This window comes from Rhodnius prolixus, unplaced genomic scaffold (assembly GCF_049639745.1).
Source record: "Rhodnius prolixus isolate KJV_2025 unplaced genomic scaffold, Rpr scaffold_6, whole genome shotgun sequence".
NCBI classification, from domain to species: Eukaryota; Metazoa; Arthropoda; class Insecta; order Hemiptera; family Reduviidae; genus Rhodnius; species Rhodnius prolixus.
The window spans coordinates 40265741-40408979 of record NW_027411634.1 but is presented as its reverse complement, the minus strand read 5'-3'; the positions used below and the strand labels follow the sequence as shown (position 1 = coordinate 40408979).

Here is a 143239-nt window from a genome sequence, read left to right as displayed (position 1 = left end):
AAGTTTGGCTTTCCTACACAGCATCATATTTTGGACTCCCTTTTCTGATTTTCTCTTGCTGCTCGCAGTGAGAAAATTGCCTGGATATACTGCATGACTTTCTCTTAATGACGTAATCAAATTTTCTCCCATTTTGTGCCAAAAAAAACAAACAAAAAAATCATCGCTAAAAACCTTCAAAATTGATTAACTAAATTGGCACTTCCGCCTAACTCAGCGTTTCCCCAACCTGTGGTACGCGAGTTGCTGCTGGTTGGTGGTACACGAAAAATAATCAATAATGGCGGACATAAACAATAAAAATGAAAATTATTTTAATTAATAATATTATACAGTAAAGTTGTTAACATGTACAGAGTAATAAGGTTAGTCTATCTCAAGATATACGGAGAAAATATTAATAGCACATTCAACAGGATTCAAAATTGTCTTTCATGGAGTATTTTCCCAAAACCCTTTCTACAAAAAAAAATTAGGAAAAACTACATCATTATCGATAAAAGATAAAGAAAATTTAATAGAATTATCATGTGACAGAACTTAAATGATAACTATGTAAAGATCTGCTTAAAGAGACTGGATTGTAATGAGTAAGCTCTATCCAAGCAACATTAAATTTAATTGGTACTTAAACAGGTAGTTGAAATGCTTAAAAGAAATTAATTTAGCAAGATTTGGGCCACAAATATAATAATCCTAAAGAAGAACTTTGTTAATTAATTAATAATTTTGAGGAGAAAAATATGTACGCAATTTTTAATTGTTTAAAAAAAGTTTTAAAACTAAGATCTTACACTTCACTAAGTTTATTAAGTGAACTTGGAACTCCTTTGTAGCAGATACATTTGTATCTCTATACAAATAAAGATGATAATAGCAAAATAACTCACTGGGAATACACAACTTTGCACGAAATACAATCATTTTTACGAAGTGGTAGAATTTAGCACGATTTACTACCAAGTGGTAGGCGAGCCAAAAAAAGGTTGGGAAACGCTGGCTTAACAGATTCTTTAAAATTTTAAATTTTCAAATTTCTATTAAAATAATACACAAGTGATGAAGCGGTTCATTATGCTCATATGACCCTTAAAACTATAAGACAATTTCAAGGAGCTGTGAGATGCTCCAAAGAAGAGGATAAAAAAAAAAAAAAAAAATTAAGGGCCTGCAGCTTGGGAATCGAACCCAGGATCCACGCGTGGGAACCCACTTAGACTAATCCCTTCCCTTAAAACATATTCGTCGTACAAACAACAATCACACAGGGTGCGTTCCAAAAGTAATTCAATAACTTTTTTAAAAAGTAATTTATTAAACAGATTTTCACAAACTTTCTTTTTTTTCCAGCAACTCTGCCATGACCGGTAAGCGCCCTGGAAGGCGTCTTCGGGCATCTCTCGTGGCAAGGTCTTCGTCACGGCTGATTGGATCTCTTCTCTTGGACGAAAAAAGGGGTTCCCTTTTCTCAGAGCTGCCTTAATCCGAGGAAACAGAAAGAAGTCTGCTGGGGCGACGTCAGGACTATAGGGGAGGTGGATGGGGCAGCGTTTGGGCACCTGGTGTTTGGCCAGAAACTCGCGGACTCGTAGCAAGTTGCAGGTGATGGAGTTGCCAGGTAGCGGAGATGTCTTTTCACGTCCTGATGACCCTTTTTTGCGGAGTCTTTCCAGCACATCCACTGTAGTTTGTCCTTGAGGAACGAACTCCTTATGCATCACACTCCTTTACTGTCGAAAAAGACAATGAGCATTGTTTTCACTTTTGATTTGCTCATTCTTGCCTTTTTTTTGGCTTGGAGGGCTGGTCGGTGTGCCCACTCAGAGCTTTGGCGTTTTGTTTCTGGGTCATATTCAAAAACCTAGGTTTCATCACCAAGTGATGACGTTGTCCAAATAATCAGGTTCAATTTCAATACGTTGCTAAAGTTCACTTAAAATTTCCGTGGTTTTTTGGTCGTCTTACAACACCTTGGGCACCAGCTTGTCGCACACTTTCCTCATCGCTAAATCTTCCGTAACAATGCGAAACACAACGACAAGTTCCGTTCATTGGTATAAAGGAAGTCGAAGTTGAAGCCTAAATGAAATGAATAGTTTTCCAAATGAAAAATTTGAAGCATGTGCTTCTCAAGTTAAATACCCTCCCATGAACAAAAAAATTGTAAATACGCTTCGGGTCGCATTTATTAACGTACGCGTTCAATTGGTGTGGCAAAATATGGTAAAAATGACGTTTAGAAAGATCTACTCGGAAGTGTGTGCGCGTGCGTGCGTAGGTTGAATAGGTACTCATTATGATGGTAGAAACGGATGTAGTAGAGAGTTGAGAGGGTGTCAATGAGAGCGACTGACTATATGAGTGAATGCGTGCGTACTGGGAAGCATGTTTCAACATGTCCACGTACTGACAGACACACAAGGGAACGTCCTAATGTTGCAGATCTAAAAGTCAGACATGAGTACTAATAAAGGGTGGTGGTGGAGGGGGTTAAATCTAAACTTCTTCATCACACGCTGCTGCCGGTCCAGTGCTGTGTACAATCATCTGCTTGCCTTTTCTACTTGCTAGTACCATAAACAATAACAACAAAAACATGCTAGAGAAACACACCAGGTAGTGGGGGATATAGTGTACGGGCATGCGCACAAATTTCAAGTAGTAACATCATATTATGGTCCAGGCAACTTTAACTGCATCACAATTTTGAATCAGAGCTTTTTGGTGATGATACTCACCGTAAATGAAACTGTATGAACTTTGTATACAATAAGCACGACAAAGAAGGATGAGTGCTTTCAATGTGAAGCACAATAAGCCCTTCTTTTTACGTTTAAAAAAACTTAAACAATTTTTGAACTTGAAACACAGATAATATTCGCGATAAATACAACTTTAAAGCGGAAATGAAGGGAGTAGTTAATTGGAAGTTTTAAATAGAACTTCCCTGTAAACTGATTTTTTAGTGAGTTTACGAAACTGTGCAAAATTAGGTGGCATATGGGTGACTGTATTTAAAGGTAGATGCGAGGGAGGAGTTCTCCAGTTATGCGCGAGTTTAACATCAGATTTATTTTTTTTTATAAATGGTGATAACTTTGGATGTACACAATGATAGACATCACGGCACGGGTATTAATATGAGCTTTACCCTGTATTTATTTATTATACTATTGCGCAGTCGCATAAACCATACATCGGTTTTTGAGTATTAATAAACGTGTTATTAAAAAAAAAAATAAGTTACGATGTGATGGAGATAAAATATTTTAATAACTGATGTATTAATGTTATACATATATATTTTTTTTAATAAATGGAGCATATTTTAATATGCTTATGGTGCAAAAAAAAGGCAGGCGATATTAGAGGTGACAGACAATCGACAGCACACTAATACTGAGTCACACAGAACATGCACACACACTAAAACATACGCGAGCCCATATTTCCTATTGGTTTACCACAAAAATTCAATCAATTCAAGCGATATTTCATTTATTTCACTAATTGATTTTTTTTTTAACTCTCAATTCTAGATTGAATTACAATTTAATTGAATTCATTAACCAAAATTTTATTGAAACAGAAGAATAAATAAAAACCAGGCAATCATGTGCATTTTCACGGAACTGTCACCATTCAATTAATAAATTTTGATTAAAGCCAGGAATTTTTGGGCAAATATTTTTTTTTGAGTGAAAAATACTGGACTTTTTTTTTTAAACCCGTGTTTCATATTCTTGGGGCCTCAAAAGGTAAACTTCCAGTGAATCACAAAAATACGTAAAATTTCACGATTTAAAAAACTTTTTAAGAGTAACAGAAAGTAATTAATTAAATTAATTGATTAATTAAAAAATAAACTATTAAAAACTTTTTAAGAAGAGTAAGAGAAAGCAATTAATTAATTCATTGATTAATTTAAAAAAAAAACTATTAAAATTCTTTTTAAGAAGAGTAGGAGAAAGTAATTAATTCATTCATTGATACATTGAAAAATAAACTATTAAAATACTTTTTAAGAACATTAAGAGAAACTAATTAATTAAATTTATTAATTAAAAAATAATCTATTAAAAAACTTTTTAAGAATGTTAGGAGAAAGTAATTAATTCATTCATTGATTAATTAAAAAATAAACTATTAAAAAACTTTTTAAGAAGAGTAAGAGAAAGTAATTAATTAATTCATTGATTAATTAAAAAAATAAACTTAAAATACTTTTTAAGAAGAGTAAGAGAAGGTAATTAATTAATTCATTGATTATTTAAAAAAATAAACTTAAAATACTTTTTAAGAAGAGAAAGAGAAGGTAATTAATTAATTCATTGATTATTTAAAAAAATAAACTATTAAAAACTTTTTAAGAAGAGTAAGAGAAAGTAATTAATTAAATTAATTGGTTAATTAAAAAAATAAACGATTAAAAAACTTATTTAGAAGATTAAGAGAAAGTAATTAAAAGTCATTAATTTTATTAATTAGTTGTAAATATTCTACGTGAAATCCGAATATGATTTATATCATCAAGCATTCAAATTGTTTGTTTGATTTGACGAGAGCTAGAGAGAGAGAGAGAGAGAGAGAGAGATATTTGATCAATTAAATTCACTTAATTGACTAACGTAAACATAAACTAGAAATCAATTGACCAAAATTATTAGATGAGTGCCTGAAGGTTTTTGATGGCCCAATAATTGTTGGAACAGTTTACTCAGTTTAGGCCTAATTTCTATACGACAATTTAAAATTCCCTCTAACTAAATCCCTGTGTATGTGAACATGCCGCAGCCTCGCAAACAATCTGATTTCCGTTTAGCCTTGTTGATCTAATTAAAGTCAATTAATTTTGATTTTAATAAAATATTTAATCGATTTTAACTAGCTAATTTAATTAATTATTTCCAATAACTATTATACTATGTAATTACGTGTTACCCTTTGTTTGGGTGTGGGTATTAAGTGGACTAGGTCCTCAGGGATCTTGGCATTTCGATGGGTATCCCAGTCTAATATCACAAACAGTTACTCTGACAATCCTGACATTCAAAGGTCTGCAGAGTTAATTGACGAGAATGCTACTATTTTGGTAAGACAATTATCATAACCACACTTCCTTTTTGTACACTGCACTCACCCCTACAATAGGTGAAAAAAAAAATGGAAGTCGCAGTTTTAAATTCAAGGTTCTGGACAGGGAAATATTAAGTCGTTTGGACAGAAATAAAACTAGGAATTTGATGAACTACTTAAGAAATGGATAAAGGTTTAAGAAAAGTGATCGTTGCTAGGGATGGGGTAGAAAAATTATGGTACTTAAAGTGATGATTTGGCCCACATGCCGGTCCGAACCCTAGGTCCAAGTGATGCGACGCGAGGAAGGTTTAGGGAAAAACTCTACTTTGGCAATAGTTCGGGAAAATCTGCCAGGAAAAGGTTGAGATAAGTGAATGTTTGACTGGAGTGGGGGCCGACGTAAGAAGAAAAACAAAAACTTGGTCTTAACGGAAAAAAGTAACTCGAATAGTGACGAGCAAAAGGAGGTTGAAGGTGGCTTTCTTTTTTACGACAAAGATTGGCTGCGGAATCTGGAGCACGACATACTCTTGTCGGCTAAGTACTTCCACTCTGTCACCGCCCAGGCCGCCGACTGCGGATAGAGAGGTAACTCACTCTCAGTGAAAGCTTGAGAAATCTTTGAAAACCTCACCACACACTCCTGGTAGATCTACCAAAACTTGTCAGTAAAGGAGTAAGTGCATTAGCTGGTTTCCGTACTGCATAATATTAATGCGCACAACCTTTCGGTCATCCCCACCACAACTTCCTCTCTAGCCCTAATTCTCCCCACTCCAATACACTTCTTTCATGTTTGAATATCACAACACTGCGATTGTTAACCTTCTCTTATTCCTGAAAGAGGAAATCGTGCATATTAATTTTCATCCTTTAGGATATTAAAACTGTCCGGTAGGACAGTTGTATAAGGATATGAGGGTCATCCAATAAATAAAGAGACAAATATATTTAATGCAGGGAATTTAAACTTTTGTTATGTGTTAGTTGGCAACCTTGCGAAGAGTGTCGAGTCAGCTGTTCCACTAATATTTACGTAAACATAACCTTTAAGGTGTTGTTAAGTAACGACGGCGTGTCCGCTTGAAAACAGTACTTTTGAAGAACAGCAATCTGAGTTCTGATTTTTTTTTTTTTTAAGTGTACAATCGTTAGAAATATTTTCTGGGATGAACCAACATTAGGGTAGTAGTTGCATGAATCGGGCGAGTTTTGTACGCTTGGGTGGAAAAGTTTAAAAGCGGGCTCATGGGGGCCGATTTGCTGGGATTTGTTTTGGAGGAGCAACGAACAGTCAACAGTCTGTATGGGCTGCTCAGACATGATTGGGTACAAAGTCAAGTCTGCGCTGATGCAGGAATGTCCAGGATATCCGAGGAAAGGTGTGCTTTTTTTTTTTAAGACCAACGCTCGACCTCTTACAGCATAACTGACGCAAAGTAGGTGGGAAGCTTCCACCTTATCCTCCTTACAGCCCTGACCCTGTCCTGTCAGAAGACACTCCAACCCTGTAATGTAAAAAAAAATATTACTTTGTAAACTAGGTAAATAATTTTTGTAAATTTCGTTATATTATACATATTCATTTTAATAGAATCATTGTTAACCATCTGTAAACATGTTCCACAGCCCTGAAGATGGACCTAGTCCCTAGTCCAGAAAGCTCGGCCAGAATAAATGTATCACGACTGAAAACTGGCATTACTTTTTTCATCCTATTGAAACTATGAATCAGTCGCCAAAAATAATGAACAACAGTTAATTGCTTTGTTGACGTGACCTCTACTTTTTTTACTTCCGGTTTGTTGGATACGTTCAGTAGAAAAAAATTAACGCCTATAAAAGAAGAATTTTGAAAGCAATGCTTTAACATCTACCGAAACATTAGTTATGTTTACAGTAGGTTACATAAAAGGTACAATACAATGTTTAAACTATAAGAGCTATAATAATCTAAAGGAGTGTTTTTTAATGTTACTTTAACAAATTACTATTTATTACAGGCAATGTAAATAAAGCCACTCTAAGTAATAAAACAATTTTTAAAAGTTTTGTTTAAATGTACCCGTTCTAAGTAATAAAACAGAGTCAATAATAAAGAGAGAAAAAAAACTAATTAAATAGTAATAAAATATAAAAGCGTGAATAGAACTTAAGAGATATGTGATAATTAACAGCGCAGCTTCTTTTTGTAAAGTATAAAATTATTGTTTGGTTAAAAGAGGTACGCGTACTTAAGTTCGTATATTTGTTTTTCTCACTTTCTCCTAACCTGGAGGGAGGGGGGCAGAAATGTGGACGCGATCGAGCCCAATTTTGGGTATCCTGTTTTCACCGGTGGATATCCGGTGGAGGTCTCGAATCTTTTTTGAGTCTAAAGTGAAGTTTTCTTTTGTTTTTTCCAGAAAATAGTATCTGTTTTGTGTTAAAACTCTGGCCTCTCCTAGTAAGAACCAAATCTCGGTCAATTTTTGGCCACGCTGCTCTCAATTTGTTAGGAGCTCTGAATACTGTTTCGGTTGCTTGGACTCCTTGTCATTCCGAGATTCCGGGTAACGAACTTGCTGATGAAACAGCAAAGGAAGGAGCTGCGTTGATAAAAATGACTCCTCAGCCCATTATCCCCTGTATCCTATCGAGACGTTGTAGAACAGAGGATGAGCAGTGGATTTTGTAGGAACATCGGAAACCGCGTGGAGATCCCGAGCTGACTGCCGTCAGGCTAAGGAAATCCTTGGCCTGTCAAAAAACGGCTATAGTTGGTTTAGCAGATCCCGGATCCCGCCAGTTGGTTCAGGTGTTGAGTGGAGATGCGAACTTAGGGTAACATCTTAAATTGAAAACAAAATACTGTTCCCCAAATTGAATAGAATTCCATCATTTTTGGACGTTGAAGTATGAAAGTGCAAAATTACGTACTTTATTTTAGAACATCCTGAGCTAGCAATGTGTAGTAGTAACAAAATGTCGTGTGAGTTTGTTCACCCGATTGGTTCATTTTAATGGCAATATCCATTTGGAGTTTGTGGTGTGGCTAGAATTCTTTTCTGTTTGTTCACTTTTGCTTTTACCGTCTTAGATCACTTAAGACAGATGATAAATTGTTTACAGTGAGAATAAACGCTGTACTCTCCATTAGTTGTAAAACAAATGGTCTTCCAATGTAATTCCCTAGAGTGCAATGTAGTCCACTTGATGTTTTTTTTTTCTCTCTCTCTCTAGAGGTGGCTGCCAGGAAGAAGAGGACAGAAAGAGTTGTTAAGGATGTGTACAGGAAGTGGGGGAGAAGAAAAACCGGAAAAAAAGTCGCAAAGGGACATCTCCGGCTATGCTTACCCTCTCTCACTAGAGAACTGGTGACGAAGAAAATTTACCGCTTCTGGGCTTTTGGTGTTTGATCGTTTGCTTGGCTCCTACCCAGTTCTTGAGAAGCACCAACTTGCAAGGTCCATTACGTTACACTAGAGGATAGCGTGGAAGTGGAGTGGGCGAAGGACCAGGCTGTGGAGATGTAATGGAAGTTGGTATTCCCTAGTTGTCGCGTACAGCCGGGAGAGAGTGGAATAAACCTTGTAACAGGGAATGAGAATGATAGTGAGTAGGCTGATCTTCAGATGTAAGAAAAGGTTACTAACATGTCCCGAATGGGTTCTGAAGGCGTGGTAAGTCTAGATGGATAACGTGGGACACTGTAATTAAGTAAAGAAGAGTTATTGTCCACACCATTCGATCGATCATGAGTTGGACTATGTCCGTACCATAAAGTTTAAGTAACTTTTCTTTATAAAGTAAAGTAATCGCCTACTTTTTCAGGCGGGGCTTAACTTCCAACCACCAACTAGGTGTCGTGGACAGGGGCGGAAGCTCATACTTTACTTTAAACAATTTTTTCTAACAAATAAAAAGTAGCCATACGCGGGAATCGAACTGGCAACCTTCCTCTCACTAGTCTCAACTTATAACTACTACACCACACCACAGTATCTTCTCTTTATAGTAGAGTAAGAATATTGACATTATCTGTTATATGCCTTGAAAAACTATTTTTTTGAATTCAATTAATTCTAAAAAAAAAAATAATTTTAATTTCTTTTGAATGTTCAGATGGTGCGAAATTCGACATTCGCCAACAATCATTGCCGATAATAGATGACGTCATCACTGGTTAGTGCGTGAGGCCAGGGGGGGAGGGGTTTGACTGCAGCTTTGTTTCTTTTTTTTGTAATCAGTTCTTGGACTGAAATATATCGTATAAATAATATTTTCCAATGGCCGCCAAACTTAAATCTAAACTAGGCTTATAGTTTTTGTAAACTTTGAAAGATGACGTGAGTCACGTGTCCTATATCAGATAAGTGTCACGTGTACAGCACTAACTAATTCACTGTCACACTCATACTCCATAGATATTGTACGTATGTTAGTCTGTCTCACTCGCTCCTGTTTTTAGAGTTCACACTCGGCTGACAGGCCTCTGGGAATGGTTGTGTCATATTCTCAACGTATTTAACGCTTCCCTGATATCCCCCAGATAATGATCCAAAACGTAGTGGGGTAGGACTCTGGGTGGGGGTGGGGGGGTCATTCTGCTGAAAAGTCATTTTACAAAGTCAGCTGCAGGAAGTACATTGTGCAGAATTAGTGGAGTTGCTCAAACTAATCTGCAAGGATCGATTTTTTTTTTTGCTAACGATCTCTATTTTTAATTTAGATCATTTCGAGCGGAAATACTGTTGTGTTGAAGTTTCACATGAGCTGACGTAAGGGTTTTTCTTAAAACTTTCCACTGTTTACTAAATTTTAATTCGCTTTAAAGCTATTACTCACAACGTAGATTGGCGTTCAAATCAGGTGCAGGTCAGGTTGAGAGACAGGTTAGCAAGCAGGTGATAGGAAGGTTTGTTTCCTATGACGTGGGAAGGTATCTACTACTATTTTGATTATCTAACTCCACTTCGATCTATTTGGATTATTCACCGGAAGTACAAGTTTGGAGGAAATCTGAGGACGAAAAACTGTTTTCTTTTTGGTCGAATTGGTCTTGAATTGTTTTGTCTGTCTGTCCATATGATTTGTATGATAAGCAGAACATAAAAAACAATCGCATAAAGTTCAAATTCCACGATAAGATCCAGCAAAAAAACTATTGGACAATTCCAGCCAAACGGAAAAGCCAATCAGAAAAAGTGGGCGGAGATGAGTTTTTCCTGTTTCACATAATTTTTCCAGTCAATTCACCTTTAAACCTGACTTACTAATTGCTTATGTACAGATTTTGTAACGTTTATTTGAAACTCGAAGGGCTTAGGTTCGAATCCAGCTACTGGCCTTTTAGATTTTGCTCTTCCTATCAATTTTTTGGATCTTCTTACAGGTGATGGACAGTGTTGTCTGTAGCGAGAGAACACTTTCCGGAAGTCGACAGTGCACTGAAAAAAAAAAGCTCCGGGCTCCAATAAACTCAGCTGTTGACGTGCCTTAAATATTTAAAAAATTTAAAAAAATACGCAGTCCAAAAAGGCAACTTCAACTGTTTCATTTTATTGTAACGAGTTCACGTATAATTGTTTTCTAGTAAAAATTTCTAGTTTAAAAAAAAAAATCAATTAAATTACGTGAATTGCGGTTAAAGAACAATTGTGTGGCTATTCACAATGAATTTATCGTTTTTTTTCCCAAGTTATTTTAGTTTTCACCCACAGGAAGCATTTCTACAAATTAATTTTTGGAATCAGAAGTTTTCATTGTATTTTCCGGGAAATCCTAGTTTCTCTTGCGAAAATTGGGTTAAGGAAAATTTGGGAACTGCGCAGAAGATGAACCCCATCAAGTTCGTCAGAAAAAAAGTGATATAATCTTAAGATTGAGGGCATATACTAGTTGGTTAAGTGAGAAATCTTGATTTCACTGACAACTCACTTCGTTGCCGAGATAGTGTGAGTGGTTGAACGCTATAGAAGCAAAAGGCACTTTTCTCCATTTCCCTACTCCGGCAACTAGCTATAATCAAACCACTGGTAGAAGTCCTATGTAGGTCTCCCATTTTCCTGTTTACATCGGGGAACCGGGGGCCAGAGGCCGTGGGGGGAAAACAGGAAATAATTTTCAAATTGTGTATGTGTGCGTTTGTGTTTGGTGTGGAGTTTTGTAAAGTGGTGTGGAATGGTTGTGGAGAATCTACTTATTTATGCGAGATTGGAAAATCAGGACGCAATTACAAATGGCGACAAAGTTACCACAGGCTAGAGAGTCTTGTGTCAGTCAATCTTCCTCTAAATATCACCTCGACTTCTTTTGGAAAAGTGAGAGAGAGAGAGTGCAGGTTGGCTGAGATGGTTGTGGGATGGATGTAGAAGAAAGAGTGAGGAGAAGAGGAGGATTGATGTAAGAGATAGACATCGTGGAAAAATTGTGGAGGGGGGCAGGGGACTTTCACAAAGACGCAGCGGCGGCAGTGGTGTGGGGTGCGAGAGTGAAAACTAGCTTTTCTTCTTGTGGTCGAGTTTTTTAAACACACAGAGTAGTCTCTTGGAGGGGGAGGGCCAAGATGGGAAAGCAGCGGAAAGGAGAAAGAGTTGAGAGAGAGAGAGGAGGAGGAAAACTTGAGAAAAACATCATCATCCACACTGCCGCCCCCTCCCATAGGGGGGAACCTTTTTGGCTTGTTTATAAAGTTGGAAAATGAAAATGGAAAAAATAAATAAAAACCGCGCCACAGCCTTGTAGATTTGATTCCTTTAATAGAATATCCCTCTCCCCGCCACTTCTATGCTGTTTTTCCTCCTCAATCATTTAGTGAGAAGAAAAATGTAATTTGGTTTAAAAGCCGCGCGCGCGCAAGAGAGAGACAGAAAATGAAGTAACTTACTGCAGAGGGTCCAAAGGGCAATTAAAGGAAGCTTCGTATAAGTCGATTTTTTCCAATATCCTATTGAATCTGTATCGAGAGAAATATATTTTTTTTACCCTCTCCACCTTCAAAAAATTGAATTTTTTTATAATAATATTCACAGTTCTCAGAAATTTTTTTAAAAAAAGGTTAATGGAAAACGATGATGCAACCAATTCCCCTGAATAGCACGTCATTGAATCCAAGGAACGGCCGGAGTTTGGGACCTCCTGAAAGTTGACATAATATTAGACCTGTTAAGTAGTGTTCCCTTTTTTTTTTGTGTGCTCAGGTTAACGGTTGAAATCGTAGGAAAATATGTGAAAAATTACACGTTTTCCAATAAGCAATGTAACGTCGGCTTTTTAACACGTTTAACCAAAAATATGATAAGCAATGAAATTTTGTAACGTGGGCTTTTTAACACGTTTAACCAAAAATATGATAAGCAATGAAAGTTTGTAACGTGGGCTTTTTAACACGTTTTCCGAAAATATGATAAGCAATGAAATTTTGTAACATGGGCTTTTTAACACGTTTTCCGAAAATATGATAAGCAATGAAAGTTTGTAACGTGGGCTTTTTAACACGTTTTCCGAAAATATGATAAGTAATGAAATTTTGTAACGTGGGCTTTTTAACACGTTTAACCAAAAATATGATAAGCAATGAAAGTTTGTAACGTGGGCTTTTTAACACGTTTTCCGAAAATATGATAAGTAATGAAATTTTGTAACGTGGGCTTTTTAACACGTTTAACCAAAAATATGATAAGCAATGAAAGTTTGTAACGTGGGCTTTTTAACACGTTTAACCAAAAATATGATAAGCAATGCAATTTTGTAACGTGGGCTTTTTAACACGTTTAACCAAAAATATGATAAGCAATGAAATTTTGTAACGTGGGCTTTTTAACACGTTTAACCAAAAATATGATAAGCAATGAAAGTTTGTAACGTGGGCTTTTTAACACGTTTAACCAAAAATATGATAAGCAATGAAAGTTTGTAACGTGGGCTTTTTAACACGTTTAACCAAAAATATGATAAGCAATGAAATTTTGTAACGTGGGCTTTTTAACACGTTTAACCAAAAATATGATAAGCAATGAAAGTTTGTAACGTGGGCTTTTTAACACGTTTAACCAAAAATATGATAAGCAATGAAAGTTTGTAACGTGGGCTTTTTAACACGTTTAACCAAAAATATGATAAGCAATGAAATTTTGTAACGTGGGCTTTTTAACACGTTTAACCAAAAATATGATAAGCAATGAAAGTTGGTAACGTGGGGTTTTTAACACGTTTAACCAAAAATATGATAAGCAATGAAAGTTTGTAACGTGGGGTTTTTAACACGTTTAACCAAAAATATGATAAGCAATGAAATTTTGTAACGTGGGCTTTTTAACACGTTTAACCAAAAATATGATAAGCAATGAAAGTTTGTAACGTGGGCTTTTTAACACGTTTTCCGAAAATATGATAAGCAATGAAATTTTGTAACGTGGACTGTTTAACACGTTTCCCAAAAATATGATAAGCAATGAAATTTGTAACGTAGGATTTTTACTCTATTAAAGAAAATTGCATGATTAAATACCTAAAGCATGAATTACTGTTCATTATTTTTGGTGACTGAATCATACGAGGTTTCAATACGAGGATGAAAAAATAAACTGCCAGTTTCAGACATGATATATTTTTTTATTATGGCCGAGCTTTCGGACCCTAGGGACTAGGTCAGGGGGTCGGCAACCTATTTTAAGTAGAGAGAGCCATTTCTCCTTAAATAATTTTAATAAATCTTACCAAGAGCCGCAAGGATGATAGTGTAAACAAACTCTGTAGATCATTTGTATTCGCAAATTATTATTTTATGATATTCAATAACATTTAAATGTTTTATATATTTATTTTTACATATTGCAAAGTAAATAAACAAATAAATAATAACTAAACGAATGAAAATGCGGTAATCATACAATATATAATTACGTACTGTATTTTAGTATGATTCTATTCAGTTTCTAACCAATCATATCTAAAATTGTTTTTGTAAAAATATCTTTACTTTAATAAATGAAATTTTCATTTTTTTCAACAAAATCAAAATATACAATTTATTTTGGACAGGCTGAAGAGCCACACACAATTTGAATAAAAGAGCCGCATGCGGCTCGCGAGCCGCGGGTTGCCGACCCCTGGACTAGGTCCATCTTCAGGGATAATTTACAATATACTGTTTTTACATCATTGAGAGAGTTGGTGTGTCTTCTGTCTTGTCTGTAGAGTCCATGAACAGACAAGACAGAAGACAAACCAACTCTCTAATGATGTAAAAACAGTATATTGTAAATTATCCCTGAAGATGACCTTAGTCCCTAGAATAAAGTTTATAATGACTGAAACTGGCATTAATTTTTTTCATCCTACTATAAAACATGAATTTAAACTGTTCTCTACGTCCTGAAACATAATTGGCCCGTAGGTTTAGAATTGGATTCCTTGGGGGTTAGCTAGTCAAAGTTACTGTGACTAAGGGTATTCTATTGTGGCACTCCACCCGCCCTGGTTGGAGCAACCCTCCAGTGCTATCCATTTGATTAGACTTAGCCTGCAAAAGGGCTCCTGTGTGTGGAGATTGAAGGCAAACCGGTTTCCTTCTCTAAAGAGCCAAACAATCAGTCCTGGACCAACTTTACGGAGATAGAAAGTACTTAATAGGTGTAGAAGTGGCATTTCTTCTTCTCAGTAACACTGGCGATTTGTGTGTTAACTCAGGTAGTCCTTCAGGAAGCCTAAAGATCGCCCGGTTTGGCTTCCCGGTCTTGTTGGCGTAATGTCGCTAGCAAACTTAGGGAGACTGCAGCTGTATGAAGAAGGATTTACTGTCCTTGTCTTCAGGTTTTCATCCACCATTGCTACGACACTATTTGTGCATGGTTGGTTGTACAACCGCTGTCATCGTGGAAGGCTACTTATCTCATTAGCCATTTGTCCTGAATGCCCGGGCAACCAGACAATATGTACCAATACTCAGCCACCCAACATAGCCTTAAAGTCGACAACTTCTCTACATCCCTTAAGATATGGTTGTTTAAAATTTTTCACTACCGCTTGAGAAAGTTCCTAAAGAAAAAGCTGCTGAGCTTACATTTCCCTAAATGAAAAGCGCAACAAAATTAGATAATGTAACTGACAGGGGTGGGGTCCTTTTAGGGCAAACAGCTTCAGGATCCTTCTCAGCCAACACTTAATGGGTCTTTGAGCTAAAAGAAACTGCCAGACTATTGTCTTTTGATAACTTAAGATGAGTCATCGTAGCAAACTGTCTGAAATGCGTGAGTTAGTGTTACAAAATTCAGTGGGAGTTCATGAGATTTGTCTTTGGGATAGACCGCAAAGAGCAGAATGTTCGTTCTTTATTTTTTTTCTAGATATCTCTAGGAAAATCATGATGATTCGTTAGAGGGTCGGAAGTTCCGGTGGGGGGAGTTGGAAGAGGTTTTAATATAGCGAGTAGGGGGAGCGCTATATTGAAAGGCGGTGGCAGTGGTGGCTTGTGGGATCTTAATAAGCTCCCCCCCTCTCAATCTCTCTCTGCCCCCCGAGATCTTTCTCTGGACGGTTCTTCCAATACTCACAATGCCCTCATCTTGATGGAATAACGAGAGAAATTGGCGTAAAACTCATCAATCCCTCCCCTAGCATGGGTTCAGACAATCAGTGCTTTGGATTTCCCCCCCCCATCCCAAACTGGGGTTTAACTATCCTAAAGTTTGTTGCTCCCTAAGTACATTGGAAGTCCAACTTTTAATGCACTCCAACCGACCGACACACCGCCTCCCCATTCCATTAGGAGTAAAGTCACCCTTTAGAGAAGGTCTACTTAGAAGTGGCAGCAGCGATGATATTCTGATATCTTAAATCTTATGACTTTGACCTCCAACTAGTTCCTGACCCAAACTTTAAACTAGAATAGGGGACATCCAAGTATTCACAGTTTATTTATTTATTTTTTTTTAAAGTAATACTTCCGATTTTGTTAAAAATAAAACGCAAAAATAAAATTTCCTGTATATAAATACTATACTAGTGATGGTAGAACTAAGTACAGTGGAGTCACGGTTATCCGTCATGACCGGGACCGGACACGTGACGGATAGTCGAATAGACGGATAATGGAAAAAACCAGGAAAATTTCCAGATTCTTAGAGTTTAACGTGTATAAAACTTTGTATTAACTGGTATACATATTTTATACGTTTATACGCTTAAGCCTTAAAGGGCAGGTATCTTTCATTATTCAATTCATTCTATTGGGTATTAAAATTAATGAATACAATGTCTGCGACATCTAATCGGTTTTGTGGGCGGTTTCGTTTGTGGTTGATCTTTTTAGGAAAAAACCCACAAACTGTCGAATGATGGACACGAGTATGTACCTAAAAGACAAAGGAAAAAATCTCGAAAAGAAAATATTCACACTCTGCGTTGAACGGGGGGTTGTGACCGTCACTAATCTTAAATTAGAGCCCGCATTAAAAAAATTTCTTTTTAAATACTGAGGACAGTGACGGTTAATTGGAATAGACGGATAAGAGGGTGACGGATAACCGAGAGACTCCACTGTACCTGAAACTTAGTGAAGCCTTAACTTCACTAAACATTAATTTAAAAGAACCGCACATAGTTCACAGAGTTTTAAGAATATTTTTGGTATCATTTATTTTAAAAGAAAAGAAAAAAGACTTTTATTTTAAAAGAAAAAAGACTAAAAATTAAGAAAAGAAAAAAAAAGATCGATTGTATAAAGGGGCAATCAGCTGGCCGATTTCGTTTAAATTTACAATTTTGTTTATTTACGAGAGTCGTTTGAAAAGTCCGTGCAAAGTCAGAGAGATAGCAGTACTGGCGCGTGTCGAGGTTATGTTTAGTTAGTAGCATCTCTTGGAAGAACATACACCACGTTTCAGCCAGATCGGTCTATTTCTTTGTGTTTGGCATTCGTTTGAATCGAGGAAGTCGAGTGATTTTCAAAAAATGGACGAAAAAGAATTTCGTGTGTTAATTAAACACTACTTTATGAAAGGCAAAACGCCTCAGGAGACTAAAGAGAAGCTTGACAAACATTATGGTGACTCTGCACCTTCGATTAGAACAGTTTATAAGTGGTTTCAAAATTTTCGGAGTGGCCATATGGGCACAAGTGACGCTGAACGTTCTGGACGCCCTGTTGAGGTTACTACTCCAGAAATCATTGATAAAATCCATGATATGGTGATGGATGACAGAAGAGTGAAGGTGCGTGAGATTGCTAGTGCTGTGGGCATCTCGAATGAACGGGTACATAATATTTTGCATCAACATTTGGATATGACAAAGCTATCCGCAAGATGGGTGCCGCGATTGCTCACGCTTGAACCAAAAACGAAATCGTGTGAAGTGTTGCAAGGACGGTTTGCAGCTGTTCCAGAAGAATCCGAAGGATCCTCATCGACTATCTGGAAAAGGGTAAAACTATTACAGGTGCATATTATTCATCGTTATTGGACCGTTTGAAAACCGAGCTGCAAGAAAAACGCCCACGATTGGCCCACAAAAAAGTCCTTTTCCATCACGACAACGCACCAGCTCACACCTCAGCAGTTGTGGTCGCAAAATTAATGGAAATAGGGTTCCAACTTGTTTCACATCCCCCCCTATTCTCCAGACTTGGCTCCCTCGGACTACTATTTGTTCCCCAATATGAAGAAATGGCTGGCGGGAAAAAGATTTTATTCAAACGAGGAGGTGATTGCAGAAACGAATGGCTATTTTTCAGACTTGGACAAATCCTATTATTCGGAAGGGATCAACAAACTAGAGCAGCGTTGGACGAAGTGTATAAGCCTAAAAGGAGACTATGTTGAAAAATAAAAAAGGTTTACCCCAAAAAATTAAGTAGTTTTTATTTTTGCACGGACTTTTCAAACGACCCTCGTAATTCCTGTATCGTCATTATTATATCACCATTACGTAATTTAATTAATTAAATTTAATATAAGTTCTCTTGAAATTAAAAATGAATAATAAATTTGACGAAAATCAATTTGATAAAAAAAGAAGAAACACTTTGTCTTTACTCAAAAAATTGTGAATATTTATTGAATAATCAAAATCGAAATACTGTTTGTTGGCTTCGATTGCATTTCTTACAAAGCATGAGAGAAAATAGTATAAGAGAGAATCCTAAATTTGGATGTTGAGGACAGTAATTAAAAATTTAGTACAAAAATAAAAAGTGTGTATTAAAAGCAGATTTTCTATTTAGTTTGAATTGAGAAATATAATTTCTCTCTTAGTCACTGGAATGCGCTAGGCGTAGCGAGTGGTGCTACTATCTAACGAGGAACGCGCGAAGCTATATCATTGTTGCTTGACAGAATAGTGAACATAGTGAATTGAAGTATTAGGAGAAAGTAGAACATGACAATGACTTTTTCTTAATCTCCTAATTTTTTTTTGTGAAAACTTGGAATTTATACTACAACTTAGTCGGCTTTATTATTATATTACATTCTGCAAGTGGTCTGAACCTTGCTTGCTCTTTGATTACTATTCTTCTTCAAAAGATATAAATAGGCTGCATTTTCTCTGATATGGTATTTATCTTAGCTGGAATAATTTTGTTCCAGATTATCTTGTGATGTTCTATCAATGGTATAAAAATAATGTTTTTCTGCAACCATGTAGGGAAGTTCTCATTACTCAATTAAAATCAGCTGTGTAAGGCCCAACTTTACCTCACTAGTGGGGAAAAATTCCCATTAGTGTCACTTTCCTCACTAGTGAGTGGAAAAACTTTATTGTGCTTCCTTGATATAAGAAGTTTTGTTATTAAATATTTTCTGTAAAACTTTAATAAGCTTATTTAAAAAACGAATATTAAAAAATAAAATAAAAATTGAAAGGAATATAGAAATAAAAATAATACTTTAATAAATAATTAGATATTTTTAATTATAACAGTTAAAAAGGTTAAAGTGTTACCTTATAGAAATTTAAAATGGATTCTAGTGATGCCTGTTTAGAAAACACTCCTCCATCAATAAAAGAAACAGCAGAAAATGTAATAAGTAATGTGAATACGTAAGTAATGTAAATAATTGTAATATAACAATAAATGTTTATAATAAATAAATTACTTTTTGTAGACTGTAAAAATGAAATTTTTAATTTTTTTAGTTAATAAATCTAATGGTTGCAGAAAAAATATAATATTTAACTCGAGTGTAAAGTATTTTCCTCACACTCGGCAATTTGCACTTGCACTCCCTGCCTCGCGTGAGGAAAAGTACTACTTTCCACACTTGTTAAATAAATAACTATATATCCACAAACATCCCCATCAAGAAATATTAATTTTGTTGATGGTTGATTCTGTCCAAAAATTTGGGTATCACTCTGTCGGCATGTATCTAATGTGTATTTATCGATAAGAAAACGTTTATCTGAGCCGCATGTGTACCGAATTTTAATATTTTTGGGTATCATTTACTTAAAAAAAAATCGTTTAAATAAAGTGGCAATCCAGCCGGGCGATTTCCTTTAAATTTTAGCATTTTTAATTTAACATATTTAAGTTCATTCAAATCTTCATAGAACAGCGTTTCCCAACCTTTTTTTTGGCTCGCCTACCACTTGGTAGTACATCATGCTCGTAAATTGTACCACTTCGTAAAAATGTTTGTATTTCGTGCGAATTTGTGTATTCCCAGTGTGTTATTTTGCTATTATCATCTTTATTTGTTTAGAGATACAAATGTATGTGCTACAAAGGAGTTCCAAGTTCATGTTCACTTTATAAACAACTTTGTAAAGTGTAGGATCTTAGTTTTAAAACTTGTTTTAAACAATTAAAAATTGCGTACACATTTTTCTCTTCAAAATTATTAATTAATTTACAAAGTTCTTCTTAAGGATTATTATATTTGTGCCCAAAATCTTGCTAAATTAATTTACTTATAAGCATACCTGTAGGTACCAATTAAATTTAATGTTGCTTGGATAGAGCTTACTCCATTACAATCCAGTCTCTTTAAGCAGCAGATCTTTACATAGTTATCATTTAAGTTCTGTCACATGATAATTTTATTTCAATTTTCTTTAACTTCTATCGACAATGATGTAACTTTTCCTAAATTTTCATTATAGAAGGGGGGTTTTGAAATCCGAATTATCATTTGTGTTTTCGGGTTTTTGGGGAAAATACTCCATGAAAGACAATTTTGAATCCTTGATAAATGTGCTATTGTATTTTCTCCGTATATCTTGAGACAGACTAACCTTATTACTCTGTACATATTAACAACTGTACTGTATAATATTATTAATTAAAATGAGTTTTATGAATTATAGGGAAAAACGTTTCTATGTTATTTTTATGCTTTAATTTTTTATGGCCGCCATTATTGATTATTTTTCGCGTACCACCAACCAGCAACTCGCGTACCACAGGTTGGGAAACGCTGTCGTAGATGATTATAACGTAAACGTGATGGGGCTTTATTCTTCGAAACTATTGAGTAAGCAACTATTTGGAGCAGTGTTGCGTGGCCTTTTTCAGGCTGGCTTGAAGGTAGTTGCAATCCAGAGGATCCTATTGTGGTACCTCATTAATTAGAGCAACTTCCGATGAGTCTTCTCTGTTTGATTTAACTTACTCTGGGCAAAGCGTTGACGGCATGGATTTTTTCTTCTCTGAAGAGTCGAATATTCTGGAACCCCTTCCACACTGGACACAATTCGTGCAGTACTGATTCCTCTTCTTTCTCGCAGAACCATCATAGGTCAATAACAAGGTTGTTGGCACCATACCACGTGGAACTTCATTCTCTCTTCTAAACTTTCATGTTACTCTTTACAATTCACCATGGATTTCCCTGAAAAATTTTTTGTTCTTCAACAGTTTCCAAAAAAAAATTGATACGCTAACAAATGATTACCTCTTAGTAGCTGCAAAAGAAAAAATATAATGAATTAATATTTTGCTAGTGAACTTAAGTTTAGTTTATTGTTTGCCAGCAAAGTCAGTTTTGATTATGGTATGTGTCACACCGAGCTAAATGGCTGGGTTGGTTGAAAGACCAGACAGACAGACACTGGCCCTTTGTACTGGGGTCTGTGATGTTCATTTCGGTGTACAGAAGGGCAGTAAGCGACTGCAGTTTAGGGGCGCCAAACTGGTTTTCCATTTCTCTCACATCATCACCCCCACCCCCGTCTCGTCCTTATTCCCCTCTCCCTTCACTTCTTCAACCACTGCCGTCAAAAGCTAGGGGAAGTTCGTTAAACGCTTTTGACTTGCCATAGAGATATGTATCTTGGGTTGTGGTAGGCCGCATTTAAGACTCTCTCTTTTCATTTGGTTTCACACGCACACACGCACAGTTATCAAGCGTATCATCTCATCAATATCACACTGCCAAAGATCATCTACAGAGCAGTTGCCTAGCAACCCTTGTACGATATGATGATCCTCTCTCTTTTCCCATTCTTACCGCCCGGCAAGTTTCTGAATCCTGGACCATCGTTCATCAACTTCTATCACCCTCCCTGTTTACTTAAAGCATTCTGGGTCGAGTGTTGCCCCAACCTCCACCTATCTTCTGGAACTGATGATGAACGCAGACACAGAATAAAAAGAGAAAAGAACATGATGAAGAGTGTGGATAAAGAATCCATTCTCTCTGTTTAGGAGAAGAGGATGGATTGTTCTTGACACTTGGCTAGGGGTGGTGGATAAAGAGATGTTTTTGCAATGGACATTCCACCAGCTACTTATTAACTAGCGCATTATCCTTTGGGATATTGGATATTCGCAAGAGCGGGTGGCCCCATTAAGAGGAAATAGCTTTAACTGATGGATATCTATGGAGTTTGTGGTTCATCATATTCCATGAAATGATGAGGGTGCACGCTCTACGACGTATAATACATTATCTCAACAATAGCGCTTATCAGCATTCTCCAGTAAGTAAGTAATATTTGCACCCTAGATGATAAAAAAAAAAGGTTAAAGAGATAATGGTTGGGTTCGGTTTTCCCCCACTCTAATTCCCCTACCGCCTTACAGGCTTCCTGTAAGTATAATTTTAGGCTCAACATTGTTAAGTTCATTTAAATCTTCGTAGAAGATTAACGTAAACGAGATGGTGCTGATTTCTAAGTTCTTCACGGAAATACATTATAATGTAGGACTCTGCTTGTTTCATATCACAAAACGTGGCTAAATTCCAAGTTTGTAGGAAACTTTTACTTCCTGTGGTGCTACCGGAAATACCATATTACGCAATGGATTTTTTCTCTCTCTCTCTTTTCTAAACTTCTAATCTCCGAGGTGTGGCAATTAAATATCGAGACTGATGCTGTAAAATATTTTATTTTAAATTTGAACATATTTAGTTATTATCACCTTCAATATACACCTCTCCCCTATCCCTACAACGCTCCATGCGAATTTACCATTGTTCAGAAACAGTGCTGGAAGTCTTTTTCTGTGAGCTCCTGCATGACGCGTGCCACTTTTTCTTTCACAGCTTCAACGGACTGAAATCGTGTTCTCCTTTTAATGCAGATTTGACTTTGGGGAACAGATCTAAAGTCATATGGGGCTAGGTCAGGCGAATAAGGCGGATGGCCTAAAACTGGGATGTTTTTACTTTGCTAGAAACGTCTTGCGACAGACAATGCAGTGTGAGCCGGTGCCGGTTGTCTTGATGGAGAACCCCCGTGACTTGTTCTTCCACCAATCGGGTCGTTTTTTTCCCTTACTCTTTCACGGAGTTGAGCAAGCACCTCACCGGTAGTAATGTTGATTAATTATAATCGGATATTTTCATCCGTTTTGGACGTGGAAGGGCGACCCGGGCGGTCACCATCTCCGACGTCTTCTCAGCCATCTTGTAAACGCTTGAACCTCTCAAAAACTTGCGCACGTGAAAAAACATTCATCGCCATAAACTTCTTTTAATAAAAGATCAAGTTTCAGTAGCGGTTTTATCTCAAGTTTTGATGTGAAACTTCACGACAATTCGTTGCCCCACTACATGTGTAGTATCATGGTTTCGGCAAAACGAAACTAACACCAACTTACACAAACGACGGTTCCGGTCAGACCAGATTTCTCTACAAACACATGAGACGCCGGCAATCGAAAGAGAAGGCTTTACGCTGCACAGCTGTCGCGGTCGTTAGGATTTGGCGCATTCATAGTTCTTCTGTAGCAGCATCAGTCTCGTTATTTAATAGCCACACCTCGTATGTCTTACTTCTCAATCAACGTGTTTCACTACAATAATAAAGGAGATATAGAATGTATAAAGTTTCGAGGTTACGTAAAGCACTCAAAGGTCACATTGAGGTCTTCTGAGTGTTTTGAGTGTTTTCACGAAACTGCGAAACATTTTTTTTAGGGCATTTTGAGGTGTAAGAGAAAGTCATGCGAGTGTTCACAACAAATCTGTCAAAACGGATATCCGGTGTAAATCCCTTATCTGCCAGTTCTTGGCAACAAGTGGCAAGTTTATGGATTTCTCGTTGCTTCCCCGTGACCTTTTTTTCCGTTTTTTTTTTTTAAATGGCGTACAACTGAATCAAAGGTGCTCTCCTTAAAAATACTCCACAGCCTTACACGAGGGTTTTTTCCCTTCATTTTTTCCCTTGCTGGGGTGCACCTGCTCCATTATCCGTATTAAACCGAGAGGTTAGAGGCTAGACCCGCAAAGCTAAGATGTATTGCGGTACTAGTCTAGGGCTTGGATTTTATTTAACGGTTAATATGAGAAATTTATAGTAAAGTATGTTAGGCGGTTATAGGCTTGACCCGCAAAGCTAAGTTGCAGTACTAGTCTAGGCCTTAGATTTTATTTAATGGTTAATATGAGAAATTTATAGTGAAGTTTGTTAGGCAGTTATAGGCTAGACCCGTAAAGCTAAGATGTATTGCGGTACTAGTCTAGGCCTTGGATTTTATTTAATGGTTAATATGAGAAATTTATAGTAAAGTATGTTTAGGCGGTTATAGGCTAGACCCGTAAAGCTAAGATGTATTGCGGTACTAGTCTAGGCCTTGGATTTTATTTAATGGTTAATATGAGAAATTTATAGTAAAGTATGTTTAGGCGGTTATAGGCTAGACCCGTAAAGCTAAGATGTATTGCGGTACTAGTCTAGGCCTTGGATTTTATTTAATGGTTAATATGAGAAATTTATAGTAAAGTATGTTTAGGCGGTTATAGGCTAGACCCGTAAAGCTAAGATGTATTGCGGTACTAGTCTAGGCCTTGGATTTTATTTAATGGTTAATATGAGAAATTTATAGTAAAGAATGTTAGGCGGTTATAGGCTAGACCCGCAAAGCTAAGATGTATTGCGGTACTAGTCTAGGCCTTGGATTTTATTTAATGGTTAATATGAGAAATTTATAGTAAAGTAAATTAGGCGGTTATAGGCTAGACCCGCAAAGCTAAGATGTATTGTTGGTTAGTAGGTTCGATTCCCGGGGTCTAGGCCTTGGATTTTATTTAATGGTTAATATGAGTTTATAGTGAAGTAAGTTTGCTAGTCGCCTCCATCCACGACACCTAATTGGTAGTTGGACGTTATGCCCCACCTGAAAAAATAGGCGATTACTTTACTTTACTTTTTTACTTTAAACCAAATGTCCAAATGTTCACTTTTCTTATGGAAAAGAAGAAAATTTAATTTCAGCCAATTTTCCTGTACTTTTCATTAAATTAGTGGTAATAATTAAGAATTATAAACACTTTTTCTTCAGTTTAATAATGTTTTTCTTAATTTACCTAAAATCATTTTTTTTTTAAACAAGTTACGTAAAATAAGAACAAGCGAAGCAAGATGCCTTTTTTTTACACTTCTTTGAAATTAATTTTTTCAAAGAAAATTAATCTTTCTAGTAATTAAGAAAAGTAATAAATTCAAATTATAAATGATTATAAGTTGAGCTTTAATTTTTTTTTGTAACAAAAAAATACAAAAATAAATCATTATTAATTTCATTTAATGTTTAGAAAAACTGACGCTAAGAACATCGCGAACTCTATGAGTGAAATTAAGAAAGAAACTATACGAGAGGTGGAGAAAAGCTATGAAGATGAAAGCACAGCATGAGTGGTGAGAACACTCATGATGAAATTTCCTCAGTATAGCTTGGGAAAACTTAAGGGAGAGAAAATTGTAATAATAATATAGAATATGAGGTATGCGGGGAAGGAAATACTCGGAGGGTTAATTGGACGTAATCTTTAGGGAAATTAAAAACTCTAAAAGGAAAATTTATAAAAAAAACGAGAAGAAAATACGTTAAGGTAGAGTGGACGCGTTGGCCGAAGAGGAAAAGCTGAGGTTTTTCTCATTAGGGCACGGCAAAGGGCAGCAGCACCGTCCCTGTAAATATTGTTTAATATTGAACTTTATTAATTTAGCCGAAGAGATTATACCGAAGGTCTATATTAGGGCTAGCCCTCCTCGGTTCAGGAGCCCTCTGCCTTGCGCTCGCTTTTCCCACGTTTTTTCCCCCAGCTTTCATTCAACGAGTTTAATCTCTAATGACGGGCTAACTGGGCGAGAGTGGCGCTGAACTTTGGATGTCTCAGACAATATCCGCTCGTCTTCTGAATATGTGATTCTCTCTCTCTGTAAGCCTGAGTGGGGAAAAAAAGAAAAGTTGGGAGTAGATGTTGTCTTTAAGTAAAGGGTCCATTGTTGAAGTTTTTCATCTCTTTTTTTTTTATACTCACCTGCACTTTTAGATGATCGGGCAGAATTTTTTTTCATTTTTCATGAAAAATATTTGTTTTGTCGAGCGAACAATAACAATCTTTCTTACCGCAATTTTAACAGTAGATAATTAAAGGGTGACGTCACCGCTCCTTCAGAACACCATTAAAATATATTTATAGATATATGTCTAACTAAAAAAACATGATAAAGCTATTTTTTTTATTTATTGTCACACTTCTAATCGATTGATATTCTCTTCCAATTAGGAATGCTGTCTAGATATTTTAATTTTCTTAATTGTATACTGGTAATAGAACCGTACAACATAATGAAAGAGCTCTTTATAAAGTAAAGTAATCGCCTATTTTTTCTGGCTTAACGTCCAAGTACCAATTAGGTGTCCATGTACACTCATACTTTACTATAAACAATTTTTTTCTGAACAAATAAAAAGTAGTCATACGCGGGATTCGAACTGGTGATCTCTCACACACAAAGCCATTCTCTTGACCACTAGACCAACACTCGCCCCCAAAACAACTCTTTAAAAATTCCCTGCTTTAATGATTTTTCTTTTCTTTTTATTTTTTTTTATTTTTTCAGTACACTGCCGTCTCAAGACAGTTTTCTTTTGTTACAGAGGACAGTGAGTTGTAAGGAGGTTTTAGGAAGAGAAAATCTAAGGGACGGCAAGTGAGACCCAGGATCTCCACGCACAAAACCAGGACGCTAACCATTCAGATAATGCTGTCCCCTTCATAAATGCATTATTCTAGAACGATTAATAGTTTCACGAAGTGTGATAATTTTACTTTTATATATTTTGGTATTTAAGGTTAAGGTTCCAATTCTTTACGCATCCAGACTTTTTACAATCAAAAATACTACGAAAACTACTTAATGCTCCATTCTATATTTCTAACCTCACCATTCATAATGATCTCAAAATTCCTTTCATCAACAGATCTTACTAAAACTCGTTTCTTAAAATTTCATTCCTTTACAGCAGCAGCTCATCCTAATCTTTTAATTGAACACCTATCTTCTTCCACATTACCAAGATAATCCTCCAAAGGGGATTGAAGAGAAGGTGGCCCCGCGATCTACTCTCCTCTTAAGAACAGTATAGTGCATCTATTCACGTTAATGGAGTGTCGCCACTGAGTGCCTTCTCCAATCTTCACTCAAGATATTATATTACGTGTATATCACAGTCGCAAATTTCAAAAAAAAAAATATTTTTTTTAAATTTACAGGTCAAGTGAGTATACACTCAAAAAGTTTTTTCCTTTTTTCAAACTCAGAGCTTTTATCAAAAAAAAACTTCTGATATTGCAACCTCGTTAATTTCCCTTAGACAACTACCTCCTTTACTTCATCTACTTCTCCCACTTTTTTGTAAAATTTTTTCTTCTACTCTTGGTAATTAACGAAAAGATGGAAGAAGTTGGTAAAAGAGAGCGAAATAATAACATGGTATTTTTTTATAGGAGGTTGTTGAGAGAGACAGGGCAATAACAAGAAACTGCTGGTCGAAAGAAGTATAATTTCCTGGTTAATAAGGGTAGAAGAGTTGTAGTGTTCTTCGGTGTATTCCCCCCATTGAGGGTGTAATCCGCGGAGGATCCTCCGCCAGGAGTGGGGGGATGTTCTTGTAGTTATTTGGTGGCGAAGGGATGGTACAAAAAAAAACAAAAAAGAAGAAACACAATCTTGGACAACTCTGTAGCAGAACAGGCAACTCCCTCCATTAAACACTAGACACCCCTGTTCCACAGTTAATAAGGATATTACAGGGAGATGATTTGAGACGGGTAACAGTTTAGGGTTCCAGAAAAGTCGATTAAAAAAAAAAATAGAGACAGGGGAAATGTGGTTTGGTGGCCTTCACTTTCTTTTATTATGGGTAGCAGTATCGTTTGACATTGGACTTCCGTTTTAGAAAATTAAAAAGAGAGAGAGAAAAAAAAACAAAATGGAAGTCGAGGTGTAGAGAGTGGGGGAAGTGTTGTGTACAACACAACGTGTTGTAACACGCAAAACTGCCAATTTTTGCAACAAAACAACCATCTCTCTTACAACCTCTCACTACAACCTACTTTTTGCCTTTTTGTTCACTGTAAAGAGGGCCCCCCACACACTTTTTTTTTTGTTCCCGGTGAGAAGTGAAGACACACACACACGAGCCCTCAGGGACATAGTGACCCTATCTGCGTGGCCCTCCCTGGTTGACGAGCAATATCCAGATGATGATGGAAAGGAAAAAATCCCGCCTAGAAAATTTTTTAATATCCGCCGCCCCTCGCCCACCCCAAAGGGCATAAATTAATGGCGGAGGGCCAAAAAGTTTTTTCATTAGTCTATAATGGGGGCGGGGAAGCAAAGAAACGCTCTGATGATGGTTGTTGGGCGTTTTCCTGAGAGAGACGGGGGAAAACTATCCTAATCATTTTCCTTTTTCTTTTTTTTTTATTTCGATTTTTCACTTTTACGTATTACGGGAAAACAGAGCATTGAGATAATACATTATTATAAATTGAAATATCCACCGGAAACAACAAACAAAAATAAAATAAATTAATTAAAAACAAAAAACCATAAATCAATAGAGAATCAATTTCACAATCAATTTAGACAATCAATAGAGATATTGAGGTCTGAAGTGCGCGAAACTTTAACTTCCTGTACGAGGTGTGGCTAATAAATAACGAGACTGATGCTGCTACAGAAAAAATATGCATGCGCCAAATCTTAACGACCTGTCAGCTGTGCAGCGTCAAGCCTTCTCTTTCGATTGCCAGCGTCTCATGTGTTTGTAGATAAATCTGGTCTGACCGGAACCGTCCGTTTGTGTAAGAGGTGTTTTAGTTTCGTTTGGCCGAAAACATGATACTACACATGTAGTAGAGCAACGAATTGTCGTGAAATTTCACATCAAAACTTGATAAAACCGCTACTGAAACTTGATCTTTTATTAAAAGAAGTTTATGGCGATGAATGTTTTTTCACGTGCGCGAGTTTTTGTGTGGTTCAAGCGTTTCCAAGAAGGCCGAGAAGACGTTGGAGATGATGACCACCCAGGTTGCCCTTTCACGTCCAAAACGGATGAAAATATCCGATTATAATTAATCAACATTACTAACGGTGAGGTGCTTGCTCAACTCTGGTGAAAGAGTAAGGAGAAAAAACGGACCCGATTTGTGGAAGAACAAGTCATCATGGGTTCTCCATCAAGACAACCGGCACCGGCTCACACTGCATTGTCTGTCGCAAGACGTTTCTAGCAAAGTAAAAACATCCCAGTTTTAGGCCATCCGCCTTATTCGCCTGACATGACCCCATATAACTTTTATCTGTTCCCTAAAGTCAAATCTGCATTAAAAGGAACACGATTTTTCGGTCCGTTGAAGATGTGAAAGAGAAAGCGTCACGCGTCATGCAGAGAAGCTCACATAAAAAGACTTCCAGCACTGTTTCGAACAATGGTAAATTCGCCAGGAGCGTTGTACGGATATGGGAGGAGTGTATATTGAAGGTAATAATAACTAAATATGTATAAATTTAAAATAAAATGTTTTACAGCAATAGTCTCGTTATTTAATAGCCTCACCTCGTATCTCCTTTATTATTGTAGTGAAAACGTTGATATTCTACCCAATTGTAGAGGTAAGATTAGTGCTCAGTTTAACGTAATTTCAAAGAATAGTAAGCAGTATTTCCAGAGATATTGAGTTTTGAAGTTTGAGTACTTTTCGAATCCGCTAAACTTTAACATTCTATATCACCTTTATTATTGTAGTGAAAACGTTGATATTCTACCCAATTGTAGAGGTAAGATTAGTGCTCAGTTTAACGTAATTTCAAAGAATAGTAAGCAGTATTTCCAGGGATATTGAGGTTTGAAGTTTGAGTACTTTTCGAATCCACTAAACTTTAACATTCTATATCACCTTTATTATTGTAGTGAAAACGTTGATATTCTACCCAATTGTAGAGGTAAGATTAGTGCTCAGTTTAACGTAATTTCAAAGAATAGTAAGCAGTATTTCCAGGGATATTGAGGTTTGAAGTTTGAGTACTTTTCGAATCCACTAAACTTTAACATTCTATATCACCTTTATTATTGTAGTGAAAACGTTGATATTCTACCCAATTGTAGAGGTAAGATTAGTGCTCAGTTTAACGTAATTTCAAAGAATAGTAAGTAGTATTTCCAGGGATATTGAGGTTTGAAGTTTGAGTACTTTTCGAATCCACTAAACTTTAACATTCTATATCACCTTTATTATTGTAGTGAAAACGTTGATATTCTACCCAATTGTAGAGGTAAGATTAGTGCTCAGTTTAACGTAATTTCAAAGAATAGTAAGCAGTATTTCCAGAGATATTGAGGTTTGAAGTTTGAGTACTTTTCGAATCCACTAAACTTTAACGTTCTAAATCACCTTTATTATTGTAGTGAAAACGTAGATATTCTACCCAATTGTAGAGGTAAGATTAGTGCTCAGTTTAACGTAATTTCAAAGAATAGTAAGTAGTATTTCCAGAGATATTGAGGTTTGAAGTTTGAGTACTTTTCGAATCCGCTAAACTTTAACGTTCTAAATCACCTTTATTATTGTAGTGAAAACGTAGATATTCTACCCAATTGTAGAGGTAAGATTAGTGCTCAGTTTAACGTAATTTCAAAGAATAGTAAGCAGTATTTCCAGAGATATTGAGGTTTGAAGTTTGAGTACTTTTCGAATCCGCTAAACTTTAACATTCTGTATCACCTTTATTATTGAATTGGTAACGATGAAATTTTACTCAATTGTAGAGATAAGATTAGTTTTTAGTTTAATGAAATCTCATTGAATTGTATATTGTATATTAAGAAATATGCAATATACTTTGGTGGGAATGTCGAGAGTTTTTTCGAAACAGCGAATCTTGAAACATTCTATATCTCGTTTAAGATTGTAGCTGATATTTTTTTCTACTGTTATTGTATTATTTCCCACTTCCTTCCTTCTCTTTTTTCTCTCCGCTTCTGCTTCGCTTTGTGTCAAGTTGGTAACACCGTATGGTTGCGGCTAGAGAGCTTTGGGTTGGGTCTTCTGTAGATTTTAGTCTCACATTTACCCCCTCTTCGGGAAGAGATACCAGTGGAATGTGAGCAATTAATTAGAATAACAATAGCATTTCTGGTTGAGAACAAAATTCCCTTGTTTGTGGAACGAGCGGAAGGAACAATAGGTATTCGCTAGCTGTGTACGTTGTTTCGAATTAAGTTTCCTCTTTAATTAGCAACATTCCCGAACAGCATTCCTTCTACCGGTTGTCTTTTCAATTAAGTGTTCAGTCTTTAACCCTTTCTGATATACAGGGTGACCAGAGTTATATGCTCCACCCACTTTTTTTTTTTTTGAAACGGCGGGAAATTTCAAAAAAATAAAAAACACGTATTTAATCATTTTTAGTCTAGTTTATTTTCAGTGATTGACCCATTTTTTTAGACTCCTGTATCTCGAGATACAGCATCCAAATTTTTTTTGTTCTAATGGAACGTTATATATTTTTTTTTTGCATATTTTTATAGTATTTGAGCTCCTAAAAACAACAAAAAAAATTTTTTGAAATCGGTTAGGTTTTTCAAAAGTTATTGTAAATTACAATATGAAAAACAAATTTCAGTTTCAGTTTATTGTCAAAATTACGTTATTTTTCTTAAAGAATCTGTTCAAACTGGGCACAATCAACGGATAGGCAAGCCAAAACTCTGGGACTCCCACGGGCTGTGCGTAGCAGCACTTATGGTAGGCGAAGTCAAGATCTAGGCAGGCTAGAGTTATTCGACGTTCAGGTTGTTTTTTCTACAAACGTTTGGTGTGGAGTTTTAGGAAATCAACCAACCGGCCCATACTTCTAAAGAGAGAACTTAACTGGTGTAAGGTATCTAACTTTTTTTAAGAGACATTTTGACAGTTCTGCTTGAAGATGTTCCTCTAGCCGACGGGCTAGATATTTATTTTCAACAAGATGGTTGCCCGGCGCATAATGCGAGAGTTGTTCGAGGTTACCTGGACAGAAATTTCCATGAAAAGTGCTTAGGGACTCATTATCCCATCCAATGGCCAACCTCGATCTCCGTACTTAACCCAAATGGACTATTTTTTGTGGGGATACCTAAAAAAATAAAGTGTACAGTAACCTTAATCCTGTGGCTTCAGTCGATGTTCTGAAACGTCGAATACTTCTAGCCTGCCTAGATCTTGACTTCGCCACCATAAGTGCTGCTACAAACAGAGCGTGGGAGTCCAGAGTTTTGGCTTGCCTATCCGTTGATGTCTAACAGATTTAAAAATTTTTTTTTTGTATTTTTTAGGAGCTCAAATACTATAAAAATATGCAACAAAAAGTATAACCTTCCATTTAAACACAAAAGTTGGATGCTGTATCTCGAGATACAGGGATTTAAAAAAAAATGGGCCAATCACTGAAAATAAACTAGACTAAAAATGATTAAATACGTGTTTTTTATTTTTTTGAAATTTCCCGCCGTTTCAAAAAAAAAAAAGTGGGTGGAGCATATAACTCTGGTCACCCTGTATACAACGCCATTTCCGGCGGATAATTCTATCAACTTTCCTAGCCTTCTTTAATAAATCAAACCAGAATCATACACCGTATTAATGACGTACATGTTTCCTGCATTTCGGGGACGAAAAAAAGAGAGAAATTAATATATTTCGTGGGCCCCCTCCCAAAAAAAAAAAAAAAAATCTTGCGTAAAACCCTCAAGTCTGACTGTCATTTATCAAAGAAGTGTGTCTTCTCAAAAAATTCAGTATAAATGTTTCAATACAAAAGAAAGCCATTCTAGGAGATTCACATTTCCGGTGTCGCTAAATAGATTCATCGGAAGTGATGTTCGAACACCTTTGATAATACTTTTAAGAATCGATCTGTGAATGTGTGACACAAGTCTCTGCCCCCCTCTCGATCACCGTCACAATAACAATACAGTCTGCGGTTTTTATCTAAATCACAACCACTTGTTGCAGTCACTGGTTAAATTAACCTTAATTTCATTTTGTATATTCATTTTTTTTTTTTTTTTAAATGTGCTACGTAATGCTTTTTTCAATGTTGAAAAAAGATATTTGTATAAGATTTATGAGTGCCTGATTTTCATTATCAGTAATGGATAAAAGGTATAAAAATCCACTTGCGATAATAAAATAGGAACAAAAGTTACACCCATTTATTATTAAATCATCACTTTTAAAAGTAACAGTATTTTGTATTTTTATAACAGTTTAAAACATGGCAGCAAAATTAATTTGTTTGATTTTTATATTGTCTGTAGCAGTTTGCTGTAAGGTATTGTTTATTTTTTCTTTTTTATACTGTTTTTATTGATGTGGTTGTTATTGCTTGCGTAATTTGTTATTCGTTCGACTAGATTTTCGATTTTGGCGATTTTACCGGAAGTATTATTACAGGGGGGGCCTCATTATTAAAAAAAAAAAAAAAAATAGAAATATTCAGAAAAATATAAATTTGATATTTCAAATCTGTACCGCCATGGGATTGTTTGAAATTTGACTTTTTTTTTGGTGTGGAGAGGGGGAAATCACCCAACTAAAATGTGCCACTTTGCTTAGTCTATTTTTTCTATTTTTTTTAAAAGATAATCTTAATCTTTTTGTTCTTTAAATTGCCGTAAATCGGGTGAGCAGAAGCGCCATACTTTTTTCCATTCAAAGAATAAATTTTGTGGTATTACCTAATATATATATATATATATTTTTTTTTAACTAATTATATTCAAGTAATTTCTGGATAAGAGAATATCGTATGCGAGTTCAAAACACGATTCTTTCATGTATTACAATATGGTTTTGACCATTTTGAACACTGACATTTCTGTGGTTTAACCATTTGAACACTGATACTTCTGTGTTTAACCATTTTAAACGCTGACATTTCTATGGTTTTGACCATTTTGAACACTGACATTTCCATGGTTTTGACCATTTTGATCACTGACATTTCTATGGTTTAACCATTTTGAACATTGACATTTCTATAGTTTTGACCATTTTAAACGCTGACATTTCTATGGTTTTGACCATTTTGAACACTGACATTTCTGTGGTTTAACCATTAGAACACTGATACTTCTGAGTTTAACCATTTTAAACGCTGACATTTCTATGGTTTTGACCATTTTGAACACTGACATTTCTATGGTTTAACCATTTTGAACACTGACATTTCTATAGTTTTGACCATTTTAAACACTGACATTTCCATGGTTTTGACCATTTTGATCACTGACATTTCCATGGTTTTGACCATTTTGAACACTGACATTTCCATGGTTTTGTCCATTTTGATCACTGATATTTCTATGGATAGAAATGATATACATATCTAAGACAGAGAACAGTCTAAATTTCAAAACAGACACGAACAATTTAAACAACATATACGCCCCTAACTTACTACACAAAATACTTGACAATTGGCAACACTGACTTTCCACACAACCTAACACATATTACACATAGATCGATTACACTCCAGTCCATGAACAGACCAAGACAGAAGACACCACCAACCCTTTAATGCAAAATGTTACTTTGTAAACTAGGTAAATAATTTTTGTAAATTTCGTTACATTATACATATTCATTTTAATAGAATCATTGTTAACAATCTGTAAATATGTTCCACAGCCCTGAAGAGGACCTAGTCCCTAGGTTTATACCATTTAAACCTCGACAGAATAACTGTATCTCGACTGAAAACTGCCATTTATTTTTTCATCCATTGACATTTCTATGGTTTAACCATTTTGAACACTGGCATTTCTATGGTATAACCATTTTGAACGCGAACATTTCTATGGTTTAACCATTTTGAACACTGGCATTTCTATGGTATAACTATTTTGAACGCTGACATTTCTATGGTTTTGACCATTTTGAAAGCTGACATTTCTATGGTTTAACATTTTAAACAATGATACTTCTGTGGTTTAACCATTTTGAACGCTGACATTTCTATGGTTTAACCATTTGAACACTGATACTTCTGTGTTTAACCATTTTAAACGCTGACATTTCTATGGTTTTGACCATTTTGAACACTGATACTTCTGTGTTTAACCATTTTAAACACTGACATTTCTATGGTTTAACCATTTTGATCACTGACATTTCTATGGTTTTGACATTTTAAACAATGATACTTCTGTGGTTTAACCATTTTAAACACTGACATTTCTATGGTTTTGATCATTTTGAACACAGACATTTCTGTGGTTTTGACCATTTTGAACACCGACATTTCTATGGTTTAGCTATTTTAAGCACCTTACACTTCTGAACATGTAAAAAAAATAGCCTTCTAAGTCCATTAATTTGTAAAGTAAATAAATAATTGTAGAGAAAATGTTTAAATTTAATTATAATGACTTATTAGCAGATATTAACATAAAGGATGTATCCTTGTTGTTTCCGGCGGAAGATTGGTAGGTAAGGTCACCAGAGACCAAGCCAAAGAAGGAAGACGGGGTAAGTGAACCCACAGAATGGTCTGTGTGGCCTGCCGCTGCCCCTTTTCGATGGAGTGGGTTCCTTTTGTTATCGAAGGAGTAAAGCCCTGTGAGGTTTAGGGTTAAACTGAGCGAGCCTTGGGGGTACAAATCATAACTAGCTAACCCTAGCTAACCGCATTACGTTGGCTAGGATCTAAGTTTATGGGGCAACCTCTCTCTCTCTCTCTCTGTCTCACTCCTCCATACCCCCTCCCTACTTTGGGTGCCTTTGGTTAGTTATACATACAACATAATGGCTGCAAGACGAGGAGCTAACTGAGAGCCTGCTAGTTCGGGAAGTGGAGGGAAGAACTCCCAGTTCCTTGTTCAGACAGTAATTAGCCAAATACCCTGCCACATTATCGCAGGCCCTCCTCTGTCCTGTCGGTGCTTTATACCATACTAACTCCTCTACAAACTCCTTCTAGGTCGACCTCCTTCGAAGGAGTATCTTCCTTTAGATGTAGTTGTTACCAATTGATTAGTGCCCTGGTATCCAGGCGGATGTCTTACCTCCATTAACCATCTACACACACACATAAATACAGCCAACAGTCCACCTCTATTTATCACAGGTTACCATAGTGATAACGTTTCAGTCTTCAAGATTTAAGGTTCATTAATACACTCTTAATAAAAAAAAAAAAAAACTTGATGATGTATCGTAAATCTTGCCTTCATCCTAATCAGCACCTGTAAAGATGCTGAGAAACCGCTTAAATGGATTCATATACCTTCAAGTTCCGCTCTCTCTGAACGCACCATCAGCCCAATGAAGATAAATCTAGTTTTTGAGTTGAAGCAAAGTAACGGTTCCAGGGAAAAAAATCCATCTTTAACAATAATACATTAGTAGCTTACACACTAATTTTATTATTTCGCAGTGGTGCCACCACTTCCGGTGAAAAAAAAAAACAGCCTACCGGAAGTACCACTGCAAAGAATCGATTTTCCAGTTTGTTTTTTTTAAATCTTCTCGCTACTAAGATTTCCTGGAAACTTTCTTATGCTTATTTCGCATAATTCCACAAACTTTCGTGGCAACATAAAAATTTGATTAGACGCAGACGAATGGTTGGGCTTCCCCCCTAGCGTGCCATTTCTAGTCTTATACAGGATGTTCATTTTAAGACGGCTCAAATGAATTTCATGCTTAAACGGTGAATCTGAGCAAAAAAATGGTAAAAGAAAAATTTGTTGCCCGTCACCTCTAGTTTCAGAATATGTGACTTGATTTTAGATTCCTGCCTGCATACGCGGCTGACGCCCGACCAAAAGTGAGGGTTCCCAGTTGACCCCCATTTTCATTTACACCGTTTTAAAGTGTATAAAAAGTTATTAAAGAAACCGGAAACCTCAATTCGATATCTTCAAAATTAAAGGTGATAGGCCATTTCAAAATCCGGTATTTATTAATCATATTTCAATTTTGTAACTTGTTATCAAAGAGAAAGAAGAGCACGCGATAGGTCATTTTTATGTATTTTATCATCCCCTTTCTATTAAAAATATTGCCAAGGCAGTAAAGCTAGTATTTTTCTTAATATCGGGAAATAAGTCGTTTTTCGAGTGATTTTTCTAAGAAAAATCAAATGTTAAGAGCTTTAGATGTTCTCAAGCATACACAAAATGACTAAAAATTAATTTTACATCTGTTACAAACAAGAAGGTTTAATAATTATTTGGTAATTTTGGGAGAGTTGCGTTTAATTACCGAAAAAAAATTGGAAACCTGCCACATATTTAAGTGTTCAGTATCTTTCATGTAAAGGATCAAACTTATTCCTTAATTAATCAAATAATGCACTTTACTCAACTTGTGAAGCACGTACGTGCCTTCAAAGGTGCCTCCTCAGATACAGAGAGCAGTTGATAACCTCCTGGCTAACCTGGCTTGCGAAATGCATTTGAACCGTCTTAAAATGAACACCCTGTATATGTATTTATATTATTGAAAGTTCCGGTAAGTTCCGGACTGCTAGGTAATATCTTTGATTTTATATCTTGGCCGTTTTTCCGGCGTACATCCATTATCAGTGGTAGATTAATAGTGATTTCAACTTTGCTTTAATTAATCTACCTCTGATGATGGGCGTAATTCTGAAACCGGTTAGTGATACTGTAAACATGAGACAATATTAAATTCTAATATGGAATAAATACGTAATCAAAAGACTAAATTTGAAAAAAATAAAAATTGGCTACCGGAAGTGGATTTCTTTAAAGTGAATACATTTAATATCGTAGTCAACTACTTTTTACACACAAATTTACGTAAAATGGCGAGAGGAAGTCATGTGAGTGTGCATACTAGATTTTAATATTTTTTTCTTTTCCAACTATTACTAACCCTAAATCTTCATTTCAGGCTGAGATCATAGAGAAAGCTATAAATTATATTGAAGAATTAGCGGAAAATACCAAAAATGAAAATGAAAATCTACAAAATCTAGCGGAAACTGGGAAATATCAATTAGAACAAAGATTTAAAACTATGAAATTACAAACACAAGAACATGCTGTCCAAAATATACTGAAAGTGAAAAAGTTTGTTAGTGATAATCCGACGATTTGTTCGCCGGATGTACATGCTGCGTTGGATAATCTGAATTTGGAACTCTATGAAGGGTTAGGGTGTTTTCATTTTTTTTTTTCTAGTAATATACTGATTAAAATTAATTATTTAGTAAAAAAATAGCAACCCGGGAAATTTCTAATCAATCTTGGTTATTAGAGGGGTCCTTGACTGTTTCAGGGAAGGTCACATCTGATGAGGAAGCGGTTTTCAGAACGATTTCGAATCCCTGAACCAGGTTACCTTAGACGAAGGATCATTTTTACTTAATTATCATTCCCAGTTTCGAAGAATCGTTAAAGAACTTAAATCCCAAATGATAATACAGTTACTGAGTGAACCAACAAAGAATAAAATCGTGGAACGCCCATAATTAGGGTGTTGCGAGATTTGATTTTTGGGGGGGGGGGTACATCAAAGAAAATACAACACTATAGGTAAAAGGATGAGATAGTTTCTTTTAGATTATCTCAAAAAGAAATGCAGTTATCTCAGAAGTGGTAATAGCTTCAGCTGAGATGGATACGCTGTGTCCACCAATTAGCCTTGTTTTCCTCTGAAGTGCCCAATAACTGTTTATTGCTAGCTATATTTTTTGTAATAGCAATCAAATATAAATGGGAAATCTACAAATTCGAGGAAAATCAACTGACTAGAAATGTGACTTTACTGAAATGATATCCTCTCAAGCGACTACTACAATTTCACTTAAAATCATTATTTGGTGGTTACAAAACATATAAATCTACAAAAAAAATAATAAAGTGAAGTTAAGCCTATTTTTTCAGCGTCCAACTACCAATTAGGTGTCGTTGACGGAGGCGACTGGCAAACATATTTTACTACAAATTTCTATTATTAGCCATTAAATAAAATCCAAGGCCTATACTAGTACCGCAATACATCTCAACTTTGCGGGTCTAGCCTATAACCGCCTAACATACTTTACTATAAATTTCTCATATTAACCATTAAATAAAATCCAAGGCCTAGACTAGTACCGCAATACATCTTAGCTTTGCGGGTCTAGCCTATAACCGTCTAACATACTTTACTATAAATTTCTCATATTAACCATTCACTAAAAATCCAAGGCCTAGACTAGTACCGCAATACATCTTAGCTTTGCGGGTCTAGCCTATAACCGCCTAACATACTTTACTATAAATTTCTCATATTTACCATTAAATAAAATCCAAGGCCTAGACTAGTACCGCAATACATCTTAGCTTTGCGGGTCTAGCCTATAACCGCCTAACATAGTTTACTATAAATTTCTCATATTAACCATTCACTAAAAATCCATGGCCCAGACTAGTACCGCAATACATCTTAGCTTTGCGGGTCTAGCCTCTAACCGCCTAACATACTTTACTATAAATTTCTCATATTTACCATTAAATAAAATCCAAGGCCTAGACTACCGCAATACATCTTAGCTTAGCGGGTCTAGTCTATAGCCGCCTAACATACTTTACTATAAATTTTTCATATTAACCATTAAATAAAATCCAAGGCCTAGACTAGTACCGCAATACATCTTAGCTTTGCGGGTCTAGCCTATAACCGCCTAACATAGTTTACTATAAATTTCTCATATTAACCATTCACTAAAAATCCAAGGCCTAGACTAGTACCGCAATACATCTTAGCTTTGCGGGTCTAGCCTATAACCGCCTAACATAGTTTACTATAAATTTCTCATATTAACCATTCACTAAAAATCCAAGGCCTAGACTAGTACCGCAATACATCTTAGCTTTGCGGGTCTAGTCTATAGCCGCCTAACATACTTTACTATAAATTTCTCATATTAACCATTCACTAAAAATCCAAGGCCTAGACTAGTACCGCAATACATCTTAGCTTTGCGGGTCTAGTCTATAGCCGCCTAACATACTTTACTATAAATTTTTCATATTAACCATTAAATAAAATCCAAGGCCTAGACTAGTACCGCAATCCATCTTAGCATTGCGGGTCTAGCCTATAACCGCCTAACATAGTTTACTATAAATTTCTCATATTAACCATTCACTAAAAATCCAAGGCCTAGACTAGTACCGCAATACATCTTAGCTTTGCGGGTCTAGTCTATAGCCGCCTAACATACTTTACTATAAATTTTTCATATTAACCATTAAATAAAATCCAAGGCCTAGACTAGTACCGCAATACATCTTAGCATTGCGGGTCTAGCCTATAACCGCCTAACATAGTTTACTATAAATTTCTCATATTAACCATTTTTCTTTTTTTAGTTCCAGATGGAGTGAGTGTATGGATCTTTCCAAAGCTGTGATGGATTTTACTGAATATATTCATACATTAGTTTCAGGATTTGGCTCTGTTGAACTATTATTTTGCAACGGTATACAGAATATTTCAGCTTGTGAGGGAACTTTCATAGAAAAGGTAAGTATTTATAATCTTAGAAGGCTTCACGAAGTTCTGCAAAGTAAACGTTTCTCAATTTATTTATCGTAGCTAATTTTTTGTTTTCTGTTTCGAAACTTTCAAGCTTGGCCTTGAAGCACGATGTGTGGTTGAGAGTTTTTTTAGAAATAGAAGAGAAAACATTTTTGTTTTCTCATTTTCTCTTATTCTAAAGTTTCAACCTTTTTTTTTGCGCCCTGTACCCCTAAAGAAATTCCACGCGAAGCTTACACCACCTGAAATTTATATTTTGCTAAAGGATAAATATAACCAACAAAAACAATCAAACACATGGAGTATATAACACAGAAAGTATACTTTTCTAAAAATAGTAATTTCCTTGAAATATGTGCAAGATAATAATATAAGAATGAGAAATATTTGATTAATAATAATATCCTATTATTTACCTGGACTTTCCTCGCACCCCCAGGTTGGGAACCCCTGTTTTAAAGAGAAAGTAATGTATTCGTGCAGATTTTCAATTTCGTTGCATAAATTGCAGGTTAGGAACTTTTTTTTTTACAAAACTAATAAAATCTCTTTCTAAATCATATTAAGTTGGTATGATTGGAGTCGAAAAGTTTGTCCGTTTGCCAATGCTCTTTGGGTGTAGAATATCAAGAACCGGTGGAGCTTGCCGGAGAGAAAGATCTCGCTTGCATTGGATGGACGATCTCCGAGATGATCTCACCTCAATGGGTGTTAGAGCGGTTGAGAATGAAGGCCAAATACAAAGGTGTTTGGCAGAAGCTTGTGGACTGTGGCCCGGGTCCTTTAGGACTGTTACGCCAAAGATAGATAGATAGTAGAATGTCAAGAAGACCCTGAATGGTGCTAAATTTTATCATTAAATTTTTAGCGCGAAGGGAATGGATTGATCATTGTGTAGGATTTTGTGGATTATATAGTGGGAAGCATTGGTGATCTTTCCAAAAGGATTGCTGGATTGTAAGGATTGGATTCGGTGAAGATTGGAATGCATAATGGAACCCCCACCTCTAATCTATAGATCCCCATTTAGATCACAGCAAAGTACTGTACGTTAGACTTGTTGGTCGATTAGTTTTGATACCATACTCCTCTGTAAGTTTCCATTCTTTTCGATCTAATGCTAGGGCTCCAATTCAGTCGTTTAATGGTCTTATGTAACCGGAGATAGCGTCATTTATCAGTAGTAGTGAAAACTTGGAATTGAAAATCTGCACTGTTGGCAAAATTTTCTTTAACATAGGGAAAGTTGAGTAGTTAGCGAATACTGGGATTCCATCGCGGAGATCACAGGTTCGAATCCAGGGCAGGTAGCCATTAAGTTTTTTTTTTTCTCTTCCTAGGAGCTTCTTACAGTTTACTGTCTGGTGATGGACAGTGTTTTCTGTAGAGAGAGAGAGAGAGCACTGCCCATAGGCTGGCGCCAATAACCTCAGCTGTTGACGCGCCTTAAAATAACAAAATTAAATTAAAAAAAAAAAACTGTATTGATTCACTTCATTTAAATAATAAATAATTTGCATTCTATTAAAATTACAGTGGCATTGTGCAACATTGGCTATAAAAGACTTTATAAACAACTTATTCGACAACAAAGGCGATTTTGCGCAAATCGTTAAAGAGATAAACCAATCGTTGATGGATATTATAGCAAAAGGAATTGAATGTTTTAGCGGAATGAAGCAAAAATTTACGAATAACTTACTGGAGGTCGTGAAAACCAAATGCAATTTCCCAGCAGATGCATTGCAATTGCAGTGAAAGGAAAAATATATAAATATGTATTTTTTATAAAGAAACATAATTTACTGCAATCAAAAAATATTTATCCAATAAAGAATTAAACACATAGGTAATCAAGGTACCTTATCTGCTAAATAAATTTATATAACCATATTTTTGACTTTTTGTCTTTTCTTCCTGAAGCTCTACTGGATACCTAGATATTTGCAGGATATTTGCCTTCTTTAGTGTACTTCTTCTTGCATCCGTTTCTTTACCAAAATCTTATACCCAACTTTCGCTAGTGTTTCCTCAGGAGTCCTATCATCATCCTCATTCAACTACACTAGGTTCCCGTTTTTTTTTAATTTTGGGGGGGAAAAATTTCCTCTGCATTGAAATATTCACATGACTCTTGGCCTCAATTTATGTTAATAACATTTTTCTTAAAATTATTTCAGGCGACAAAATCTCTGAAAAAAAAAAAAAAAAAAATAAATAAATAAAAAGATTATTCAATAAAGTTCAGGCACTTCCGCTCTTCCGAATTTCACCTTTACTCACACACATTGATTTCCGGTTAGCGTGTTTGTGTGACACAGATAAGGTTTCGTGATCGTCACAAATATTACACAGAAAAATTGAGGCCATACATATTTCACTTTTACTGAAACTTAGAAGGCCCCCTGCCCCCCCCAAACTCTGGTTTTCCGTGGGAAATTTTTTTGCAGATCTACGTGGGTGAAATGAGCATAAAATTTTTTTTAAAAAAAATGTTAAAGCTGTCGAAAGAAAAACAACAACACTTCCGGTGGCTGATTTAGTCTAAAAGCTTATTTCCGGGACACTATGGTGGTAAGAAATTGAAATATTAAAATTAGAAATTTCTGAAATAGTCCGTGTTATTGCTGCTTACACATACATGCAGTAAGTTAAAAATAAATATCACTTTTTTCTGCCTCAAGGGACCGCAAAAATGGATATTATCGATGAAATTTTTTTTTTTTCAATAGAATCAAAAAATAATTGCCATTTCAGGCCGGAGCTTTCTGGACTAGGGACTAGGTCACATCTTCAGGGCAGTGGAACATATTTTACAGATTGTTAACAATGATTCTACTAAAATGAATATGTACAATATAACGAAATTTACAAAAATTATTTACCTAGTTTACAAAGTAATATTTTTACATCATTAGAGGGTTGGTGTTTCTTCTGCCTTGTCTGTTCTCATGGACTGAGTGTGATCGGTCTGTGTGTGATATGTGTTAGGTTGTGTGGAAAGTCAGTGGAACAGACAAGACAGAAGACACACCAATCCTGTAATGTAAAAATATTACTTTGTAAACTAGCCCTGAAGATGTGACCTAGTCCCTAGTCCAGAAAGCTCGGCCAGAATAAATGTATCACGACTGAAACTGGCAGTTATTTTTTCATCCTATTGAAACTGTGAATCAGTCACCAAAAATAATGAACAACAAATAATTTTTTTTTTTTGCACTATCAAAAATAAAATAATAATAATCGCACTGTGATTATCGAGTAGATATTCGATTCTGAGTGATCGGAAAGATTTTGAGGTTCCTTTGGTCCCGAAATTGTGGTTTTGCTGTGTGTTACATGTGTTTGTAATTTTGCCACTGAAATTGGGGAATATAATTTCATGATTATCGATACTGTTATAATAATAATATCGATAATATCGTTTATCGATACTGTAAGCGACGCAATAATGCTGTGAAACACCTCTTCTTAAATTGATCGTCATATCGATATGTCAATTACATTTTTTTTTGCCAAAAAACAATAACCTCAAAACCAAACTGATAAATAATGTAGAAAACCTTCTAAAACTTTCAATATAGTAATGGACTAGAAACGATAACCTGCCTTGTACCCGAAGAGTATAGAATTAGAGTAAGGTTATAATGGTATTTTTTTTTGGAAGCAATGGCGGAAAGTAACAGCTGAAAGAAATGTGCAGCGCGCTCTACTTAAAACGAATGTGAACTAAAGTGCTATATAATCTTCGCTAAGTGCTTGTTTTTGTATGTGAGTTTGTGTGTGTGTGTCTGTGGAAGGTAAAAATATGGTTATTTGGGAAAGTTTTTTTTTTTTCTCTCTCCCGGAAACTCGCTTTTCACTGTTTCAATTATTAGCGGCACTAGGAAAACGCGTGATCTGAAAGCTTACTAGCTCTACTTGAGTTAATGTTGTTAAAGAATTCTTTCAGTTAAAGGCCACTTCCGTTCCACCAATTTCCTTCAAAATTTAGGATTTTATTTGCAAAATTATATTCTTAATAATATTACGTAGGTGGTAAATTTGATTACCGGAAGTATGTTAGGAGGAAGTCGTTTGCTCATCAGATTTATTACGTTTTCTTACCCAACCGGAAATAACCATTTTGTTCTTTCCTGAGTCCCCTCCCCCCCTAATACGATTTTTACAAAAAAAGATGTGTATGTGTGTAAGTGTGTAGCCACCGGAACTTAAAAAAAAAAAAAATCTTTCTTCCGGGACACTGCCCAAAAGAACTCTGCTAGACAGTGACTACGAGATCGCCACTCTGAAGACGGAAGTCCATAGATAAGGAAATATTGTTGGAGTAACTTGACCACTCTGATATTGATATTATAGTACAGGATGTTCATTTTAAGACGGCTCAAATGCATTTCATGGTTAAACGGTTGATCTGAGCAGAAAAACGGTAGAGGCGAAATTTGTTGCCCATCACCTCTAGTTTCAGAATATGTGACTTGATTTTAGATTCCTGCCCGCGTACGCGGCTGACGCGTGACCAAAAGTGAGGGTTCGCAGTTGACCCCCATTTTCATGTACACCGTTTTAAAGAGTACAAAAAAGTTGTGAAAGAAACCGGAAACCACAATTCGATATCTTCAAAAATTGAAGGTGCTAGGCCATTTCAAAATCTGGTATTTATTAATCATATTTCAATTTTTGTAACTTGTTATCAAAGAGAAAGAAGAGCACGCGATAGGTCATTTTTATGTATTTTTTCATCCCCTTTCTACTGAAAATATTGCCAAGGCAGTAAAGCTAGTATTTTTCTTAATATCAGGAAATAAGTCGTTTTCCGGGTGATTTTTCTAAGAAAAATCAAATTTTATGAGCTTTAGATGTTCTCAAGCATACACAAAATGGCTAAAAATTAATTTTACATCTGTTACAAACAAGAAGGTTTAATAATTATTTAGTAATTTTGGGAGAGTTGCGTTTAATTACCAAAAAAAATTGGAAACCTCCTGCCACATATTTAAGTGACCAATATTTGAGCCGTCTTAAAATGAACACCCTGTATATTGGTAATCCTTGATGGACGAGATAAACGCAATCAAATGCTGCGTTGATTGTAACTGAAATGAACGATTAAACAAGCAAAAAAAGTTAAAGATGGTTACTTAGTTCAGATACCAAAAAAAGAGGATGCTGCAATAAGATTTTAGTCTTAATAGATCAACAAAAAGTATAGCTTTTCTTAATAGATTTTTCCAGCATTTATTTATTTTTTTAGAGTTTTCCACAAAATCTGCTGCAATCGATTTTTCTTTAATTGTACTAGGATCTATATTTCCAGGGCACTTTTAGTCCCTTCACTGTTCATTGTACTCGCTTACCACCTGTGTTAATTAGAACTAATTAAATAAGAAATCAAATGTGAAACTGATTTTTTTTCAAACTTTATTAAAAAAAATCAATGAACAGGAAATGATTCTTTTCCGGTTAGAATTTTCTTGGATTTTCTCAAAATCAGCTGATAGTGATTTTATTCAAAACTTTGTACAGTGACAAACTAAAAGTGCCGGAAATCCGATCTGATGCAGGTGAGGGTGGTTAAATATGAGTCAAACGGTTCCGGGTTCGAACCTTGAGAATGGCAGAAACAGGAAGTTCACCCCAGACATTAATTCTTCCTAAATTTTATTTTTATATTTCTTTTTTCTATTTTTTGTTATAATTAACGTCCTTGAACGTTGGATTCACACCTCCGCGTAGTCTCACCTTATAAAAAAGAAGTATAAGGTGTTACAGGTAAACACGATTGATAAGAACGCCATTATCTGGTCCACTTCATACAAGCCTCTGACCATTTAGTAAACGCAGAATTTATATTTGTCTGTATTAATTCAGTCGATTATAGTCTATCTCGTCTACATCGTCTGCAAAAACCATGTTCACTGTTTATATTTATTGCATAACCACACTATTACTAACCTCAACTGCAAAGGTAATTTTTATTATTACTATATTTTATTTTTTTTTACTACAAATACATTTTTTTGTTCTTTTCTCATACTCCTAAGAAAGGAAATATTGTGACCGTATTTCAACTGAAATACCTGTTTTCTGGTCCACATGTTACAAATCGGTTTTTTACAAATCGTTTCTGTACCCTAAATCGAAAATTAAAGATCGCAGTAAGCTCATCTTTCTATAAAAAGTAAAGTAGTGCCTATTTTTTCAGGCGGGCTTTACGTCCAACTACCAATTAGGTGTAGTGGGCGGAGGCGACTAGCAAACATACTTTACTATAAATTTCTCATATTAACCATTAAATAAAATCCAAGGCCTAGACTAGTACCGCAATACATCTTAGCTTTGCGGGTCTAGCCTATAGCCGCTTAACATACTTTACTATAAATTTCTCATATTAACCATTAAATAAAATTCAAGGCCTAGACTAGTACCGCAATACATCTTAGCATTGCGGGTCTAGCCTATAACCGCCTAACATACTTTACTATAAATTTCTCATATTAACCATTAAATAAAATCCAAGGCCTAGACTAGTACCGCAATACATCTTAGCTTTGCGGGTCTAGCCTATAGCCGCTTAACATACTTTACTATAAATTTCTCATATTAACCATTAAATAAAATCCAAGGCCTAGACTAGTACCGCAATACATCTTAGCTTTGCGGGTCTAGCCTATAGCCGCCTAACATACTTTACTATAAATTTCTCATATTAACCATTAAATAAAATCCAAGGCCTAGACTAGTACCTCAATACATCTTAGCTTTGCGGGTCTAGCCTATAACCGCCTAAACATACTTTACTATTTTGCCATATTAACCATTAAATAAAATCCAAGGCCTAGACTAGTACCGCAATACATCTTAGCTTTGCGGGTCTAGCCTATAACCGCCTAACATACTTTACTATAAATTTCTCATATTAACCATTAAATAAAATCCAAGGCCTAGACTAGTACCACAATACATCTTAGCTTTGCGGGTCTAGCTTCTAACCGCCTAACATACTTTACTATTTTGCCATATTAACCATTAAATAAAATCCAAGGCCTAGACTAGTACCGCAATACATGTTAGCTTTGCGGGTCTAGCCTCTAACCGCTCGGCTACCGTGGCGCCTCAACTTTCTATATTTAGCTCAGGTGCCAACTGGGGATTCCAAAGGAAGGTCATTTTACTGAAGCAATTTTTCATTTTTCTTTTCTCGAAATTCCGGTTTTTCTAGTTTTCTTTTGGTAGTGTGCTAATTGAATACACTGAGTAGATCTAAAGCTTGCATGTATCCCAGACTTTTATAGAAAATTTCTAATTAAGGAAATTTCGTTTTTTTTTTTTTAAATCAAATAATCTCTTTTCGATAATCGAATTTTCCAGAAAAAAAATGTTTCGATTAAAAGTTATAGATTTCTATGTTTGTTTTTGTTTTTCCTTTTTTTGCAACCATGAACCTTGGAGGTTATTATGCTCTGGCAGCACACAGCATGTTTACCATCCCATTCAACTTTGTATTACACTGGAGCATACTTTTACTTACACAAGCGTATACGCCAATAAACCACTCGTATTCAAAATACATACACACTGTTCTCATAATATGATCATTAAAAATGTATACCTAACAATTGTTCGGATTGAATACCTCAAGACTGAAATGCTTCATTTAACCTACCCCCGAAACGTTACACTGAATACCCTAGATTGAATTTTAGTCGGAAAATCATTTAAAATTAACTTATTGATGAAAGTAGTATAAATGCAATGGTTAAAGAATCGTTGAAGGATATGAATTCAGAAAATTGAATGATCCATACACACGGAATTCTAGCAACATATTCGACATAGGCTCGTTCATCGTCCTGAAATGGCACACTAGAGGGAAGCTTACCCATCTCCTTTCAGAAACCTCCTCGAAGTATGGAAGTTGCAGCCACTTTTCACAGATTACTCTGGTAGAGTTTTGTTTATTTACCTAATTAGTTATTAATTTTGTTTTTCTAGGCAGATCTAGATGCTACTAAAGATATTGGGACCAGCTTTAAACAATGGGTAAACGAGAAACTGACCAACGTCATAAATGATCTACATAATGCCGAAAAAAATTTAAAAAATACTGTAAGAAAAGCTGTGGAAGACAGTAAAAAAGAGCTACAAACAGAATATATGAATCAATTGATGGAATTTCATTCACACAAAGAAAACCTAGAGCCAGAATGTTTTGAAACAGGTTTAAAACAATTAGCTGAATTCTCAGCGGTTGTTGGACCGAAATTAGCGATGCTAAATGAAGAGAATCCTTTCATTAGTTTTCTGGACGACCCAGTTGATCCACAACCAGGTCCGCCAACAACTCCAGCTCCACCAAATTGTGCAATGGTCGCCTTTCAAGATCTCGGCCTGATGGTGTACAAAGTGGCCGCCTATGTATCCTCAATATTGACCGGTATGGATGACATAGTCAATGGATATGATCTATGTGCCAGTACAGCTCTGAAGAAGTTCACTTGCATATTTACTTACATTGGTACAGCTGTCGGCGATGTCTACAATGTGATCAAAGGTGCTGTAGTATTGGTTAGCGAAATGATTGATTTAGGTGTAAATATGAAAAATGAGATTGGACGTTGTTTAAATCCGAAAAAGGTGGAAATTCAAGAACATATGAAGCTAGCCTTGAACAGAGCTCAGGATTGCACAAGAATCCAAAAAGATATAAAAAACCCGCTGAACTAAATTATTGTATTTATTAATAAAAATAAAACAAAATTAAACATTTAATTGCCAAATTAATAAAATTATTATTTTTACTTTCTCTCACTTAACTAGAAAGAGAAGATAATCATGCAGATTTTAAATTTTGATTTTTCAGTTTTAAGATCTCCTGAGTCCGAAAAAGTGAATCACGTGTCTTTGAGGTTATAAATAAATCCGGAGCCATGGCAGCCGGCAGTTAAAAGACTAGACCCGCAAAGCTAAGATGTATTGCGGTACTAGGCTAGGCCTTGGATTTTATTTAATTGTTAATATGAGAAATTTACAGTAAAGTATGTTAGGCGTTTATAGGCTAGACCCGCAAAGCTAAGTTGTATTGCGGTACTAGTCTAGCCCTTGTATTTTATTTAATGGTTAATATGAGGAATTCGCAGTAAAGTATGTTTGCTAGTCGGTTATAGGTTAGACCCGCAAAGGTAAGATGTATTGTTGGTTTAGTGGATTCGATTCCCCTAGTCTAGGCTTTGGATTTTATTTAATGGTTAATATGAGAAATTTATAGTCAAGTATGTTTGCTAGCCTCCTCCGTCTGCGACACCTAATTGGTAGTTGGACTCAATAAAGTTTATTGTATCTCTGACCGGTTTTGGACTTTCAACAAAATGTTGAAAGACGAAAATATAGTTGAATGAATTATGTCTTAAGGCGGATGCAGGTCTCAAACCGATCAGGTATAATCTACATGCCTGCACCGTACGACAGATAGGTAGGTATATCTTCGCTTGATTATTGTATTAGAGAAAATAAATTTGAATTAATTAACCAGTCTAAATTAAGATTGAAAAATGAAAACGAGATTTCATAAATAATTTGAATACGAATGTAGCTTTACATAAAATAATGTCCTGAGATGCACTATTGATTAAACAGCAGCCGGCCTACTTTGTAGCTGATTCTTTACAATATGGGGATAATACTACAAATTAATATCTCCCTCCTTTCTTTAGGGAACGCTACAACATCTGCATAACGCGTTTACCGAATATAGTGTACCCATCCTCAATGCTCTCCTGGTCAATGTCCAAACTTGCGCTCCGTAAAGAAGGGAATTTAGGAGACCAGGAGAGCTAAGAGTCGTCTTAGAGCTACCCAGAGTGCGATGGAAAGAAGCATGCTGGGTATTCAAAGAGCTCAGAAAATTGGGAACGCCGAAATTAGAAGGAAAACTGGGATGTCGGATGTAGTAGAAGCAGCTTTATTACTGAAATGGAATTGGGCTGGACACGTGGCCAGGATGAGCAAGATTAACTGGGCAAGGAGAGTAACAGAATGGATACCGTTAGATAGACCAAGGAAAAGTGGAACGCCGTTCTTGAGATGGAAGGATGATTTGGAGAAATTCTGTGGGGTACTGTGGAGCAGAGCGGCTCAAAACAAACGTGGATGGAAGAAACAAGGAGAGGCCTTTGCCCTAAGATGGGCCTAGTTACCAATATTATTTTGTGCTTATTCTTTTCAATTATTTTTAATTTTTAATTTCAATCTTATATTCAATGAAAAAATTTCAGATGAAAAGTTATTTTAGTTATATTTATTTTAAGTTTATTTCAAACAAAATCTTTCGTTTTATATAACATTACTTTTTGAATTTAACTTTTCTGTTTGTGTATATATTTAAATTAAATTAAAATGTGGAATTATATGCTTGTGTGCAATTTGTAATGGTAATAAAGGCTATTATTATTATTATCATTCTCATTGATAGTTTACCGTACTTCTCCCAGATCGCTTAGGTGCTAACCGAGGACTTAGGGTCTAAATCGATCTTCCGGAAGGTGTCTCACTTTACTGAATCGATTAAGGACACCTTCTAGAATAGGGAGAATCGGAAAGATGATTAGGCATTGCAATCACCATGAAGATAGGATCGGAGTTCCGTCCAACTTCCTGCGGATACAGCGGATCCTAAGCTAGTCCTACATATGTAGGTGCTTCCCCTCGATGATAGCATTACCCTCAGCTCCTTTCTCCCCGCCATATCTTCTACGAGTGCCTCATTCCTGACACCATCTCTCCAGTAGAGAAGACATACCATGGAACATTCAGTTGTTTATTCGGCAAAGAGTTTTGGCCTGCAATGTACGGAGAACAATACAGATTGAAATGCTTAGCTAACCCCTTCCCAAGTTTGAAAGCTCATGGTCGTTTACAGTAATGCATTGTATATCCTTTAGTCCGGTATTAGTTTTTATCGTCTAATAATTAATAATATATTATAATCTATAATAGCTGAGTAACGTATCTTTATTTCTTTTGAGATTAAATATTGTTCTCGAACGTAGTCGATAGCCAATGTTGAGTTCTAGGAATTTGATAATGTGATAAGCCATTCTTCAAATCAAGTATGGGTTCAAATCTGAAGGGAAAAAAAATTAATAATAATTTTTAATTAGGGCAAAATTAAAAATATATTTCTAGAATAAAAATTAGAGTACCTGAAGTACTATATTTGATAAAAATATTGCATTAATATTGCGAAATTAAAAAATTAAATGAAAAAAATTAATTTTATTTAATGATAAAGAAAATATGATAATAATTATAGTATATAATATTATAATTATGTCGAATTTTCGCCAAGTAACTCTGATCCGAACTATTGTCTAGGATTGTATCTAGTATAATTGAACTATATTCAGCATACTTGACTTCAATGCTTGATTTGCTCCTTCTGTAGAGCGTGGCACTAAGGCACCACGATAGCCGAGCGGTTATAGGCTAGACCAGCAAAGCTAAGATGTATTGCGGTACTAGTCTAGACCTTGGATTTTATTTAATGGTTAATAAGAGAAATTTATAGTAAAGTATGTTAGGCGGTTATAGGCTAGACCCGCAAAGCTAAGATGTATTGCGGTACTAGTCTAGGCCTTGCATTTTATTTAATGGTTAATAAAAGAAATTTACAGTAAAGTATGTTTGCTAGTCGCCTCTGTTCATGACACCAAATTGGTAGTTGGACGTAAAGCCCGCCTCAAAAAATAGGCAATTACTTTTTTTTACTACTTTGGAGTGTGGCACTAGTCCATTGGTAGAAATCGCTATAGCTGTCTTCAGCGTTTCTAGTCAGTACAATGTCTTCACTTCCGGTGGCCTACTTTTAATACTATTTCTCTAGTTTCTACTAGAATTGTAGATTATTTGATTTTAAGTGTTCACCGGTTGTTGTTCACGTGCTTGCCAAAACCTTGATTATAATCAGAATCAAATTAGGAGTTAAATTTCCAGATTTTTTTTTGAAAAAACCGCTGACGGTAAGTGCCACTTGATGAATAGGTTTTCCAGGTATTTTCAAAAATTTTCCAGAAAATGGCTACTTAGATTTATTTTAAATAATAATTATTTTTTTGGAGGAGAGCAAATTGATTTCTTGGCCATTAGTGTTTTAATTTAAGGCACGACAACATCTGTTAACATTGGCATCCTAAGCTTTCAACACTGCCCACCACCGAACAGTGTGCTGTAAGCTCCTAGGAAGGGGAAAAAATCTAAGGGTGCCAGCAGCTGGATTCGAACCTGTGATCTCCGCGTTGGAATCCTGTATACTATAACCATTCAGCTTATCCCCTACCTAGCGACTATTAATATTATTATTAATTACAAAAAATTTTCCTTCACTCTTTAAAAGTGTTTATTTATCTCGCTCACGGATTAAATACTGGTATTAGCAACGGATTATCGATTCGCTCATCGATGTGTCTTAAACACGTTCAAGTGTTTTATTTTTCTTCACTGATAATTTTTTCCTATTTTCTTTTATGTATTTCTTATCTTTTATATAATTACGTAGTCTTTTTGTTTGTATTTAAATTCATATTCTCAATGTTAACGCAGACATATTGTTTAAATTGCTTTATACGCGTTTATTGTTACGTTATTTACAGATAAATTCTCTAAAGTACTTCTCCCACTACACATACACTAGCGAGTACTTCAGGGATCTCGAAGGACTCAAAGGGCATCCCAGTCAGTCATCAGTCATAGAAGGCCTACCCTCAGTCATCAGTCTGTGCCCTAAAATGGATTTCCATCCGGAAAAGTGGAAAGAAACTCGTCGCAGCTGTTTTTTTCTGAGCGAGAGGAAAAGTAGAAAACAAAAATTCTGTTCAGAAATGTGGCATTTCCCGTTGGTTAATTTGGTCTAAAATGATATTCTCGTATCCGAGACATAAGTTTTTACAAGTTTACCTTTGTTAACTCCATCCTTAGACAGACCAGTTCGCAAAACCATTGTTTCCCGTTCAAATAACCACATATTTCCGTTGAAAAATCAAAAACATGTATGAAAAAAACACTTCATCTCTTGGAGAGGAATTGATTCTATGCTTTTCCAGGACGGCTTAACGTCCAACTACCGATTAGGTCTTGAGGAAGGAGGTGACTAACAAACATACTTTACTACAAAGTTCTCATATTAACCATTAAATAAAATCCAAGGGGTTAGACTAGTACCGCAATACATCTTAGCTTTGCGGGTCTAGCCTGTAACCGCCTAACATACTTTACTATAAATTTCTCATATTAACCATTAAATAAAATCCAAGGGGTTAGACTAGTACCGCAATACATCTTAGCTTTGCGGGTCTAGCCTATAACCGCCTAACATACTTTACTATAAATTTCTCATATTAACCATTAAATAAAATCCAAGGGGTTAGACTAGTACCGCAATACATCTTAGCTTTGCGGGTCTAGCCTATAACCGCCTAACATACTTTACTATAAATTTCTCATATTAACCATTAAATAAAATCCAAGGGGTTAGACTAGTACCGCAATACATCTTAGCTTTGCGGGTCTAGCCTATAGCCGCCTAACATACTTTACTATAAATTTCTCATATTAACCATTAAATAAAATCCAAGGGGTTAGACTAGTACCGCAATACATCTTAGCTTTGCGGGTCTAGCCTATAACCGCCCAACATACTTTACTATAAATTTCTCATATTAACTATTAAATAAAATCCAAGGGCTAGACTAGTACCGCAATACATCTTAGCTTTGCGGGTCTAGCCTATAACCGCCTAACATACTTTACTATAAATTTCTCATATTAACCATTAAATAAAATCCAAGGCCTAGACTAGTACCGCAATACATCTTAGCTTTGCGGGTCTAGTCTATAACCGCCTAACATACTTTACTATAAATTTCTCATATTAACCATTAAATAAAATCCAAGGGGTTAGACTAGTACCGCAATACACCTAAGCTTTGCGGGTCTCGCCTCTAACCGCCTAACATACTTTACTATAAATTTCTCATATTAACCATTAAATAAAATCCAAGGCCTAGACTAGTACCGCAATACATCTTAGCTTTGCGGGTCTCGCCTCTAACCGCCTAACATACTTTACTATAAATTTCTCATATTAACCATTAAATAAAATCCAAGGCCTAGACTAGTACCGCAATACATCTTAGCTTTGCGGGTCTAGCCTATAACCGCCTAACATACTTAACTATTTGTATTCTATAAATTCCTTTACTATAAATTTCATTTTAAAAATGAGTGATGATTTGAAAAAAAAACAAAAAATCTAAATAATTGTAATTAATTAAAACGTAAAAAGAAAATGATTAAATAATCAATCACTTTTATTTATTATCACCTGCATGTTAACAAAATTAGTGCAGGCTATTATCGATACTCTCAACCTTGGCATTCCAGTTTTATCTCCAATAATGTTTGTGTCTGAGTAGCTATATCTTTGAGCCTGAAAAATTGAAATTTTCTCAAAAGAGTTGCGATTCTAAAATGAAAAACTTGTATATTATTACGCCATAATAGAAATGAAGAAATAAGCGCTTAACATGGCGTCCCTGCTGACATCTCAGCCTAAACTCTTATTAGCAATACTTACCTCTTGTACATAGGATCTGCAGAGGTAGATCTTATTTGCAGCTAAAATACCAAAGGAAGTCCTTAGCTCTTTTACGTCACAGGAAATAGCTACACGTTTCATGTGATTTTTTTTTTATATAAAGTTAGAAAGTAATAGCCTAGAGATGGGAGCTAGTAAGTGCGCAAGTTGCTGGTACTTCTGTACCAAAGTACAGTGCTGGGAGTCACGATCAAGCACACAGAATACTGAAAGACTTCTTAAACAAAACATGGACACTCACAGGCCTTAAAATGTTTGAAAATCGATTCAATTCAATGGCACTTCCAGCTAGCCAATTTTGGTGTAGGAGGTAAGCCAATAAAATGTAAGTAATGGCACATTAGAGGCAATCCTAATCATCCCTCTTTTTTACCAGAAGTTCCCCATAATTTTCCTGAAATCTGCGTGTGTACAATTTAGTGCATCAAGCTTACAAGGAAATTGCAGGAGCCATTTTTCAGGAAATCTTAAGAAACTTTGGAAAAAGAAAATTTATCCAGTAAAGGTGGTACCTTTGGATTGATCAATTTTTACTTACCTCATAGAGTTTATTGAGGCTTCCTCTGCTGATTTTGAATTTCCTGAGATACAAAAACATTTCTTGGTATCACCTCATGACGGGCCACAGCCTCCTCAATTACATTCCTCCAGTTATCTCTCTTCCTTCAGCCTCCTGTCCTCCATCTTCTCACTCCTAACAACTTGAGTTCCTGTTCCACGTCATCTAGCGATGGTTTTTTTTTTTTTACCTTTCGAGACGTGTTAAGGGTTATCGGCCCTACACCCTGATACAATGAAGGGCCAAAAAAGAATATTGAATCCTAACAATTGCAGCCATTCGTTCGGCTAGAGATTTCAATTCAATTTTTGTTTGTTTTTTTATTTGCAACTGTATGCAGCAGTACAACAAGCAAAAGAGATGAATGATAAGGGATGGCATAAACACACATGCACGCATATATATATTCATACATATACGCGCATATGCATGTGCGCTAAGAGACGTGAGTGGAGTGACCATCCAGTGATGGAAGCCGTTAGTTCGTCAGATTGGCAAGCTTACGCAGCAAACCATCCTAGGAGGTCGGCGTTATATGTTGAGATGATCGCGTGGCCACCGCCGTTTCAGTCTGCGTTGAGGATTAGAAGGCAAATGTTGTGGTAGACATGTTGTGGATCAGAGGATTGTAGTGACTGTGTAGATTTGAGTGGAGTTTTGTGTAACGAGATTGGGGCTATTTCAGAAACGAGAGGAATATTTAGAACAGAGAGTATAGTGTGATTGGAGACGTAGAAGGGAGCGTTAACTATTGTTCTCAGGATTTTCGATTTTATGGTCTGAAGTCGGTTGATGTTCGATTTTTTAGCACTTCCGTAGAGCTGTATTCTGTACGTCCATATTGGGGCAAGTAGAGCGGTATATAGTTTGTTCGTCACGGTCAGTTTTGATCGTTTTTCGAGTAGTCTTTTCAACATTTTATACCACAGATTGAGGTCAATTAGTTTGAGTCTCGTGTCAAGCTAGTCGTTGGTCAAGATGTAGACCAAGATATTGGTTAGATATTAGAGATATTGGTTAGAAATTGGTATAGAAGTATTGTGTATGGAGAGAGGAAGGAGAGTTTTCTTGTTTAGAGTGAATACTATGTATTTAGATTTCAATTCATTCACTTTGATTCACCACTTTTGCAGCCAAGGCTCGAGAAGATTTAGGTGTGATTGGAGAGCACGGCTAGCTGTTAACAGGATCCTGATGAGGTGATAGAATTGCAGTGTGAAAGTAATTGTAGTCGGATGAGTTGGTAAGTCGGCAGTATAGAGAATATAAAGTAAGGGGGCTAGAATGCTTCCTTGAGGAACTCCAGCGAGTATTGGAAGGATAAGAGGAGAAGAAGAACCTTGTTTGACTTGGAAGGAACGGTCGGAGAGATAAGATTTAAGAATGAGGTAAAAGGTGGAAGACAGTAGGCGTTTGAGTTTATCAATTCAATTTAACTAAATTACACAATTTTTATTAATAATTTTATTTTCTTCCCGCGTAAAATAGAAAACTAGAAAGTGAAAAGTGTTGGTATCTGGGTTTTCCCTTGCTGGTTTCAAAATTAAAACTGTCCGGTAGGACAGTTGTATAAGGATTGATCGTCAAAAACTGCACGAAAAAGCGTAACGTTAAAAAACACCCAACTTTGACAATTTTTTTCTCTTTTTCTATAAAAGATAAAATTCCCAAATTTTCTTTAAAATATAGGGCAAACCCTCCTTTATAACTGTAATTTTTTTGCAACCCCCCAGACCTAATAGATTTCGAGAAAAAAGTTGCCGAAAATGAGCAAAAACGGCATTTTCAGAAATTGTTGTTGTTCTTCTTCTTCTTCTTCTTCTTCTTCTTCTTGTTGTTGTTACCTTTTTTGTAAACTACGTAGCGCCTAAACGCGAGAACCGATTTTCATGAATGAGGTGACATTCGATTCGGAATTTTATGTAGATGTGCCTTTTGGGGGTCTCGACGCTGTACACCGAATTAGAGAGGAGTTAGCCCCCTTTATGTAAGGCCCCCTTCAAAATTATTATTACTAATTACTCTGTAAATATTATGGAAGAATTTGTAATTCAAAAATTTTTTTCTAATAAACATTTTTATCAAATTGTAGGCCAAATTATCGAATCAAATAAGAAGAATTACAAAATAAAGATAAAAATAAATAAATATCTGAGGAGCATCACTTGACTAAAAATTCACTATCTTTATTGGCATCATAGATGGCTCCTCCCATAACCACTTCATCATAAAATCAGCTTTTGTAACATTTATTTTAGATTGTGGATTTCAAAGTTCATTTAATGTATTAATTTTGATTCTTTCTTCGTCTTCTTCTTTATATTGTTTTTTTCAATCGATTAAACTGGGTAGTGATAACTTAGATAAGTTGATTGATTCACATACGCGCACACAGTTAGTCCGGTTGATATCGCAGTCGATGATTGAGAGCGTCCAGCATGGTCATGCAGAAAATTGTTTTATCGATTTTTGGGGTGTTTACGCTTTTACTGGTAAATAGTTTTTTGTATTTTTTTTTCTAATTTTGTGAATAGTTATTGATTGGTTTTTTCATTGTTTACTATTTATTGATTGACGAGGTGTTCGGCTATTTTCCGAAAATAGCCAGGTTTAGTTTCCTGTGGGAATTCTAGGCTAAGGATCAAAAAAAAAAAAAAAAAGGCGGGGAATTTTCTTTCCCCCCTCTCACATCCAGGAAGTAACCACATCTAGCCGAGCTTCTAAAGATCATCTGTGAGTAATGAGAGCTAAGTGATGAATTTGTGAGTACCTGTAATCTGCAAAAGAAGCTATCTGGTTCTTGACCTCTTCAGAATCTGCTCTGATATTCCTCGTGGGGTTTACTTTGTGGACCAGAGCTCAAGACTGCTGTACCTCAGGGCCGGATTTAAATGAAAAGAGGCGCCCTAGGCTATTCCACTTATGAGGCCGCTTTCACCTCCCATTTTTTAAGTTTGTAAATAATATGAGAGATAATAAAATACATCACTACTGTGATATATATGTACAGTGGTCAAAAAAAGTATTCATACATTAAGTTTTCTTACTTTATCTACTGAACTTTTGTTTCTAGGATGACCATTTCTTCAGCACTGAAATCGAAGATAGTAACAATGAATTTGATGCTCTCATTTTCTTTTATAAACATAAAGAATTGATTAAAAAGCAGAAAAATAATTTACTGTATGCAAAATAAGTATTCATACACTCAGTCTGAATGTTATAATTAATGCAAAACTAAAGACCTAATATTTTGTAAGCAATCCCTTTGCCTTTATTATTGCCTGAAGCCTCCTTGGCATAGATTCCACCAGGTTTAGTGTCTCTTGAGATGTGATTTCTGCCCATGATTTGTTTACTAGAGTATCACTCACTCTCCATTCTTACTTATAAATACATTCGCTTCACACATTCATCCCTCTACTATATACAACTATTTACATACAAACTTACAACTAATGGATGGATCAGTACTCTATATTCCTGCCATCCTTATGGCTTAACCGAAATTAAAATCAAGTAATCCTTCTGTAATCATTTTCTTGCATTCATTCTAATAGGAAATAAATATTTATAATAGATAGATAGAAATATTTATAATTTTTTTTTAAATTCAATTATTTGTTTAATGCCATTTAAAATACCAAAAGTAAAATTAATATATTAAACGTAAATAATAATATTATTATTAGGGAACGGATTCGTATGTATTTACATATTTTTTTCTAGGCAATTTACAGACGTTTTTCAACTAGAAGTATTCATACTGACACTTTTTAAGCCGTTTGAGTCTATTTTTATTTCACATATTTGGATGTTATCGCATATTTATACATATTTGATTAAAATAAATAAATATTTCTACATATTTAATCAAAATATGTATGTACATATTTTTTCATATTTTTCATTTTGGGCATATTTTCATAATTGGGAGGTGGTTGACAGGAACTGTGAACCACAGACTGTAGGGCTGTGAATCACAGCGGGTACAATGGTTATTGTAATTTATACAGAATGCTGCTAAACAGTGACGGGCACTTGTTAGTTCTTTGAAGTTGTCTGACGTTGTCTGTTCTTTCAGCTCGTTCGTTGAAGTGTCCAATTCATTTCGTTCGGTCACTTAGTGTATTCTTTTTTGGGTGAAATGCCACGAACATCGGCCTCAAACAAACAACTGGTTGCTAAATATCTTCGCGAGTTTCCAGCAGAACTTTTTCGAAGTGATGGAGACATTTTGTACTGCACAGCTTGTGACAAGCGCGTTTCTTGCTCTCAACGTTCCCAAGTCACCCAACATATTGCCACTGGATCGCACATAGAGAATAAAAACAGAAAGAAAGAGAGGACGTCCTATCAAGCCTTCCTTACATCTCCATCATCAAGTAAGTCCACTCTGAGTACAGATCTGTGTCGGGCTTTGGTTAGAGCAGATATCCCTTTCCACAAACTTAAAAATCCTCATTTCAAAGGATTCTTAGAGACCTATATTTGGGAAAAAATGCCTGACGAGAGCGCTCTGAGGAAAAACTACCTGGAAGATATCTATAAAGATACACTAACCAAAATTCGAGAACATATCAAAGATGGACCGATTTGGGCGTCAATTGATGAAACCACTGACGTTGAGGGCAGGTATATTGCCAATGCAGTTATTGGAAAACTTGACAGTGATGCTGATGTGGATTCAAAGCCATTCCTTTTGAACTGCGAGGTTCTCGAAAAATGCAATCATTCCACCATTTCACGATTTTCATAAAAAAAAAAAGTCCATTTTACTTAAATATTCCAGAAAATATTTTAAGAAAATCACATATTTTCCACATAATTGACGAAAATAAATGCATATTTTAATTAAATATTTGGCATTTTTAAATACATAAAAATCCGTTCCTTAATTATTATTAATAACCAACTCTGGCCCGTTATGAGAGACAAATATTTGAATTATGATTTTTTTTTATTTTTGAAGATGCGTGTACCCAAAAATGAGCTCTCGTGTCATAGGTTCGCCATCACTGGACTAGGTCCAATCTTCAGGGCTAATCAGTCCATGAGCAAGACAAGACAGAAGACGACACATCAACCCTTTAATGATGTAGTAAAATATTACATTGTAAATTAGCCCTGAAGATGTGACCTAGTCCCTAGGGTCGAAAGAGCTCCGGCATAAGAAAAAAAATATATCATGACTGAAACTGGCAGTTCATGTTTTTCATCCTATATAATATATAACTTTTCTTATTTCAGGGAAATGTCCAAGCGGCTCCAAAACCAGTCAGTGGCCTAGAAGATTTTGTAAATAAATATATGGAAAGCAATCTATTTGGTTTGAATAAATTTAAAGGAGAAATTGAAGATATACTCTCTGTGGTGAAAAAAGAACCAACCAATGGAAATTCAATGATTACAAATGATCTAATTAGTTCAAAAAAGAATCTAATCGATGCTAGTAAACTTGGCGATCAGTGTGCAAAAGAATCATTAGAATTGTTAAAAGATGATGATGATAAGGTAGATATTGTTTGTCCATCAGTTGATGATTTGGTGCAATCAGCTGGTAAAATTATCACCACAACCACTGACATCATTACAGGAAGTATACATTCATTTTATATAGTATTTGCTGATAATAAAACCTGCGCTGATTTTCAAGGATTCAGATGTTTTCTTGCGTAAGTAATTTCCGCTTATGTATCACCAATATTGATTTTGGAATAACGGGGGTGGGGAAAAAAATATATAACTAAACATAAAGATGAATAGATTTAATGTTAAAATGCTACAATAAAAACTCTTCTTTTAAACATTTTTTGCAGGAAATTTCATCAATCTCAGACGACAACATTTGACGTCATAGATAAATTAATGAATTACAAAGATACAGCTGTTAAATTGGTAAAAGTTTACCAAGATTATTTTGGACCATGTAAAAAACATGTGGAAAATGTGCAAAACATGTTGCAAATGTATTCAAAATGTAATGAATCCAAGAAAAACACAAATTGAAAACAAATGACTACACATTTGTTAACAATGTACATTTTTTTTTTTATTTATAAATAATTTTATTTATTTGTTAGTTTTTAAGTAGTGTTATTTGTGTTTATAGCCTTTTTTCTTTTTTCCTTTTTCCAGGAGAACTAATGGGAAATTTTTCCAAAAAGGTTTGCAGAAAACTTTCCCTTTAATAGATCTAATTTTCCCTTTTATTCCAATGCCAACCACTTCCTCCCTGTGACTGGAGAAACGGGAAACGTTTTCTACATCCTGATCTGTTGCATTGCAATGTTAATGATAGATAGCTTTCACCCCCACCCCCCAAAATAACATAAAAAAACAAGTTTTTTTTTTTTGGAAAATAAGAAAATACATTGAATGAAAATTTAAATTTTCCTTTAAAGATTCAACACTTTTCATTTGCTGAGAATACTCGATTTACAGAAAATTAAGCAAGATGGCTGTATTGGATAATATAATATAATATACGATTAGGTGTCGTGGACGGAGGCGACTTGCAAACATACTTTACTATAAATTTCTCATATTAATCATTAAATAAAATGCAAAGCCTAGACTAGTACCGCAATACATCTTAGCGTTGCGGGTCTAGCCTATAACCGCCTAACATACTTCACTATAAATTCCTCATATTAAACATTAAATAAATACCAAGACCTAGGACTAGTACCGCAATACATCTTAGCATTGCGGGTCTAGCCTATAACCGCCTAAACATACTTCACTGTAAATTTCTTTTTTTTTTATTAACCTTTAAATAAAATCCAAAACCTAAAGACCGGGGAATCGAACCCAGTACCACAATGCATATTAGCTTTGCAGGTCTCGGCCTCTTTAACCGCTCGGCTATTGTGGCGCCTCTATGCCAGCAAAAGTTTTTTCCATGAGCAAGTCAAGACAGAAGACCACACAACCAACCCATTAATGATGTAGTAAAATATTACTTTGTTTCTAATTAAAATAAGTCGTTATTGCCAGGAAATAGGAAACGATAGTGTCAGAGTTGTGACGTAGAATGGTGGGAAACGCTACCTAAAGTTCATCGTCATTGTCCACGATGTTGGCTAGATCTATCCTAGTTCCTTAAGGAGATTCCTAATCATTTACAGAAGAACTAAGTACTTCTTTTGAGATTAAAGTTAATAAATTTTCTATCTCTCCTGTATACGCTAAAAAATTGAAAACAACTCTTATCCATTTTTTAAGTTGCTAAAATCAGAATAAGTAATTCAGAATAAACAATCCGACTTACATATTTTATTCTTTATTGTTAAATCAATAAAAATTAACTTGAAATTCACTATTTCAAGCCGAAACTAACACTAAAAACACTAAACTAAAAAAGAACTGACGAGGGTAATAGAATTATTAGAATATATAATAAAAAAACCTTTCCCTTTATAAGTAGCAGGTTAGGTTAGGCCACGTGACCATTAGCTATGTAGGTTAGGTTAGGCCACGTGGCCATTAACTATGTAGGTTAGGTTAGGCCACGTGACCATTAGCTATGTAGGTTAGGTTAGGCCACGTGACTATTAGCTATGTAGGTTAGGTTAGGCCACGTGACCATTAGCTATGTACGTACGACGCGAGGTTCATGCGCACCAAGTAAACATTTTTCAAATATAAGTGCAACATATTTGTGAATCTCAGCTAATTCATTAAATAATCCTAATACAGTACCTTCATAAACTGAATAAATATCTGTTACACGTTTACCAAGATTTAGATAGCACGTTAAAGAGGAAATTACTGATTGAGATTCGCATTTTTTCGATTCAGTCGTATATAATGAAAGATAGCCATTCAATTTGGATATAATCTGTTTCGCTTGTTCTAGATAAGGACTTTGTAGACTTAGTTCATCCATCAATACGGTGCAATGTTCAACCTGTTTACTACGTAAATCTCTTTCTTCAGCAATTATCTTTATCTGACGTAATTTTATAATTTCTAAAAGTACTGGCTGTATGACACGTTCCATTAATTGTTTTACATAGTCAGGCAATATCTCTTTTGCAGCTTTTCCTTGACCATATTGGGCCTGGAAAATTGGAAAATCGTATTAAAATAATCACACGACTTCCTATTACTTTATCCATTGATTCAAAACAAAAACAAAAATTACGGACAGTCTGACGTCAGATAAGATTATTACCCGTTTTTGCCATTGATTCAAAATAAAAAAAAAATAAAAAAATACGGACAGTCTGACGTCAGATAAGATTATTACCCATTTTATCCATTGATTCAAAACAACAACAAAAATTACGGACAGTCTGACGTCAGATAAGATTGTTACCCTTTTTATCCAGTGATTAAAAACAAAAAAAAAATTACGGACAGTCTGACGTCAGATAAGATTATTATCCGTTTTATCCATTGATTCAAAACAACAACAAAAATTACGGACAGTCTGACGTCAGATAAGATTGTTACCCTTTTTATCCAGTGATTAAAAACAAAACAAAAATTACGGACAGTCTGACGTCAGATAAGATTATTACCCGTTTTATCCATTGATTCAAAACAACAACAAAAATTACGGACAGTCTGACGTCAGATAAGATTATTACCCTTTTTATCCATTGATTAAAAAAAAAAAAACGGACAGTCTGACGTCAGATAAGATTACTACTCTTTTTATCCATTGATTAAAAAAAACAAAAAAAACGGACAGTCTGACGTCAGATAATTATTACTCTTTTTATCCATTGATTCAAAACAAAAAAAAATACGGACAGTCTGACGTCAGATAAGAATATTACCCGTTTTTGCCATTGATTCAAAATAAAAAAAAAAAATAAAAAAATACGGACAGTCTGACGTCAGATAAGATTATTATCCGTTTTATCCATTGATTCAAAACAACAACAAAAATTACGGACAGTCTGACGTCAGATAAGATTGTTACCCTTTTTATCCAGTGATTAAAAACAAAAAAAAAAAATTACGGACAGTCTGACGTCAGATAAGATTGTTACCCTTTTTATCCAGTGATTAAAAACAAAACAAAAATTACGGACAGTCTGACGTCAGATAAGATTATTACCCGTTTTTGCCATTGATTCAAAATAAAAAAAAATAATAAAAAAATACGGACAGTCTGACGTCAGATAAGATTATTACCCATTTTATCCATTGATTCAAAACAACAACAAAAATTACGGACAGTCTGACGTCAGATAAGATTGTTACCCTTTTTATCCAGTGATTAAAAACAAAAAAAAAATTACGGACAGTCTGACGTCAGATAAGATTATTATCCGTTTTATCCATTGATTCAAAACAACAACAAAAATTACGGACAGTCTGACGTCAGATAAGATTGTTACCCTTTTTATCCAGTGATTAAAAACAAAACAAAAATTACGGACAGTCTGACGTCAGATAAGATTGTTACCCTTTTTATCCAGTGATTAAAAACAAAACAAAAATTACGGACAGTCTGACGTCAGATAAGATTATTACCCGTTTTATCCATTGATTCAAAACAACAACAAAAATTACGGACAGTCTGACGTCAGATAAGATTATTACCCTTTTTATCCATTGATTAAAAAAAAAAAAACGGACAGTCTGACGTCAGATAAGATTACTACTCTTTTTATCCATTGATTAAAAAAAACAAAAAAAAACGGACAGTCTGACGTCAGATAAGATTATTACTCTTTTTATCCATTGATTCAAAACAAAAAAAAATACGGACAGTCTGACGTCAGATAAGAATATTACCCGTTTTTGCCATTGATTCAAAATAAAAAAAAATAATAAAAAAATACGGACAGTCTGACGTCAGATAAGATTATTATCCGTTTTATCCATTGATTCAAAACAACAACAAAAATTACGGACAGTCTGACGTCAGATAAGATTGTTACCCTTTTTATCCAGTGATTAAAAACAAAAAAAAAATTACGGACAGTCTGACGTCAGATAAGATTGTTACCCTTTTTATCCAGTGATTAAAAACAAAACAAAAATTACGGACAGTCTGACGTCAGATAAGATTATTACCCGTTTTATCCATTGATTCAAAACAACAACAAAAATTACGTACAGTCTGACGTCAGATAAGATTATTACCCTTTTTATCCATTGATTAAAAAAAAAAAAACGGACAGTCTGACGTCAGATAAGATTACTACTCTTTTTATCCATTGATTTAAAAAAAAAAAAAAAAAAACGGACAGTCTGACGTCAGATAATTATTACTCTTTTTATCCATTGATTCAAAGCAAAAAAAAATACGGACAGTCTGACGTCAGATAAGAATATTACCCGTTTTTATCCATTGATTAAAAAAAAACAAAAAAACGGACAGTCTGACGTCAGATAAGATTATTACTCTTTTTATCCATTGATTCAAAGCAAAAAAAAATACGGACAGTCTGACGTCAGATAAGATTGTTACCCTTTTTATCCATTGATTCAAAACAACAACAAAAATTACGGACAGTCTGACGTCAAATAAGATTGTTACCCTTTTTATCCATTGATTCAAAACAAAAAAAAAAATACGGACAGTCTGACGTCAGATAAGATTATTACCCGTTTTATCCATTGATTCAAAACAACAACAAAAATTACGGACAGTCTGACGTCAAATAAGATTGTTACCCTTTTTATCCATTGATTCAAAACAAAAAAAAAAGTACGGAGAGTCTGACGTCAGATGAGATTATTACCCATTTTATCCATTGATTCAAAACAACAACAAAAATTTCGGACAGTCTGACGTCAGATAAGATTATTATCCTTTTTATCCATTGATTCAAAACAAAAAACTTCATGCAATTCTTAATCAATCAATAAACTATAACTTTATCAATATAACTACAACTTTAATCAATCTAATAAATGATATATAATTATTAGAAAATTTTTACCTGACTCAACAACAGCCAAGTTGAAATTAATGGAAATAGAAAATTCATTCTCTCTCTTAATTAAAATTTAGCTATTTTCCTAGCAACTTCTCACTAAAGGCATTTAATCAACAATAGCTTTTTATTTTAATTTTTCCACTCATAAAACCATAAATTAATTGTCATTTCCTCGTAAATATTGATTAGTTTTAATGTATTTTCTTTTTTCCAATTTGCTGCGTTTTCATTACATTAATTTTCTGTAATTATTTATCAAATTTATTGTATGATTTTATGTTCACAATTCATTGTAAAACCAATTGTTCTATATCTTTTCTTTATTAAATAATTATTCAATTCCCATTCTATTTTTTTAATTTCTATTTTTTTGCTTTTATTACATTATTCATAAAGAAGAACAAGATTCTACGTAGATGAACTTTGTTTGGAGTAACTAAAAGGGACGAATTCCCAAAACCCTCTGTACCTCTGTACAGGGCGATCTTTCTATTGCTGAGTCTGGAGCCACTTCATCAGGTGGAAAGTACATAGATACCTTTAATAGCCTTATTACACGATAGGGTAAGGCTAGTTTGGGACTATCTGGGCGCCCTGAAGGAAATTAGTGACCAGAATAAGGTCTTTCTGGTATGGGTGCCTGGTCATTCAGGACATTAGGGAAACGAAGTGGCAGATTTATTGGCCCGGGAAGGCTCTAAAAGTGTACTTCGTTGGCCCGGAGCCCTGTTTTGGGGTTTCGAAAGTGCGATAAGTCTGCGGCCATTAACTTATGGATACAGAGTAGGCCTCAGGAATGGTGGCTTGCCACCACTGGGCAGAGACAGGCAAAGAAGTTCATTAGAGGCTATTCGCCGAGGCTGACCTGGAGAATTAATCCGTCAAGGCCGTAGGGCTATAAGGATAATTATAGGACTATTATAACTGGCCACTGCAGGCTCAGAAAACACATGCAACGCATGGGCCCGGCAGATGATAGTCTTTGTAGGTTCTGTCAGGGAAGAGGAGGAGAAAAAGGGCACTGCACGTGTTGTGTCAGTGTGAAGGGGGCTTGTCTTGGCTAAGGACGTTACTTCTCGGAGAGAGGAAAACCAAGGCCTGAGGAGCTTTACCCAGGAGTCGCTCTCCGGAATTAAGAGTCTGATTAAAAGGACGGGTCTGGAGGGCAAGCTCTAAAGTTGGGGGAGCCACAATAGATCCAGAATAGAACGCAGTGGCATAGGCCTTGAGGCCGCCCAAATCTAATCTACAGGATAGAGTCCCCTGGGTTTTCCCACTTTTAGTCAACATAGTCTGGTTCATGAACTCCTAGGCTATCGCAAGCGACGGTCTTCAAAACTCTAGCTACAGGCTCGAGTCTCAAATACCCTAATTATTTTTCCTTCACCTTTTATTTTATTTTTTTATTTCCACATTTTCTATATGCTTTTTTAAATAATTTTGGTAAACTTTAACCAGTTTAACAGCTGTATCTTTGTAATTTATTAATATTTATCCATGACGTCAAATGTTGTTGTCTGAGCTAGATGAAATCTCCTGTAAATATTTTAAAAGAAGATTTATTATTGTAGCATTTTACATTAAATGTATTCATCTTTATTTTTAGTTATATTTTTTTTTATCTGTTATCAATACTCCTGAATGTTGGTGATAAAATGCTACAGTACTCTTTAGTGCTGATAAGAAATATGGCGGCGGTCTTGGCTAATTTCCTGTATTTATTTTTCTACTGGAAATACGTGATTCGGAATCCCTGAATCAAAATGAGCGGTTTTTAGCAATTCAGGGTCCACAATAGGGTGTTTCAAAAAATGATGACTTTTAAATTTTAAAGAGCGCCGGGCGGAAAATCCAAGTTCATTTAAAAACAAGAAGTTTCGTCCATGTTAGAGCGAAATCGATTAATATTTAGAGGTCGCTACCATATAAAAAATCTTAAATAGTTTGTATCTTCTAAAATTATTAGCAAAACATGTAATTGTAGAAAGTTTATTTAAATATAATTTGCTATAAAGACAAAGCAGTTGGAATCATTTTGGTGGCCTTTTTACTAATTAATGAAGCTGTATTTAAAAAAAAAAAATATTAAGAAAAATATACATTTTTGAAAAATTTCGTTTAATTAACGTTAAAATCACTTCATTTTTTTATGTGTTTCGTACAGAATTTAAAAAGAAATAATTTTTGTTATTATTATTTATTTTTATTTACACGTTTATTGTACAACAGAACAAAAATACTTTAAAAAAATCTAAAAAACGTAAATGCCTTGGTCAAAGACCGTCAGGCGAGCTCCGTACAATAACAGTACAATAGATAAAATATTTTAACCAAAGTTCTTTTTACAAATTAATTTTTGTTACTGAAACGTCTAAATTAGGGAATATTTTGCATTTATTGTTATAATTTGAAATTGATAGTAAATAAAATTAAATAAAAGAAATTTACAGTAAAGTATGTTAGGCAGTTATATAGGCTAGACCCGCAAAGCTAAGATGTATTGCGGTACTAGTCTAGGTCTTGGATTTTATTTAATGGTTAATATGAGAAATTTATAGTAAAGTATGTTAGGCGGTTAGAGGCTAGACCCGCAAAGCTAAGATGTATTGCGGTACGAGTCTAGGTCTTGGAGTTTATTTAATGGTTATTATGAGAAATTTATAGTAAAGTATGTTAGGCGGTTATAGGCTAGACCCGCAAAGCTAAGTTGTGTTGCGGTACTAGTCTAGGTCTTGGATTTTATTTAATGGTTAATATGAGAAATTTATAGTAAAGTATGTTAGGCGGTTAGAGGCTAGACCCGCAAAGCTAAGATGTATTGCGGTACTAGTATAGGCCTTGGATTTTATTTAATGGTTAATATGAGAAATTTATAGTAAAGTATGTTTGCTAGTCGCCTGCGTCCACGATACCTATTTTGGTAGTTGGACGTAAAGCCTGCCTGAAGAAATAGGCAATTACTTTACTTTACTTTGTATTAATGCGATGTTCATCAACTATACCACTTAAACTTATAACAAACTCGGATCAAAAGAAACAAAAAATTAAAATAATAAATAGACCAAGGTTTAATTAATGGATTGATCTCAATTTAGTTTTTTATCACTGATCAATTTGATTGAAATGCACTCTAATATTATATTTCTTTTTAGTTTTTATTTTAAAGAGAGGGGGGTTAGAAAAATATTTGTATTTCCTCATAAAATGGTAATAGTGTTATCAATATTTTTTTATGATAAGGGATATTTTTTTTGTTTTTTGTTTTTATATTTTGGGACAATATACGTTAATAAAAAAATATCTCGAGAAATGAGAAGAACCACAAGTCTGTTTACAGCTGTTTGCAGCACGTTACTCTTTCTACAGGTACCTATAGTTCTGTTATTGCTTGTTTTATTTAGTAGTGATGCGTTTCGAGTCCAAATTTTGAATCGGAATTATTTGAATATGAATACAGTCTAGGCTAAACATTACTGGAAGCATTGTTTTGGTTACCTTTATTGGTGAGCCGTTTTCTAACTTAGCGGCCAAAATCTATGAAAACCGGAAGTAACGTATTAAGAAGGCATCTTTTATTTTGCCCATTTTAACCAATGGCAATTCGTTTAAGGAAAGTTATTTGTGTTGTTGATATTTCAATTTTAAAAAAAGTAAAACATAACCGGAAGTTGCACCCTACAAATTCGACTACATATTTCCTTTCCTTAAACAATTCTTAAAACTTGGTATGTAGTTCTAATAAAACTTTTTTACGAATAATATCTTTTGATTTTATCCATCGTGGCACGCATGTTTTTGGTATCCCTGAGATTTTTCGGAATTCCAGTAATCGTCAGGGATAGAATGGTTTCGTGTAGAGATTTCAATTTCATTTTTTTTTTTTGGTCTCCGTTTCACGTTAGATTTGCTGATAGTTAAGCACTGTCTCATTTTTGTGTATTGCAATGCCGTTTCCATAATTATAGGAATAATAATTGTAATTGTAATAATAATAAGCATCAGGTAAGGGATTAGCTATGAGGTTAGCATGCTGGACTCCCACGCGGAGGTCCCGGGTTCGAATCCAGCAGCTGACTCTTAGATTTTCTCTTCCTAGGAGCTTCTTACAGCTCACTGTCCAGCGATGGACAAGAGAGAACACTGTTCGGAGGCCGGCAGGGCACTGAAAAAAGCTCCGGGTGCTAATGACCTCAGCTATTAATGCGCCAAAAAATAATAATAATAATAGTAACTATAATACTATAATAAGAATAATAATACTATAATAAACATAATAATACTATAATAAGAATAATAATACTATAATAAACATAATAATACTGCTATAATAAGAATAATAATACTATAATAAACATAATAATACTATAATAAGAATAATAATACTATAATAAACATAATAATACTACTATAATAAGAATTAGAATTCTAAAATAATGGTAATAATAATAATACTATAATAAGAATAATAATACTATAATAATATTTTTTGTTTTTTGTTTTTTTTATTGGGGTAGGTGAAATGCTTCTAACGCACATACTTGCCGGACTCCCGCCAAGGCAGCCTACCGGCTAAAACACCTACCCCGGCACCAGGCCTAGCCTGGATTCGCTTATGCAGCACTACATCAGGCTAGGCCCCTATTCTATCCCCAATCAAGGGGTCCTCCCTCCAAACTCAACCAGCTCCCTTTGTTTGGCACTTAACACCTCCCTAATGAAGCGTGCCACACATGCCCACTGCCGCCTACTAGTGAGCATAGTCGGTATTATCCCCGCTGGGGTAATATGCCCGACATATTGCTCCAAGTCTCTCCTGAGGCAACCCCACCTCTTACACACAAAAAAGGTGTGGTGGGCATCGTCTAGCATTCCCGGACAATAGCCGCACTCACCACTGGTCCTCTTCCCTATCTTCCTTAGGAACTCACAGAAATACCCGTGACCACTAAGGAATTAGGTAACGAAGTAATCCACTTCGCCAAAGGACCTCCTTATCCATGCACCAACATCTGTGATAAGGCTGGCCGTCCATCTACCTCTTGATTCCTCTTCCCAAGAAGATTGCCACTCCAACACCGTGTAGGCACGCTCCTCCCTGGAGATCGCTACTTTATCCACTTCGTGCCTTCTAGCGTACACTCTCCTTCCTTCATCGGCCAGGAGTGCAATCGGGATAACTCCTGCTATAACCAGGACCGCTGGCTCCGAAACAGTCCGGTATGCCGAGGCTATCCGTAGGGCACCCAGCCTCTGCACCCGTGCCAGTCTCTTTCTATAAACTTCTTTTCTGAGTGCCTCTGACCATATTTCAGCCCCATACAACAGGACTGAGTGGGCGACACTCATAAGCACCCTGCGCGTACTGGCTTTGGGACCTCCTACATTGCTCATAAGCCTTGTAAGTCCGGCGACATTCTCTCCTGCCTTATCCGCCGCCTCCTGTAAATGTCTCCCGAAGCTCAACTTCGCATCAATTGTGATGCCCAAGTATTTCACGGCTTCCACCGAAACAACTTCTTCTTCGCCAACGTTCCACGGGATATGCCGGTTTATTCGTTTTTTTGTCAACATGACAACCTCTGTTTTGGGGAGAGCTAGCGATAATCCGTGTACGGTCATCCACTGGTTAACCTTCCGCATCACTTGATTAAGCTTCAACTGCGCCTTCTTCACGTCCCGCGCAGCAATAAGCGCCGCTACGTCATCAGCATAGCCAATCAACATTGCTTCATCTGGTAGTTCCAGTCGCAAAAGGCTATCATAGGTCACATTCCAAAGATCTGGGCCTAATATTGATCCTTGTGCCACTCCAGCTGTAATCGATCGTGTCCTTGGTCCCTCCTCCGTGCAATAGCTGAGCACTCTATTGTTGAAGTAGTCGCTAATTACTCTCAACAAATAGTGTGGGATCTGAAAGTTACTATAATAATATTAATAATAATAATAATAATAATAATACTATAATAAGAATAATAATACTATAATAATAGTAATAATAATAATAATACTATAATAAGAATAATAATACTTTAATAATAGTAATAATAATAATAATAATAATAATACTATAATAATAATAATACTATAATAAGAATAATAATAATAATAATAATACTGTACTATAGAATAATAATACTATACTGTATTATTATAAAAATAATAATACTATAATAATAATAGTAATAGTAATAATATACTAATAATCATCCATGTGGGAGTACATTTTCAAATTTCCAGAAAATTTTGGTACCAAAATTGCCTCTTTATTATGCAGAATTTTACGTACTTTATGATTTTATTTAAGGTTTGGTTCAGAAATTTGATATTTTTTGTTGGAGTTAGTAAACCCAAATTGTTGGTTCCAATGAAATGATTATTTCCTTAAGCTAAGCTTTATTTTGTAAGTATATTAAGATTTGGGGGAATCTGAGGCGTGTGTTATCAGATCATATTAATCAAATGTAGATGTTAATGGTTTTTGTTTTAGAGGGAGGGAGCTATTTATCGGTGTTGTTAATATATATTGTATTCTTACAGACAAGCCATGGTTCGAGCTCGCTTCCTTACTTCCATCTATTAGAAGAAAAAGTAAAGGAAGTATATCTCGAGTTGATGCAACCTCTCATCCTGGAAACGACTCAAGGAAATGAAACGATAACCTCAATCGAAGAAGATTATTTAAAAAGAATATTAACTAATCCCAGTCTGAATTTAGTTAATAATACAAACAATTTTAGCAGTAAAGGAGATAGTTGCCAGAAACTGGCCGAATATCTGCCTAAAGCTAAGAAAAAAGTTGAGACAGCCTTCTATATCTGTTCGAATATAACTAGCGCAATGTCTCAGGTGGTTTTAGACAGTTTTGATTGTCTTTCAATAAATATATTTAAGACGATAACTTGCCTACTGGGCAATGTTGGCAAAACTTTGTCCATTTATAGGCAATTTAAACCGGAAATCAGGACAATAATATTGGAATTGAAGAGCACCCTTAGTATTTTGATTGAACTTTACAAAAATTGTCTTCGACATATTTAAACAATCTGTGAATCTGTCCAAAACAAGTTTACTAATGTTACTAAACCTGGAGACTTCAACGACCTGATTGGTCTTTGTTCTTAATTTTCATTCGATAAAAGATGTTACGGTACTGAACAGATCCAAGACTGCATCTCCATTGCTGTGAAACCATTCCCAGATAATGTCTTACATCAAATCCATTTCCCCCCCCCCCATTCCATACTTTGGGCTCCACATTCTTATCTCACCTAATCTACTGGAATTATGATCCATCCATTCAACATTCTCCTTGCCTTCTTCTAAAATCTTGTAAACATCCTACCCCCAGCCGAATTACCCTTTACCATTTACTCTTGCCATCATCCATTTTTATACATGACCTTTCTCGTCGACAACTCCTAACAGGATATCATTTTTAAAGTTATTTCATATACATCCTGGTAAAGTGCATAAACCTCGCTAAGTTATTATTGTAGAGCTACAAGTTTCTAATTACTCCTGTCCGAGAATTTCTAACTTCTTTATATAACGAGCTCCTAACAAGCTGTCAATTTTTCTATGTTTTACTCACATGAGAACAAAAATTGGATTGATTTTATTTATTTTTCAAGAGAAATATTGCAATAAAAGAAATATCTAACAAAAGATATATTTGATTTATGTGATTCTCCCTAATTTTCCTTATAATTTACTATCCATTAGGAGGTGAAATTTTTCACTCATAAAATACAATTTTCACGATTGATTCTTAAAGAAATAAAAAAGATCGCTGATTTTATCCATCGAAGGAACGCAAGTTTGTTTTTTTTTGGAGCCGTGATTTTTCTTTTTTTTTTGGATTTTTTTATTGATAATCAAATTTTGGTGGTATTTTAAATTTCGTAGTTTGAAAAAATGAATAAAGAAAAAATTTAGAACCTTGAAATTCCCAATTTAATAGAGTTCACTGATTTTTTTTAAAAATAAATATAAGTTTTTATTATTATTATTATTATTAATTTTCTTCCTTAGCAACAAAACAATAAGTTATAAAACTTTCTTTGAAAAAATACAATGAGAAATAAAATATTAATTTGTAATGAAAAAAACGTGTTCTATTATCTCATGATTAACAATAGTAATAATAAAAAAATAAATATATATGTATAATAAAATATAAAATAAATAAGTTACGAAATTCTCAAAAATAAATATTAGGTCACAATGAAAGCAGCAATAACCTTTATTGTAGCTGGACAGATCTTATTGCTAGTTTACGGGCAGGTTCAGGTAATATTTTACAAATTTATATTCATAAATAAGTACAAGAAAAAACTGGAACGGGTGTTGGTCTAGTGGTTAAGAATGTGGATTAGTATGCAAGAGTTCACCGGTTCGTATCCTGGCATATTTTACGTTTCTTTTTTATTTGTTAGAAAAAATCCTACGCCGCCTAATTGGGTAATTAGGACGTAAAGCGCTGCCTGAATCACCTTTTTAGGTGATAAAAGTACTTAACTTGAGGAAAGGCGGTGTTCCCACTCCGCACATTTCCGAAAATCACATTGACATACACAAATAATAATATAGTAATTCACCCAGAACTAAATTTCCTTTTCCAACTGGTTTATTATCACATATAAAAAACTAAGAAGTAATCTACTACGCACTGTTCTCGCCATTAATCGGATTACTGGAAACAATTTTTTCAGTAATCACTATAGAGTTTTAAATAAAATTATAGTTGAGCCGTTTGTGGGGGGGGGGGGGAAATCTTAAAATATGGAAAATTCTATTCGGAAAAGTGGAATTTCCGTTTAAACGATATTTAATCAAGTTTGAAAACTCAGTATGACATTTTATTCTTATAAATATTACGCAGGTGATAAGCCAGTAGAATAAACCAAAAATGGCCGCCATTTTGGGGAAATCACTTTTCCTCTCCCAGAAACGAATTTTTCCAAGAAAAAAGTTATGTAGACGAAATTCATCATTTCTAGTTGGGAAATCGATTCAGTAAAGTGACCCTTCGGATCGATAGATTATGACCAAATTCTTATTGTAAATATACTCAGGTGGTACGCTTAACTTAAAATGTAATTTCTGCACTTTCTTTTTAATTAGTTTTTGAGTTACCACGGTAAGGGGGGGGGGTGAGGATCCATTATCCAATGGTGGGAAGAGACCATTTTCTGAAAATCCACTTTTTAAGACAGATAATCTCATCAGATAGGATACTTTCAAAATGGGCATTCGGCTAGCCAACAATACTAGCTCTTACTTTCTTTTACTGTAAGAGCTAGTATTAGGGCTCAAACTCAGAGTTTTCTTGTCGGTCAGACGCCACGGTAGCCGAGCGGTTAAAGACTAGACCCGCAATGCTAAGATGTATTGTTGGTTTAGTGGGTTCGATTCTCCACGTCTAAGCCTTGGATTTTATTTAATGGTTAATATGAGAAATTTATAGTAAAGTATGTTAGGCGGTTAGAGGCTAGACCCGCTAAGCTAAGATGTATTGCGGTACTAGTCTAGGCCTTGGATTTTATTTAATGGTTAATATGAGAAATTTATAGCAAAGTATGTTAGGCGGTTATAGGCTAGACCCGCAAAGCTAAGATGTATTGTGGTACTAGTCTAGGCCTTGGATTTTATTTAATGGTTAATATGAGAAATTTATAGTAAAGTATGTTAGGCGGTTATAGGCTAGTCCCGCAAAGCTTAGATGTATTGCGGTACTAGTCTAGGCCTTGGATTTTATTTAATGGTTAATAAAAGAAATTTATAGCAAAGTGTGTTTGCTAGTTGACTCCGTTCATGACGCCTAATTTGGTAGTCGGACGTAAAGCCCGCCTAAAATATAGACTTCACTTTACTTTTTTCTTTTTTTCTTTTTCCAGAAAAATATATACAGGGTGATCCATTTAAAACGCACCAATCGCTAATAACCTTTTAGGAAAGCGGAATTTCGAAAAAACCCACGAAGTAAACTATATGTTTTTTTTTAGTCTATTTTTCAAATTTTCCACCTCCGATGCTGTATCTTCATTTTTGGCGGAGTTACGGCTAAAAATCCGATTGGGGTTACATAAGGACCAATGGTTTTGACAATGATTATGAAAAGTACATAAAAAACTGTGAAAAATAACGTTAATCCCGTTTCGATATCCCTAATATTAGTTGAGATATTTAAGATCAAAGTTACAACTTTAACTATTCGTCAACGGTTTTCAATATTAATTTTCCACCAGAAATACACGTTTTGGGAGGTCATGTGACTGCAAAAAATGTTATTTGTGACGCTAAGAACAAAAATAATAGTAATTGAAGATTTTAAAACATGTAGTGTAATGTTAATGGTTGTGGGTGAATCAAGGATAAATTTGTTTTATCATCAAATAAAAGCAATCATCACATCGTTTTAACGCATTCACTATGCTAGACTTCTTGACCTATGATTACGGTAAGAATAAGTTCGAATCCCGCGTATGACTACACTTTATTAAAAAAAAGTATTATGATTTTTTAAGTAATAAGGATGACTGCATACGGAAGATGCGAACTGGAGATCTCCCACTTACAAAACCACGCTCTTGACCACTAGACCAACATCCGCCCCTCCCTGGCAAAATATTCTTTCCGTAATCATAGGTCAAGAAGTCTTGCATACGAGGTACATTATAATGATGTGATGGTTGCTTTTATTTGATGAAAAAACAAATTTATCCTTGATTCACCCACAACCATTACACTATACTACATGTTTTAAAATCTTAAATTATTATTATTTTTTCACTTTGCGTCACAAATAACAATTTTTGCAGTCAGAGGACCTCCCAAAACGTGTATTTCTGGTGGAAATTTAATATATTGAAAACCATTCACGAATAGATAAAATTGTAACTTTGATCTTACATATCTCGACTAATATTAGGGATATCAAAACGGGGTTAACGTCATTTTTCGCAGTTTTTTATGTAGTTTTCATAATCATTGTCAAAACTAGTGGTCCTTATGAAATCTCAATCGGGTTTTTACCCGTAACTCCGCCAAAAATGAAGATACAGCATCGGGGATAAAAAAATTTGAAAACTAGACCAAAAAAAAACATATAGTTTACTTCGTGGGTTTTTACGAAATTCCGCTTTCCTAAAAAGTTATTAGCGATTGGTTCGTTTTAAATGGATCACCCTGTATATATACATTGATCTTTTTTGTTTTTCTTTCTACAGCCAATCAAAACAGATGAAATGACACTGAAAGAAGAGTTCAGCTCAATTTCTGAAAATTTGATGTCCATGAGCGTGAACATGGTAATACTGCAGGCTGTTTCCTTGCAATCATTATCAGACTTTATGGTTAGAAAAATTGAAGCGAATCTAAAAGATCAACCAACGCCGGCCAACACTGCGAACAGTCCTCGATCGAAATGTTATGATTTTTTAAAATATAAAAATCAAAAATTTGAGATAATCGAAGATGCAAAAGATAAAGCTTATGAGTTTATACGCAACGTACTTCGTCTGAAAATTGATACAAAGATTTGCGAAAGACAAGAGCTGGTGCAAACATTGATGTGCTTGATGGCTGTTAGTAATAATTTGAATGCACTTTTTAAAGATCGTCTAAGGATACTTGCACCATTGGTGGTCATCTTAAACACTACCTTATCCCAGCTGATGGATGACTACAAAAGTTGTCTTAATCAGTTGACTCTCTGGCCGAATATTATTGATCCTTTTGCGCTTGGTCCTTCATTTGTGACCAGAGAACAACAGCATACCGACCGTCCAGAATGTACACATACAGAAGCGTTCATAGACATTACTACTGGAGAAGTGGTTACGATACCATGCAATAAGACACTGGACAAGAATTTCTATCATACGAGCCCTAAAAAAAGTTGAAATCGCCATTTTTTTTATTTTTTTTTTTTTAATCATTGAAATAGATTTTGTAATTTTCGATTTTATAGACCCCCCCCCCGCACAAAAAAAAGCTTTTCCACAATCGGTGAACTGAAAGAGGGATTTTCACAGCTAATCAGCCTAATTAGGCCAACTGTTGGAAAGCTAAAACTTGTTTATTTGTTTGTTGTTGTTGTTTTAAATTTCAGTACGCAGCAACATGATCTTGGAGCGATGAGATTTTCATCGTACTTTAGCAATTATATCGGTAAAATAATTGATATAGTTACAAGACGGAAATGCCAGTGTACAAAATTTTATTGTAGGAAACAAAACAAAATAATTATAAAACAAAAACAAATTTTGTGTAAAAAACTATAAAATTCAGAAAAATAAAATTAAATTGTAAAAAAAAATAAAAAATATTATACTTTAATATTTTTAATATTTAATATTTAATATTTAATAAAAATAAAAAATATTATACTTTAATACATTCTTCAAATAAATCATACAATGTGACAATCATTACTTTTAAATTCTGAATCGTATTAACCACTTGTGGTTCATATTTTTGGCCTATATCCTGCAATTCGTTGATCTCGTTCAGCAAACATTTTATCGCTTTGATCACATCAATGGTACTAATACAATCTAAACCATCCACAATTAGACCAGACAATGCGCCACCAATGTCACTACATAAATAGAATGCATTCTCTACGATTGATTTAGCCTTTGGTAGATAATCTGTCAGATTTTTACAACTATCTTCATTTGGAAAAATTAGATTTTTTCCTTTTTGTTCAGCCGGATGTAGATTGTTTAATTTTCTTTTTTCTAAAAATTTTTCAATAATTATTATCGTTTGATTCAATCGGTTTACTTCTGTGATAACCGGATGTACTAATACTTTAAAAGCTTCTTCAACTTTTTCTTCAAGAAGATGTCTGATTGTGTCCATGTCGGATCCATGGCATGTCTGCGAACAAGAAAATAAAAGAAGAAGGAAATTGACGTAAAAACACACTCACAGGCCTTTTTTTTTTTCTTTTCTTTTTTTTTTTTTCTTACTGCAGTTTAAACTTGTTTAGCAGTTTAAACTTGTTTAGCAGTTTAAACTTGTTTAGCAGTTTAAACTAGTTTAGCAGTTTAAACTGGTTTAGCAGTTTAAACTAGTTTAGCAGTTTAAACTAGTTTAGCAGCTTAAACTAGTTTAGCAGTGTAAACTTGTTTAGCAGCTTAAACTGGTTTAGCAGTTTAAACTAGTTTAGCAGTTTAAACTAGTTTAGCAGTTTAAACTTGTTTAGCAGTTTAAACTAGTTTAGCAGTTTAAACTTGTTTAGCAGCTTAAACTTGTTTAGCAGCTTAAACTTGTTTAGCAGCTTAAACTTGTTTAGCAGCTTAAACTAGTTTAGCAATTTCAACTAGTTTAGCAGCTTAAACTAGTTTAGCAGCTTAAACTAGTTTAGCACTTTAAACTTGTTTAAAATATTTCCTAACATTTTCTCAAATATTTCAGGAGAGATCCAGAAGTAAATGTTTAAAGTGCAATTTTGTAACCTTTGATTTCCTTATTTTAAGACAATCTACTGTCTTAAAATTGCCTACTGGTGCTATCTAAAAGAGTTTTCAATTAATATAAACTACTTGATAAACTAACACTGTAGTGTCTTGCTCGTGAACACGTTTTTACTTGCAAAAAAACAAACGTAATTTCTCATACAAAGATAAAAGGAATCCTAGAAAATGATATACCGTTTGAAAGCCCACATTAGACAAGGAAACTTTTACTAAAAAGTGGCCAGCACCTAGTGTCTGATAATGGATCACATAAAGGGGGCCTAATGAGTTTTCTTCAAAAATTTTCGATTATTTTTATTTTTCCTCCCAGTATTCAGGAGGAAGATTGAGGCTGTTTGGAGAATAACTTATGGCTTCGAAATGGTGTCAGTTTTTTAGAAAATTTATCTGTCTTTCTAATCGTATCATCAGAATCGAATTCGGACTAAAACTTTTCTGAGTATTAACATTTTTATTGGAAAAAAGTAATGATTTTAATAAAAAAAAAAAAAAAATTTAAAGTGACATCACTCAAGAACAGTAGAAAATATGAAGTTGGCCAATACGTCATTGAACTCCACTTTAGATGTACTACACTCAGTAGGCCTATGGACATTAACATACTTACTGGTTCACCCTGTATAGTGCCACTAATACGAAACTGGAAAATTGATTCCAGTATAGAAGCTGTACAGGTTACCTGATGTGGTCCAAAAGCTGTTTGGGTACTATACAGTATACTGTATGGGGTACTATATGGATACTAAATTGGGTACTGTATAGTGACACTAATACTATACTGGAAAATTTGAAAATCTCTGCAATCATCCGTTTTCGAACTATAACTGCAAACATACTAACAAAAACCCACAGAACAATTTTGTTCAGAACAAGTTTTCTGATTCAGAATACCTTAGAATGGATATGCTTAGCGTGAAAAATTGATTGCCCAGGAGGAAGTAAGAAGTAAGAAGATTTTCATTTATTGGTCTAACAAAAAAAACTTTTCATATCCAGTACATCTTTTTATTTTCTCTCTCTCTTTCTCTCTCTCTAGAGACCGCAAAGCATGCATTTCCGGTCAAAGTTTATTCTAGAGAGAGAGAGAGAGAGAGAGAGATCTTAATACTTTCTTAATAAAAAACATTTACCTGTAACATGAATAAGGAGAGAAAAACGGCAACAAGCTGACTGGTAACCATTGTTGTGTGTATTCTTTCACAAATTTTCTAGTCGCCCAACTTATTGTTTGGGCTAATCTTTATATACCTCAAAATTAAGCCAGATTAACATATGATTTAAGAGCTTAACAGTTATCTTTTTCGATACCTTTCAAAAATTCTCTTAAAATACTATTCCAATTAATCAAGTTGTTTTTTCCTATTGTCTTCTCAGATAATCGCCATGGCAATGTTAATCTATGGATTTCTGCTTTCTAGAAATGATCTCTCAAGACAAAATTTTGATAAAATAAATATTAAATATTCTTGATGTCTTAGGTCGGTGAATAAAACAAAAAAAAATGAAGAAGGTTATTTTTTTTCTCTTTACATAAATTTTAAAATTTGTTTTTAAATTTTCTTGTAACTTATTTATTTTATTAATTCAAAAACTTGACATTATTACTGTTTTTTGCAATAAAAGGTTACCGGAGAAGGTTAACTTTCCTGCTGTTGATTATTTCCTGCGACCAATTTGATTAAAAAAAAAAAAAAAAAAGTTGTGGCAGCTAAGCCCTATTTTACATACTTGTGAAACCTAAAGGCCTACATTAAATATAGCAGCCATATTGAAACTATTGTCTTCAATATAAGCATTGTTAAGTTTTGAGTCAATACACGCCCTTATTGGTCTCGAAATGCTCATAAAAGTGGATAATAAAATTGGTTAATAAAAATAAAAAGTGTGCAACCTTAACATACTGCAGTTTTGTGCATCGGCCTGTATGAAACGAGGTTATTTATTGGATATATCCTGCAGTGAATTTGTCATTTAGCCCCACTCTAAAAAAAAAAGTGTTCAGACTTCAATTTTTTTACCTTGTCCTAGAATAAAATATACAGGGGTGATCCATTTAAAACGCACCAATCGCTAATAACTTTTTAAGAAAACGGAATATCGGAAAAAAAACCACGAAGTAAACTATATGTTTTTTTTGGTCTAGTTTTCAAATTTTTTACCCTAGATGCTGAATCTTCATTTTTGGCGGAGTTATGGCCAAAAACCCGATTAAGATTTCATAAGGACCACTAGATTTGACAATGATTATGAAAACTACATAAAAAACTGCGAAAAATGACGTTAACCCCGTTTTGATATCCCTAATATTAGTCGAGATATGTAAGATCAAAGTTACAATTTTATCTATTCGTGAATGGTTTTCAATATATTAAATTTCCACCAGAAATACACGTTTTGGGAGGTCCTCTGACTGCAAAAATTGTTATTTGTGACGCAAAGAGCAAAAATAATAATAATTAAACATTTTAAAACATGTAGTGTAATGTTAATGGTTGTGGGTGAATCAGGGATAAATTTGTTTTATCATCAAATAAAAGCTATCATAACATGATTTTAATGTACCCTGTATGCAGGACTTCTTGACCTATGATTACGGTAAGAATATCTTGCCAGGGAGGAGTGGGTGTTGGTCTAATGGTCATGAGCGTGGCTTTGTAAGTGGGAGATCCCTAGTTCGAATGCCGCGGGTGCAGTCATTCACAATACTTAATACATGATAACACTTTTTTAAATAAAATGTAGTCATACGTGGGATTCGAACTGGGGATCTCCAGCACTTATAAAACCACGCTCTTGACCACTAGACCAACACCCGCCTCTCCTTGGCAAGATATTCTGTCCGCAATCATAGGTCAAGAAGTCTTGCACACTGGGTGCATTAAATAGATGTGTTGGTGGCTTTTATTTGATGATAAAACGAATTTATCCTGATTCACTCACAATCATTACTTACATTCCACTACATTCTTTAAAATCTTTGATTATTATTATTTTTGTTCTTTGCGTCACAAATAACATTTTTGCAGTCAGAGGACCTACCCAAAACGTGTATTTCTGGTGGAAAATTAATATTGAAAACCTTTCACGAATAAGATAAAATTGTAACTTTGATCTTAAATATCTCAACTAATATTAGGGGTATCGAAACAGGATCAACGTCATTTTTCACAACTTTTTATGTAGTTTTCGTAATTATTGTCAAATCTAGTGGTCCTTATGAAACCCTAATTGGGTTTTTAGCCGTAACTCTGCCAAAAATTAAGATATGCATCGGGGGTGAAAAATTTGAAAACTAGACCGAAAAAACATATAGTTTATTTCGTGGGTTTTTACGAAATTCCACTTTCCTAAAAAGTTATTAGCAATTGGTGCGTTTTAAATGGATCACCCTGTATAATTGAGAAGCAGTGTTTAGCAATCTATTGTTCGTAAACGAAACACTTTTCAGCTGAACGAGTGATGTATTGATCGATAGATGTCAATCTATCGATGGCATGCGTTGCAGACTGCTGGTACAGTTCGTACACGCGTGCCACATCACGACCAATTTTCATATTGCAAGCCAGTTTATTCATGGAAAATTTTATCTGATTACATTTACTAGCCTCGACGATGAACCAGCCTAAATAGCCAAGTAATTCGCTGACCAATTTTTCAGTTTCCTTAAGAAAGCCTTCATCTAGATTAATTTCATCATTTAAAACTGTACAATGTTCTATTCCTTCCGCTTTGTTGTTGTTGTTGTTGTTGTTGTTGTTGTTGTTGCCGCCTTTCGTTGGAGGTTTGGTAACTTCTTTTGGATTGCCTTTCGATTTTACATCTTTGATTCGTTCCATGACCAGCTCATTTATTTGACGCATTTTAAAAAGTTTCATAAACGTTGGGTTTATGATTCTGTCCGTGATTTGTTGTATATATTCTGGTAAAGGTTGGCCAGCTCCATGCGAGTAAAGAATCTGTGAAAAATAAAATAGAAATTTTAGAGAGAATATAGAGCAATCAGGAATGACTATGTTAGTCATATAGACGATTAAATCGCTGCCTGACATAAATCGTCCATGCAGTATAATTGTCGATGAAATTTGCCACCAAAAATTGAATAAAAATAAACACAAATCATGTAGAAATCTTAGCACTAGAATCTTATCTAGTAGTAGTAGTAGTAGTAGTAGTAGTAGTAATGCCTATTTTTTCAGGTGGGCTTAACGTCCAACTACCAAATTAGGTGTCGGCGACGGAGGCAACTAGCAAACATACATTCCAAGGCCTAGACTAGTACCGCAATACATCTTAGCTTTGCGGGTCTAGCCTCTAACAGCCTAACATACTTTACTGTAAATTCCTCATATTAACCATTAAATAAAATCCAAGCCCTAGACTAGTACCACTTTACATCTTAGCTTTGCGGGTCTAGCCTATAACCGCCTAACATACTTTACTATAAATTTCTCATATTAACCATTAAATAAAAACCAAGGCCTAGACTAGTACCGCAATACATCTTAGCTTTGCGGGTCTAGCCTCTAACCGCCTAACATACATTACTGTAAATTTCTTTTATTAACCATCTAACCGCCTAACATACTTTACTGTAAATTTCTTTTATTAACCATTAAATAAAATCCAAGGCCTAAGACCGGGAGGGAATCGAGCTGTTTTCGATAAAATCTCAAAAAAAAAAAAAAAAATCGATTTGTTAAATTGGCACCTTTAGGTTGGCAGCAGTGTGTCCAAAAGCAAGAACTTCCTGCAATATTTTTCGTCATTTAGCTATGCCTGACCCCCCTCACACCACTTAGCTAAGTAGGCCCACAGTTTGTAAAACCTATTTTTTTTTTGGGTCTGATTCAGGAGATATCAAAATAGCTATTTCCAGGGATACTGGAAATTGATCTCCAGGGATACTGGAGGCATATTTTATTATCTCTTTAACCCTTTTGATAAAATCGACTCCAGTCGACGGAGAGAAGAGATTTACTGAGATGTTGGCACTATCTTCTCTTGTTCTTGTACTAGCATGCTTTGGGTTGGACCACATCATGAAGGGCTAATCGCTTGAAGTAAATAAGTAAATAACACATCCACCTAATCTATTGGATTCAATTGGATCTATTTGATTGAATTCAAGTACTTTCCTTAAATTTCCTTCGTCCCAGATAAAAACCTAAATGAATAATAATAATAATAAGTATTATAATAATATCAAACAAGGGAAGGGATTAGCTATGCGCTTAGTGTATTGGATTCCCACGCAGAGGTCCTGGGTTCGAAGCCAGATGCTGACCCTTAGATTTTCTCTTCCTAGGAGCTCACTGTCCGGTGATGGACAGTGTTGTCTGTAAAGAGAGAACACTATCCGGAGGCCGGCAGTGCACTGAAAAAAACTCCGGGCGCCAATAACATATTGACGCGCCTTAAATCATTAAAAATAAATAAATAAATAAGTATAATAATAATCATAATAATTTTAAACCTGTTTTTAGTAAAAAGAAAATTTTAGCATTTTACACTGAAGATGGACCAAGAATGGTCAAAAAGATCTGTAAAAAAAAAAATAGACTGAATTTTGACTAAAACTTAGCTATAAATGCCCGGATCTCAGTTGAAAATCAGACTATTAAAAAACAAACAAAAAATCGTCTATTAATAAATGATTGATTGATTACCTGACTTCCAAACAGGCAGACAATCACCAATACATAATTTCTTACAGCCATCTCTTGATAATTTTGTAAAATTACCTAACTTACCACTGATCTAATTTACAATTTTTAGTTCAGTTGGTTCGATTTTTACTTTATTTTTCTTTCTTTTTATAAATTGACAATTGAACAATAGTTAAAAATAATTACTAGTCAGTTTATGGAAAATTGGGAAAACAATTCAAATTGTTTATTTAATTATACTGCCAATTCATCATAAATGATTCATCTATTGTATTTTTAATCGCTCATTGTTCTTTAGTTTTACTGAGAACTATTTTTCGATGCAAGTACTAAAATTGTATTTTTCTGATAGAATAAAACAAATAAGTCTTCGATTCCAAGAATTTTATAATTTTTCCAAAGTTAAATGGGAATATTAAGCTTCTATTTTCCAGTAAATTTAAAGGGCTGAAATCACTTTTCAGAACTTCTAAAAAGTGATTTCAGTAGAGCTGTAATTAAGGGATTAGTTCCATTAGAATTCAATGAAGAATAAATTATAAGTTATTAAAAAATAATGTAACAGAAAAAATTTAATTCCTAAAAATAATCTTTATAGGAGGTTAGTTACAGTTTTGATCATTCACCGCTAGATGGCAAGCTAATGCGGTTAGCAGGTGCTACTATCTGGGTGGAATAATATTGAGTTACACTCTAAGAGCTTAAATTTCAATTTCAAGCTCAAAGAAAAAAAAATCTGTCGTGAACACTCACATGATTTTATCTTGAAAAGCTTTTTCAACTACCACTAATAAAAAAGAAAAAAAAAAGTAAACTAATTGCCTATTTTTTCAGGCGGGCTTTGCGTCCAACTGCCAATTAGGTGTCGTGGACGGAGGCGACTAGCAAACATACTTTACTGTAAATTTCTTTTAATAACCATTAAATAAAATCCAACGCCTAGACTAGTACCGCAATACATCTTAGCTTTGCGGGTCTAGCCTATAACTGCCTTACATACTTTACTATAAATTTCTCATATTAACCATTAAATAAAATCCAAGGGCTAGACTAGTACCGCAATACATCTTAGCTTTGCGGGTCTAGCCTATAACTGCCTAACGTACTTTACTATAAATTTCTCATATTAGCCATTAAATAAAATCCAAGGCCTAGACTAGTACCGCAATACATCTTAGCTTTGCGGGTCTAGCCTATAACTGCCTAACGTACTTTACTATAAATTTCTCATATTAACCATTAAATAAAATCCAAGACCTAGACTAGTACCACAATGCATCTTAGCTTTGCGGGTCTAGCCTATAACTGCCTAACGTACTTTACTATAAATTTCTCATATTAACCATTAAATAAAATCCAAGACCTAGACTAGTACCGCAATGCATCTTAGCTTTGCGGGTCTAGCCTATAACCGACTAACATACTTTACTGTAAATTTCTCATATTAACCATTAAATAAAATCCAAGGCTTAGACTAGTACCGCAATACATCTTAGCTTTGTGGGTCTAGCCTATAATCGCCTAACATACTTTACCATAAATTTCTCATATTAACCATTAAATAAAATCCAAGACCTAGACTAGTACCACAATGCATCTTAGCTTTGCGGGTCTAGCCTATAACCGACTAACATACTTTACTGTAAATTTCTCATATTAACCATTAAATAAAATCCAAGGCTTAGACTAGTACCGCAATACATCTTAGCTTTGTGGGTCTAGCCTATAATCGCCTAACATACTTTACCATAAATTTCTCATATTAGCCATTAAATAAAATCCAAGACCTAGACTAGTACCACAATGCATCTTAGCTTTGCGGGTCTAGCCTATAACCGACTAACATACTTTACTGTAAATTTCTCATATTAACCATTAAATAAAATCCAAGGCTTAGACTAGTACCGCAATACATCTTAGCTTTGTGGGTCTAGCCTATAATCGCCTAACATACATTACCATAAATTTCTCATATTAGCCATTAAATAAAATCCAAGACCTAGACTAGTACCACAATGCATCTTAGCTTTGCGGGTCTAGCCTATAACCGACTAACATACTTTACTGTAAATTTCTCATATTAACCATTAAATAAAATCCAAGGCTTAGACTAGTACCGCAATACATCTTAGCTTTGTGGGTCTAGCCTATAATCGCCTAACATACTTTACCATAAATTTCTCATATTAACCATTAAATAAAATCCAAGACCTAGACTAGTACCGCAATGCATCTTAGCTTTGCGGGTCTAGCCTATAACCGACTAACATACTTTACTGTAAATTTCTCATATTAACCATTAAATAAAATCCAAGGCTTAGACTAGTACCGCAATACATCTTAGCTTTGTGGGTCTAGCCTATAATCGCCTAACATACTTTACCATAAATTTCTCATATTAACCATTAAATAAAATCCAAGACCTAGACTAGTACCACAATGCATCTTAGCTTTGCGGGTCTAGCCTATAACCGACTAACATACTTTACTGTAAATTTCTCATATTAACCATTAAATAAAATCCAAGGCTTAGACTAGTACCGCAATACATCTTAGCTTTGTGGGTCTAGCCTATAATCGCCTAACATACTTTACCATAAATTTCTCATATTAGCCATTAAATAAAATCCAAGACCTAGACTAGTACCACAATGCATCTTAGCTTTGCGGGTCTAGCCTATAACCGACTAACATACTTTACTGTAAATTTCTCATATTAACCATTAAATAAAATCCAAGGCTTAGACTAGTACCGCAATACATCTTAGCTTTGTGGGTCTAGCCTATAATCGCCTAACATACTTTACCATAAATTTCTCATATTAACCATTAAATAAAATCCAAGACCTAGACTAGTACCGCAATGCATCTTAGCTTTGCGGGTCTAGCCTATAACCGACTAACATACTTTACTGTAAATTTCTCATATTAACCATTAAATAAAATCCAAGGCTTAGACTAGTACCGCAATACATCTTAGCTTTGTGGGTCTAGCCTATAATCGCCTAACATACTTTACCATAAATTTCTCATATTAACCATTAAATAAAATCCAAGACCTAGACTAGTACCACAATGCATCTTAGCTTTGCGGGTCTAGCCTATAACTGCTTAACATACTTTACTATAAATTTCTTATATTAACCATTAAATAAAATCCAAGGCTTAGACTAGTACCGCAATACATCTTAGCTTTGCGGGTCTAGCCTCCAACCGCCTAACATACTTTACTATAAATTTCTCATATTAACCATTAAATAAAATCCAAGGCCTAGACTAGTACCGCAATACATATTAGCTTTGCGGGTCTAGCCTATAACCGCCTAACATACTTTTCTATAAATTTCTCATATTAACCATTAAAAATCCAAGGCCTAGACTAGTACCGCAATACATATTAGCTTTGCGGGTCTAGCCTATAACTGCCTAACATACTATACTATAAATTTCTCATATTAACCATTAAATAAAATCCAAGGCCTAGACTAGTACCGCAATACATCTTAGCTTTGCGGGTCTAGCCTATAACCTCTCGGCTACCGTGGCGACTACTATATCTATAGGTTTGTAATGTATAATTTTATTTTAACTAATCCCTAAAAATGATTAAACAAAAGTTCAACCCTAACTAGTATCGGTGTAATTAGGTTTAGAAATTTCGACTTCATTTATGCTTCTGTCTCACACTATACTTGCTGGCTTATAATTTTTTTTATATAATATATTGAAACCATTTTTAGTAAATAAGGTTTTTAAAAAATGTTATTTGTTTTTTCTTTAGAATTTCCTAACAAATGACTGTATTGTTCATTGAAATAAATAATAAAATAATGATTTGTGCTAATATCTTTTCTTTGTTAAAAATTCTATGGATAATAGGTAATTAAAATTTTGTAATAAAAACTATAAAATAATTTGTTAAAGTTGTTCCTCACAATAACAAAGGAAGATATCCAGAAACAAGATGTATTTTCTTTTTGTAATTGTGGTATTTCTTAACGTGCAGGTAAAAATGCTATCTATATGTTTGTATGGATTTTGGGGTCGGAAATAATTGTTTTTGGCGTTTATTCACGCGGTTCATTTTCCGGCGGGGGGGGCGAAGCGTATGTGACCAATCAGATTGCTTTGTTCATTTAAATTTAAGGTTTCAAGGGAAATTAGATTTTTACCAAGAATTAATGCAAGAAAAGAAAACGCACAAATTTCTTAAAAAGAATGCAACTTTAACAATTTTACTAAAAATTTAGTTAAAGCCAATAAACTCGTTGATTTTTTTTTTTGGTACATCTTAGAAACTTTTAAATTACGTGCATCATCAGAGGTTTAGTTATCATCTTTTGGTGTAAATAATTTTCTTAGGCTTCACTAAAAAACATCCTCTAACAAAAGAAGTTCATAAAGACTTGAACGCCGGTAGCGTAGAGGGGGGCCACCTTTGAACAGAATTAACATTTTCTGTTACAATCGTATTATTGAACCTTTTTATTTTGTTTTCTACAACTTTCAAGTCTTCTTAACAGATCTATATCCAATAAACAGTTGATACTTTACATACATATCATATTTTTTTAATTTAAAAATTTTGTGTCAGATGTTAATATCTGCCCCACTGGTGGGGTCACCTTTGAACACAATATAAAATAGAATGAAATGATATTACTTTACTCTGAATCTACCTTCTATCAGTTATTTCTCTCGACTACTACATTACTTTCTCTTTTAAACCACTGAAATCTAGTTCAAAGGTTCTGAGAATGACACAGTCCGGGGATGTTGTACTCCCGAAGGGTGATGGGTTTAGGGAAGTTTGAACAAAATATTCGGGTTTGTTGCGCTTCTTAATGTAGGTTCGGACCACTTTCCCCTTCTCTGCGATTAAACCAAAAAAGAAAGTCACAAACTTGCAGGTCGGTAGGGCGGCACATTTTAACTGGTGATGTTGAAATGTGCCCCCTCTCCTTCCATAAAAGAAAATATAATATCCAACACTTTTTGCAAGAAAATAGACTTTTGTAAATACTAGATTTAAGAATACGAATTCCAAATGTTAATATGGACTAACAATACTTACACCTTGTCCACTACAAATCTTCACAATACACTTCTAATGCTGCAACAAACTATTTTACTTCCAAACTTACAAAATATAACATTCCTCAATTCTGGACTTTACCAAAATATCGAAAACGAAGGGAAACTCTGTCAATTATAAAACAGGTCTACCACAACATATGGAGAAAATTACCAATCATAAATGTTTTAAATATTTGGCGAGAAATTAAAACTTTCCAAAGGTTCCCCCCTCTCCGCTACTCCAAGGCTTTGTGGCGTGGTCTGTAACTTTGTTAGATAGCTGCCGAGGCCTAAGTTTTGTTCCAGACTTTTTTTTTTAGGGAATAGAGTTTGGTTTCTAGGGAAACTGTGACGTCACTATTCCTTCAACAGCAATATAGTATTATTTATTACAGTAAAAATTATACTATTGAAGCTAATAATCTTTTAAAAAATATAAATGATAAGTTATAAAAAATATATTATACAGGGTGTTCATTTTAAGACGGCTCAAATGGATTTCATGGTTAAACGGTTGATCTGAGCGAAAAATGGTAGAGGAAAAATTTGTTGTCCGTCACCTCTAGTTTCAGAATATGTGACTTGATTTTAGATTCCTGCCCGCATACGCGGCTGACGCGCGACCAAAAGTAAGAGTTTGCAGATGACCCTCATTTTCATATACTCAGTTTTAAAGAGTATAAAAAGTTATGAAAGAATCCGGAAACCGCAATTCGATATTTTCAAAATTAAAGGTGCTAGGCCATTTCAAAATCTGGTATTTTTAATCATATTTCAATTTTTTTAACTTGTTATCAGAACGAAAAAAGAGCACGCGATAGGTCATTTTTATTTATTTTTTCATCCCCTTTCTACTAAAAATATTGCCAAGGCCGTAAAGCTAGTATTTTTCTTAATATCGGGAAATAAGTCGTTTTCCGAGTGATTTTTCTAAGAAAAAGTCAAATGTTAAAAGCTTTAGATGTTCTCAAACATACCCAAAATGGCTAAAAAATAATTTTACATCTGTTACAAACAAGAAGGTTTAATAATATTTTTGGTAATTTTGAGAGAGTTGCGTTTAATTGCAAAAAAAAATTGGAAACCTCCTGCCACATATTTAAGTGATCAATATCTTTCATGTAAAGGATCAAACTTATTCCTTAATTTAACAGATAATGCGCTTTACTCAACTTGTGAAGCATGTACTTTGCCTTCAAAGGTGCCTCCTCAAGTTGATAACCTTCTGGCTAACCTGCGAGCCAGAGGAGGCACCTTTCAACAAATTTTTCCTCTACCATTTTTTGCTCAGATTAACCATTTAATCATGAAATGCATTTGAGCCCTCTTAAAATGAACACCCTATATATAGGATGTCCCAAGGTATATGGATAACGACTTTTCCTCGGAAACTAAGATAGCTAGAAAAGAAAACTAAAAAATACGTGTTCCCTTAGTTTTTTGTCAGGAATCCAAATTTAAGTTGTAAATTTTTTTCGGTGCTTCCAGAAGCGAGATACAGGCACCAACTTCATTTTTTGCAAATGGGGAGGTGCGGTTTTTATTTAAGAAATAGATTCCTCTATTTTTTTTTAAGAAAAATTTACTTGAACGGTTTTTACAAGTTATGAATGAAAACATGATTCTTATAAGAAATGTCAAAATGATAATATTATAACGAATTTTTGATTGAATAAGAAGAAAAGTACTATTTTATTATAAATTTTACTCCTCATTAATATTACAGATCTTGCTCGAAATGGCCTCCACTATTAGAGATGCATAGACATGCTCTTTCCTGCCAATTGTCCCTTACTGCCAAAGAAATGGGTTCGAATTTAACCGAGTTACAGGCATCTATTATTCTTACAGATGCAATTTGAAAAAATGAAGTTGGTGCCTGTATCTCGCTTCTGGAAGCACCGAAAAAAATTTACAACTTAAATTTGGATTTCTAAGAAAAAACTTGAGTTGTTTTTTTTCTAGCTATCTTAGTTTCCGGGAAAAGTCGTTATCCATATACCTTGGGTCACCCTGTATATATATATATATATATATATATTTACGTAAGTTGGGTAAGAAGAAATTTTGAAGCTTCTTTTTGTTTAGGTAGACATCTTTGTAAGCGGACAAGGACTGCACGAAAGAATGATGGCACGTTTGGAGGAGCTAATGAATAACGTTATGAACATTTCAATCGTTCAAGCTACAAAATTAAAATACGCCACACAAGTGATGGTCGACAAAGTGGATGATAATCTAAAATTGAACGGAAAATATACACATCCGAATGAGAATGATGAAGACGAAAGGAGTTGCCATGAATTTGTAAAGAAATACAAAGGGATAACCTTCCCAGTTTATGTAGATGTAATGGGAAATGCTACAAATTTCATGAAAATTGCCACAAAACATGTGTTTGGAGCAAAATATTGTAAATCAAAAGGTTTCATGGATTCAATGGTTTGTTTAATGAAAATCAATAACGATATGCAAGGTGCATTTCAAGAGAAATATGTACAATTGGCACCGATGGATAAGATAGTCAACGAGACATTGAAGATCGTAGGAAATCAATTTAAAAAATGTTTAAAATGTATAGAAACTTTACCAAAAATTAAACAGCCATTTGATGATTTGAAAGCTGCACTCGCTCTGAAAACAATAAATCAAAACGTCCCTTGTCAGATCACGTTAGCCATCGTGAACAACGAAACCGGCGAAGTGAAGGGTGCGCCTTGCTACAAGAATGTGACAAAAGATTAAAAATGGTAAAGCTAGTTGTAGAAATAAAATGTGTTAATTATTCCATTAAAACTAATTATTCCAATCGCATTGATTGCCTTTTCTATTCCAGCAACCTACGGCGTTCTGGACACCTAAACCATCCTTCGTCAAATATCCCAAATCCTGATCTTCCATCTCCATCTACGGGGGGGGGCTGTCTCTTTTTTTACGTGAATACGTCTTTAAATTCGAATCATATGGTGACAATCCAAAAAAACTAATGATAACAAAATCGGGGGATACAGTTTGGCATTATAGTTTCGAATCTATCGTCCACATCCAAAATTAAATTAGACCACTGGATAGCTAAAGGATCAAAGAATTTATTACGATAAGCGAGGGCTGTGACGCATCGCGAGCATGGAGGGGGAAGCGCCGCCATTTTGAGATCATTTTGCTGCCTATCGAGATTTGCAATTAGTATAACTTTTGATTAGAAGAAGCTACGATGTTCGTTTAAGTTTTAATCACCAGCTGTCGTCACGATTTATCGATTGTATATAAAACATTAGTGTAAAATAGTGACAGTGAATATAATAAGGTGTTTAGAATAAAAAAATATTATCAAAATATATAATGTCGGCCTATACACGTCGAAAAGCCAAAACCAAATACAGGAGATCGGTATACGGTTGGAAAGGGCTTCTCAAGAACAATCTGAATGGTAATAATAATACACCATATGACCGAGGCAAGCTGTGCCGGAAACGTAAAAGAATGAATGCGGCCCTGGCGGATCAACGACGAGGGTGTCAGTACATCTGCAGCTGGGGCGGTTGAAATTATGCAAGTGGATGATGAAATCGCTTCTACATCGTACAACGGACTGTACAGGCATAGATTGTGTTCGATCGTCGATTATGAAGACACATTGTTTCATCCTAAATACATAAATAAAAATATTTTATATAAAAAATATAATCCGTTACATAAACGTATTCACGTACGTCACACGGCCGGGTCCATGACACAGCCACACATTAATTTTTTTGTTTTGTTTTTGACAATTTGCCATCCTCAATCTTTCTTTTCCCGATTTCCCCCCCCCCCACCCAAAAAAAACCAACTGAGACGACTACCTTTTCTTAGTCGTTTCGGTTCTATCCAGTAATTTTCATCACCACGTAATTTATAATCTATACGAATGGATTTATCCTGCGCGATCAATGGAATCGTCGGATCGCGAACCCTTCCAGTTCAGCAAGTTGCGGCCTACATAAACGGAAAGGATTTGGCCAAATATTGTCTTGCTGTTTTGCCTTGCCGTGCTTTATTAACATAGATGTATATGACTATATATTATTAAAATATATTTATGTAAAAGTGCCATCAGTGGGTGCTGACGACAACTGCGACACAACCTGAATGTTAGGTTACACCCTGGGAAGGTTAAGCATGACTTTTGATTGTTTACGTTACATGGAATGTTTTCATAGTGTTTATTCTTTACAGAATAATAAAATCTGTTTCGAAAACCGTCTTACATATATAATATATATTATAAAACCATTAAAAAATAAATAAAAATATAAATTTATAAAAAATGAAATACATTCTGAACAAATAGAATTCCCTGACGGTCAAAGTACCGTGCGGACGTCTTTAAGGCTAAAAATAAAAGTAAAAATTCAAAGTAAATAAAAAAAAATTAAAAAAACGACGTCTTTAAGGCTAAAAATAAAAGTAAAAATTAAAAGTAAATACAAAAAAAAAACGACGTCTTTAAGGCTAAAAATAAAAGTAAAAGTTCAAAGTAATACAAAAAAAAAAACGTCTTTAAGGCTTAAAATAAAAGTAAAAAGTAAAAAAAACGACGTCTTTAAGGCTAAAAATAAAAGTAAAAATTAAAAGTAAATACAAAAAAAACGACGTCTTTAAGGCTAAAAATAAAAGTAAAAGTTCAAAGTAATACAAAAAAAAAAAGTCGTCTTTAAGGCTTAAAATAAAAGTAAAAATTCAAAGTAAATACAAAAAAACGACGTCTTTAAGGCTAGAAATAAAAGTAAAAATTCAAAGTAAATAAAAATAAAAAAATTGTATTATTTTTGTTTTTCTTATTATTATTTGATTTATTAATTTAGGGAAGGGATTAGCTATGAGTACATAAATTTATTAATTTGTGAATTCTATAATTTATACCTATTTAATTAATTTATAAGTTTTGTATCTTTGTAATTGAATAAAGACTTCTTTTATCTTCTTTCTTCTACTGGATTTCAACGCAGAGCTCCCGGGTTCGAATCCAGCTGTTGGTTCTTAAGATTTTTTCTTCTCCTAGAAGCTACGAACAGCTCACTGTCCGGTGATGGGCAGTTGTTGTGAGTAACGAGAGAACATACTGTTCAGAGTTTAGCAGTGCACTGGAAAAAGCTCTGAGCGCCAATGAACTCAGAGTAAATATATGATGGTGGTCTTGTAGAGCAGAAGGAGAGAAAGTATCCTGCAATAGAACTCTCTACAGGATATCAATGATGATCTTGTGATCTTAAGGAAGCATAGAGGCCTCTGGTTGATTCTGGTGATAGATTGAGATAATTCTAAAGTCTACATCAATCTAATTATTGTAGTAAACGTTTTACCAGTTCCTCCTGGCGCATCTAAGAAGAAGATTCCTCCAACCACGTTGTTGGCAGTTCGCATTATTTGATCTTGAATGCCTTTTTGCTCAAGCGTTAGCTTAGGAATATTTGATTACACATACGACAAAAGATCTCCCGTAATAAATCGAAGAAAGCAGCATCAAAGTGGTGTTCTCCAATTGATGGAGCACTTAGTTCGTGATTTCGAAGCACAAATTTTCAATCTTAATCAGCGCTTCGTTGTAGATTTCTACTGTGAATTCCACGCTCATGTTGGAATTTTCCTAGCGTATTCAACAGAAAATATCTTCAGCCACGCACGATTTATATTACACCTGTAAACTCCCTTGGAGATGAAGGAGAGCAGGCCAATCAATATAATCGCCAAAAAAAATGCACTATTTAGATGTGACGTATTGTCATTATGCATGCATTCGAAGGCGGTCGTTCTCCAATCAATACAAAGCTTGACATACACTGCACGTATAAGTGGCATGTGCATCGCCGTTGACAATTCTCAATTGCTGGAAGACGTTGGGGCCTGACTTATTCTAAGAAAGAAGCAATCATCTTGATTTGGGATTTGCACCAGTGTAAAAGTGTAAGACTATGTGTAGTTTCTTTAAATATGCCAGATTGTCCGTCGACTCGTTCTCCAAGAATTGCGACGTTCAAATGATTTCCTACTCACGTTCCATGTGTTCCGTACGTAGGTACTACCGAATACAGCAGGTTTGTTTTCGAAAAACGCGTTCATTTTGACGTGGCGTCACAGAAAGCAGTTATAAGTTATAGCCGCTGGATTCAGGGCTATTTGTTGCACATTGAAATCTATGAACATTCAAATTAACAATGCAATCTGAAACTTTGAAATGGAATCGTAAAATATTTTGTATAGCACGTGTTTTTTTGTTTTTTGTTTTTTTACGTCCAACAGATGGCACTGTGTTTTTAAAAAGACATGTTTTTACCTGTCATTGGGTGCGACATCTATATAATAGGTATATAAAAACACGCTCGTATTCGAATACAACTTTATGCCCAAATTTCAAAGAAATTGCTGACGAACTTTCGAAGATTTAAGATTTTTAACAAACCAAAATTTAAATTTATTTATATAGATACATCAATTAGTTAGTAACTAAGGTTTCTTAATAACTATAATATTTTCGTAACTTTACTATGTACTGAATTACACAGTTGACCTAACCACAGTTGTCTTAACCACAGTTGATTATACATACGGCTAAGTGCCTCCCACTCTTCGCGCTCTATCTCAAGAACGGTTGATTGTATGCAAAATTGTAAAGAATCAAATTTGTAGAGAATTTTATGCTCTACAACTTTTGTAATAACTTTAAATGTCACTTAGTGCAAAGGAAACGAGATATTTACAAAAAAAAAAAAAAAAACTGATTGTCGTGACCTTTGACCACTGTCTTCCGGTGACGCGTACTCGGGGATTATATGAGACTTTTGAGCCAAAACTTATAAAATGCCAAAAACAAAGATTTACAGCTTTTATTATCTACCATTCAGAGGTTAAATTCTACTTAGACTGGGTTAACTGCACCACCGAACTGTGAGAAGCTCCTAGGAAGAAAAAGAAAAAGAAAAGAAAAAAATCTACAGACTGGATTCGATCCCATGACCTCCGCGTTAGAAACCAGTATTCGCTAACCACTCAGCTACTCCATGCCATCGTCGGGAATTGATGAATTTTGATATTGACTTGAATCTAATGCATTCAAGTCTTCCTATATGAATCTAATCGTTGACATTTAAATAAAATATATGAATACATTTATATATTTTATTTTTTAAGTATTTTATTCTAAATTCTTAAAGAAATAGGGATTAAAAACCAAAAAATTCAACAAAATTTGTATTTTCGGTTGACATATTTCTTTTTTTTAAACATTAGTGTAGCATCCTCTGTCGATACTTATTCGATTATCTTGCGATTGTGTCATTTTTGAGTTATTGGTGGATACCCACCAATACAGTTAGTTTGAGAGACTGAGTGAATAATAAACACATTTTGATACTCAGCCAATCGATCTCAAAACGAATATTTCAGGTGAAAATCTCTAGAAAATTTGAGTCTTTTACTAGTAGACTAGAAAAAGGAAAAATTCTTTGTTTATACAATCGTAAGCATTTTTCTTTTTTCTTTGTGTTTTTAACTAATAAATGAAATAAATAATAAAATAATTTGTTTCGCCGTAAAACTTTCAATGGATAATAGGTAATTAAAATTTTGTAATAAAAACTATAAAAAAATTTGTTAAAGTTGTTCATCACAATAACAAAGGAAGATATCCAAGAACAAGATGTATTTTCTTTCTGTAATTGTGGTATTTCTTAACGTGCAGGTAAATGCTATTTATGTTTGTAGGGATTTTGGGGATAAACCTTTTTTTAGCCAGAAATAATATGAAGCGATTTATTTAAAGGAGGAACCGTGTGAGATATTAATTCACTTTCCACAAATTTTGTGTTTATGCAGGGAGGGTGGGGGGGGGCAAAGGAAAGATAAATTTAATGTTTAGAAAATTTTTAGTGAAGGGAAATTTTCTATTTTTAGGTTACTTGCTAAATATCAAAATATTACCATCAGCCAATAATTACTGCTCCTCTAGTTTTAGTTGGTCTAATTTATTCTCCAACTTCTGGCTCCTTAATAAAACTTGTTGTCACACTAAATGTCGTCAAACATTTTCACTTATTCCCTAACATCCTAACCTTTCCCTTAACCTTCCACTAACAAAATTCTTGTCAGACCTAATCTTTAACTTTAACTGTTTCAGAAAAAACTTTCAATAACAAAAACGGTTGTCAGACCTAACCTTTAACTTTAACTGCTATTGACAAAACTTTCACTAACAAAAACGGTTGTCAGACCTAACTTTCACTTTAACCGCTACCGACAAAACTTTCACAAACAAAAACGGTTGTCAGACCTAACTTTCACTTTAACTGCTACCGACAAAACTTTCACTTTAGACCTAAACTTTAACTTTAACTGCTACCGACAAAACTTTCACTAACAAAAACGATTGTCAGACCTAACCTTTAACATTAACTGCTATTGACAAAGCTATCACTAACAAAAATGGTTGTCAGATCTAACCTTTAACTTTAACCGCTATTGACAAAACTTTCACTAACAAAAACGGATGTCAGACCTAACCTTTAACTTTAACTGCTAAATGACAAAACTTTCACTAACATAAACTGTGGTCAGGCCTATCCTTCACTTTAACTGCTATTCGCTACCGACAAAACTTTCACCAAAAAAAAGCTGTTGTCAGACCTAACTTTCACTTTAACTGCTACCCGCTAATTACAAAACATTCACCAAAAAAAGCTGTTGTCAGACCTAACCTTTCACTATAACTACTACTGACAAAACTTTCACTAACAAAAACGGTTGTCAGACCTAACCTTTAACTTTAACTGCTATTGACAAAACTTTCACTAACAAAAACGGTTGTCAGACCTGACTTTCACTTTAACTGCTACCCGCTACTGACAAAACTTTCACTAAAAAAAGCTGTTGTCAGACCTAACTTTCACTTTAACTGCTACCGACAAAACTTTCACAAACAAAAACGGTTGTCAGACCTAACTTTCACTTTAACCGCTACTGACAAAACTTTTACTAAAAAAAACGGTTGTCCAGACCTAACCTTCACTTTAACTGCTACCGACAAAACTTTCACAAACAAAAACGGTTGTCTAGACCTAACTTTCACTTTAACCGCTACTGACAAAACTTTCACAAAAAAAACGGTTTTCCAGACCTAACCTTTAACTTTAACTGCTACATACAAAACTTTCACTAAGAATACTATTGTTCAGACCTAACTTTCACTTTAACCGCTACCGACAAAACTTTCACTAAAAAAAACGGTTTTCCAGACCTAACCTTTAACTTTAACTGCTACATACAAAACTTTCACTAAGAATACTATTGTTCAGACTTAACCTTCACTTTAACCGCTACTGACAAAACTTTCACTAACAAAAACGGTTGTCCAGACCTAACCTTCACTTTAACTGCTACCGACAAAACTTTCACAAACAAAAACGGTTGTCTAGACCTAACTTTCACTTTAACCGCTACTGACAAAACTTTCACGAAAAAAACGGTTTTCCAGACCTAACCTTTAACTTTAACTGCTACATACAAAACTTTCACTAAGAATACTATTGTTCAGACCTAACTTTCACTTTAACCGCTATCGACAAAACTTTCACTAAAAAAACGGTTTTCCAGACCTAACCTTTAACTTTAACTGCTACATACAAAACTTTCACTAAGAATACTATTGTTCAGACTTAACCTTCACTTTAACCGCTACTGACAAAACTTTCACTAACAAAAACAGTTGTCACACAATGCTTTGATGTTTTCCGGCACTGCCTAACCTACAAAATAATCACTGAAAATGCCGTTAAGGCTAATTTTTTTTTTTTTTTTTTTGTATGTGAAGGCTTTCATTTCAGGGTTGACCAGCCATTGTAGATATTCTTATGTTACTTTAAACTTACGGCTACTTAGAACATGTAAGACGTTTACTTTGAAAACCTTTTCTCAGGCAACTTAGGGAGATAAGAAAATTCTTTAAAGTGCCTCGTTAGATACTGTACGGATATAATACTACGTCGTAGTACCTGTCTAACTAGTATTCTGTGTAGGCTATCATGTTCTAGCGGTTTTCTCATAAAAATAGAGTATGATTCTAAACATTAAACAGATATAATGTCGCGGTGTCAACCTTCTGTTTTTAGAAATCATTATTAATAACAACAAAACATATTGACTAGAGGAAGTCCTGAATAGTTTTCTAACTAGAGTTTGTGTTCGTTTAGATAAACAGCTTCGGAGATGGATTTGGACTGCAGGCGAGTACAGAGGAAATTACAAAGGAAAAAATGAAACGGATTGTGAACGAGTTAATCATACCAGCTGTAACATTACAATTCTCAACACAAATTATGGTTAAAAAAGTGAAAGATAACCTCTTTCTTCAAGTGAACCAAACCTCTAAAAATTCAATTATGGGAAAAGAAGAAGTAAGAAAATGCAAAGCTTTCCAAAAAAAATACAATGGCATAAAATTTCCAAATTTTTTAACTACAATGGAAAAAGTTAATGATTTCCAAAAGATGATCTTACAACATCAAGTTAAAGCAGTAACTTGCAAATCAAAACCTACTATTGCAAGATTGAGATGTTTGACGAAAATCAATATTGAAATGCAAAAAATGTTTCAAAAAAAACATAGCCATTTAGCAATACTGGAAACTGATGTCAAAGTTACACAGTCAATTGTCCAGCATGAGTACATGGAATGTGTTGAACATATTAATAAATTACCAAATATTAAACAACCATTTGAAAATTTGGAGGTGCCGGAAATCGATCATTACTTACCTTGCAAGAGTTATTTGCGCAAAATAAAAGTGATAGGTGCGCCGCCGCCCTGCAAAAAATCGAACCAAAAATCGCACAAAAAATTGAAGGAAATATAATGCTAATCGAAATACCATATCGATTGCGTTGAGTATTCGATAACATTAGCCACAAGTTGTTCTACTTATAATATAATAATAATAAAAATTATAATATAAACCACACTTTTTTTAACTTTGATGCAAAGGACCTGTAGCTAATCATGACCTGCCGCTATCTTCATCTCCTTGCTTCTTTCCATCCCAGATCCTCTCATCCAATCACCTATCTCAAGCAGAGATCTAATCTCTAAGCAGTGGCTTCTTCTGTTCGCTTCTTGCGCAGAATCCTCCATTGTGCATCCTGACTTATCTTTCTCACAAATCCTTAACATTCTTTCAATTACCTTTTTTTTTTCTTTTATGATTTAATTCGTTCTTTGGCTTATCTCTCATGATGATCTAATATGACTTACACGCAAATGGCGCTGAAGAACTGCATTCATCCAGACCGTTGCGTCCTATTGTAACCGAAAAAATAGTCATAGATGGCAGGAGCTGTTGCATAATATAAATTTGACCTTTGAACTGCAAGACCGATGTGCTATTTACAGTTAACATTCCAAAGAAGAAAAAAATAAGAGATTCACTCTCTACCGTACGTTCGGCCTGGCCAGTGCCTGCATATGTTACCGTCTGTAAGTCTTATATTTTCCTTATTATTATTTTGTATTTAGTGTAATTTTCCTTTCTGTATTAATCTTTTCTTAAGTAAAGATGTTCTGTTGTTTGTTCATTAAGCACCAGAGAGAATTTTATTTTATTCCCTATCGCCCCGGGTGATTGTCACCAGGACCCTCTCTTCTCTCACGAGTCCCGCCAGAGGCATCCTTAAGGGTATTTTTCTGTTTGAGGCTGGTTAGGGATCTCGTATCTGATAGCTCCGGCTATCTGGCGCCCGCAAGGATACCATCCCTTAAGAGAGAGGGAACTCTCTCTCTCCCCTCGATCCAATGGCCACCTCGATCTCCAGACTTAACCCAAATGGACTATATTTTGTGGGGATACCTAAAAAAATAAAGTGTAAAGTATCCTTAATCCCGTGGCTTCAGTCGATGATCTGAAACGTCGAATTACTCTAGCCTGCCTAGATCTTGACTTCGCCACCATATCGTAAGTGCTGCTACAAGCAAAGCGTGGGAGTCTAGAGTTTTGGCTTGCCTATCCGTTGATTGTGCCCAGTTTGAACAGATTCTTTAAAAAACATACGGTAATTTTGACAATAAACTGAAATTTGTTTTTCATATTTTTAATTACCATAACTTTTGAAAAACCTAACCGATTTCAAAAAAAAATTTTTTTGTTGTTTTTAGGAGCTCAAATACTATAAAAATATGCAACAAAAAATATAACGTTCCATTTGAAAAATAAAAGTTGGATGCTGTATCTCGAGATACAGGGGTTTAAAAAAATGGATCAATCACTGAAAATAAACTAGACTAAAAATGATTAAATACGTGTTTTTTATTTTTTCGAAATTTCCCGCCGTTAAAAAAAAAATGGGTGGAGCATATAACTTTGGTCACCCTGTAGACATAACCCAATGTACCATTTACAATTATTTTTAAAAGTCGCCGTTTCATATCGTGGCGATTAAAAAAAAAATCGATAATCCCTCCCTCCCATATCTTCCAAAAGTATTAATCATTTTCTCTGAAATATATTTTTACTAAAAGTCTTTGAAGACAAATTTTTCTACACAAATTAAAAATTTCACGAGCAATCTTCAATTACCTCGCCGCTTTTCTAGTCTTTGGTCCATTTTGGGCTGTATTTGAGGTATTTTAAAGATTTAGCAAGAAGCGATTGAAATATTACAATTTCTATTTGGCACAATTCGATTGTTGATTAATAAAGGAGACGTCAATCGTGCATTAAGGCTATTTGTGGACATTTTTAACATTAAATTTTTTTTTTTGTAATTATTGTTGGAATTCATTTTGTTCATTGATAAATTTCTTTGTGCAATTGGTTGGAATAAAAAATGGATTCCTTGCAATTGGGGGGGAACAGCGTGAAGGGTTTACATAGAAAATAGAGCATTGAGACTTTAGACGACGTGTCCGTAGGTTAGTGTTTAGGCGACCTGTTTCAGTGTAGTGTGTCAAGTTTAGGTTAGTCTCTAGTTGATTTTATTAGTAACTAAAAATTAATATAATACAGAATCGTTACTTGGTACTCTCAACACATTATTCAGTCTTTACAAATATGGAAATAAAGTAGGTACAAAAATAAAAATCTTATAATTTAGATAACACTGCTTGTTAACGCTTAAGTTAAGCCAATATTCTAGATTCTGTAACCTAACCTAACCTTCCGCGGGGTAGCCTTTTCGTTCTGTGTTTTACAGTTTATCTTTCGAATTATTGAAACGATTGCAGAGAAAAAAAATCAATATTTAATACTTGAAGAAAGTGTTTAATAACAATTTAAGGTACGTACTCTCAATATTCGAAATTCAGTGATACTTGAAAAAATATGTACACATCAATTATCCTATTTAAATTTTACATTTAGTTTCATTTTTTTTTTTCCAATTAAGAAAATACATTAAAAATGTGTCATTTATTGATGTAAAGGTTCTAAAAAGGCTATTTTTGTTTAGTTTTGTTTTATTGTAAATAAAGGTTACATGTATTCTTAATACAATTTTAAATGGGATTAATTAAGATAAGATTACAGAACCAGATTCTGGATTATTTATTAATGGGTTAGTTACCGATGAAATAGCAGATCTGTCAGTAATTCTCATCGCATATTCCATCTCGAACAACTTTAAAAAAAATGATTCACTTCATAATCTTACTTTCTACCATGATTCTGGTCCAGGTATGTGTAATAAATATTGTTAGTTTGTTTATTTTGTAAGGTTTGTACCAATATACGAGTTGAACTGGTTTTTTAATTTTACATGGCATGTGAGATATGAATTTCGAATGATGTAGAATTTTTCTTAAACGTAACTAGATGGAATTATGATTGATCAGCTGAAGAAGATCTGGAGGCAAGAATTGAAGTCCGAATCTTTGCAAAAAAAAAGATGGGGTTTTAAAGTATTTTTAAGAAAAATTTTCATTCGTCAGTTTTTTTTTTTCTGAACTTAGAAAGTAAGTCCCTCTCAAATGCTTTCAAAAATTATATAGGTTATTCGAGGTCGAAAAATTGCTTTCAATGAAACAATCTCGGCCGTCTTCCTTCCCTCACTTTAGACCATAAAATTTGTTTTATAAATTTTAATTAAAAAAAACAAATTATTGAATTCATATTTGCGACTGTTTGTTCTACGAAAGATTAAAATTTGCATAAGAAGGCTTAGGTAGAGATAGTCTGATTGTATTTTAAGTAGAGTTTTGAGTTGTAATCGTATATTTTCTTTAGGGCGTTATGCAACAAGAAGCAATAGATCTGGGTCCATATGAAAAGGATGCTGAAGAATTGTTATCACCATTGTTAACAGAATTATCTGAATTCAAAGAACTGATCGAAGTAATAAAACTACAACAAGAAATCCACAAAATATCAAATCAAGCTTTGACTGAAAGTATAGTTAGTGCACCGCCGCATTCTCTTCCGACAGAAGTAAGTATCCATCCCTGAGTTCTATCTTTACGATTAAAAGGGATGTGCTGGGCTTACTAGGTGCTTACTAGTAACAGTTTGGGCCGTACCTGTCCTTTTAAAGAGTATTTCCTTTACGAAATCATGGCAGACTACCGATAATTCTCGATGTCGTTTTACTAAATCTTTCTCCTAAATTATTGGGCTTTACAATTTTTCCCGGATGATGATGCTGCCCCAAAATCTGTATAGGAACTATGACGCTTCAACTTCCTCAGGAGCTCGTACGAGTCGTCTGCAAAGTTTATAGCGCTTCATTCACTGGGATATCAAAAATGTACGTATCAATCAGTATTCGCTGTAATCTCTTTAAAAAATATAATAGAACATGTATTAATTTTTTCAACATACTTGGACTAATTGGGACAAATTTAGGGTAAAGCCCAAGCTATGTAAGAGTGTCTTACAACAGGGCGTTCTTCATTCTTATGTCTGCAGATGTTGCTCAAGTCATTGTTGTCCTGTCCTTTTGCAGAAGACATATTCTCAGTTTGCACTTTGCAAAGATTTGATCATTATACTTGGGTTTCCCAATTTATACCGCCTAATCAGTGTTAGGGCATTTTCATTAATCACGATTACAGTTTTTATAGAATTTCCATTTTTTTTTAGGCAATTTTCTTGGGTAGAAATTCTTAATGTTTACTCAACAATAAGACCATTTGCTACGCAAAATTTTAGTTTAAAATTAATTTAATTTAAATTTTAAGATTTATTATACTTAAAATATGAGTACCAACTGTAAAATGTTGGTAAAAAATAAATAAGCCGTTAACTGCACAACTCGATTAACTCCAATAAAACAAAAAACAAAAAAATTAACGTGTGGCTGCATCATGGACACGGCCGTGTGTTGTACGTGAATACTTTTACGTCACGGGTAATATTTTTTATATAAAATATTTTTATTTATGTATTTAGGATGAAATCAAGGAAACAAATCTATGATCGAACACAATCTATGCCTATACAGCCAGTTGTCGTTGTAGTAGCGATTTCATCATCCACTTGCATAATTTCAACCGCCCCTGCTGCAGATGTACTGACACCGTTGTCGTTGATCCGCTCGGCCGCATTCATTCTTTTACGTTCCCGGCACAGCTTGACTCGGTCATATGGTGTTTTATTATTATGTACCATTCAGATTGTTCTTGAGAAGCCCTTACCAACCGTATACCGATCTCTATATTTGGTTTTGGCTTTTCGACGCGTATAGGGCCGACATTATATATTTTTGATAATATTTGTTTATTCTAACACCTTATTATATTCACTGTCACTATTTTACACTAATGTTTTATATACAATCGATACTAATATACTCCGAGTCAAAAGTTATACTAATTGCAAATCTCGATACGCAGCAAAATTATCTCAAAATGGCCCCCTCCACCGCGCGCGCGATGCGTCACAGTCCTCGCTTATCGTATTGAATTCTTTGTTCCTTTAGCTATCAAGTGGTCTAATTTAATTTTGGATGTAGACGATAGATTCGAAACTATAATGCCGAACTGTATCCCCCGATTTTGTTATCATTAGGTTTTTTGAATTGCCTCCATATGATAGCAAATTTAAAGACGTATTCACGTCAATAAAAATGGAGAAATGCGATGAAATAATGTAAAGGGTTTTTTAAAAATTCAATTTATGAAATAAATTTACCGTTACCATTCAGCGCCTGCTACTCGAATTTTAGTTGAATTATTGCAACGATTTCCATAAGAACACGGAGTTAATCAGAATAGCTTCTGAAATAAATTTATTATTCAATAGCCAAAAACATTTATTTGTCGTTTAATGGCGTTAATCTTTATTATTTGGGGGAAATTTATTATAAATATAAACAGCTATGGCTGAACCAAGTGCTTGGACACTTAAATTTAAGATATTTCCAAAAAGTGGAGTTATTGTGCAATGAACGGTTCAAATAAGTATGACTCAAATATTTGTAGTTTTGAAGAAAATTAATGAGTTCGAACCTTGAGAATAGTAATGAGAGAAAAAAAAATCTTTTCTTTTTGCAGATCTCGTTGATTGAAGCTTTTACCATAGATGCTTGTACTGATTTGACAAAAACGCTGACAAATGCTACATTTCTGGCATCAAATGTAACCAAGTGGGGATTCAATATCTCCATGACTTTAGGCAGCACATTGGATCATTTACTGCATTGTGGATCGATAAATCCATTTTCATCCGTTTCTTGTATTGTATCAGATATTAGCAATTTAAAAGAGAAATTGGATGCAAGTAAATTGATTATTTGGCAATTTAAAAATGATATTGTCAGTGTATTTCAAGAATTAAAACAGCACTTTAAAGCATGCGTTGGTTTACAAATCAATTCTCAAGCAGAGGCTACGCAGATGATTGCTCAAGCAACGCATTGTGATTGTAGGCACAATTGATGTCTTATATTCTATATATAATAATTATTTTTTAATTATCATCTTTTATTTCCTAATTTTTTACTTTCTTTTATTACCTACCTATATTTACTTTGGTGAATACCAAATAATATAATCTTATAAGGATATTTAAAAAAAAAAAATTAAAGAAACTGTGGCTGTGTCATGGACCCGGCCGTGTGTTGTACGTGAATACGTTTACGTAACGGGTTATATTTTATTATTGATGTATTTAGGAGGAAATCAAGGAAACAAAAAAGTCCGCTACTGGCTCTTCAGGGAAAGTATTATTAAGCAGCGATAAGTGTTTTTCTTAAAGTTAGCTTCAATGAGCGCAGAAACCATAGTCGATCACACACATCACACTTATGTTCGAATGGATTGTTGTTGACAAACGTCTTAGTGAAACGTGCACTAGCTGCTGCCCAATGTGTCTTCATAATTGACGATCGAACACAATCTATGCCTGCCTATACAGTCCGTTGTCGATGTAGAAGCGATTTCATCTATCCACTTGCATAATTTCAACCGCCCCAGCTGCAGATGTACTGACACCGTCGTCGTTGATCCGCTCGGCCGTATTCAATCTTTTACGTTCCCAGCACAGCTTGACTCGGTCATATGGTGTTTTATTATTACCATTCGATTGTTCTTGAGAAGCCCTTTCTAACTGTCCAACGATCTCTGTATTTAGTTTTGGCTTTTCGATGCGTATAGGGCCGACATTATATATTTTTGATAATATTTTTTTATTCTAACACCTTATTATATTCACTGCCACTATTTTACACTAATGTTTTATATACAATCGATAAATCGTGACGACAGCTGGTGATTAAAACTTAAACGAACATCGTAGCTTCTCCTAATCAAAAGTTATACTAATTGCAAATCTCGATACGCAGCAAAATGATCTCAAAATGGCGGCGCTTCCCCCTCCATGCGCGCGATGCGTCACAGTCCTCGCTTATCGTAATGAATTCTTTGATCCTTTAGCTATCCAGTGGTCTAATTTAATTTTGGATGTAGACGATAGATTCGAAACTATAATACCAAACTGTATCCCCCGATTTTGTTATCATTAGGTTTTTTGGATTGCCTCCATATGATAGCAAATTTAAAGACGTATTCTCACACAATTCAAAATCTAAATAAAAGAGTTCTAAAAACATATTTACAGTATGTTCACTTCAGTTATGTTATACACACACGTATCTTATTAATATCATTTATACATTATTTTATGTATGTTATTTATACTATTAATATTTTATTTACACGTTTGAAACTATTCTTTAATGTTCTAATGATAACATATGCACTTATATGGTTTCATATACACATTGTTATTATACATACACCAAAAATGTACGTATGTTAAAAATGAGAGGGTGACTTCTACTTCACGGTTTTTCACTTATCGCGGCCGGCTTTTCTGGTCTCTATTAACCGCCATAACTGAGGGATGACTGTATTACATTTCAGTTGATCCTCATACATTTATTGCCTACAAGGCATTAAGCTAAAGTAATTGAACTCTAATATGGGTTTCGAAATATTGTTTGTAGATTGAAGTATAAAGGCTATTCTATAATACTCTTTATGTAGTAATTATCAGCCCATCTTTACGCCACAAAGATAATATGAAATGTCTGCCACAAACTCAAGAGAGTGAAGAATTTACGTGGTGGTAACTAAATTAACTATTGTCTCATCGTCAGAGAGGTTTAATGTTTTTCTAATATGCCTAGGAGGGTTATCTGGAAGTGAAGAATGGTGGTGAACTAAGTAGTTTGGGATCAGATTCTAAGTTAAGATCTAAATTTTCTGAGCAGTTAGGGTGAATGTTTTGGTCAGAGGTACGAAAAAGGGTCACCTGTGGAGTGAAGAATAAGAAGACTGCCTGGATTATTTGGGCATTTGCTGGAATCCTATGTACTTGAAGTACGATGACTTAAAGTAGGGCTTTACAACCTTTTTTTCTTTTTTAATAAGTTTTTTGAAGACTGTAACTTATATTATGTATCAATCTAATATATCAGCACATCACTTACTTCTACATATCTGTATCCATCATCTCAGAGAACCACATGCTTACCCCACATTCATCATAAGAAAGGGGTATGTGTGTTACCTGCAGTTCACTATCTCGAGTTGCCATCTTTAAGCTACATAATTTGGCCAATTTAGGAAGCCCACTCTTAAACATTATTCCTTATTCTTTTATCTCCTTAAAAAAAACTTACAAGTTTTAAAAGTTCGAGTCTACATCATTTTTTGAACCAAATAATACTTCATTGAAAAAAATAGGTTCACGAAACAATAATTTTAAATGATTGCAAAACTTCCCCTTACTAAGTGTAAGAGTGGAACGTCGCTTTAATGGTACGTAGGGGAACCAGGCCCCTTTCATCCTGCCAAATTTCATCACAATCGGGTTAAGTTTTACTAAGTTATTAGTAATAATAATTTTGGAGGGGGCCTAACACATATAGAGCTAATTCCCCTCATATTCAATCTACAGCGTCGAGACCACCATAAAACACATCTACATAAAATTCAGAATCGAATGAAACCTCATTCATGAAAATCGGTTCACGCATTTAGGCGCTACGTTGTTTACAAAAAATGAAAGAACAAGAACATTTTCTAAAAATGCCGTTTTTGCCCATATTCCACAAATTATTTCTCGAAATCTAATTAATCTATGTTGTTGCAAAAAAATTACAGTTGTTACCGAGGATTTGCCCTATATTATAAAGAAAATTTGGGAATTATATCTTTTACAGAAAACTACTCAGTCTGGTTCTGTTTTATAAAGTGAAAACTTTCACTTCAAATATCTCGGAAACTACTCGATAGATTTTGATTATATTTTATCTGTATGTGGAGACTACTATAATAGTGTAAATTTTAGTAAAAATCTATCAAGCAGAAAACGAGAAATTTAGAGTTAAACTTTGGTTCTGTTCTATAAAATGAAAACTTTAACTACAAATATCTCCAAAACTACTCCACAGATTTTGTTTATATTTTATCTGTATGTGGAGACTACAATTGCCTATAATACTGTAAATTTTAGTAAAAATCTATCTAGCAGAAAACGAGATATTTAGGGTTAAACTTTGGTTCGGTTCTATAAAGTGAAAACTTTAACTTCAAATATCTCGATAACTACTCGATAGATTTTGCTTATATTTTGTCTGTGTATGGAGATTACTATTGCCTATAACAGTGTAAATTTTAGTAAAAATCTATCCTGCAGAAAACAAGATATTTAGAGTTAAAGTTTGGTTCTGTTCTATAAAATGAAAACTTTAACTTCAAATATCTCGAGAACTACTCGATTGATTTTGATTATATTTTACCTGTACATGGGAACTACTTTTGCCTATAACAGTGTAAATTTTAGTAAAAATCTATCAAGCAGAAAACGAGATATTTAGGGTTAAACTTTGGTTCTGTTCTATAAAGTGAAAACTTAACTTCAAATATCTCGATAACTACTCGATAGATTTTGCATATATTTTGTCTGTGTATGGAGATTACTATTCCCTATAACAGTGTAAATTTTAGTAAAAATCTATCCTGCAGAAAACGAGATATTTAGAGTCAAAGTTTGGTTCTGTTCTATAAAATGAAAATTTTAACGTCAAATATCTCGAGAACTACTCGATAGATTTTGATTATATTTTACCTCTATATGAGAACTACTAATGCCTATAAAAGTGTAAATTTTAGTAAAAATCTATCAAGCAGAAAACGAGATATTTAGGGTTAAAGTTTGGTTCTGTTCTATAATGTGAAAAGTTTAACTTCAAATATCTCGATAACTACTCGATAGATTTTGCTTATATTTTGTCTGTGTATGGAGATTACTATTGCCTATAACAGTGTAAATTTTAGTAAAAATCTATCGAGCAGAAAATGGGATATTTTGAGTTAAACTTTGGTCCAGTTAGAAATAGTGAAAATTTTAACTCTAAATATCTCGAAAACTATTTGATAGATTTTGTTGAAATTTTACCTGCAGATGGAGACTACTATTGTCTATAATAATGTAAATTTTAGTAAAAATCTATTAAGCAGTAAACGAGATATTTAGGGTTAAAGTTTGGTTCTGTTCTACAAAGTGAAAACTTTAACTTCAAACTCCTGAACAAAAACGTACAGTTTTAAAAACTAAGTATAAGGGTTGATTAAACGCCAAAAGGTGCACAAATCAGCAAGTACCCAAGATTTCATTCTGGCTTTATACTAATGTTTTAGAATGTATTAGATATGTCACAGACCCTTATGCTGGCCATATTCATGCATAAAATATTTATTCAGTAATGAGTTGCACCCATTTAATTTAGATTGTAATAGGAGGTATTAAACTAGTCATGGACAGGTTTAAATAAAAAAAAAAAAAAATTAATAAAAAATATAGTTGTTTTGACGTAAAAAATTAAAAATGCATATTACCAACTTACGTACCGATTTTATTTTGTTTAAAGGCATCGCAAATGGATCATCTGACAAATTCAAATTTACTTAATTGGCTCTGGGAAACCGTTCCTACATAATTTCCTACTTCTTGGTGGCCTAATCTGTGAAGACATCTTAAAAAGTTATTGTTAGATCTGATCTAAGACAGATCAAGTACTCTGCCATGCTTTAGACATTTTTAAATAGCGGAGTTCAAAAGTCGATTGTCTTTCGAGTGCAGAAATTTTCGTTATTGCATTAATCTTATCTCTAGAGCTATAACAGAGGGTTTGTTTTTTTTTTCTTTAAGAACTCTTATTAACAAGAGTTCTTATTCAGATTTTTAATAAATAAATTTGAACGCGAAAAACAGTTAAAGATAAAATTTAGTGATTAAATTACTTTATTGTTTAAGTACAGTAAATATTTTAAAATTTGCATATCAAAAAGCTCTTTATCGTAGAAATATTTATTATTTTTACAAAAATTAAAAAATTAATTAGTTGCAAAAACGCTCAAGTTGAATGATAAGATTACAGCCATAATTATAAGTCTGCCAGCTTCCCAGACAGTGCAGATCATTCAAAGACTTCTGAACGAAGACAATCATCAACACCACAGAATGAAGCTGTTTATAATACTGATTTCCACCTTGTTTTTTGCCCAGGTGTGTATTTTAATTTAGTTTCTATTTACAAAAATGTGTTTAAAATCATTGATTTTATATTAAGGAGTATGCTTATTTCGGATTTTTCATCCATCTTCAAAGTTTGATTTATCAGTTTGTGTAGAGAATTTCTTGGTTGCCTGAAAAGCAGGACCCCCGCCCTAAAGTTCAAATCTAATTTTTTAAAAAAATAATAAAATGTTACCACCGTAATTCACCGTTAAGTGTAATAAATTCCTAATAAGGTGGTGCTTACCAATAAAAGAAACTTAGTAAGTAAAATTCTCTACACGAACAACTTTTTATGAAAATGGATGAAAATTTGTTAACTGTTCCGAACGAATGAACACATCTTCGATAGAAATAATCGATAGAACTTTGTACAATCGACTGAATGATAACCTTAAAAAAAACGTTAAAACAGGATCTATCAGCAGAAAATGGAGCTACCATTTATGAAAAAGAATTTGAAGAAATTGTATTGCCGCTGATCAGCTCTTACCACGAATTGACCAATCTGATCGAAGAAGTCAAAGAATATGAAGTATCATCCCAGGTTCTAGCTGAAGAAGTTCCAAATTTCCTACCTGAGGTAAGTGAAATTTCTGAATTTTGGTCCATTTTCTTTTGGAGATTAGAGTGAATAAAAGAGGTTACTTTTTTCTTTTTTTGAATCCTCAACTGGTATGGTTAATTTCTTGTGAGTCAAGATGATATGGTTCGATCATTGGAATCCTTTGGCTTAAATCCATCCCAAAATATTGTATGTTTTTTTTATATCTGAAGTCATTGGCGACCTGAGCTTTTATCCAGTGCACTGCCGGCTTTCGAACAGACCAATCTGATCGAAGAAGTCAAAGTATATGAAGTATCATCCCAGGTTAACAATGCCCATCACCAGACAATGAGTTGTTAGAACCTCCTAGGAAGGAAAGATCTAAGGGGATCAGATTCGAACCCCGATCTTTGCATTAGAATCCGGTATTCACTAACTCTAAGCAAATCTCCTCTATCTCTCTCCAGAAATGATTATCATTACTTTAAATGCTTAAATTTTCAAGTAAATATTCGTTATCATTAAAAAACAAACTACATTTTTATAAAAATTCTGTTATTTCATTACTAACTAACAAAAATAGAATCAACCAAAATGGCCTTTAAATTTGCAGTTAGGAAATTGCATTCGGGCAGAGATTTCACCTGAAATGTTTTTGTTTTCCATGTCCCCTGAGTCTGAAAAAGTGTTTTTTACAAACTTAACTTAAAAATGAAAAATCGCAAATAGTTCAAATTTGATATTTGGCTTAGACGCCAATAGATGATGGCTACAATAAGGTTTTAGCTCAGGGATGGCGAACCTTTTTGAGACGTGGGTCAAATTTTGTTCATTTTTTTTTTTTTTAGTACTAGCTCTTGGGTCACCACTAATGCCCATTTGCACAAGAGTTAAGTTTACAAATTTTAAACTGAATATTTTCAAAACTAAACATCTTTAAGATTCAGTTGGCTTAACGGTGAAAACGGAACGAAATAAAGTGCTATGGAAGTCTCTTTTTACAAACATTACTGAACAAAACCTTAAAAAAGTGTGCTTTATCTGAAGAAAAATTTAAATACGGTTATTTGCTTTGGGTTGTCGATGATTTTTTTAACAAACAAAATATGAGTACAATTATACATTTTATTTGATATTTTGTAAACACTTTTGCTTTATTTTAAATACTACGTATAAAAGCATTTGTCGTCATTTGCGTTTTAGTACTATAATGATCAAACTAAAGGTTATAGATAGGCATTTAAATTGTGCTTTTGTGTCAATGCGTGATTGAAAAAAAATACAGATAGAATATAAATATTATCCACCACAATTAGAAAATCTAAATCAGGCCCGTGTAAACAAACAAATGGTTGCCTAGCAATGTCAGTGTCTGACCCGCGGGTCATAGGTTCGCCAATATCACTGTTTTAGCCAATATCAGTTAACCGAAAATAAAACTTTACCGAATCAATTTCCTACATTTTTACGATTTTCTCAAAGACATCCTATTTCATTTACAATTGGTTGCCAGTTGCGTATGTTTATGATTTTTCTTTGAAATCTTTTTCAAAAAAAAAGGGCTATTCTAGGAAAGGGTTAGGGTACCCCAGGGCCATTACTATTTGTTGATATGAATAAAATTAAAGATTAAATTACCTAAATTTGAAGAAAATCTTTGAGAAAGATGATAAGAAAAATTGGTGTGATTCTTCAGTCTTATTTACTTCCGCAGGTCTTTCTCAAACCGCTTGCATGTTACTTTAGCAGAGTCACTTTTACAGTCCCCAAGTCCATAACGTACCCAGCCTCCAGTTCCGCCAGAACACTGTACATTAAATCGTTGAAACTCATAAAATCATCAATTTTATGGAAATTTAATGTTCTTCTTATTAGTGTAATTAAATTTGCTACAACTCCTACACTTTTAGGGCTAAATTTTGGGCTTATGAAGTTTTCGATCACAAAAAATAAATCATCTTATTCAGCTATGTAGTTGTAAGAAAAAAATTTAAATAATTATTCACACAATTTTTTTGTTTTTGCAGCTACCACTGATTGAAGCTTGGGATGCGGATGCATGCAGCAAATTGTCAGAAGAGTTGAATAAAGCTGCAAATCTTGCGAGCAATATAACTGCCTGGGTATTCAATGCAGCTCAGAAATATGGGAAAAAGGTTTACGATTTACTTCATTGTGGTTCAGGTACTCCAGACGCAATACTGAAGTGCATTATACAGGATATAAGCGACATGAAACGTTTTGGTGATTTAGATCTGACAGATCTAAAGAAATTTCGAGCTGAAGTCGATGAGGCAGCCAAAAGATTAGGAGATCAATTAAAGAAATGCTTAAGCGTTAGAACTAAAACGAAACCTGCTGCTCCAGCAAAGGTGGGAAAAAAACCTCTGTATTTGGGCAACTTGTAACTTAACAGATAGTGCCATTTCTTAATTCTTTTTTTGTTTGTAATTTTTATAAATGAATGAATAAATGAATTTTTGTTAAAAAAGTTTATGTTTCAAGTATTTTTAACCTTTTTACCCAAGAAGATTTTCTTAGTGAAAAAATTTTTCCAAGAATCTTGATCACTAGGTCTGCTGATATTTTAACTATTACGTTCGCTGATGACTTGGTGCTATACCTGAAAAAAGTCTCTGAATATTGCCATCTAAATGCTTTACAAATGAATGCTGAAAAAGTCCAAAGTAATAACTTAACGGAGAAGTTTTTAAGTCAAAATAAAAAAAAAAAAAAAACTGAAACCTCTTTCACTTAATCAAAAAAAATTTGGAATATGTAAATCAATACCAATCTACTCTATCTCTAAATTTTTGTCTGCAATGAAATATGAAATGAAATGAAATAAATCTTTATTCAATTTAAAATCTGCAATGAAGTATTTTACAAAATAAAGACAACACAGTTTTAGTTATTGTCAAGAGTATCTTGTCAGGAGGTAAATTTTGATACTAAGCAAAGAAAAATTTAAGTATTTAATACTATTGTTTCCTCCTCTACACTGTATGCTTCAGAGGTTTGGTCTAATGGTCGTTAACATATTTAACAGAATTTTTTAATTATATTGGCAAACTAATGGGAATGTCTGACGATAGGTTACCTAAAGTGTTGTTCAAGGCGCCACGGTAGCCGAGCGGTTATAGGCTAGACCCGCAAAGCTAAGTTATATTGCGGTACTAGTCTAGGCCTTCGATTTTATTTAATAGTTAATATGAGAAATTTATAGTAAAGTATGTTGGGCAGTTATAGGCTAGACCCGCAAAGCTAAGATGTATTGCGGTACTAGTCTAGGCCTTGGATTTTATTTAATGGTTAATATGAGAAATTTATAGTAAAATATGTTTGCTAGTCGCCTCCGTCCACGACACCTAATTGGTAGTTGGACGTTAAGCCCCGCCTGAAAAAATAGGCGATTACTTTACTACTTACTTACTAAAGTGTTGTTCAGTAAATTATAATTAAAAGAAATGAATAGATTGCCCTGTAATAAAGTATAATATAACTGGTACAGTCGGATTAGATGTATTTCTTTCTAAGTAGGTGCCAGTCTCAATGATTTAGAATTAAGTGCTCAGTACAGGGGACAAAATACATAAATAAAACCAGAATTACTTAATGGGATTTCTAATCATTTTCTATCTCTAAATATTAATAAAATTTTACAAACCAAATTTAATCCTTCTTATAGGAACATTAGAAGTGTAAGCAGTAGCGAAGAATACATTAGGTTCAAATGTTCCATTCATAAAATGAGAAATAATAATGATGCAACTTCGTGGGGCTTTGCCCCCTAACCTCGTTGGCTGTTTAGCCCTAACATGCGTACGCATAGATCTGTCAGTTCAAAAGACAGAACATTGTCTACAGGCTTCTGCCTGTTTTTACTAATAGTAATATTAAACCACTATATGGATCTTTACTGATGGGTCAAAAACTGACAGCGATGTAGGATGTGTTGTTTACACGGAAGGAATCGCCAAGACTTGCCACACTTCCGAACTACGCTGCAGTGTATCTTACCGCTATCTGGTAGGCCTTAAAACTAATCTCGGATAAAAAAAAAGAACTATAAAAGGGCACTAGTGCTAACCGATTCTTTAAAGTGCAATACAGGCTCTCCGGGACAAGTTCACGACTGACCTAAAGGCTTATGAAAGATTTTTTTTAAATACTGCTTAAGTTTTCTGCACTGGGACTGAAAGGTGATCTTTTGCATGGGTGCGCCAGGCCACATAGGCGTATCCGGTGGCAACGAGGTGGCTGATAGAGCGACCGAAAAGTGCAGCTTCTGGAAATATAGATATGATCATTCCATTGTGTACTAATGATCTGAAAGAAATCATGACTAGCAAATGGCAGAATCTGTGGAATCTCACGAATGATAAATTGAAAGATATGAAGCCTTTCGTACCAAACTAGGCCAGTCGAGAACCTTCCGCGGTGTAAGTCAGCCGAGGCTCAAGTTCGGTCACACCGCGTTTAACACATGGTTATCTACTAGTTGGTGGAAGAAGACCTAGATGCTTTTTTTTTTTTGCAGGTAGAGGCTAACTGTGGCCAACATTCTTAAAGTGCATCGAGCAGGCCTACCACGTGACTTGCGTGCACTACTGAAAGAAGATTCTATACACACAGAGGGGCTATTTGTTTTTTTTAATATTGGTTTATTCCATAAAATTTGGGTTAGGATATTAAAGGATTTCGTCTTAGGTTATGGTAGATATAATATTGAAGATCTCATTTTAATAAACTCAATTAATAAGTTGAACTATTTTTTTTATTATGCAATCAGCTGTTTGAAGAATCGTCCATTTGCAATTAACGAGTAATTATGTTGAAAAATATAATCGATTGTAACGTATTTACAAACAAGGAATTGTATTTCTGTTTCGATCTTCTGCATTTTAATGATTAAGTATATGTACGAGTTATGTACTCGTACGTTCTTTTTCATTTATTCAGAAAAATAAAATATGTAAAATAAAACCCAAACTCATTGTTTACAAGAAGATTGTAATCTTTAAACAATAAATTATTATTATTATTATTGTCATTATAAGAGAAAATTAAATTGCAAATTGGAAGATTTTATGCATACCTCATTATTTTTGTGTAAATTAGCATGGTTCCCAATCTTTTTTCATTAGTGTACCCCTTTACCTGATTGTTTCCTCAGTGTGTACCCCTAACATATATATATATATATAATATAAATAAAATAAAATAAATAATCGTATTCCTGATTTTACGTATTGTAACTTTAAATTAACAGCAAAACAATCTGAATATAATGTGCCTTGTAAAGAACATATCCATATGATATGTTCCTATTAAAAAAATCATCTATGAATAGGTAAACATTTCAAACCAATAACTATTGCAGGGGTGGTAAATTGAAAGAGCAAAGCGTTAATAAAGGAGAAGTAAATTATATGCGCGCCATGTCTAATATTAGTCTAAACTAAGGCAGCATTTTTTCGCAATTTTTACATTTTCAAGAAATCATTTAATAATTTTTGATATATAAATATATTTACTTTAAAAAAAATACTGCAGTATCGAATGAGTACTTAATTCTTGTCAATTTATGTTATTCAGTTTCATTATAATAATTTTGTAATTAAGTGGTAGGAATCATTTATTATATAATTTTTTTCTCATTAATAATATATCTGTATAATTTTTATATCTTCCGCCATAATAACTTTTTTTTTGCGTACCCCTAAACAATCTTTCGCGTACCCCAGGCTGGGAACCGCTGGTGTAAATATTAAGAAAATGTCATCAATATTAATCTATAAGATACTACGTTAAATATACTCTACAAGGGTCGTTTGAAAAGTCCGTGCAAAAATAAAAACTACTTAATTTTTTGGGGTAAACCTTTTTTATTTTTCAACATAGTCTTCTTTTAGGCTTATACACTTCGTCCAACGCTGCTCTAGTTTGTTGATCCCTTCCGAATAATAGGATTTGTCCAAGTCTGAAAAATAGCCATTCGTTTCTGCAATCACCTCCTCGTTTGAATAAAATCTTTTTCCCGCCAGCCATTTCTTCATATTGAGGTAGTCCGAGGGAGCCAAGTCTGGAGAATAGGGGGGATGTGAAACGAGTTGGAACCCTATTTCCATTAATTTTGCGACCACAACTGCTGAGGTGTGAGCTGGTGCGTTGTCGTGATGGAAAAGGACTTTTTTGTGGGCCAATCGTGGGCGTTTTTCTTGCAGCTCGGTTTTCAAACGGTCCAATAACGATGAATAATATGCACCTGTAATAGTTTTACCCTTTTCCAGATAGTCGATGAGGATTATTCCTTGCGAATCCCAAAAGACAGTCGCCATAATCTTTCCGGCCGAAGGAACGGTCTTCGCTTTTTTTGGCGCAGATTCCCCCTTGGTAACCCATTGTTTAGATTGTTCTTTGGACTCAGGAGTGTAGTGATGTATCCATGTTTCATCCACAGTGACGAAACGACGCTTAAAGTCCTGCGGATTCTTCTGGAACAGCTGCAAACCGTCCTTGCAGCACTTCACACGATTTCGTTTTTGGTCAAGCGTGAGCAATCGCGGCACCCATCTTGCGGATAGCTTTGTCATGTCCAAATGTTGATGCAAAATATTATGTACCCGTTCATTCGTGATGCCCATCTCACGCACCTTCACTCTTCTGTCATCCATCACCATATCATGGATTTTATCAATGATTTCTGGAGTAGTAACCTCAATAGGGCGTCCAGAACGTTCAGCGTCACTTGTGCCCATATGGCCAGTCCGAAAATTTTGAAACCACTTATAAACTGTTCAAATCGAAGGTACAGAGTCACCATAATGTTTATCAAGCTTCTCTTTAGTCTCCTGAGGCGTTTTGCCTTTCATAAAGTAGTGTTTAATCAACGCACGAAATTCTTTTTCGTCCATTTTTTGAAAATCACTCGACTTCCTCGATTCAAACGAATGCCAAACACAAAGAAATAGACCGATCTGGCAGAAACTTGGTGTTTGTTCTTCCAAGAGATGCTACTAACTAAACATAACCTCGATACGCGCCAGTAGTGCTATCTCTCTGACTTTGCACGAACTTTTCAAACGACCCTCGTACATAATCAACAATTTTACTACAGTAATAAACGACCTTATGAGAAATAGGCTGCTTACACATTGAAGGACAGAATCAATACTTACCTTTATCAATACTTTTGTACTGATTTTAGGACTCAAAACATCAAAAAAAAAAAATCTTAGGCACTCTCTGATCTAAAACATGTACGTGAACATGTACATGTACACATTATTTATTAAAAATATGTCAATTTAATTTTAATTAGGGACTTAAAAAAAAAAAAGAAGATAAATGACACTTGAACCTATTTATTAATAATTTACGTACACCCTCTTCACCTTATTTTAATATTTGATAGTAATTAATGATAATTGAATATTTTAATTTAGAGATTAGAGATTTTGCAGTGTTTTATTTTCTTTTATAAAAATTTTGTAACTATCAAACTCCTTGCCAGGAGTAAATGTACTCAAGAGGCAAATAAATATATTCTATATTCTATTTTAATATTTGAAACATTTCTTTATCTTATTATTTTCTGAATTATCTTTATTTTATTTGTAATATAAGGCGAGACTATATTTAAGGTTATTGGCACCCGGATGTTTTTTTACACTGTAGAAAACATTGCCAATCATCAGAGAGTGAGCTATTAAAGGGTGCGTTCCACTAAGCGCTCACAACGATCAAAATCTACCTTCAGCCGTTCCACTTGACGACCGCGGTCGTAGTGGTCGTGGCGGAAACGTCATTATTTTCGCTCACGCGAAGCTTACAACGCCGCCCCGCCTTAAGAGCTGGGTCGAAGTGGGCGTTCAGAAATTTGGCGCAATTTTTAAAAGATGGTGACCGAAAAAATTATATCAGGTAAATGAAAGTATTATCTCAAGTAAATAATTGAATGTGTTTCTCGAAAGTCTAAAAAATATAATAAAATGAAAAATTACTTATCCCTTAACATACTAAATCACTGAATAACGACCAATTACACTTTGATAGCTAATAATATGTGGCCTAAGTTTTCGCTTTTCACCATTGCGATTTTGTAAAACTGCATTTCTACTCTTCATCGGAACTAGATGAAGAACTTTCTAAAGCATTAATAAATCGTATCCTACTGTTGCCACAAAAGACATTTTAATTTTATTACTCCACGAAAATGTTATACAAAAAATTGAATTATATATATATTTTTAATATAAGTCAACTTTACCAATAAAGTTTATTATAACTGCTTATAAGCGGGGTTAAAATTAAAAAACAACCTCTTCAAACTTCTGACTTATTTTCGAGGTCGCCATTTGTAATGTTTACATGAACGATTAAAACGTCCCATAGTCCATTCCACTTGAGTTTTCGATTGTAACGTTCGCAAGCAAGGGGAACGGGCAAAACCGCGGTCATGAGCGTGATCGTTGCGAGCGCTTAGTGGAACGCACACTCTAAGTAGCTCCAAGGTATAAAAAAAATCTAAGGGCCAGCAGCTGGATACAAACCCAGTACGCTACCCGCTCAACTAATCATTTCCATTCAAAAACGAAATACTTCTAAACAGGAGACCCAAAAATAAAATAACTCGCCTTCAATAAATTGATTATGAGGAAGTCAAAGGAAAGAAAGATCTGATAACGAATTATATCATTTATCAAACCTGCAATTTTACACAGATCCGGAGGCCGGCAGTGCACTGAAAAAAGCGCCAATAACCTTAGATGTTGACGCGCCTTAAATCATTAAAAATAATAATAAAAAGAAGAAGAAGAATATAATCCTTTATTTACATATTTTACAGAAAAAGAAAAAAAAGTCAAATAACCAACCACTGCTAAGTTTAAAAGACAAAAGTTAATAATATATAAATAAATAAAATACTTCATTAAATCATATAAATTCTTTAAATATCATTGTTTATTGTTCCATTTTGGTTGTAAAATATGTAGGCCTTTCCATAGGGGAGTTTTGGTTCTTTGGGGATGACCAGCCCTACCCTAAGATTAAGATTTCTCTATCTGTTCGCACTTCTTGTTCCAATAGGCTCTGTCTTCCGCTTTCCTCATCCAGCTGACTCCCTATTCTTTTTTTACTTCGTCTGGCTATCTTTTGCGCTGTCTCCCTTTTTTTCTTTCTCCTTTTAAATGATGAAACCATTCTGGAACCATCCTTGTCCATCTATTGGTATCTGTTCTGGCCAGATGTCCAGCCCATTTCCACTAAAGTTCTTTTCCTTATAATTTAGCTTCTGATCCTGTCTCTTTCCCTTAAGCTCAGCATACTCCTCTCAACAGTTCTTTGCCAAATTTCTATTCCCTTTTCTATTGCTTTTGTGGTCGCCCAAGTTTGGCATCCATACGTCCAACACACGGCTGTATATTGCAGTTAAAATGCAAAAATCTCTTCCATTTAATGTCAGTGTTTGCACTTCAAGGACCAATATCCCCCCCCCCCCCGCCTACAGACAAAGCGATGCGCATCTGTATTGATCCCTAAGTTTATTAGTTGAGTAAATAATAAATCCATCTTTTAAGACGAATCGCTCAGATTAGGATTCAATTAACCAAAGTTCTCTTGATTAATTAAAATTCACGAGTACCAAAAATAATCTTAATCTCTCTTTTATTGAAAAGCCACTTGAAAGCAGGCTCAATAATGGGTTTCCAATTTTCTTTCAAGCTTTTTATTATCTCCGCAGTCTTACTAAAAAATATTATTTTTTTCCTCAAGTGAATTAGTTAGTGTCTTGTAAGATATCACTGGAGATAAGATTACAGAGGTGATTTATTTAGCCGACAGCTTCCGATGTTCTAGCAGATGTATCTAGAGTTACCAGCACGCAATCCATCTACAGCAGAACGACAATGAAGCACTTAATAATTTTATTTTCTACTTTATTTGCCGCCCAGGTACGTTCTAGTTTTTTTTAAAGTTTTATTATTGTTAGAGCCACAATAAACCAAAGTAAGCTTATTCCAAAACGCCCCTACAACAGCAAAAAAAATCCCTTAAAAGTTTTCAGATTGGTCTGCCGGACTCGAAAGAAATACCTGAGAAAGTAGAAGTACCTTCAACTGACTCGAGATATTTGCTCATTAAATGGACTAAATACCCAAAAACTAGAAATGAAGACACTGTTTCATAGTCTCTTGCATCCCATCCTCAGAACACGAGTACAACTGGATTTTGCCTCACCTTTACCTGATGTTAATCAGGTGACCAGAGCCACACCTGCAAGCCCTGAACATCCTTGCTAGTTATATTTATTAAAATTACTAACTGTTACGAAATAATTTAGATAAAACCTTCCATTCGTAGCATTTACTATTGATTTGTAACGCTGGAAAGATATTTCAAACTATTACCCATCTTTGGTTTCTCAGCATTAACCCAAGAAAATAGCTGGACCAGAATAATGTTTGCTAGGAAATAAATCCAAACTATTGATTAATGAGAGACACTTCAATGGCAATTAGCGATTAATCACCTTTCCAGAAACAGTAGTAAAGGAATAAAGGCTAACATTGAATAACGTAGATTAAAAAAAATATCGTACTTGAATTTTGTAAATCCTCTTATACAAATTCTACTGCTGAAATCAACACTTTGGGGTAGCTAGCATCAAATTTAGGCAACTATTTTATAATACTCCTTAACAAAAACTTACAGTTTAAAATGTTAAGTATAAGGGTTGATTAAACGCCAAAAGATACACAAATCAGCTAGGGTGAAGGGACCAGTAATTGACTGCTTAAGAAAAAATTCGAGTTTAAGGTAGAATAACTTCCGTTATTTTGGCTCCAGGTGTAGGTTGTAAAATTGTACCGCTCCAGTAGGATGTATTTTATTTTATTAATATTTTAAAAGCAGTAAATTCGATCTTTATGTCAACCAAAAATGATTTTTTTTGAAAATATGTCAATGACCCAGTAATTGACATACCGAATTTTCGGTGGAACCAGTGTTTGACATGGGGTGGGACCAGTAATTGACATACAAATATATTCATGAAACGACATAAGGTATGCATTCAAAATAACTTTTAAATCTAAATAAATCACCTAAATCACTTTTTCAATTGGATTTATAACAAAAATTAGTCTTATTCATAATTAATCAGTTTTTAAATAGGCAAACCTAAATAATCTAATATTTTTCAACATTACGCTATTTTATGCAGTTTTTGACGACCAACCCTTACACAACTGTCCTACTGGACAGTTTTAATTAAGTTCCCCAAGCCAAGACAGGTAATTTGAATAACAGCCCTTACTTTCAATAGTGCCAAGGAGATATTAGCTAACATACATGTTAGATCGTACACAATGTCTGTCGGCTCGCTTTTATCTCTTTCTCTCAACTCTTCCGCTCTCTTATCCTTTAGTTTCCGCTAAATATTTTGTTACTTAAACCTCTTTTTGGGAATTTTTTTTTGGTTCTCACTTTACCAAACTCTCTACTTCCGATTAGACTATGTGGTCACATCCTTGTTTTATCCATTCCGCCTATAACGTTGCTACTGATGGCATCTACGCGTCCTTGGGTTCGCTTTCTAGTGAACAAAATTTCTCCTACGCTTCCCTTCTTTTGGAGCGCTTCGCTAATATTTTCCACAATCTGTGCTGCCAGTGTCATTTGCTTCGAAACCAAACTATCTGAATGTAATTCATTCTTATTTTCTGCATCTAAACAGTATTTGATTGTTTATTATTACTGAGTTACCTCTTGGGCTCATTTATATATACACTGTGTGCACGTTAATCGCGTCCCGCCTCAGGTTGTAAGCATTCGCACTTACAACAGTAATAAATAAATGAAACATCAATGAAAAAAAAACTAGATTAAAAAGTAAGTAATGTGTAACATCACTAAGTCACCAACTTCTCCACTTATGTTTAATTTCGCACCTGGTACTTCTCTTGAGGGAGCTTCATTTTTCCCCTGGCCGTTTTATTTGATGGAATTCTATGGTACAGCCATTTCCTCCCTTTCTTCTTTGGAATGTGGCAAGGACCCAAAACTGAGGGAGAATGAGAGATTTTCAAACTCCAATAAGTGGGCGTCGTTTTTATCATTCACGTTGGCCTCGTGAAACTGTTCGGCGATCTCGACTATTCCAGTTTGTTGTTCATACATTGTTGTTCTGTACAGAATAATCATTCTGCATGCCCTCTTGAAATAAGGCGTACATTTGCTAATTCATTAATTTAAACATATTTTGTTGGAAGTTTTACTATTTATTTTATGTTGCCGATTTTTATCAATGATTTTATTTTACAATGTATTGAATTTTTAATTATAATAAAATTTACCAACCCATCTTATCATTTTCCCAGGAAGTCAATCACTGGTCTCAAACAAAAAAGCTGTAGGACTAGTAATTGACATACATGTCAATTACTGGGCAGATTGCCGTTTCAAGGACCAGTGATTGACAGCCCCATTTTAATGCTCAATGCTTCTTATAATTAAAAAAAAAACTACATAAATGAAATCTACAAGTGATACTAATTATAACAGAACATTGATAACCACACGAATATATGAACAAATAAACGAAAAATAAGAAAAAAGGAAAATTATTTTCTTATCAATCCTCCTTAGCAACGGCTTGTTTTTTCCTTGATTTTGAACTTTTTACACAAATAACCTTCCACTGATACCAAGGAACATTCCAATAATTAATATTTTTCTGGAACTGCTGCCTAAAGGCTTCTCAATAACGAAATTGAAAGAATCACCACTAAAAACGGCTCATATCCCTTATAATACCAGTTTATATCTGGTATGTCAATTACTGGTGCCCAGTCAATTACTGGTCCCTTCACCCTAGTACCCAACATTTCATTCATGCTTAGTTGATAATAATTTAAGTAATTTAAAACTCCCCTCCTTATGAGGCATAGCGTCCAGACTTTTAAAGTGCAAATCTGTACAAAATTTCAATTCGAATGACACTTCATTCATGAAAATCGGTTCACGTGTCGATAATTTGAAACGATTGCTATACTTTCCCTTAACTAGAGTAAGAGCAGATCGTCGCTTTAATGTTACGTAGGGGAGCCCTAACTCTATCATCTTAATAAATTTTATCAAAATCGGGCCAAGATTTACAGAGTAATTAGTAATAATAATTTTGGAGAGGGCCTTACATAAAGAGGGCTAACTCCTCTCCCATTCGATGTACAGCGTCGAGGCCCCCAAAAAGCACATCTACATAACATTCCGAATCGAATGACACCTCATTCATGAAAATCGGTTCACGCGTTTAGGCGCTACGCAGTTTACAAAAAAGGTAACAACAACAAGAACAATTTCTGAAAATGCCGTTTTTGCTCATTTTTGGCAACTTTTTTCTCGAAATCTATTAGATCTGGGTTGTTGCAAAAAAATTACAGTTATAAAGGAGGATTTGCCCTATATTTTAAAGAAAATTTGAGAATTTTATCTTTTATAGAAAAAGAGAAAAAAAATTGTCAAAGTTTGGTGTTTTTCAATGTTACACTATTTTCGTGCAGTTTTTGACGATCAACCCTTATACAACTGTCCTACCGGATAGTTTTAATATCAGAATTAGATTGATTTAGACTGATTAATGAAATCTGATGGAGAACAGTTACCTGTGAATTAATTATAGTTTCACGTAATTGGAATCCATGAAAATGAAGACGGTTAATTAGGTAGTCCCAGAAGGAAAAGTAGAAGGAAAATTCATTAACTAATGGTGAAAATTATTGTTAGGCATGCTGAATTTTCTTTTATAAACATATTAGAAACCACATTTTTGGGAAAATTGAACAAAAAAGATATTCCTATTCAATAATTTTGATTAATAATAGGTAAGCTCCCCAAAAAATGTGGAAAATCTAAATGACCAGAAAAAAAGCCCAAAAATTCATTTAAAAGTTTTGTGGGATCCCACTAAGATAAACAAAAAATTTCTTGGGTTGCCCAAATACCTGTTTTACTACAAGCCTTGCTCAGCAGCAGCTAGCTGATCTACTGGCAATTTCTTGAAATATCCTCCTTTTCCTGCACAAGCTTTTCCTGAAGGTTAGTTTCAACACTCTCGGACAAAATATACCCAGTTTCAGCAAAACAGCGCAGAGACCTAGTCAGTGATCACCAACTTCTTCAACGCAGTTCCAACATTGGGTGAATGATTTGTCATCTAAGACACCACCTCAAAACTCTTAATACTTACTTATAGCCACCTACTGGGTAACGGAGATACTTTCAGGGTCTCCTGGTTTATTTCCTTCAGTTTTGCTAGATTCGCTTTCCTTAGTGCCTCCAGTAGCGCGGACAGTACTGACTTACCTCCCTGACTTAGTACTTTTTTTCCTCTTTCTCTATTTTTAAGCCCATGGTAGATTTACCAGTTCAGAGGACATATTCTAAATGTGTTCACTTCCTCTACAGCTGCATTCTTCGTGATTTAATTTTACTATACTTCTTCCTCGAAATTTCTTGTAACGATTACAATAATTTTAATAGTTCAACTTTTTTCTTATGTACTAATATTTAAATTTTTGAAAAATTCCTCTTTTAGAACTCGTAGCCAAACAAGCTTATCTCGTTGGAAGACCAATTTTCTCCTGACTGGAACCCATTAGAATTACTGCAAACTGTGTCGATATTCTTTCCCCTAAAGTTTCAACGCTAGATTAGATTAGATTTAAATTAGGGTGACCCAAGGCCTGCGCCACCACGACCCCTATGGATCTATTGTGGCTCCCCGGCTTTAGAGCTCACCCTCCAGACCTGTCCGCTTAATCAGACTCTTAATTCTGGAGAGTGGCTCCTGGGTAAAGCTCTCAGGCCTTGGTTTTTCCTCCCCGAGAAGTAACATCCTTAGCCACTCGAGTCCCTCGCATTGACACAACACGTGCAGTGCCGTTTCCTCCTCTTTCTGACAGAACCTACAAAGGCTATCATCTGCCAGGCCCATGCGATGCATGTGTTTCCTGAGCCTGCAGTGGCCAGTTAAAAGGCTAACTCTGAAAACCCCATTTTGAAGACCAGAAACTGTTTTGCTTAATACAACTTTTCTTAATTTTACTATAAACTCCTCAGAATATCATCGACCATTTTCGTCTACATCTCATCCTGACTTAAAAATTGATGAATAATTCAGATGTTCAGCCGTTTGTTGCATTGCAAGTTGTATTTGCTGAACTCAAGAAGTTTAAGTTTTCTTTCGGAAAACTCTGTTATCGTTCTTCTGAACCTGTAATGAAGAGTTTTTTTTTTTAATTTAATGAGTTTATGTACATATTTAAATATAAATAATGATGAGATGTTGTAAGATGGAAGGTTACTGAATGTTTTGATAGAGTGAAGTTGTGTTTTATAAGTTCAGTATTATAAGTTTTTTTTTTTTTTTTTTTTACAATGTCGACTTCGTGATGTCACGAGTTCCTTGTTTTGACTAGCCCATGTATAAGGAAGGAGTAGTAAATCAGAACTAAGAAGCGCAAGCTATCATTAAATCTTTAAACTTTACAAAAATGTTTCTCAAACAGGGCCTAACACAAGAAGAACTTCCACTCAAGAACACATTTGAGCATGAATTGCAAGAAGCATTAGGAACATTGTTCGAGGAATATCAAAAATTAACCAATTTTATCGATGAATCTACCAAACATCAAGCGGTTCAACAAATTTCATCCCAAGCTTTAGCTGAACGAGTTTCCAGATTACCAGCACACTGTCTACCGGATGAAGTGAGTAAGGTTTGATAAATTATTTTCCTAAAAAAATCATTTGTAATTAATAGGAACAAGGTTGGAATATTTGTTATCTTTCAGGATGAAAAAGCAATAGTCCAACTGTTATTCGTATTAGAAGACGGTTCGGTTTCCCCCTGGAACTGCAGCCGAAGCACCATTCCCCTTAATGTCTAATCAGAAAAGCCCTCTCTCTATACAAACCCCATGGACTTACCCATTGATCGCATTTTGCCATATTATCACCTCAGATCACAGGCTGCAACCAATCGGTCAGGAATAAGGTATTCCATCCTCCAGTTACAGCCAAGTTGCTGGACCAACCCACAATCTTCACCAACTCATTTAATTAAAATTTTATATAAAAATAATTTCCGGATATATGTTCCGAAGAGTAGTTACAGATTTATCTGAAGAAGATCGTTGCAATCTAGTTCGTATTTTGGTTACTGCACAAAAGAAGTTATAAAAATGAAATTTTAAATTAGATAGTAACTAACGGAATTCCACCATGTGTTACTTAAGGACTAACTAAGATTCAGAATTGATCAAAGAACACTTTATAATTTGAATAGGATAAATTTCCATCTATTTGTAGATCAATTGATTCTATTATTACTACTATAACTGATATTTTCTTTTTGTTTTCAGTTTCCACTTACTGAAACTTGGTATGAAGAAGCTTGTGAACATTTGGTTAAAAATCTAGCAAAAGGTACACGCCTTGCTAGAAGAGTATCTGATTGGGCATATCAATCAGGTCTACAGTTTGTTGGAAAATGTGTCCATTTAATCCAATGTATTAACATAAATCCAGTAGCAACCATTAATTGTGTTAAAAGTGATGTACAAGATTTGAAAACACTTGTAGCAGATTTGAAAAACGATGCATTAAGACTAAAGGATGAAATTGTTGAATTAGGTGGAGATTTGAAAGGTGATTTTAAAAATTGTTTTGGTGAAGAATCAAAAGTTCAAGCTTTAACTCAACAAATGGTTGTTCAAGCTGAGCTTTGTAACGACTTGAATTCAGTAGAGCAATAATAGTGTTGTAATCTATCTTTAAATAAAAAACAAAAAATCTACAAATTAAGATGTTAACATTTTCTCCTTACTTTTCTAATAAGATAACGTTAATTAGTTATTTTTTAAACAACAGAACTAACTTAAAAGAACATCGATTCAGAAACACATGGTTACATAAAATTATTGTTCAAAAAAATGGTAACAACAACCAGTACAAGAACAATTTTTGAAAATGAAGGTTTTTGCTCATTTTCAGTAACCCAAAAAAGTACAGTTATAAAGAAGGATTAGCCCTAGATTACACAGAAAATTTGGGAATTTTATCTTTTATAGAAAAAGAGAAAAAAATTGTCAAAGCTGGGTGTTTTTCAACGTTACGCTTTTTCGTGCATTTTTTGACGATCAACCTTTATACAACTGTCCTGTCGGACAGTTTTAATACAATTGTAAACACCATGAATTGATAGACGCTTGGGAGTCTGACTTGAGGTTAAAAAAAACACAATCAATTGGGTTGGCTTTGAGGTGCGAACAGTATCATACAACTCTGATAAATGAATAAACACTGATAAAGTACTGTCATAAAGTACTTACTAATTTAGGCATGCTATCTGTTTATAAGGCCATTTCAAAATGGAGCCAAAGGTAGGTGAAATAACTATATTGTAAGTTTGATATCCTTTGGAGCATAGAAGCTGGCTTCAAAGATTCAATACATCCATTTTGAAAGACTTGCAGTACAAAGCTGAAAGATATCTTTCTCTTCTTTAAGTGAGAAAGATTGTTGATTTCCGAACAAATCCGTGGAAACAATGGATGTGTGTGTTTGCCCAGAGCGTTGTACTAATGTTCTTCATGATTAACAATCTGTTAAGAGGAAAAAAAAGAAGCAAAACGCTATTAAGAAATATGTTTAATGATCATTTTATTTTATTTAAGAATTTTAAAACTTTACAGCTTTGATGCAATAGTTAAAGAAGATGAAATCAAAAAAACCATAAAATCATTGATTTAGGGCCGGAACTGACTTGATTTCGTAACTGGCGATGGCCGTAACAGACCATTATAGCGTTAGAGAGTGCGATTGGCTCTCTCTAGACTGCCGACGTCAGGCACTCAGATCGTCGCGCAGCGGGCGACGCCTCAGTACTTGCGAGGATTCATGGGAAGAGTTGCAAGTTGAGATGATAAAAGGATTTTGAATGGGAGTTTTAAAAACATTTGAGATAACAGAAATAGGCTTTGGCGGAAGAGAAAGGAATTTTTAAGTCGGTGTAGGAAGTAAGATTTGAGATGTAAAAGAGAGCAATGACTATGTTGCATGGGATAATTATTAACTGATAAAATCATTTTAACTTAAAGAAAAGAGATGAACATAATCTTTCAAGAAATGTATTTAATTGGGACAAAGAATAAGCAGTTATAATAAACTTTATTAATTAATAGTAAAGTTGATTTATATTCAAAATAAAATATATAATTCAATTTTTTATATTACATTTTAGTGGAGCATTTATAAAATTTACGTTTAAATAAAATTAAAATGTCTTTTGTGGCAACAGTAGGATATTTATTAATGCAACATAATAATGCTTTAGAAAGTTCTTCATCTAGTTCCAATGAAGAGTAGAAATGCAATTTTACAAAATCGCAATGGTGAAAAGCGAAAACTTAGGCCACATATTATTAACTATCAAAGTGTAGTTGGTCGTTATTCAGTGATTTAGCATAAAGAGATAAGTAATTTTTCTTTTTTCTTTTTTAAGACTTTCGAGAAACACATTCAATTATTTACATGAGATAATAGTTTCATTTGCATGATATAACTTTTTTCGATCGCCATCTTTGCTTTTAAAAAATTGCGCCAAATTTCTGAACGCCCACTTCGACCCATCTCTCAAGATGGCACGATGTGAGCTTCGCGTGAGCAAAAATAATGACGCCATTAGTGACGTTTTCGCTAGCGACCACTACGACCGCGGTCGTCATGTGGAACGGCTGAAGGTAGATTTTGATCGTTGTGAGCGCTTAGTGGAACGCACCCTAAGCCATTCCAAAGGAGGTTATGAAGTTTGTATGATTGTTAACAAAACTGTTAAACAAGAAAGCTGACTTAAACATGCTCAATACATCCATTTAGAAAGACTAGCAGTACAAAGCTGGAAGATATCTTTCTCTTCTTTACGTGAAACAGGTTGTTGATTTCCCAAATATGTAAAATCACTACTAGAAGATGACTTCCCTTTGCTACTTAGTCGAAGTAAACGAGAATGTACGGTAACTCTGTGATTGCTCAGATCATTGAAACAAAGATGTTCCTTGACGATTTACAATCTGAATTGAAACAGGCCTACCAAAATTACTAGTCCTAATCCTGCAAATCAAAGAAAAATATCTTAAACAGTGCAATATTTAATATTGTTAAATAATTCACTGCAGTAGATGATTTTGCATTTTTTAATAATATGAAACACATTTTTCTACCTTCTCTTACATCGCTTAATAAGTAATATGCAAATTTGCGCATGGAAATTCATGTTTTGATATCTCCCCCCTCCTGGTGTGGAAAAAAGTGGGTTAAACAAATTACCTAGCACAACTGAAAAAATAGGGAACTATAGAATTATTGTTTTATTATTTAATTTAAATTTATTTATTGAGAAATTTACAACTGCAAAATTAGCATCTAGTAAATATGATGAAGGGAAAAGATGAGCACAAGAGTGGAGCAGTTGTACACTGACAACCCTCTGAGATATTGTCAAGCATTGAGAAAGCAGATAGATAGTGAATGTGATAAGGAATAGTGAAGAACTTGAGATGAGCGAGATGAGAGTAATTAGCAAGGTAATAGAGCTGAGTGAGAATAGAGACAGAATGAGAAGTGGGAATGGATATTTACAAAGGGAAAAATTGTACATCAATTTTACTCCATCAGTAGATCTCTTGGCCAACGTCGTCTCAGTCTTCTGTTGGGATTCCCAGGAATGGAGTGGGAAGAAAGTTCTTGGATAAACGGATTGTAGTGGGGAGAGAGAGAGAGATACGAAAATTTTTGTACCGAGATGTGATGAGGAGCGAACATTGAGCTCTTTGTGAATGGTTTGGTTAAAAACGTAAAATGGAGCATCAGTGATTCTGCAAAGAATTTTAGATTGGAGTGTTTTGTTGTAGGTTATAATTAGAGCGCTTGGTAGGGCCCCACACTTCTATTCCGTAACTCCATAAAGGTTTCAGCGTAGTGTTGTAGATGAGCACTTTATTGTCTAAAGTAAGATGGGGAACGTTTGTCAAGTAATCGTGAGAACCAGTTTGTAACGTCGGTTTAGTTCCTGTCTTTCTTAAGTTTAGTATGTACATTCCAAGTGAATGTCCAAACAGAGTCCTAAGTAGCGAACTTTATCCACAGAAGGAAGAATTCAACCATTTAAAAACACTGGAGGAGAAGTCGCTCTCCGAAGAGTGAAGGTGATGTGGTTACATTGGGAACTATAGAAAAAGCTCAAATTTGATTCAAGGCCTAGGCGACGTTTAAGAAGCGACAATAGGTATTGTTCACTTCAATAGCCTTAATCGGCTCTCGAAAATTCATTTAGAGTCCTCATTTTAAAGGTGATTTACAGAAAGATTTTTTACATTAGGATGCAAATGAATGCAATCTTTAAATTGGTAAAATACATAATCTTATCAACTTTGTTTGCCTTCACTACATTACAATCAAATTAATTAAAATCAATTTTAGTTTTTTCGATTGTTTATGGTTAATATTTTTTGTTTTATAAAGATAATGAAAGACATTTTCTTTTAAATATTAAGGCAAACGAAGAGGGTGTACATTACCTTGAACAAGTTCAAGTGTAAATTATCTTCTTTTTTGTAGTTCATTACCACTCATCAAAAACACGCTGTCATACTTTTAATAAATAATCTATATTTATCGAATGTCAGGGCAGAGTTTTTGTGGTGAAAATTCGTTTTTTCTTTAATTTAGAACAGCTGTTGAATTTCAAGGACCAACACTGTAGAAAGATCAAACTACTCTATTCTCCAATGTATTTCTCATAATTTATTTATTTATTATTTATATGCAATTGGGGTATAATTTATTACTATAATTAAGTTATTGATGATAAAATGATTGGCCATAAAGATGACGGCTTTTGTGCATAAAAATAACCCCAAAAAATGTACCAAAAATAATACATGTAATGAATCCGGAATAAAAACTTATTAAAATGGGCTGGACATCTAACGAGGATGGATCGCAGCCGCGGGCCAAGAATGGCGCTGGAGGGCAAGCCTGGGGGCAGATAGATGGATTGACCAGGTGGAGAAGGATCTGCGGGCGATGGGCGTAAGAAGGTGGAGGACGAGAGCCCAGGAAAGAGAGTAATGGCAGAGGATAGTGTGGTGGAGGCCTTGGTCCTTTTAAGGACTGTTCAGCCTTAGAAGAAGAAGATAAAAACTTATTTTAGCAAATCTCACTCAATATTCGTACAAAAACCTTCTCTTACTTCAATTGCTGCAGCAATCCTAAGTTACAAATCTTCTGCTAACTAAAAGTACTTAGATAACTTAAACAATAATACTAGAAAGAGAATAACTTAGAAAGTTTCTGGTTTTGTAAGATTTGTGTACGGATCCAACCCCACATCTGTATCGTTCCCTTCGGCCTTCTGCCCTATCTACAAACTAGAGCTATTTATATAATAAAATGCTGAGGAAAGCTTAATTTAGTTGTTCAAAAAAAAAAAGCATAAACTAACGATTTCACATTTTTCGGTGGTTTCACTTTCTGGTAAGAATTTGAATTTTCCTTATATAATAATAATAATAATGTTTTAGGGAAGAGATTAGCTATGCGGTTAGCGTACTGGACTCCCACGCGGAGTTCCCGGGTTCGAATCCAGCTGTTGACCCTTAGAGTTTCTCTTCCTAGGAGCTTCTTACAGCTCACTGTCCCTGTGATGGACAGTGTTGTCTGTAACGGGAGAAACACTGTCCGGAGGCCGGCAGGGCACTGAAAAAAGCTCCGGGCTCCTTAATAACCTTAGATGTAGACGCGCCTTAAATCATTAAAAATAATAATAATGTTTTATTTGAATAGGGAAAACAAATTATACATATTCTTTTTATAAACATCAATGACATGGTACATTACCGTCTGTCAGAGTCTCGTTTAAACAAGAAATTATTAACTTAGTGATTAATATTTAATGAAAAAGAAACGATATTTATATACGTAAGAATACTAGTTTTTAGTGTAACTGTAGTATTTGGTAATAATAATTAAAGTAGGAGAACAAAATACAATATATAAATTAATTGTTAAAGTCATTAACTAAATACCACCTTTAACGTATCGCACATTTAAAAAAAATTAATTAGAGCTCTCCAATTACTACCATTTAGTAAGCATAGGACTTCCTCTTTATTAAGTACGCGCTTATTAAAGTATCGGATCCTGAACTCTCTCATAATGGGGCATTCAGCCAAGAAATGAAAAGTATTTTTTTATAGACCTAAGGTTGCACATTGAACACAAATAATTGCGAGTGGTCCAGGGTTTTATAATTTAAATTTAGACCTTCCGTTCGCACTTTAAATATTATTTGTTCAAAAAAAAGTGATCAATATTCAGTTCCATGTAATTTAGGTCATAAATTTAAGCATTTATAGAGTTCGTAAAAACTGGCATTTCTAGCAAGAAATTCAAATTCAGACCTCTCAGCTGATTTTATCTTATTAATAATGGCTATCATTTGCTGTTTCCAATTGGGACTATACGCTCGATCTAGTAACTCAGATAAATGAACCCAATCTTGAAACCAGAAACATTGCTTTCTAACGACCTCCTTCGCCAACATGTGAGTTAATCTACTGTCTGAATGTTCAACAAAAATCTTTAAAAAAAATATGAGAAGTGTGTTCTCAATGCGTAGTAAAACATTTACTGGTTTATTTGAATTTTTCTTATATACAGGGTGACCAGAGTTATATGCTCCACCCACTTTTTTTTAAACGGCGGGAAATTTGGAAAAAATAAAAAACACGTATTTAATCATTTTTAGTCTAGTTTATTTTCAGTGATTGACCCATTTTTTTAAACCCCTGTATCTCGAGATACAGCATCCAACTTTGTTTTTTCAAATGGAACGTTATATTTTTTGTTGCATATTTTTATAGTATTTGAGCTCCTAAAAACAACAAATTTTTTTTTTTTGAAATCGGTTAGGTTTTTCAAAAGTTATGGTAATTTAAAATATGGAAAACAAATTTCAGTTTACTGTCAAAATTACGTTATTTTTTTTTTTAAAGAATCTGTTCAAACTGGGCACAATCAACGGATAGGCAAGCCAAAACTCTGGACTCCCACGCTTTGCTTGTAGCAGCACTTATGGTGGCGAAGACAAGATCTAGGCAGGCTGCATACTAATAAATTGTTTTGAAGTCTAACTTAAGTAGGGAAGCTTACTACTTGATCCAGAGGAAAAACTATTTTCCAAGCAAAAATTTTCAATACACAGTGCCATTTCAGAAAAATAGGTGAAAAGCTATTAATCAACGAGTTTTTCCAGTTTAAAGTTATTTATGGCAACTATTAAGCTTACCCATTTTAATCGGCAGCGAAATCAGCAAGCATATTGCGAGGTAGAAAGTCAAATTCTCTACAGCAAAGCGATTGATCGATCCTCTAATATTGGATAAAAGTTTTGAATCCGGTGAGGGATTGCGGCGGATAAAATCCGAGCTAGAAAAAAGAGGAGCAACTTAATGGACTAACATTATTTATTGGAATGAACTCATTATAAAAATTTAGCAGTAAATAAGTTACGTGCTCTGGACCTGGACTGCTGTACCAATCTTCAAGGCATCCTCGGGGTTCTCACTGCACCTTTCCCTTAGGAACAAAGATAGTCTAAAACCATACTGGAACAAAGTTTCTAGGTGTAAGCTATATTTGTAATTTCTCAAAATAGGTGTGGAAATCCCGAGGGAAAACTCAATGGAATTTCCACTTTTCTTTTTTTTTTTTTTTACTCCAAAATTTCTAGTAAATTTCCTTTTAACTTCAAATTTACACCAAAAGTTTTTATTTGAATAATCTTTAGTGGGAAATTCACTTTAGACATTTTTAAAGGATCTTAATAAAATGTTTCTGCAACTCCAGAAATTTAAAAGAAAAGCGAGTAAGTTTTTCCATCAGATTTTTCCAACTTAAAGAAGGAAGCTCACAATGGTTTGTTTGTTCGTTGCTCAATTGAAACTGACAGGTTTCAATAGTAATCTTCATCTGTACTCACTTCTAGTACTGTAATCGGTGGATGGTCCACTTCTTATCAGATTCATCAAGAACTAAATAAATATATTCAAAATGTACTAATTCAAAAAAAAGAAAACCAAAAAAAGAAAAGAGAGAATTAATTACTTTTAAGATACTCAAACCACCTGAGATAAGATTAGGGAATATTTATTAGATGGCCAGCTTCCGATATAAAACACATCTGTCAAAGATTTCAGAGCGCAATCAATCAATCGACAATGAAGTACTTAGTCATTTTACTTTCGACCTTCTTTTTGGCCCAGGTATGTACTAATTTTTACAATACTGTTCAGTAGGACATTTTGTTTGTAAGAAAAATTGTTTAAATGTATTTAATACTGTGTTATTGTACTTAATTCTGTGGAGTTGTATTCAAACTCCTTTCACTCTCGTCTTGGTAAAATGTTTACTACCTAAACTGAATAAATGCTGGTCCAATAAAACGAGGTATGGGTGAGAAAGAAGTTCATTAATTTTTGAGACTGTCTGACGCGATTGGGTGGCCATGCTCAATCATGATGTGGAATCATCTTTTATCTATTGGACTCATTTTGCTGAATAGAGCTCCCGAGAACTGGCTTGGAGAGTTATCGCCTGTGATAGGCGAATGGTGAGCTCTAATTCTCCCAAGTATTCCTCTGGAATATAAACTTCTCTCTAATACATTACAAAAAAACCTAGTGTTGGCAATTGGGTTTCCAACCAAGTAGCCCTTCTTGCAATCGTGCATTTGTTCTCACCATGGCTAGAATTAGCCATTGAAAATCGTACAAGCATTTCCAAAAGTTAGTTTACCATTTTTGGAAGTTTTGGCAAAAATGGTTCATGGCTCAACTATGCGACGTTTTTCGTACTTCTTCAACGCAGTACTGACACTCAAAACTTCAATCTATCTTATGTAAATAAAGTGACTAATCTTATCTAATTACTATACCACCATACACTACCATAACTTTGAATTTTATCCTACACAGAAGTACTTCGAGTTCTATTACCTTGAGGAAACTCATTAACCCAAAAGCCTAACGCAATCTTTAAAAAAAATACCCCTCAATATCCCATTTCGTTATTATAGTATACTTTGAAGAGGTGAAATTAGTTCGTTTGGCTTAACTTACCTTTAATTTTGACATAAACTCCTCTGTATATCATCGACCATACTTGTTTTCATTGTATTCTTCATTTCCTTTATTTTCTTCTTTAAACTGCAAAGTAAAAACATAGTATTACTTATCTATCTGTAAAAATCTGTAAAAACTTACACGACCTTCCCTTACTGTACTAACTTACGGTACTAACTCAAAAATGTTTCGAATAAAAGTTGTTGATTTATATGTGTTTTGAATAATTATGAAATCACATGCGAGAAATTCGTTTAACACATATACCCAAACCATTTTTGCGGACCTTAAATAAAACGGACACTTCCAATGAAAACGACTAATGAAAAATCTGCAAGATAACCTTCTCTTAAAAGTAGAGCAAAAGTAATTAACCTTAAATAATATTTCACAAACAGGGCCTTGAAGATGTCGACCTCCCATTCAAGAAAGCATTTGAAGAAGACTATCATGAAGTATTAGCACCTTTGTTTAAGGGATATTTAGAATTGAAACATGTCATCGAAGAAGCAACTAAATATCAAGCAAGTTATGAACGTACAACCAAACATTTAGCCGATAGATTGATAAACGTACCACCACACTGTGTACCAACTGAAGAAGTGAGTAAAAAATTTTCGTACTATGAATGTGTTCTACTTTAAATATATTTAATTTATAATTAATATGGAAAACAAGATTTTCTTTTATTTTATTTCCCAAGTATTAGAAATAAAATATATTAAATACTAATATTATATAAAATATTAGTATTTATTTCAAAACAAGATTAGAATTTGAACGAACTCTGTGAAGTTCAGCAGCTCGGAGAGGTTAATAAGAACTCAAAAATCTTTTATCGCAACCTAGCAATTGCTAACAAAGGTCGCTTTTTTACTCATAGCGACATCATCAGACTTCTGGTCTATCAACCCAACTATCTTGAGAAAAGAGGCTCATTGTGCCGACCTTTTTCCAAGATTATATCACAATTTTTTTGGTCCAGAAATCATTCGACTTGCTGATTTCCCTTTTGCAAGGAGATCAGAAAGGAGTAACCCATTTGATTGTGGTTACTAGTCTCTGATTGTGGCAGATTAAACTGTTTTTTTTCTTTTTTGGTTAGATCACTCGTCCAATCCAAAAGCAACTAATCAGCACACAAAATGAGAAATTAATTTTTTAAAAAACTCAAACGCAGCTGCAAAATTCATTTCCGCAATTGTTTTTGCCTGTTGTTTACACAGTTTATTATACTGCCTACGAAGGGTAAGGCAACTAACAGCGTTCGGTGAGCTAAAAAGGAAATAAATATAATTAGTGAACGGAAAATCACTTCCTCCCTATGCTATTACTTGATAAATAAATAAATGTTCAGTAATGATTTATTCTACAATTTTTCATTTTTAGTATTCAGTCGAAGAAACTGGGGACGATGAAGCTTGCAAAGCGTTAACTCAATCTCTAAAAAAAGCTTCGGAGCTAGCTAAAAAAGTAGCTGATTTTGTACATAAAGCAGGCCTTAAGTTCTGCAGGAAACTTGCCAGATTGTTTACTTGTGTCAACATAAATCCAGTTAAAACTGTCAAGTGTGTTGTAGATACAGTAAATGATTTGAAAAACTTGGTACAAGAATTTAAACCTGAAGCATTGAAATTAAAGGATGAAGTAGTTGAGTTAACTAAAGAATTGAAAACAGATTTTAAAAAATGTTTTGGCGCACAATCAAAAGTTCAAGCTGAAACTGAACGTGCGGTTGCACAAGCTGAGCTTTGTAACAACTTGTATTAATAAGACAATAATTGTTTAAATAAAAAAAAGATTTAATTAAAACTTTTTATCCTTTAAACCACCAACTTTCAAAAACAATACACCCATTTAGAAAGATATGTATCGAATGTTTATAACTTTCATTATATCTTTTTACATAAAGCAAATTAAATATATATAAGCACAATATTACTGCACAGCACTCAAGTCATCTGATGGTTACATGTTCAACTTCAACTGGGTGCCCTACATTTCCAACGTCAGATATTGTCAAATCATATTTCATCAGGAGATATTTTAAAACATATTCCTATTACCATCATCAAATATAGTGATTGCGTTCAAATTAAGATTTCATGAGAAACTGCTTAGTTAGAGGAAAATTTAAGATTATCGTACTTTTTACAAAAATATCTGCTTTGACATTAGACATTATTTAAAAGACAAAAAAAAAAAAACAAAGGACTAGAATATCTTTTATTTTAGACCTCGGGGCGCTACACTGCGGAAATCCACAATTGACCGAATTTGGTTAATGCTGAGGAATTAATAGACTGGGAATAGGGAGAGAGTTGGTTTAAATCTATAAAAGGAAGTATTGAATTTGATTGTTTTGGCGGCATTGAATATAAAGCAAATTAATAGCTACACTATAAATTAAATGCCCTTTCCTAACTAATTTAGGAACAAAATTTATATTGATTAGAAATAATTATAGCCACAGCACAAAAATGAAGAGTCATTTAATGCCATAATTTCAGCACATCATAAGTTATTAAAAATTATTCTCCTACAATTCATTGTTAAGAAACTAAAATCATAAAACAATAATATTTCTACTCAAAATAAAAATAACGTAAATTCAAAATAAATAACTAAAAAACACCGATTATTTCCACACCAAGCCAAATCAGCAAATTCTTTAAGTTCATCTTATTATAAAATCCATTAGTTGGCCAATACAAAATACGTCTAATACGAGGGTCGTTTGAAAAGTCCGTGCAAAGTCAGAGAGATAGCACCACTGGCGCGTATCGAGGTTATGTTTAGTTAGTAGCATCTCTTGGAAGAACACACACTGATTTTCAAAAAATGGACGAAAAAGAATTTCGTGTGTTGATTAAACACTACTTTATGAAAGGCAAAACGCCTCAGGAGACTGAAGAGAAGCTTGATAAACATTATGGTGACGCTGCACCTTCGATTAGAACAGTTTATAAGTAGTTTCAAAATTTTCTGATTGGCCATATGGGCACAAGTGACGCTGAACGTTCTGGACGCCCTGTTGAGGTTACTACTCCAGAAATCATTTATAAAATCCATGATATGGTGATGGATGACAGAAGAGTGAAGGTGCGTGAGATTGCTAGTGCTGTGGGCATCTCGAATGAACGGGTACATAATATTTTGCATCAACATTTGGACATGACAAAGCTATCCGCAAGATGGGTGCCGCGATTGCTCACGCTTGACCAAAAACGAAATCGTGTGAAGTGTTGCAAGGACGGTTTGCAGCTGTTCCAGAAGAATCCGCAGGACTTTAAGCTCGTTTCGTCACTGTGGATGAAACATGGATACATCACCTACACTCCTGAGACCAAAGAACAATCTAAACAATGGGTTACCAAGGGGGAATCTACGCCAAAAAAGGCGAAGACCGTTCCTTCGGCCGGAAAGATTATGGCGACTGTCTTTTGGGATTCGCAAGGAATAATCCTCATCGACTATCTGGAAAAGGGTAAAACTATTACTGGTGCATATTATTCATCGTTATTGGACCGTTTGAAAACCGAGCTGTAAGAAAAACGCCCACGATTGGCCCACAAAAAAGTCCTTTTCCATCACGACAAAGCACCAGCTCACACCTCAGCAGTTGTGGTCGCAAAATTAATGGAAATAGGGTTCCAACTCGTTTCACATCCCCCCTATTCTCCAGACTTGGCTCCCTCGGACTACTATTTGTTCCCCAATATGAAGAAATGGCTGGCGGGAAAAAGATTTTATTCAAACGAGGAGGTGATTGCAGAAACGAATGGCTATTTTTCAGACTTGGACAAATCCGATTATTCGGAAGGGATCAACAAACTAGAGCAGCGTTGGACGAAGTGTATAAGCCTAAAAGGAGACTATGTTGAAAAATAAAAAAGGTTTACCCCCAAAAATTAAGTAGTTTTTATTTTTGCACGGACTTTTCAAACGACCCTCGTACTTTTGGATACAGAGGTTAAGTAAAAAGAATAAAATACCAAAAATCATAGTTAATTTCAAAGGAACATCCTATTTTTCTGTTTCTAACATTCTATTTCTAAGCCAGAAAAGCATTATACACATTAGGTCGGCTAGTTTTGGGTGCAGAGGTTCAGGCAGTGGTAAATTATTCTTGGTTTTACTAGTAATTTCATATTTTCCATTTCTAAAAATTTTATTTTTATTCGAGGATTTGATTATACACATTAGGTCGGCTAGTTTTAGATGACAATTAAAAGTTTTGGTATTTTCATTCACTTTCTCCATTGTAGTTAATTGTTTCTCTGATAAAATGTGTGTTTTTTTTTTGTTTTTTTTTACAAAATTGTTGCATGTTTTGACGTGTCTATCTGCGTCAAGCATTGACTCACATTTGGAAAATCGCTGGAAATGCTAAGGGGACGCCACAAATATGATTATGACCCAAATCAATCAACCAGAATTTCAACTTTATAACTTTTTCATTTTTTTTTTTAAAGATTTTCTCAAAAATAAACTGTTTTAACCTCCATATTGAATTACAAACATCGAAATCTACATCTTATAATTTATTTATTTATTTTTTTCATTCATTCGTTTATTTTTTGAAACATTGTTTCTAAGATACTTTTAATTAAAATTAAAGTGCCATCTTTACATGATGTATTTACATTTCTTATACACTAATAAAGGGAGATAAATGTACATATTTCCAAATTCGACTTTGAAAACCATT

The 143239-nt window shown here is 34.4% G+C and overlaps 13 protein-coding genes and 1 long non-coding RNA gene across 16 annotated transcripts; 12 read left to right on the top strand and 2 right to left on the bottom strand.

The window, feature by feature from the left end:
* The first annotated feature begins 32959 nt into the window (after positions 1 to 32959).
* On the top strand, positions 32960 to 42242 carry LOC141460613 (uncharacterized). The gene is made up of 4 exons (XM_074140783.1): positions 32960 to 33120; positions 37713 to 37972; positions 40181 to 40334; positions 41886 to 42242. Exons 1-4 carry the CDS (start codon positions 33064 to 33066, stop codon positions 42105 to 42107), a joined length of 693 nt encoding a protein of 230 aa, XP_073996884.1. The 5' UTR covers positions 32960 to 33063; the 3' UTR covers positions 42108 to 42242.
* Positions 42243 to 46155: 3913 nt separating this feature from the next.
* LOC141460776 (uncharacterized) lies at positions 46156 to 49138 on the top strand. Its single transcript, XM_074141079.1, has 2 exons — positions 46156 to 46317; positions 48345 to 49138. Exons 1-2 carry the CDS (start codon positions 46261 to 46263, stop codon positions 49074 to 49076), a joined length of 789 nt encoding a protein of 262 aa, XP_073997180.1. The 5' UTR covers positions 46156 to 46260; the 3' UTR covers positions 49077 to 49138.
* A 1076-nt stretch (positions 49139 to 50214) lies between these two features.
* Positions 50215 to 50541, top strand: LOC141460458 (uncharacterized). The gene has a single exon (XM_074140454.1). The coding sequence runs from the start codon at positions 50215 to 50217 to the stop codon at positions 50539 to 50541; it is 327 nt and encodes a 108-aa protein (XP_073996555.1).
* Positions 50542 to 57833: 7292 nt separating this feature from the next.
* LOC141460460 (uncharacterized) lies at positions 57834 to 61648 on the top strand. The gene is made up of 3 exons (XM_074140456.1): positions 57834 to 58050; positions 60809 to 61233; positions 61378 to 61648. The coding sequence occupies exons 1-3, from the start codon at positions 57997 to 57999 to the stop codon at positions 61565 to 61567; spliced, it is 669 nt and encodes a 222-aa protein (XP_073996557.1). The 5' UTR covers positions 57834 to 57996; the 3' UTR covers positions 61568 to 61648.
* Positions 61312 to 66625, bottom strand: LOC141460461 (uncharacterized). Of its 2 annotated transcripts, XR_012462063.1 has the most exons (3): positions 66469 to 66625; positions 63098 to 63623; positions 61312 to 63029 (listed from the first exon to the last, which is right to left on the bottom strand). XR_012462063.1 is itself a non-coding variant. In XM_074140458.1 (2 exons), exons 1-2 carry the CDS (start codon positions 66514 to 66516, stop codon positions 63153 to 63155), a joined length of 519 nt encoding a protein of 172 aa, XP_073996559.1. In that variant the 5' UTR covers positions 66517 to 66625; the 3' UTR covers positions 61312 to 63152. The 2 variants fall into 2 exon arrangements, 1 of the variants encoding a protein (XP_073996559.1); XM_074140458.1 differs by having other exon boundaries at positions 61312 to 63623.
* A 3051-nt stretch (positions 66626 to 69676) lies between these two features.
* On the top strand, positions 69677 to 74130 carry LOC141460244 (uncharacterized). The gene is made up of 2 exons (XM_074140069.1): positions 69677 to 69831; positions 73003 to 74130. The coding sequence occupies exons 1-2, from the start codon at positions 69775 to 69777 to the stop codon at positions 73501 to 73503; spliced, it is 558 nt and encodes a 185-aa protein (XP_073996170.1). The 5' UTR covers positions 69677 to 69774; the 3' UTR covers positions 73504 to 74130.
* Positions 74131 to 74605: 475 nt separating this feature from the next.
* LOC141460245 (uncharacterized) lies at positions 74606 to 78610 on the top strand. Its single transcript, XM_074140070.1, has 2 exons — positions 74606 to 74754; positions 77694 to 78610. Exons 1-2 carry the CDS (start codon positions 74689 to 74691, stop codon positions 78366 to 78368), a joined length of 741 nt encoding a protein of 246 aa, XP_073996171.1. The 5' UTR covers positions 74606 to 74688; the 3' UTR covers positions 78369 to 78610.
* Positions 78611 to 78668: 58 nt separating this feature from the next.
* Positions 78669 to 85803, bottom strand: LOC141460247 (uncharacterized). Its single transcript, XM_074140071.1, has 3 exons — positions 85619 to 85803; positions 81083 to 83908; positions 78669 to 79350 (listed from the first exon to the last, which is right to left on the bottom strand). Exons 1-2 carry the CDS (start codon positions 85667 to 85669, stop codon positions 83372 to 83374), a joined length of 588 nt encoding a protein of 195 aa, XP_073996172.1. The 5' UTR covers positions 85670 to 85803; the 3' UTR covers positions 78669 to 79350; positions 81083 to 83371.
* Positions 85804 to 89528: 3725 nt separating this feature from the next.
* On the top strand, positions 89529 to 93508 carry LOC141461254 (uncharacterized). Its single transcript, XM_074142115.1, has 2 exons — positions 89529 to 89624; positions 92783 to 93508. Exons 1-2 carry the CDS (start codon positions 89583 to 89585, stop codon positions 93437 to 93439), a joined length of 699 nt encoding a protein of 232 aa, XP_073998216.1. The 5' UTR covers positions 89529 to 89582; the 3' UTR covers positions 93440 to 93508.
* A 4507-nt stretch (positions 93509 to 98015) lies between these two features.
* LOC141461208 (uncharacterized) lies at positions 98016 to 101680 on the top strand. The gene is made up of 2 exons (XR_012462680.1): positions 98016 to 98414; positions 100918 to 101680. It is a non-coding gene; the product is annotated as an uncharacterized lncRNA (long non-coding RNA).
* Positions 101681 to 103833: 2153 nt separating this feature from the next.
* Positions 103834 to 107641, top strand: LOC141460848 (uncharacterized). 2 transcript variants are annotated; one of them, XM_074141250.1, is made up of 3 exons: positions 103834 to 103993; positions 104938 to 105138; positions 107202 to 107641. In XM_074141250.1, exons 2-3 carry the CDS (start codon positions 104944 to 104946, stop codon positions 107583 to 107585), a joined length of 579 nt encoding a protein of 192 aa, XP_073997351.1. In that variant the 5' UTR covers positions 103834 to 103993; positions 104938 to 104943; the 3' UTR covers positions 107586 to 107641. The 2 variants fall into 2 exon arrangements, with proteins under 2 accessions (XP_073997351.1, XP_073997350.1); XM_074141249.1 differs by lacking the exon at positions 103834 to 103993 and adding an exon at positions 104232 to 104388.
* A 4922-nt stretch (positions 107642 to 112563) lies between these two features.
* LOC141461163 (uncharacterized) lies at positions 112564 to 115770 on the top strand. The gene is made up of 3 exons (XM_074141935.1): positions 112564 to 112722; positions 113147 to 113314; positions 115306 to 115770. The coding sequence occupies exons 1-3, from the start codon at positions 112678 to 112680 to the stop codon at positions 115684 to 115686; spliced, it is 594 nt and encodes a 197-aa protein (XP_073998036.1). The 5' UTR covers positions 112564 to 112677; the 3' UTR covers positions 115687 to 115770.
* A 7307-nt stretch (positions 115771 to 123077) lies between these two features.
* LOC141460132 (uncharacterized) lies at positions 123078 to 130146 on the top strand. The gene is made up of 3 exons (XM_074139819.1): positions 123078 to 123237; positions 128854 to 129054; positions 129709 to 130146. The coding sequence occupies exons 1-3, from the start codon at positions 123193 to 123195 to the stop codon at positions 130099 to 130101; spliced, it is 639 nt and encodes a 212-aa protein (XP_073995920.1). The 5' UTR covers positions 123078 to 123192; the 3' UTR covers positions 130102 to 130146.
* A 7382-nt stretch (positions 130147 to 137528) lies between these two features.
* LOC141460133 (uncharacterized) lies at positions 137529 to 140340 on the top strand. The gene is made up of 3 exons (XM_074139820.1): positions 137529 to 137670; positions 138927 to 139130; positions 139918 to 140340. The coding sequence occupies exons 1-3, from the start codon at positions 137626 to 137628 to the stop codon at positions 140296 to 140298; spliced, it is 630 nt and encodes a 209-aa protein (XP_073995921.1). The 5' UTR covers positions 137529 to 137625; the 3' UTR covers positions 140299 to 140340.
* The last annotated feature ends 2899 nt before the right edge of the window (positions 140341 to 143239 follow it).

What these genes read in the sequence shown, in the direction of transcription:
- LOC141460613 (XM_074140783.1), top strand. Translation starts at nt 33,064, where the DNA reads ATGGCAGCAAAATTAATTTGTTTGATTTTTATATTGTCTGTAGCAGTT. An exon ending in CTGTAGCAGTTTGCTGTAAG is followed by an intron (nt 33,121 to 37,712) that starts GTATTGTTTATT and finishes TCTTCATTTCAG; the next exon opens with GCTGAGATCATAGAGAAAGC. An exon ending in AATTTGGAACTCTATGAAGG is followed by an intron (nt 37,973 to 40,180) that starts GTTAGGGTGTTT and finishes TTCTTTTTTTAG; the next exon opens with TTCCAGATGGAGTGAGTGTA.
- LOC141460776 (XM_074141079.1), top strand. Translation starts at nt 46,261, where the DNA reads ATGTTCACTGTTTATATTTATTGCATAACCACACTATTACTAACCTCA. An exon ending in TACTAACCTCAACTGCAAAG is followed by an intron (nt 46,318 to 48,344) that starts GTAATTTTTATT and finishes TTGTTTTTCTAG; the next exon opens with GCAGATCTAGATGCTACTAA.
- LOC141460458 (XM_074140454.1), top strand. Translation starts at nt 50,215, where the DNA reads ATGGAAAGAAGCATGCTGGGTATTCAAAGAGCTCAGAAAATTGGGAAC.
- LOC141460460 (XM_074140456.1), top strand. Translation starts at nt 57,997, where the DNA reads ATGGTCATGCAGAAAATTGTTTTATCGATTTTTGGGGTGTTTACGCTT. An exon ending in GGGTGTTTACGCTTTTACTG is followed by an intron (nt 58,051 to 60,808) that starts GTAAATAGTTTT and finishes TTCTTATTTCAG; the next exon opens with GGAAATGTCCAAGCGGCTCC. An exon ending in GGATTCAGATGTTTTCTTGC is followed by an intron (nt 61,234 to 61,377) that starts GTAAGTAATTTC and finishes CATTTTTTGCAG; the next exon opens with GAAATTTCATCAATCTCAGA.
- LOC141460461 (XM_074140458.1), bottom strand. Translation starts at nt 66,516, where the DNA reads ATGAATTTTCTATTTCCATTAATTTCAACTTGGCTGTTGTTGAGTCAG. An exon ending in CTTGGCTGTTGTTGAGTCAG is followed by an intron (nt 63,624 to 66,468) that starts GTAAAAATTTTC and finishes CCAATTTTCCAG; the next exon opens with GCCCAATATGGTCAAGGAAA.
- LOC141460244 (XM_074140069.1), top strand. Translation starts at nt 69,775, where the DNA reads ATGAGAAGAACCACAAGTCTGTTTACAGCTGTTTGCAGCACGTTACTC. An exon ending in GCACGTTACTCTTTCTACAG is followed by an intron (nt 69,832 to 73,002) that starts GTACCTATAGTT and finishes GTATTCTTACAG; the next exon opens with ACAAGCCATGGTTCGAGCTC.
- LOC141460245 (XM_074140070.1), top strand. Translation starts at nt 74,689, where the DNA reads ATGAAAGCAGCAATAACCTTTATTGTAGCTGGACAGATCTTATTGCTA. An exon ending in TAGTTTACGGGCAGGTTCAG is followed by an intron (nt 74,755 to 77,693) that starts GTAATATTTTAC and finishes TTCTTTCTACAG; the next exon opens with CCAATCAAAACAGATGAAAT.
- LOC141460247 (XM_074140071.1), bottom strand. Translation starts at nt 85,669, where the DNA reads ATGGCTGTAAGAAATTATGTATTGGTGATTGTCTGCCTGTTTGGAAGT. An exon ending in TCTGCCTGTTTGGAAGTCAG is followed by an intron (nt 83,909 to 85,618) that starts GTAATCAATCAA and finishes TATTTTTCACAG; the next exon opens with ATTCTTTACTCGCATGGAGC.
- LOC141461254 (XM_074142115.1), top strand. Translation starts at nt 89,583, where the DNA reads ATGTATTTTCTTTTTGTAATTGTGGTATTTCTTAACGTGCAG. An exon ending in TGGTATTTCTTAACGTGCAG is followed by an intron (nt 89,625 to 92,782) that starts GTAAAAATGCTA and finishes CTTTTTGTTTAG; the next exon opens with GTAGACATCTTTGTAAGCGG.
- LOC141460848 (XM_074141249.1), top strand. Translation starts at nt 104,344, where the DNA reads ATGATTCACTTCATAATCTTACTTTCTACCATGATTCTGGTCCAG. An exon ending in CTACCATGATTCTGGTCCAG is followed by an intron (nt 104,389 to 104,937) that starts GTATGTGTAATA and finishes TATTTTCTTTAG; the next exon opens with GGCGTTATGCAACAAGAAGC. An exon ending in CGCATTCTCTTCCGACAGAA is followed by an intron (nt 105,139 to 107,201) that starts GTAAGTATCCAT and finishes TTCTTTTTGCAG; the next exon opens with ATCTCGTTGATTGAAGCTTT.
- LOC141461163 (XM_074141935.1), top strand. Translation starts at nt 112,678, where the DNA reads ATGAAGCTGTTTATAATACTGATTTCCACCTTGTTTTTTGCCCAG. An exon ending in CCACCTTGTTTTTTGCCCAG is followed by an intron (nt 112,723 to 113,146) that starts GTGTGTATTTTA and finishes ACGTTAAAACAG; the next exon opens with GATCTATCAGCAGAAAATGG. An exon ending in TTCCAAATTTCCTACCTGAG is followed by an intron (nt 113,315 to 115,305) that starts GTAAGTGAAATT and finishes TTGTTTTTGCAG; the next exon opens with CTACCACTGATTGAAGCTTG.
- LOC141460132 (XM_074139819.1), top strand. Translation starts at nt 123,193, where the DNA reads ATGAAGCACTTAATAATTTTATTTTCTACTTTATTTGCCGCCCAG. An exon ending in CTACTTTATTTGCCGCCCAG is followed by an intron (nt 123,238 to 128,853) that starts GTACGTTCTAGT and finishes TTTCTCAAACAG; the next exon opens with GGCCTAACACAAGAAGAACT. An exon ending in CACACTGTCTACCGGATGAA is followed by an intron (nt 129,055 to 129,708) that starts GTGAGTAAGGTT and finishes TTTTGTTTTCAG; the next exon opens with TTTCCACTTACTGAAACTTG.
- LOC141460133 (XM_074139820.1), top strand. Translation starts at nt 137,626, where the DNA reads ATGAAGTACTTAGTCATTTTACTTTCGACCTTCTTTTTGGCCCAG. An exon ending in CGACCTTCTTTTTGGCCCAG is followed by an intron (nt 137,671 to 138,926) that starts GTATGTACTAAT and finishes TTTCACAAACAG; the next exon opens with GGCCTTGAAGATGTCGACCT. An exon ending in ACTGTGTACCAACTGAAGAA is followed by an intron (nt 139,131 to 139,917) that starts GTGAGTAAAAAA and finishes TTTCATTTTTAG; the next exon opens with TATTCAGTCGAAGAAACTGG.